At 37.8% G+C, this 137,052-nt stretch overlaps 1 protein-coding gene across 5 annotated transcripts; it reads left to right on the top strand.

Annotated features, from left to right (window-relative positions):
* Positions 1–19,116: 19,116 nt before the first annotated feature.
* On the top strand, positions 19,117–100,215 carry Pkia (cAMP-dependent protein kinase inhibitor alpha). 5 transcript variants are annotated; one of them, XM_057790979.1, is made up of 4 exons: positions 19,117–19,254; positions 68,619–68,731; positions 95,058–95,235; positions 97,921–100,215. In XM_057790979.1, exons 3-4 carry the CDS (start codon positions 95,085–95,087, stop codon positions 97,998–98,000), a joined length of 231 nt encoding a protein of 76 aa, XP_057646962.1. In that variant the 5' UTR covers positions 19,117–19,254; positions 68,619–68,731; positions 95,058–95,084; the 3' UTR covers positions 98,001–100,215. The 5 variants fall into 5 exon arrangements, with proteins under 5 accessions (XP_057646962.1, XP_057646966.1, XP_057646963.1 ...); XM_057790983.1 differs by having other exon boundaries at positions 68,619–68,662; XM_057790980.1 differs by lacking the exon at positions 68,619–68,731.
* Positions 100,216–137,052: the final 36,837 nt, after the last annotated feature.

Raw genomic sequence — 137,052 nt, forward strand, 5'->3', positions numbered from 1 at the left:
GCATGGTGGTGAAGGCAAGAAGATGGCAAATGTTGAGACCAGCTTGATCCACATGGCAAGACTCTGTCTCAGAAAGGAGGGTGGGCCATGTAAATACATGTTCATAAAGGTGTTATAAATTTATTGTTGTTCCTTTTTCAAAAGCAACTAGAAGTCCTTCATATATGCTGAGACTATTATTATTATTCAATAATTCTAAACACATTTCCTCTGAAACTCCAAACCCAGTCTTCTGTGGCAGTCCTTTCCGTATCCTTTAGGATTTCAATGATTTGTTTTAAAACCGCTTAACCCATGCATTCCTTTAGGTTGCACCTCGCCTCCAGAACTAAGTGATTGTAGTCATGAAAGATGCTCTGTAGGTTTAGAGAAGATGTTGTCTTACCCAACTGTATCAACCTGCAAGTCATAATGCATCCATTTGTGCATTAGATGCACTAATGGCAGGCAAGAAAACAACCACTCTCTGATTGAATTTGAGACTTGCTCCATAGGAAGAAATACATAAATTTCTAAAACTTATGGCATGAGGCAATTGGCCCTGGTAGAAGGAAACTACTGAGTACTTTCATTTAGCTAAATTGATCTAGTGTCAAGTCATTTACTAATATTTATGTTTATACTCATAAACAATACTCTGAAAATTTTCACTATTGTGCAATATATGTGTTTATACCTATATTTAGTTTTGATATTTTTATAAAACCAAGATTTTAAAAGACTTATTTAAATCAAGCTTGTCATACTTACATGAAGTCTTATTCATTATAACTCTATGTTCCTATTAATCTCGCTTTTCAAGTGCTTTTAGTTCATTCTAATTTGAGTGGATAATCATCTCTTTATGAGGTTTTCCATATTGTAAAACAACTAACCAGTACAGTGCCCTGGAGTAAATCTTCCTAGATATTCTGCAGCCTCCCTCCTCCCAGAGACAGGCCCTGCATGTAAGAGTGTCAAGGAACACCTGGGCCTGAACCCAGTAAGTATGACTTTATTGCAGTATATCAAGCCAGGATCCTTCTACTTCCCAGATAGTGAATGCCAAGAGTAGTGAGTCAAATACATTCATGGAATTGAAAACTTCAACCACTTTAAACATCACTTAATTCAACCTTTCCATGTCACAAGTAACTGAAGAGGTGCCAAAAAATTAAGTGACGTAAGGATCCAAATGGACAGCAGTAACAGTATGAGAATTAGACTTCAGACTAGCAACCAGTTCCCAGTGCAGCATACTTTCTACCTTTGGAGCCCACGTTTATTATTATATTTATTTGTGCTTATAGGTCCTTTTTTACAAATTGACAAAAAGTCGTCTTTGAATTTCTTTGTGGAATTTTCTTTTTAAATTCCTTCTAAATAATTTTTCTAAAATTGTTTGAGAATCATTTTAGTTATTCAAACGTGCCTCCAACCATTCTTGCTTCTGAATTTGATGTTACTGAGGGTCTTCTCTCCACAATTGGTACTCAATGTTCAAAATTAAATATCCATAGAAAATACATATACCCCTATGTCTTGTATAAACCCTCTCCCCAGTATGACAGAGACAAGAAGATGAGACAATCCCAGGTAAGACCCTGGTTTCAGAGAGACTAGAGAGACTTTATATTTTGCAATTACACAAGCTTTCTGACTGGAGGCAAAGCACAGAACTGGTGAAAGATATTCATTATTTCACTAAACTGAAGCCAAAATAGTGATGGACATTGCATAAAGACACTGGAAATTGAACAATGTGCAGTTGCCTATAATAAATTATTATGATCAGAATACTATAGAGACTATCTACTGTATACCACAGAAAGCGAGAGTAGCCCATCAAAAATTAACCAATCAGTGAAACATATCTATTGTGGAATATTATTTTAATTTATAGTATATTTATTTATGCTGAGTAACATTTATTTTAATGATGCAACAATGTTTTGCATTCTTTTATGCTGCATTTGTTTAACTCTATGAAGCTATAACACTTTGCCTTTCTGAAACACCTGATTGGCGTAATAAGGAGCTGAACAACCAATAGCAAGGTAGAAGAAAGGATAGGTGGGGCTGGTAGGCAGAGGAATAAAAGAAGAGAAGAAATCTGGAATCAGGAGTAATCAAAGAGCAATTGAAAGGAAGGGGCAAGTTACCCAGTCACAGATCTGGTTGTGGCATGAGAGGGAAAGGAAGATTGATGGGGGAGAGTCTTCTGTTTTGGGTTAATTTCATTGGTTAAATAAAGAGACTGCCTTGGCCCTTTAATAAGACAGAAAATTAGGTAGGCGGAGTAGACGGAACAGAATGCTGGGAGAAAGAAGTCGAGTCAGGCAGTCGCCATGATTCTCCCACCCGACACAGACGCAGGTTAAGATCTTTCCCGGTAAGCCACCTCTTGGTGCTACACACATTATTAGAAATGGGTTAAAGCAAGATGTGAGAGTTAGCCAGTAAGAGGCTAGAGCTAATGGGCCAAGCAGTATTTAAAAAAAAAAATACAGTTTCCATGTAATTATTTCGGGTGTAAAGCTAGCCAGGTGGTAGGACACAGCCCCACCGCTCCTACTACAGAAGATTACAGAAGCAAGAAAAGGGAAAACGCCAGAGGAAAAAGGTAGATGGGATAATCTAAGTTAAGGAAAGCTGTCTAGAAATAAGCCAAGCTATGACCAGGTATTTATAAGTAATAATAAATCTCATGTGCATTTATTTTGGAGCTGGGTATCAGCCCCCACCCCCAGAGCCAAAAAGCAAAAGAGTTAAAAAATAAAATAACTGCACATACCACATTATTAGAAAAAAGAAATATGTGGTTATCTCAAAAGATAAAAGAAATCAAAGGCATTGGCACAGTTTGACAGTCTCTCACGCTTAAAAATATAAAGAAAGCTCAACACTATACAAAATATAGAGAATCAAGTTCAACATGATAAACTACAATTACATAAAATACGGAGTTACTTCATGGCAGAAGACTGAGAGCATCCACCCTGAGATCAAAACATCAACAAAAATGCTCACACTTCAGTCCTTAGTAAGAAGAGAGAAATTTGCAGCTCCTAGGCTCCTGATCAAACAGTTGTGGACGGGACCGCCTGCTGAAACAAGATTATATATATAATATTATTATAACATATATTATAATATAATATATATATATAAAATCATGCATTACTTTTATGAAACCACAGGCATAAAACTGAACACTGAATATGACCTTTGAATGAGTGTATGCTAAATAGTTCAAAGAGCTGCAAATAACCCATGTGGTCCATGTTTCTTCTTATATGATACATAGACTAGATTTTCCAAGGGATTTTAATTCATTAGATATGAAGTAGTCATTATAATTGGCTTCACTTAATTCACAAAAAGGGTTTGTTCATAGATTCTTTTTCCCTCTTCATTTTTTCCAGGTGGCAAATAATCTTTATTTGTAAATGGAAGGTACACCCTAGATATTTAATTGTACGGCGTGACTGCTTTCTGTCTCCAGGAATCTAAGCATCTTCAGCCTCCCTGTGGGATTCTCTGTGTCATACACTCTCTGGAAGAGGAACCAGTCTTGCTTTCTCTATTCTCTCTCGTCCTCCTCTCATCAACATGGAGCTTCTTTGTCTGTTTTGAATTCAAAGGATAGTTTCTCTCACTTTAGGGACTCTGACTTTGCACTTTAGGAAGTAAACCATTAAAATTAATTTTAACAATGAAAAATAAAGCAACCATACTGCGTTATAAAACGCCAATACCACACTACATCAGAAAGTTTCCCAGGACTTAGATTTCAACGGTTCGGCTTCAATAAAAGGCAACAAGTAAACACTTTCTCCCGCTGCTGCCATCCTTACTGAAACTTTTAGTTCATAATGGTGAATAGGAAGCTTGGATTGCTTTTCAAAACTTCAAGTTAAACCTCATTCAGAAATACTATATTTCTATATAGTATTCAAAAATACTATAACTTATTGTTAGACAAGAAAACAATGCATCTAAAATATAAAATGGACTTTCATCTTATTTCAATAGAATACCCAAGAATGAAGTAATACTCTGAAGTAAGGAACCAGTAATGTGAATTCTTCAGCATATTAATGCTATAGGCGCTGATGGAAAGAAAGGCATTCAGGACACTTTTCCACAGAGGCAGATGCCCAAAGATCTCTGATGTCGTAACCTGGTGGAGAGTAAATTCCAGAGTGGTTTCTGAGCGATGGGAATCACAGAGATGACTGTTTGCTTTGGTGCTCCTCCAACTCCTTATCCTCATGTCTCAGCCTCCCTAGTCTTGCGGTTACATGCATGGGCCATAGCACATGTACTATAGCAAAAGTGCTATAGCATGGAGAGTCTGACGGGTCTTGGCTATTTAGTAAGGATCGGCAGGTGCAGTTCTACGTGGTGAACAAACATCTGGATAAACAGCTGGTGGACCTATCAATCTGAAGTTCAAAGACACTCGTCTCTACCTACAATGCCAACAGGTTGAGACTGTCATTCGAAGGCAACACATTTGTCTAGTGTCTGCAAAGCTTCGTGTTAGATCCCAGCACCAAAAGGAATCAAAGGAGCAGTGACAGAGGGGATGTAATCAGAGTCCATGCTTTGTCACCCTGTGGTGAATAGAGATTAAGTGTATTAATAAACTAAGGAAAATATCTAGCATCTGATATAGGATAATTTCTACAGTGTGCTAAAGGTAACATGTAAAGGAGTATGTATGCACACCTTCTCTGTTGCATAATAAAGAGGAGGATATAGCAAAATGCATATGTGTCTGATTGTTTATACAAAGGACATGCAAAAAGGATAAACCAAAGAGTTGTGTGAAAAATTAGATGCAGAAAAAGATGGAAATGAGTAAACAAAAAAAATGATGTGTACATAACAGACTAAAGAAGTAAAACAGAACAGGATTCTAACAAATACAAAATGATTCTTACATAACAGACTGAAGAAATAGAAGAACGGGATTCTAACATATACAAAATGCATTGCAAACTTTAGCCAATGAGCTCACCTTTGCTGCAAATAAACCTTAGGATTACACTGAAGGAGGTTGGAGGAAACTGATGGATGACTTTGAGCATTATCAGCAAGAAAGTGATCAATAGACTAAATAGAACCCAAAAATTAAATAATTACCCACACCCTCACACTGATAGGATAAAATAAATAATAGTGATGAAGCGCGAGAGGCAGCCTTTCCTGAGAGTTAAATGATAATGAGCAGCTGTGGGAGGCGTGGCAGGGATAATAATGGAGACCTGGGATGAGTCACAGCAGCTCCTTGAGGTAGACATTATTGATAGAGCTAAAATTGGTATGGGGAAAGTTAAGTCAGAAATGGATTACTTGAGCAATCTGAAATTACAAAGTCCTAAAATTCTTACTGCGTGTGAAGATGAATACAGTTTTTTAAGCTATCAGAGTTTACATTACTAAATAGAAGGACAGATCTCTCCACACCTTCACAAAGTACACAATGAAGAATTATAGACCACAGTGCTGTTTAACTAATGAATGACCTCAGCTCACAGCGAGAATTCAAAAGCCTGAAAAACTGAAGGGCTCGCTACACACCCACAAGTTCAATGTCATAAAAATTGATAAGGGATCCTATGTAGGGAAGCATAAAGTGACAACGCAGTTCTCTACAGTAAGTGACCTGGATGTGAGTCAGGAGACAATTCACAGGGTATGAACATGATAATTAATTAATCAGCAATATTATGCCGATGTGAATCCTTTGCTGCATGCATTAAACCCATTAAAGAGTCTTCAGTTTCACCCATTCCTCATGCTTCTCACATGAAGTACCGAAATGTAGTCAGCTTAAAGGCACTGATGACAAACATAGAGTCCCCGATAGCACATGGGTGTCCCATTAAAGAAATAAGTCAAATCATTTCCCCTTGGTGTCATTTAACCGAGAGCGATGCCAAATTGGAGTTTTATGTATTGCTCTGTCCTTTGTCCTCTGTTGCATGAATCCATGCCTTCCTAGAGGCTGTATTATGAATCTTTCACTGTATGTAAGTGTGTACTAGAGAATCTATCCCTCTGTATGTGTCTGTGTGTCTGTCTCTAACAAAGGGCTTTGCTCTGTGTTTATCAAACAGCACAGAAAGGATTATAAGCAGGTGGGATTGAGCGATAGTTTATAGAAATCTTTAACAGAATTTCACAGGGGATTAAGTCCCTGACTCCAACTGACCACAACTGGCCCAGATAACAAACACTATTACAAACATCATTGTTTATCAAGCAATACACAAATGTTGTGTACAGGGTTTATGGTGAACACTCATTTCTTAAGATCGCTTTCAACTTCTGTGTTTGTTGTTTTCCACAAATTATGTGCCCGCATTACTTCTTGAATGGAGGAACACATAACTTAAGGTTACAGCTATGTATCAGTTAGCTTCAGCTGTAAAAGTTGGTTAAATAGCAAATCTAAGACAAATAAGGTTGGTTGCTACCTTGTTCTCTTAAAGGCAGATTAAACAGACTGAGTACACAGGAGAGTGGCAGTCCTATGTCTCACGTGACCTCAAGTTGTATGCTTAACCGGCTGTGAGACCCAAAGTTCCAGTCTCTCAGAAGACAGGAGACATTTTTCACACTATTGCATTGCCACATTTTGACTTCGACTATTTACTAAGGTTATATAAAGTGTTGACATGCAGAGAAAGAGACTGCCCGAGTCTTGTGTGTCATTGTCTAAAGTGTTAGGTCATGTTGGTAGTCAGAGTGAAACCGTCTGGAAATTTCAGAGCCTTTTTCACTTCCTCATGAAGGGAAAGCACTTTGCTTAGAAATATCAGGAGTTCAATCTGGAGGATAAAATTTAGGGATGATTGCTTCTCACACTCATAACATGTGGATATATAAACAATAAAGTCTTGCCAATATAGCAACATATAATTTTTAAAAGCAAGATGAGAAGTGTGAAGCTGGGAACAATAGTAACATGGACGACCCTCACTGGAAGTGCACCTTCACAAGTGCATAGACAGTTCCTACGTAGAGAACTGGGACACAGCGAGATCATTATGTAAAGATGCAGTCTATCTTACTGTTGAAATGTCTCGTTGTCTAAATGTTGATCATTTTATCTGATCTCTATACTCCCATCTGAAGCAACTTCATCCATTATCATGGAATAAATCCTTTTCTATGATCAGTTTACCCTGGTTTTCTCTAGTCTCACCGCATCTCGTCTCATCTATTCCTACTTCCTTTATTTATTTTCTGGTATTTTAAATTATAGCCACACACATTTGGTTTATCTCTTTATTATAGATCAAATGTTTCTTGTAAAACCTAGAAAGCACAGTTTGCTGTTTTGTATGTCGAAAATGTAAGCAGTATTTCCATCACCTGATATTCATCCAGCGTATCTCGCCACCCAGCTGCAGCTCCCTTTGATGCATCCTTAGCGTTATCCTGTCACATGACAGAATTCTCTGTTGGTGCTATCCATGGTGTCTAGTAGTCTGCTATGAACAAAGGGATTAGAGTTTTACAAGACCATTTTAAGGGAACTGTTTAATATAATATAGTCTTTAATAGCTGAATGTTAGATCATTTTAAGGAACTATATACTAGGCTTTGTTAGCTACACATTTCTATGTTTCTTCACCTCTGATTACTTAGGCACATTAGCCAACCTAAAAACAACTTCACTGGTGACTTTTAAAGAGATTATTGTACTTTATCAATCTTCAGCTCTTGCCAGGAAAATGAAGCGACCATGACCATGGCACCGAAATTCCCCGACAAGCAACAACCTTTTTAAAGATTTTGTTTCCTTACAGGTAAAATGAGAGCAATTCCAATACTGAATTCATAAAATCGATGGTGCAAAAACATAGATAAGTGTATTAAAAGTTTCTTGCTCACATAACAATAAGTATCACTGATGCACAAATTCTAACAATTGCCCCTAATGACAATATGTGAACATGTCACAGGATTACGCCTCTGAACTTTTAGCATTCTGTGCCGAAATACCTTTGCTGCCCCCGCACACATACAGCAGCTCCCACACCTCTTCTCTGTAAACATAAAAACAGTCCAGGTGTTTCCTTCTATGAGAGAGAGCTTAAAGTGCACACCCTGAACCCATGCCGTGAGCAAACCTGCAGCTCTACTGCAATGACTGCCTCCACACCAGAGCAAACTTGCAGCTCTATTGCAATGACTGCCTCCACACCAGAGCAAACCTGCAGCTCTGTTGCAATGACTGCCTCCACCTCAGAGCAAACCTGCAGCTCTGTTGCAATGACTGCCTCCACCTCAGAGCAAACCTGCAGCTCTGTTGCAATGACTGCCTCCACCTCAGAGCAAACCTGCAGCTCTGTTGCAATGACTGCCTCCACCTCAGAGCAAACCTGCAGCTCTGTTGCAATGACTGCCTCCACCTCAGAGCAAACCTGCAGCTCTGTTGCAATGACTGCCTCCACACCAGAGCAAACCTGCAGCTCTATTGCAATGACTGCCTCCACACCAGAGCAAACTTGCAGCTCAGAGCACAAGTCTTTTATAAAAGAAAATGAATGTCACCCCCACACCTAAAATAGGGTCAAACACGTGGGAGATGCTCAAGAGCCTTTTTGAAATAAATGAGTTAATGGATACAGAAGGAAAGATGGTTGTGGTGTTTTTAATATATGATGTCTAGAAACAAAATCATGAAGGCTTAGGTAAGCACAAGAAGGCTTTTTTTCCCCTAAACTGGTGTAGAAATTTATTAATGCCAGGCCAGATGTTGAGACCAGATGTTGATGTCTTCACAATGGACTTTCCATAATCTACATGCATCCTTAACAAATAAAGATTAATCAATGCAAAACTTCCCTTTACCTTAATGTTTAAGTAATGCCGAGACAAACTGTCTTCTGAAATGCTGCCTTCTCATATGTGAATTAATGTCAGTGAAAAAGCATTTATTTAATGTGTATGAAGTTCCAAGTTACACACAATGAGAATAGGATCTATTAGGTTCTATAGGGTAGGACAGAACAGGATGGGTCTGGAAGTGACGAGTTGGGACAACAAAGAACATGGCGGATCAAAAGAGAATAATGAAAACTAAATAAAATAAATGGCTCTGAATGTCATCTTTCCCATTATGACTAGCATATTTGAACTTCTGGAGTTTTGTTCTTTGACTACATAACCACAAAAAAAAAAAAAGAAAAGAAAAAAAGAAAAACAGTGGTGGGGTGTGGGGAGGGGGGGAGGGAAACAAAAAAAAATCATGTCGACAGTTCCACAATTAGCCACAAGAGGGCAGAATTGCATCATGTATAGAATGGAGAGGCCTCAAAAATAATAAAACCAGATTCATGTGAAAGAGCAAAAAATGGAGTCAGTGACAACATTGAATATGTTTTAGAGAGTAGCGTTTGTTTAACTTTATTTTATGTCTTTATTCCCAGAGCCAGAGAAAAATCATATAAATTTGTCATCAAGCATAAAAAAGTCGTGAATATAATTACAGAAGAGCAATGAATTAGAAAACACTGCAAGTTCTACAATGCTTATTTCTATGCGGTCAACTTCAATTTGAAGTTGGCTTTAATTGTGCATAGTTATGGGTATACTGAAATAGTGTGATATTTTGATGGATATGTTCAATCACCATCAAGTTGTAGGATATCTGTCACTAAAAGTTATAACTTTCTTATGCATCCAGAACCACCTGCCCAGGATATGGCCCCACCCACTGAGACCAGGGACCCTCCCACAATAAGTAGCAATCAGTATAGTCAGTCTGCCACAGGTACACTCACAGGCCAACCTGACTTCTTTTTCAGATGGCTGACCAAGCAAAAGCCTAAGACCCCCTAAGGCAACTCAGCACCTGCATCAAACAGACAAGCAGGGCTGGAGAAGCCCTAGCACCTTTGCCATTGGTCATATTTAACTTCATACTCATCAACCCTGAGCAAACTCAGAGCTCAGAGGGATCTGAATGCAAACCGATTCCTTCTCCCCGCCCTGCAAGAACATGACAGAACTTCACTTTTCTCACAAATCCCAACATTTTCTCCCTCTAAAGTTTCAGCCGCTTCTTCTTATCCTTTTATCACTGGGAGCACACATAAGACCAGCCCAGTTTTGAAGTTTTCTAAACAAGTCCACTGTTGTGTCTGGGTCCAACGAATGCTGTGCACTCTGTGTCCTTCCTTCTTTACTGAAATAAATGTTTATCTCTGATCCAAAAACCAAACCCTGCTGTCTTCGCTGGACGCGCGCGTGTGCACACACACACACAGAAACACACACACACACACAGCTTTTTCGTAGAATGTGTCCTCTTCCCTGCCATGCCAGTGTTTCCCTCTGCCATAGATCTTCTCATTAACATAAAAAATGTCCATCTCCAAACAAACAAGCAAAACCCTTTCCCTGTTCCTACATCTGATTTAATTATGACTCCATTGCTCTGGTCCTTCTTGAAGTGAAGTTAGGAGAGAGATACTAAAGTTCTGGGTAAAATTTTGTGAGACTTTTCATGTCATTGAAGCAGCCAAAGTCGCTGAAGAGTTACACATATGGGCCTCCTGTCCAGACTCTTGCTCTCAGCTGTAATCTGAGAAAGCTCCCTTTGGAATGAGCGGTAGATGCAGAGACCTACGGCTGCTCTAGGTGCTGAGAAGGGATGGTGCAGTGCTCAGCCCATCATTTATACCTCCCCACCTAAGGCTCAGGCAACGTCATGGAGGGGAGAGCAGAGAGTGCTAGGAGACACTACCTTCCGAACCTGACACAGCTGTGGCTTCCGGTATCCACAGCATCTGAGGTCACCTCCCGCAGCTTGTTAGAAAGATGCACGAATGGGGAGGGACTCACAGGGCCTCACCCTTCTCACAGATTCTAGGGGAGCAATCATTGTCTTCTGCTCCGCACCAGTGGTTAAGCCTACAGCAGCCAATGGACAGTTCCAAACCTGTGTTCACCCAGGCAGCCCTGGGCAGACTCAACGGGTCACAAAGCAAAACAAAAATATGAATCTGAGGAAAGGACTTGGGTGGAGGAAAGGTGTGAGGGGAGGAGGGAGGTCAGGGGCTTGGGAGAATAATCAGAATGCATTATGAACAGACATAAAATATATTAAAAAATAAAATTCAGGTAGAGGTAAGGGAAATAATTCTTTTGGCATATGGGAAACATTTCACAAGTTTTTGAGGACTCCTGCTGTTTATTGAACCACTAGAAATAATTCTCCCATAGCCCAAGTTGAGCTCATTCCTGGATATTTGGGCAGTAAGCACTTTACTTAAGGAAATATTCATCTTACATTGGAACACAGATTCCAATTTCCACCTTATACTGTACTGTGTAGGGGTTACATGGCAACTCCTTACCAGGACAAAGGAACCAATAAGAAGACAGGAGGTGGGAGTGGGAGCTAAGGATGCAGTCTTCCTTCTGCTCCTTTCCATCACTATCCTCTCAATGAATTGTTTCTGTTGTGTCTGCTCAAATCTGTTGACGCTCTAGTACATAATATCAACCTTCACATAAGTTAGTGTTCTTTACAACTTGTATTATAGGGAATTTTCATCTCCCTTGCTATATATTAGTGGGTATAACTATACTTTAAATGTTAAAATAGCTTAGATTACATTATTTCTTCAGTATAACCATAACAGTGTATGTCCCTTAGCTTTACTATACTCAAATTATCCTGCCTAGACCCTATATAATATTGTTTTTAACATACTTTAAGAAGCAAGATTCTTAACATGAAATTAGAAGATGTCTGTAGAATGAATCAGAGCTCAAGCCTAGCCACACTCGCAAAGATAAAGAGTGGGAAAATAGAAGCTTTCCTGTGAGCCCAGCCCCCTTCTGCTAGTCTTAGTCACAGACAACAGTATTGGCACTGCTCTGTACCAAGCACTGAAGTCTTTCCCAGTAGGTGGAGTCCCAGCTCTCCAAAGACCCCTGTGGAGTGTGGAGGGTAGGAGACCTGGCTGTCAATGGGGTGACAGATGCTGGAAGGAAGTCCCTCTCAATTATAAATCTGAAACGCTAATCTCTGCTAAATTGTTAATGTCTGCTAATGAAATACCCAGTTACCCTTTTGATAAAACATTTACATATAAATGAATGCTTCTGGAAGGGCTCCTTTAAGGAAGGAGATGTTCTGCCTGCCGGCTAGGCTCTACCTCTCTGCTTGCACTGTCCCTTGCTGGTATCAATACACTGCTTGATCTCTAATTGAGGACATCAGAAAGGTAGCAAAGGCCCTTGACCACTAGATTCCGTTTCTAATACACGGCGTTCACTGAAAACTTGGAGAGCAAAAACAAATGAAAAGAACTCTTGGCAATGGCAATGGGTCCTTGATCCTATTGCACATAATGGCTTTGTGGGAGCCTAGGTAGTTTGGATGCTCACCTTAATAGACCTGGATGGAGGTGGGTGGTCCTTGGACCTCCCACAGGGCAGAGAAACCTGCTTGTGCTTTGGGCTGAGGAGGAAGGAAGACTTGATTGGGGGAGGGGGAGGGAATGGGAGGTGGTGGCGGGGAAGAGGCAGAAATCTTTAATAATTAAATAAATTAATTAATAAAAAATAAAAAAATAAAATACAGTTCCTCGTGTAAAATAAAATAAAATAAAATAAAAAAAAAAAAAAGAACTCTTGCACCTCGCTCATCAGATGAAACCTCCTAGCCGGAGTGAGCGGAAGTTCCCACCATGCCGCTGCTGAACTTCTGCATGGCTGATTAACTGACCCGCACTTCAGGGATGCCAAAGCAGCACGTCCAGAACCAGACGATCCTGGCCATCTTTCGCCTCCTAAAAGCGATGGGTCGCCCCTCCCCCATGTCTGACCATGAGGCAAATCCTTTGGCTGTATAGGCAACACCTACGTTCCCCAGTCAAAAGAGGAACACCATCAGACAGCCTCTGAGGCCCACTGCTGAGGTTTCCCTACTGTGCCTAAAGCAGTAGGTCCGAATTGCTTTGCCTTTTCAGTAACAAACACCTTGACCAAAATCAGCCTGGGGAGGAAAGGACTATGTCTGTTTACACTGCCAGTTAACGGTCCTGGCAGGAGGAGCTCCACTAGCAGGAGCCTGGAAGACCACGGAAGACACTGCTTACTGACCTGTTTAGCATGAGTTTCTTTGTTTCTCCCACCCACTTTGGTGGGGTTTTTTGTTGTTTTTTGTTTATTTGTTTGTTTGTTTTGTTGTTGTTGTTTTGTTTTTTTCTGACAGGTTTTCTCTTTGTAGCCCTGGCTGTCCTGGAACTGGTCCCATAGACCAGGCTGGCCTCAAACTCAGCGATCCCCCTGTCTCTGCCTCCCGAGTATGGGGGTTAAAGGTGTGTGTGTGTCACCACCACTTGACTCGGTTTGCTTTCTTACACAGCCTAGGGCCTACCTGTCCAGGGATGGTACCCATCTACAGTTGAGAGAGGCCCTCCACCATCAATCAGTTATCCAGAAAAGTCCCACAGAGCATTCTGATGGAGACAATCCTTCAGAGGATATCCCTGCTTCCCAGGAACACCATGTCAAGCTGACAAAGCTAGCCCTAGCCATCATACCCATCTTCTTTATGTTTCTACTAATGCGTTGAAAAAGTACCTTCGTTTATGACTGTCTTTGTTTTGTTTCGAGAATAGCTTTATCAGATCATTACCGTGTTTGAATGGAGTTTTGGGTAACGTATATCTGAGTTCCCAGTCATTCATATTTGGCCCAAAAGTAAATGTCTCTTGTTCTTTTGAGGTGGGGGCTCTTTATTACTTGTTTGTTTGTTCACATGGTCTCTCGCGAGTGCCTGCTTCTAAAAACACAGACGTTAACACTGTGTATTGAAACAAAACATTCCCTTTCATTTTTCCTTTTTTTATCCATTTCTCTATGCCTCTCTCCATTCACAATGCTTACATTTGCCTTCTCCCTAGCGGCATCCACATCCTGATTCTATTCCTTGAAACAAACAAATAAATAAATAGCAATACCCAGGGCTCTGGAGATAGTTTGCCCTTGTCTTTAAAAGGTAACTATCAGAGAACAGATTCCCAGAAGTCAAGTAACGAGGTGCTTGATAGTAGATCTGACCCCGGCTCCCGGAAGATGGGAAGTGTAGATGGGAGAAGCCCTGAAGCTCCATTACAGGCTAGCTAACCTAGTACCCCCGCCTCAGAAAAAGGTGTAGGGCAAAGACTGACACCAGAAACTGCTCTCTTCTCTGCACTTCAACAGGCACACCACATAGGTACCTACACTCACATATATAAACACATGTGGGTGCGGGGAATAGTCAGGTTGAGTGATCAGCCAATTATGAAGCCTTGCTTCATAGTTAGGTTTTCTCGATCCCTTCACCCACCCCCACTTCCCTTTGAGATTATGTGGCACTTTATGTCTAGCAAAGTTATCTTCTCAGTTATAAATTGCTATGGCAGCCCAGGTTCTGAAGCATCTACAACTTTCGAGTGGGAAGTTTATGCAAACATTCAAGGAAAGACAAAGAGTAACAATAACACAGGTGGTACCAAAAACACGCCATTAGAGAATTACAGGGAGAGCTACTATTTCTAAGTGTGGTAATCAAAGTATTTAAGAAACAGTACCATAATACAGAGATGAACAGACAGTGAAACTTTTTAAGTAACTTTTAGTAGAACCAGGTATGATACTTCAATCCCAGCAGTAGGGAGGCAGAGGCTTGCAGATCACTGAGAGTCAAGATTAGCATGGTCTACATAAAGGGTTCCTGGATAGTCAAAGCTACACTGGAAGTCAGCAATTGAGTAAATAAGAGTAGGTGGTAGAGTCTCATCTCTTACTGTTGGAGTTAGTATTCACAGATTGGTGAGGGAGATGGCCTAGAGGGATCTTAGTGATAATAGAGCAATCTGAGGCCCTTATAACTCTCAATTGGTTTACAGATATTTAGAAGCACACATGGTACATATAGAAACACTTATTGGTGTGTGTATACACATAGTACATATACACAGAATTCAGCTCTCTTGTATTGAAGGCCTAATCAACATTGCATTACCTAGAAACAAACTTGGAGTCCATACCTTAGTTTTTGTTATTATTCCTCAATAAGAGGAAATGGGCCTCTTTGAAGAAAGGTCTCTTTGACTGTTTGCAGTTCTAGGCAGTTCAGAACAACCTGGGACATCTTGAAAACTCAGGGAATTGTTATACATATTTAAGGTGATTAAGAATAAAAAATTACTAAGCAGTTACAAACCAACAGAGATGGAATATTTTGAACAAATAAATAAGACAATATTGGATTGTTGCCAAATGTATAAAACCCCTATTTATATTAACCAATTGAGCTAAATTTTACATAAGGGAGTGTAGAAAAAAATTTACTATGTGGACGAATTCCACTTATTTCACATCCTGCACACAATCTTCACACAGCTGAACATAGCTCCCCATAGGTTCTGATGTCACATGGTGGCTGGTTTCCAACAGCCCAGTAGTGATGGCTTCACAGCTTTACAGCAGAAAGCCCCGGCTGTCTGTCAGCTGACCAAGGACAGCATCAACAATGTCACTGTGGTGGTGTGTAATCTCAGATGCTGCGCTGAGAGGGCCCTTCACCTCTGTGGTCCTCATTTCCCTTGCCTAGAACCCTAGTCTTATCACAAGAAAGACATCAGCCACCTTGTATTACTGTGACATTCCACAAAATGACTGACTACTAACTTTCAGCTGTCAAGGTCATCAAAACAAGGAAACTGAGAAGCTGTCACAGCCTGCATGAATCTTAAGGGATATATATAACAATTAAATATAATGTGGTATCTTGGACAGGAGTATAGAAAAGAGCTGAAGGCACTAGGGAATCTAGAGAAATCGGTATTAACCTTTAGTTAATGCATGTGTGTCAGTTATTAAGGTAAGGAAGCTGCTGTATTTCTGTGTGTTTCATGGTAGAATAGAGGGAGTGTGACATGTGGGAAACTGTACTGTCTCCGGTTCACCTATACATCAACCTCATGCTAAAATGATACCTACTAAACTCTGAAAAAAAAAACTAATATGGTGATCTAGCTCTAAACACTGCTTTGAGGGATCATCTACCATTTCTACTAGTGATGACCTTCCAACATGCTCACTACTGTTGATGTTTCTACCCACATTTACATCTAAAGTACATATTCAAGGCTAATTTAAGCTTGATAATAGTAAAATTAAGATGTTATTTCTCAACCTTATTTGGCAGTTATGAGATTTATGCACATAGGCCTATGATGCCAGTTAAGAATTCAGCATTCTACAATAAATAGGATGGAGGGCTTTATCTAAGGAAAATGAGTCATAGGGATGGACTAAGCTGTCCCAAATTTTAAGTGCACACACTCCACACCAAATTCTGAGTTATTATTTTCATTTTGTTTGTTTTGTATCTCTGCTGGCTACACTACCTCCTTTGCTCTGGAACTGATAGAGGAGCAGGAATTTTTCATTTAGTATTTTCTGTGACCTTATACAACTTCAGTATAAGATGCTGGACAGATTCTCAGGGTAATACCGACAAGACATAATGAATCTTACAGAGGAAGCCAAGATAAGTCAAATGAGGAACTGCCACCCTGCAGAATGCTGGTGTAAGGAAAATCCCTCCTTAGAAATGACTTGTTTGAGAAAGAAACCCTGGCCAAGCAACAAATATCGAAAATCTCAGCTGCCTTTCCCCCTTAAGACTACCAAGCCCCTCAATGGTTGGTTCGGGCACTAACTGGAAGGAAACAAAAGCGAGAGCATTTAAAGAGGCAAGGACAAGAAAGAGACTTGTGTGCACCCGGTGTTTATTTTTTCTCCATGGGAAATTCTGAGAAACCCGGTGGGAGTTACACTCATCTCTATATGTGAATTCTGACTCTTGGTTTTCAAATATTATGGCTTCTACCCAGGCAGTTTCCCCAAAATGCAGGGACTGGAGGATAAGAAGAGCAGGAGAGAGCAGGGTGTTGGGAGGAACATCTGTCCACAAGGGAACAGCACTAAAATCCTGGGATGACCCTTCTCTGTGTCCTTGAGTAATTTCTCTGTTCTGCCCCTCTTCACTGAGTTGGGAGATACTCATTCTATCACAATAGGAAGAAAATCAAAGGTCCAAAGCTTTTAGCTTTCATAACTGTTTTGACTGTGTATGTGTGTGTGTGCTTGTGTGTGTGTGTGTGTGTGTGAAAAGCAAGTGAATCGTCCTGTGCGGGATTTAAGAAGACCGATTGCGTGAGTACATCCCATGTTCTTCTTTTTGGGTCTGGGTTACCTCACTAAGGATCGTATTTTCTATTTCCATCCATTTGCATGCAAAATTCGAGAAGTCATTGTTTTTTACCGCAGAGTAGTACTCTAATGTGTATATATTCCACACTTTCTTCATCCATTCTTCCATTGAAGGGCATCTAGGTTGCTTCCAGGTTCTGGCTATTACAAATAATGCTGCTATGAACATAGTTGGACAAATGCTTTTGTCATATGATAGGGCATCTCTTGGGTATATTCCCAAGAGTGGTATTGCTGGGTCCAGGGGTAGGTTGATCCCAATTTTTCTGAGAAACCGCCACACTGATTTCCAAAGTGGTTGCACAAGTTTGCAGTCCCACCAGCAATGGATGAGGGTACCCCTTTCTCCACAACCTCTCCAGCAAAGGCTATCCTTGGTGTTTTTGATTTTAGCCATTCTGACAGGTGTAAGATGATATCTCAAAGTTGTTTTGATTTGCATTTCAAGAGACTTGAACTTGGAATGGCTACCAGATGCCCAGGGCAATGTCCCCAGTTAGTTCATTGGGGCACCTGAGGATAGGGAACCTGAAATGAACCTATCCTATAATCATACTGATGAATATCTTGCATATCGCCATAGAACCTTCATCTAGCGATGGATGGAGATAGAGCCAGAGACCCACACTGGAGCACCGGACTGAGCTCCCAAGGTTATAATGAGGAGCAGAAGGAGAGAGAACATGAACAAGGAAGTCAGGACCATGAGGGGTGCACCCAACCACTGAGACAGTGGGGCCGATCTATTGGGAGCTCACCAAGGTCAGCTGGACTGCTACTGAAAAAACATGGGATAAAACCGGACTCTCGGAATGTGGCGGACAATGAGAGCTGACGAGAGGCCAAGGAGAATGGCACAGGAACTTTCAACTGGCGATAGATCGAGAGAGAGACAGAGACCCAAATTGGAGCAACGGTCTGAGCTCTTAAGGTCCAAATGAGGAGCAGAAGGAGGGAGAACATGAGCAAGGAAATCAGGACCATGAGGCGTGCACCCACACACTGTGACAGTGGAACTGATCTATTGGGAGCTCTTCAAGGCCAGCTGGACTGGGACTGAATAAGCATGGGTTGAAACTGGACTCTCTGAACATGGCGGACAATGAAGGCTGATGAGAAGCCAAGGACAATGGCACTAGGTTTCGATCCTAATACATGAACTGGCTTTGTGGGAGCTTAGCCTGTTTGGATGCTCACCTTCCTGGGCCTGGATGGAAGTGGGAGGACCTTGGTCTTCCTGAAGGGCAGGAAATTTGGACTGCTCTTCAGTATCGAGAGGGAGGGGGAATGGACTGGGGGGAGGAGAAGAGGAGTGGGGATGGAGAAGGGGAGTGGGGGGAGGGGGCAATGTGTGGGAGGAGGGGAGGGAAATGGGGAGCAGTTGGAAATTTTAATTAAAAAAGAATAAAAAAATGGAAAAAAAAAAAGAAGACCGATTGCCCACTTAAATTTTTTTCCGAAGTATTTGACTGCTTATCTCAATAGACAATCAGCCCTCAAATTCAGCGAAATGAACAGTACTGATAAGGAAGATGGAGAGGGTGGGAAACCCACACAGTCAGATGGAGCTGTCCAAACAGCCTCGGTGACAGGGGAGCGCAGAAAGCAAGGACTCCCTGCAGACCAAGTCTATCTGTCTCTTCTCTTTTGTTGTTCAATCCGGCAATGCGGCCTGTGTGTAAAATCGTTCACAGACGATCAGCCTTCTTACAGGGGGGCAGCGTGTGTCGATTGCAGCCGGCAGATGCGGTGGCCTGCGACCCAGAGCGGAGCGTCTCCCCCCGCGGCTCGCACAGAGTGCGCTGCTCCGGCGGGGGATGACTTCATTCGGCCCGCCTGGAGTAGCCAGCGGCCGCAGCAGCTGCAGGTGGGGCGGGGGCCGCAGGAGCCCACAGATCCCAGCACACGCGGACGGTCGGCGGGACTGCAGCCCAGGGCAGCGAGACGCGCCTCTTCATCCCGAAGGTAAGCCGCGAGCCCGCGCTAGCCGCCCTGAGCCGGGCTTTCCGCCAGATTGATGACTGGCTTTGTAGGAGCCGGGAAAGAAGGGATAACCCTGCTGCATTCTGCAGTGGGAAAAGGAGCAAGTGAGTGAAAGGTTGGTCAGCCTTGCATTGAACATGCACGGGAGGATAGAGATGTTCCAGAGCAAACAAAGGGGCTTTCAGCCTCCAGCTCTTAAAGGTGATCAACCATTTCCGTAGCCTGTTGGTAGACACTGAGGAGTATTCCGAAACGTAAAACAGTCTGAGCTCCTGTTTCACCTTTGTGTCTTCAACCTTCATGCCATTGCTCCCTGGCTTGGGAGCACCATATCCTTGGAAGCAGTTGGGGAAGTCATCAATAATCTTGCCTTTCTGTTGTCCTCTTTGGTTCTCTGTCATCCCTGGTATCAGGGTGTTCCTTCACTCATCTCAATGTCATAACACCTGCTTGCTTAGATGCTTTGCTTTGGGAGTCCCTCTGGGTGGAAGGAAAACTTCGCTGCCCTCCTGAGTTCTGCTTGGTGTGAGCTGCACTTGGCAGCTTCTTTCATTTCCATCTTCTCTGTCAGTCAGTTCATTGATCTTCAGAGATGCTCTATCTACTCAGGGTCAGCTCATCGTCTCTTATCCTCCTTCAGTTCCGTGAGTGACTTCATCAAGGACCCAAAAAGGGCATTGCTCTCACAGGGTTCCTTATTGGGAATTTCATTAACACACCGCCACCGGTGTGCTTTCTCCATTCCCCAGACGTAGAATAAAATGCCCTGCTTTCAACTCAGGACCAACGTGGTTTTCTCTAACTGTCTTTCATACCTTTCTTGCAGTCACTCTGTTTGGCTAGTCACAAAGGCTTGAATGGGAAAACAGACTGTTGGGCTGTGCAGACAGTTCCCTCTGTGCAGGCATAGGCAAAGGAAAGCTGGGAACAGCAGTCTTTCCAGTTCTCTTTAAGATTTCTAGTTCACTGGGGTGTAAGAAAATTAGCTATCTGAGTTTAGGGCAACCATTCCAAACAACAAGTAGTGTTCTTGCCCCAGGATTCCTCAATAACCTCCAACTGGGGCTTTCCCATTGGCAGACAGACAGCCAGGGGTCTGCCCAATCGTAGGCTTGGATTATTTGTTCATCCCAGGTTTGTCTCCTCACATAGGCTCCCTCTCCCAACCCCTGCCCCAGGCTCAATCCTTATTCTTGTGTCACCTAGTGACATACCTCTGAATAAGATGGGAGCAGTTAAGATGGCTGGTGTGGGTCCTGCAAATGTGTACTTCACCATCAGAGAGCAGTTGCAGTAAAGCAGATTGTGGGGAGTCTGTGAGCCGATATTCCATTTCATTTAAATGATCTGCCATCCGACACTTGAAATTGGAAAGGCAGTTTGACTCAACAGCCTTGCCATTTTATTCAGTATAATAGGTAAAGCAATGAAAAAGAGGACATAATTTCACCTACAATGACACCTTTGCTTGTTTCCCCTTTCCAGTGTTGCCGATTCTCTGAAGCCAGGCTAATTCTAGGGTGCATTGGTACCACTTTTCTAATTACAAATTCGCTTTTGAGAAATCCTCTCTATGAAGATTGAGTTCGTTCCTTTGTCTGCACCTTCAGTATCTGGGCAGAGGGAGGGGATGCCCACCACAAAATGGCCCACTCCACACACGTCTTGGAGATTTTCAGGAACTGAGGGCCATTTCTGTTTGTTTACTGATGTTATTGTGTTTTGAATATGGTTTGTATTTCAGGTATTAAACACTTGAGATGCTAGAATTTTGACTCAATAGCATCTTCTAGTAAAAGAAACAAAGAATAAGATAGGGGTGGGAGTCCTCACTTCCATGACCTTTACTGATTTAAAAATACTTAATGACTCAATCATTTTTTTCTGAAAAATAACTGATAAATATAAATAATTCTCTCTTTAAAACTTAGCTCAATGTATTCTAAATTGAAGTTCAATTATATAATGATCATTTGACTCTACAGGAACAAAAACAATCTCTATACTGTTGAGAGCTATATGTTTTGGTTAAGAAAGAGATGCCCAAGAACATTCCAATGGTGATTAAAAATTCTAAGGCTCGATTATTTGGTTTCTGAGGAAAATGAATTGTCTGGCAAGAAATCGGTTCAGGGTCAAGGGGCTGGTGCTTGGTGAACTGGTAGGATGCCTGCCAATGTTTTCACAGGAAACTGATTCACTAAGTGAAGGACTGGAGTTAAGGGCACCTTGTAGGGAAGAAAGCAACTTCAAGATATAATTCTCATTCTGGTACAAATGAGGAGGACAGGACTCATGCGGAACTCCAGATTTGGACCTTGTTACATTTAAACAATTTTGAGAAATAGTTGTAAATTTAGAGCTCTCAGTAGAAACACACACATACACAAACTTGCACACTCGTGTATGCACACACACAGACATGCACACACCCATTCACATACACACACACTCAACACGCACAGCACACTCACATGTACTCACACACATACATGGCACACACACACACACATAAATGGTGCTGTGACTAGGATTGATTTATCACCGTATTCTCTTTACTTTGCAAGTTTCTCGGAAGAAAAAAGGAGTTAATTCGCTGATGTTCAGAAATGAAGTGGAGTATAGACTCCTTCAAAGAATCAGTGCTACTGGAGTGTTTCTGTATGTTTGACAAGATAGAATTGAAGTCAATCAATTGCTCTCTAACCCCTTGAACACTGTCTAGCAAGCAGTGATAGCAGAGCCTACGCAGGGGCGAACTAAGAGGTCGGAGTTGACTTCTCATGACAAAAGAAGAGCTGCAGTCTTGTCTGGCTGCTCCTAACTACATCTAAAATAGCCTTAAGTTAAAATACTGAAAAGTGGAAAGATGAAGGAAGAAATGTCATTTTTGTTTATCCAGTTCCTCCAGTGAGAATCAGTAGGGGAAATGCTGTTATATTGGAGGTCTGGGCTAGAATATGAGACCCTGGCTCAAACACAAAAGCTACTTTGAATATTACCAGTGGTGCGTTAAAGGACAGAGTTCCGCGATACTCTTCTTAGTATTTATAATAACTGATATACAACATGCAGAGTGATAGCTTGTCATCCAGTAGCCCACGCCCAGCCAAACATAAATTCATTCCTATGCATGCTTTCTCATGCAGGCCTGGTTAGCTGTCCTGCCATGTCTTGAAATGTGTTCACAGCTGTCTCTGACTCTTCCATGAAGCTTCCTCTGATGAGATAAACTTTCTTCCTCATGTTTAAATCCCTATAGATTTTATGTCTTACACCCTTTTGTGTGAACTTGCACTGTGTCCTTATCAAACACAGACATCAGAGACAAAGTCTGGGAGCCAATCAGCATTTCACCTGTGGCCTCTCTCACAGAGCCCAGGTGTGTGTCCAGGGACATGGTCACGAATTGGTTGGGACAAAAGGACTGTGCTGACAATCATGTAGATGAGTGTAGTCAGAAGTTGACTGCTGTAGTCCACTTTTAGACACACCCATTTATCATCGGAAAAATGTATATCTCCTTCACTTGTAATTTATTCTTAATATTGCTATATGACATAATTTATTTGTCATTGTCAAGTGAAGGAAACAGTGATAAATTACGTTCATCTGCCAGACAGTCTAAGGAGATACACACTGCCTTGAATAAATAAAAGTCCATTAAAAGTCTAAGCTGGAATGTAAGGAGGCTGGATCTATCTGACATAGCCGCTGGTGATTTGTAAGATAAATTAACATTTTATAGTATATTTTATAATTTTTAAAACGTGACGAGTGTATACACATTAGGAAAATAGACCATATATAGTGTATAAGTTGTATGTATCTTAAAATTAATGTAGTAATTTAACTATATAAAATTTGAAGTCATGTAACACATCAATTTACCATATTAACTCATTTAGTTACCTATATTTGTAATGTTCTACAAGCACCAAGCTATCCATTTTCAGAACTTTTTCATTACCCAACAGACTCTTCATCATTCTCTGTGCCCTTCAGGCCACAGGATGCTCTCTATTTGTGCCCATAGAATTTCCTATTTTGTGTCACAAAAAAGTGGAAATATTACATTCGTTGTCTTATTTTGTCTGGCTTTTTCCACTTAGCACGATGCCTTCAGAATTTATCCACACCATTATGTGCCAGGATTTTAACAATTTAAAGCTATTTTATTCTAAGCATACTAGATTTTGTAATTTTTGGTAGCAGAACATTTTCAGTACTTTATATTTTATACTGCTTTTTAGAAAGCAATGATATTTACCGGTTTTCTATGTGTGTGTCCTAATTTATCCAGCCAAAAACAATTGATAATTATGTATTAAGTTCAAAATTTCATTGTGATTTCAAGTCATGGTTATATTATTATAGATATAGCAGTTTATATGTATATAACATAAAGTTACATATACTGTTTACATATAACATAAAAGTTAATGCCTTTTACATTTGGTGGGAGACTGCCTAAACATTTACACATGAATATGTAAGCTAATTAAAAAAATTGTGATCTTGCTCAGCAGATAGTATTTATGTTTACTGCTGAACCAGTTCCAACAATCTTGTAAATGAACCCAGTAATAAAAGGGAATCCATCTAGCGTGATCTGAGTAAGGAGATAGTCTCACATTTTGTCATTTGTAGTTTGAGAAGGAAAACACTCCGCATAAATATTGGAAGATTTCAAGGCTCACATATTTTGTCATTTCAGAATGGTGCCAGTGCATCACAGATGTCAAGTCTTGTAACAACGATGAATTAATGTAAAATGATCTGTAGCAATTTTTCTTTGTCTTAAGTCCCAGAAATGAATAACTTGTATCTAGCCTAATCTAAAGCATGTTCTGTTTTTAGGTTTAAATTTATGGACCAGCTTTATGGTAAATCTTCTACTTTGTCATACTGGTGTAGCCTTTTAATCTATCTTTCTGTTTGTTTTATTCTTCCATATATTACATCAGGGCCACAGTTCCTCTTCCTGCCCCTCCCCCATCTCTCTCCCCTTCCCTCCCCCCAAACCTACCTCCCCTCAGAAAAAAGCAGATCTAACAAGGCATAACAAGCTACAATAAGACCAGGCATATACCATCACATCAAGCATGGATACAGCAACCCAACAGGACGAAAAGTGTCCCACAAGCAGGAAAACAAGGCAGAAATGGCTCCCACTGTTAGGAATCCCACAGGACCACCAAACTATTCAGCCATAACATTTATGCAGAGGACCTGGGTCAGACCCCTACAGGCTGTCTGACCTCTGCAAGCCCCCATGAGTCCCAGTCAATTGATTCTGTGGGCTGTGTTCTTGGAGTGTCCCTAACCCCTCTGATTCCCCAGATGCTTCCTCCTGCTATTCCTGGGGATTCCCAAGCTCTGCCTGATGTGTGGCCGTGGCTCTCTGCACCTGCTCCCATCAGTTGCTGGATGAAGTCTCTCTGGTCTTGTTGATGCTGATTCTGCTAGGCTCCAGTCCCAGAATCCTCCGAAAACAGCACAAACTGTAGGTCAGATATTATGTGGTTGGTTGTTGTCCCAATTCCTCCCCTTGAGGAAGCCTAGCCTGGTTACAGACATGGTCTGTTCAAGCTCTGTATCCCCCATTACTAGGAATCTTTGCTAGGATTACTCTTGTAGATTCTGTGGAGTTTCCATTGCACCTTGTCTACAAAATGCACCCCAATTCCAGGGGTTCTCCCAGTAATTTTTCCCTCCCTGCCCAAACTGAATTCCTCCTATTACCAACCCCACTCATCCCCCATACACTCTTCTACACTCTTCTATTTCCTCTTTCCAGGGAAATCCTTGCAACACTCCCCGAACCCTGCTTAAGTCCTCCTGGTTACTTAGCCTCTCTGGGTTTGTGAACTGTCCCATGGTTATCCTTTGCTTTACACTACTAAGTGAGTACCAACGATGTTTGTCTTTCTGGGTCTGGGTGACTTACTTACTTAATATCTTTTTTCTACTTTCATCCATTTGCCTGAAAATTTCATGATTTAACTTTGTTTGCTTTTGTTTTTGAGACAGGGTTTCTTGGTGTAACCCTGGCTGTCCTGGAACTTGCTCTGAGCCTGTTCTACAAAGTGAGTTCCAGAATAGCCAGGGTTTTTCTGTGTAGCTTTAGCTGTCGCTCTGCAGTCCAGGCTGGACTTAAACTCAGAAATCCACCTGCCTCTGCCTCATGAGTCCTGGGATTAAAGGCCTGAGCCACCAAAGACTGGCTGTTGTTTGTTTGTTTGTTTTAGCATGTGTATGTATTGTTTGTTTTCATTTTTGTTTGCTTTTTGTTTTGTTTTTAAACAGCTGAGTAATGTTCCATTGTGAAAATGCACCACATTTTCTCATCCATTCTTTGGTTGAGGGATAGCTAGGTTGTTTTTAGCTTCTGGCTATTACAAATAAAGCTGCTATGAGCATCATTGAGCAGTTGTCCTCCGAGTGGGATGGAGCATCCTTTGGGTATGTGTCCCGGAGTGCTATAGCTGAGTCTTGAGGTGAATTGATTCCAAATTTTCTCAGGAATCTCTGTATTAATTTCCAAAGTGGCTGTACAATTTGCATTCCCACCAGCAGTAGAGGAGTGGTCCCCTGGCTCCACTTTAGGATGAACTGTGACTTGTGTTTTTGATCTTGGCCATTCTGACAGGCATAAAGTGGAATCACAAAGTTGTTTTGATTTGCATTTCCCTGATGGCCAAGGATGTTGAACATTGCATTAAGTGTTTCTCAACCATTTGAGATTCTTCTATGGAAAGTTATCAGTTTATATTTGCATCACACTTTTTTTTAGTTTGGATTATTTAATTTTATGATGTCAAGTTTCTTGAGTTGTTATTTTACGTATTTTGGATATTAGCCCTTTGTCAGATGTGAAGTTGGTAAAGATCTTTTCCCACTCTGTATACTGTCGTTTTGTCTAGTCGATAGTGTCCTTTGCCATACAGAAGGCTTTCAATTTTATGTGGTCCCATTTATTAATTGTTGATCTTAGTGCCTGCTCTAATGGTGTTCTGTTCTGGGAGTTATCCCCTATGCCAATGCGATTAAAGCTCTTCCACACTTTCTCTTCTTCAAACACAATTTTAAAGAAATCTGCCAGCTAGTACTTGAGCTGAATAATCCAGTGTTTGGAATATGGGAAGCATAGCTGGAACTAGGGATGTGCCTACTCACTGTCCAAGTGTATCTTAGCTGTGTTGTGCGAGGGAGGGGAAATACTCTGATATAAAGATGAAAGAATGGATGTTGTGATGTATATTTAAGGGACATTTAAAACTAATTGGTTGCAAGAATTTGTGTTTAATGAACAAAATCATTCCACAAAGTAGGCCCTAGACAGGTAATGACGCTAATTTTTTTATGGATGTTTTTGTTATTGCTGAACAGTTCTCTTCTTATTTGCCGCTGTCCTTATTTCTCAGAAAAGCAAACTTAGAATACCCATTCTGACCTTTTCCTGTATGAACAGCACAGGCACTTTTGAAACAATACATGGCAGCAGCTATGAGAATAAAGGTACAAGCATTAAGCTTTTCATTGTGATCACAGCTATAGTGCACACAATCTGCTGAATTCCTTTTCCTGTATAACCTTGAATTCAACTGAATAAACAGAAAAGTCAGCAAATATCTTTATTGCCTCTTCTTATATTTTCGTCCCTGTCCTTTTGTGCTCAGCTTCTCTTGCTAACTGTAATATAGGAAAGGAACAGCCAGATCTCAAAACTTCTATGCAATTGCAAACTCATCCTGCTAGACGTTACTGAAGTGCCCTTAAGAGTTGGTGGGTGTCAGAAAGAAACACCGGTAATAATCTTTCCTAGTCCTCAAGCCTGAGCTTAAATTTAAAGACTAGCAGATTTTAACTATGAACTGGTAATATGTAAGTAAAATACTATTTTTTTCAGAAAAAAATACACATTTATATTTCTTTTTTTTATTGATTTTTATTGAGATCTACGTTTTTCTCTGCTCCCCCTGCCTCCCCGCTCCCCCAAGGTCCTTATGCTCCCAATTTTCTCAGGAGATCTTGTCTTTTTCTACTTCCCGTGTAGATTAGATCTATGTATGTCTCTCTTAGTGTCCTCATTGTTGTCTAGGTTTTCTGGGATTGTGATTTGTGGGCTGGTTTTCTTTGCTTTAGGTTTAAAAACCACTTTATGAGTGAGTACATGTGATAATTGTCTTTCTGTGTCTAGGTTACCTCACTCAAAATGATGTATTTTAGCTCCATTCATTTGCCTACAAAATTCAAGATGTTATTATTTTCTGCTTATATTTCTAATTATAAAGTACACTTGCTGATGTTTGAGAAGATTTATTCTGAAGAGACTATGCTAGCATTCTGCTCAAAAGTGAATTTTGACAGATCCTTGTCACCAAGTGTCATGGCTCTCGATAGAGTTAAAAACTAGGGCTGGAAAGATGGCTAGGCCATGAAGAAGAACACTGGCTCCTCTTCCAGGGAATCTGGGTTAAATTCCCAGCACCCACACATGGCTCACAACTGTCTGTATCTTCTTCTTCGGTCTTAGGGGATCTGACAATCAATCCCCCCACTTTCTGTCTGTCTGTCTCTCTTTCTCTATTCCTTCCACACCCCCTCTCTCTGAGAAACAAAATCTTAGTCATTTGAATTCAATTTCATTTACATGATGGTTTGAGTCAGTAACTCACATACCACCATGCAGCATTGTGAAGTCACCACTCACCCCCAATGAAACCTTATGCAAAATGATCTGACAGAAGACAAGCTCATTGAACAAGGGGATGGGACTTGATGTCTTGGTTATCTTAGACATCAAAGGCAATAACCTGCCACACAAAATGTTTGCAGTGTTTAAATTCTCCTTCCTAGTGGGCACCATGGGAAACGAGATGAGAAGGCAATGTGATGTCATGAAAGAAAGAAAAAAACTGATTTGATTTCAGGATGTTTGAGTATAAGGGTAGTGTGGGTTTCTTTGTTTTATTATTCTTTTCTTCCAGAAAACTGACAGTAATTTTACACAGCATCCTAATGCAGCTCTTTGATTGTTTCTGAGATCAGTTAAAACATGTACACTGTCCACTGGGCTCTCTAGTTCCCTTTCCATTTCTTTCTTTTTGTTTGTTTGTTTGAGTAGTTTGGGCTACCTCTTAGGTTCTCAGTGTGTCAAATAAAACTTATTTGCAATTCATTTGCTACCAAGGTGAGTTATGGTAAGTTGCTTTTAGCTCTAAACTTCTTTTCCTAAAATTAAAAATAAGGACAACAGGGTAGTCATGATAATTAAAGAAAATATCATAATAAGCCAGGTAAGGTAGTATATGCCTGTAACCCACACACTCAGGAGACTGGGGCAAGAGGACTACAGTTGCCTGGATGCTGCTGCTAAGTCTTGTTTCCAAGGCAGAAACAATGCAAAACATAATTCACTGTATTCTGATAGCTGCAGTAGTAAGAATGAGTAGCGTTCCCATTTTTAGTATTTTTTTTTTCCTGTGAAAAGTTCATAATGAGACCTCATTACCAGGTCTTTGCCCAGTAGCCCCTGGCGTCAGCCAAGCTAAGCATTGAACATGCCTGAGCCTCCCTGGACGCTATTTCAAAGCAATGGGCCTGATCCTGTGGGAATTAGACTTAGCTTCTATTTTTTGCCATTCAAGCAGCTGATTGAATAATCTGACGCAAGTGGCTGGCATCCTCTTCCCTCCTTGAATTATGTGGCATGTCTGCTCGCACTTCTCACTGTCTGTCAGAAATGGCAGTGTGGATGTTATGTGAGAATGTTTGTTTCAGGAGCCAAGTGCCACGAAGAAATGGAGCTGCCTCTTCCCTGGAGAAACACAGTTGTTGTTTCTTTCCCCAGTGACAGTGTTGATTCCCTGAGGGTAGGACAGCTTTAATCCATAAACACTCCTAATGCCCACCTCCTCCTCGAAGAAGAGCCTAGGCGCCTGCTGCTCACCATCTGGGGAAAGGACATAACTTTTTGAAAACAAATTTTTATTTAATTTTTTGAGAATTTACTACAACACATTTTGAACATTCCTTTTTAATGTTTAAAAATGGGTGAAATTATATATAGCTAATCAAAATAGTTAACTTATCAAATAGGAAAATTAATCTGTAACGATATGGTGATTGACATGGAGCTGGTTTTGGCTTGTTACATATTTTTATGTTTGAAGCTCACAAAATTTAATATTCACAGAATGGTTTGTTACTAGGTACAACTAATTAGATTTAATTAACAACTACTTTAAACTGATATTTAGAACTGCAATGCCTGAAACACAAATTCTCTGCTATAATGACTATTAAGAGAATTATTAAAAAGCAGATTTCAATTTTGCTGTCATTGGATGAGTTTTCTCTTATTTACATGGATCATTTATTTGTGCTTAATGAAACTACTACAAATCCAGCAAAGGCCCTATGTATTATATAACATGCAAATCATAGTTCAAAATTAATAAATCAGGGCTGGAGAGATGGCTCAGTGGTTAAGAGCATTGCCTGCTCTTCCAAAGGTCCTGGATTCGATTCCCAGCAACCACATGGTGGCTCACAACCATCTATAATGGGGTCTGGTGCCCTCTTCTGGCCTGCAAGGATACACGCAGACAGAATATTGTATACATAATAAATAAATAAATAATAAATAAATAAATATTCAAAATTAATATATCATAGCTGGAGAGAAGGCTCAGCTCTTAAGAGTGCATGTTGCTCTTCCAGAGGATCCAGGTTTGTTTCCCAGCACTCACTTCAAGAGATTTACAACTACCTGTAACTCCAACTTCAGGGTATTCAGGGCTCCCCTCTGGCCCCTTTCTCACATACACATACTCACAAATAGACCCACATACATATATTCTGTTAAATATAATTGAGATGTCTGTGGTGATTGGCAGCTCTAGCTACTTTTGCACAAGTTCACTGTTTTTTGTGATCTCTTCATATTTATCTGGGCATAGAATACCATCATTACCTCAGGTAAAAAGCATAAGTCATTAGTGAATATCTGTTCAATCCAAAGCCAACACATGGGCACAGTAGATTCATTAGGTGCTCATCAAAGGTTTGATGTGGGACCTGCTCTCATTCTAAAATATTGTATTGAGAACAAGGAAAATACCTCTATGAATTATCCATATTTCTGTATTTGTCCATTTATTACAGGTGAATAAAAGTGTTTCATGTGTGCTCTAAGCTCTTTTTTAGCTAGTTATAAGTGAATAAATATTTATAGATTATGGATATGTATGTATTCAAGACCTTTCTATTTCAAATATTTGATCACTACAAAGTGGAATTTCACTTAAAATTTGAATAATACATTTTTCAGAACAAATTTTTACAAAGAAAACTTATTTGCATTTTAATATCTGCACATATACTATGTCAAATTTTAATTATAGATATTTATTTCAATGTTTAATGAATTGTATTACTGGCTTATTACTACTAGTCAAATATGGGAGAATAGAAGCATGAACACCATGGTCTTTTTGCTTGAGCAATATACTAAATTTGACTGGCTTTGCATCCCTATGTTCTTTAGCCATTATCATATTTTCTCCTTTGAGTAATACGTTTTCCAATGCAAAGGAATTTTTTTCGTATGTCTGTGTTTCAGGCCATGTGTCACAGTGTCCCTCAAGTCCTAATATTTGAGCAGACGTGGTCACAACAGCTACAGGTCATCGGGTGAATTTGTTATGGATCCCTTACTTTATTTGCTAGAGAATTTGGAGAGAAAGGGGAGAGGTCATCTGTGTCCTGCGATGTTCACTCTTTTCTGGTCTAGACAGAGTGCCCTCATCCTAAAACTAGAATCTAAGAATGCAAGTTACTGAGCTCAAACTAGGACATGGACCAAATGAGCTGTGATTTTTTTTTTTTTTTTGAAAGTCAGAAAACCAAATCTGGACTGACATTTATTCATCTGTCTTCACAGTCATAACTCAAGGATAATATTAGCCAGATTCTTAAAAGTAGCTAATTGCTGGTTTCAATTATATATCCAGCTTCATCATAACATTTCCATGTAAAGACTTAATTTAACAAATACCACGAGTTACAAAGTTACACTGACGTTCTTCTGCATTACCTCAGAGTAAGATGATACTAACAAGAAAATGCTTGAGGGCCAGACCTATCCAATAGAAAGGGATAAAAAAAACTCTGTCTGAAAACTCTTCTCCATAATACGTCTCTTAGTATTAATGATGTGTGAACTAATAGATGTATGTATATCGATCATTTATAAAGTAAGTAGTCAAGTATCATATAATATTTTGCTCAGTAGCTGACTGCATTCACTCCTAGTCTTGTAGGACTATGTCAGCTACTGATGTAGACATCTCATACAATACCCTTGGTGGTAGTCCCACAGAGACAGAATAATGTCATGACACACTTTTCAAAATGCACTATGGTCTTTATGTGTTTGAGATGAATTCCACATAAAGTGCAAGCAAGTAATGGGGACACATATATGACATTACATGTTTTCCTCCATGATGAGGAAAACTCACTCTGCTTGAGAGACACATGTGTTCGGGAGACAAAAAATAAAAATGTGTATTTGCATTCATACAATTAAAAACACATAGTTCATATGGGAACCACCTGGATGAATGTGCAGCCTGAAGTCATTCCATGTAAACCAATTATTTCTTTTGAAAAAAAAATCTTTGGTCCTAACTCAGGACTTCATCAATGAATTATCCCAATGAGTTGTTCCCCGAGACCAGCTTCATGAATTCCAAGTTGGTGTTTTAGCCAAGAAAGTCACACTCCATCCAGGGGAGTGAGCTTCAAGGGCTTATCTGTGACACCAGTCTCTCATCTGCATAGACTCTTTTGTGCACTGCAGAATGAATCGAGTATGAGATACACTTTGGTTAGAAACCCAGTTTCCTTGCAAGGCAGAGCTATTTATTATTGACTTTTTAGATTAGGATAAACACCTGCTACAGGAAATGTTTTCTGATGGGTGTTTTGTTTGCTGCTTTTGTTCCTAATTCATATTGTGGAATTCTTCGTGGCATTATTTACATGACAAATCTAATTATCTTCTTAGTTTACTTCTGGCTATGTTGATAAACAACAATGTTAGTATGTGGAGCATATGTTTCCTATTCTGTATGGACTGAGGGTATGAGTTGGGTTCCACTTTTTAAAAAGAATTTCAAACAGTAAAATTGTAAAGTAGAATTAGAGGAGTAGGGCTGACGGTCATATTTCCTTGCCCTAATTCTTCAGGCGTTGTAAAAATCTATTGTAACATGCAAGCACAAGAATGTACAAGAAGGCTCCAGCCTTATCGTTCATTGTTAATACCAACAGTGCTGCACTGGATGAAAAAATAATAATAATCTTATTCTTGTTATACAAGCTAATCAGTTGGAATGCAAAGAAATTGTTTCAAATTAAAACATAGATCACAATAAAAAAAAATGCACTATGGTGCAATGGCATGGCTATCGTGTATTTAATCATGTACTAAATTGTACAAACAGAAATTACTTTTAGAGCACAAATATTTTTAATATTATTCAATGTTTACACTTTATTATTCTGTGAAGTACTTTTTATATATATTGCCCAATTTAGGATTGTTCAACTTAGATTTTTCAACACTACAGGACTTTAAAAGCATCTGAAGTTTACATTAACAGCAAAAATCTCTAGAATCATGCTATTTCCAACTTTAAATACCATTCCTCCTAATCACACTGTAATTCAGCAGTTTACCGTAAAGTAGGTTTGTTTTCAACCACTGTTGACTAGTGTATATATTCTCAGTATATGTATACAGGTGGCAGTGGGTTATGTTGATTCCCGGGTTAGCTTTGGGTGTTGTCCATTCATGGCAGGCTGATTACATCATGACTCTGTATATGTGGTTTGTACTTCTTGTCCTTGTAAACTCTTTATTAATAGCAACGATAGTTTATGAATATTAGTACAGCTATAAAATTAATAACAAAAAGTGAAAGTGCTTCAACTTCAGGGTCAAACAACTTTGAAGGTTACTGATGTTACTGTTATTTCTCAGAATTGCTATTTTAAATTTCATATCATTAAAAAAAATCTTAGAATGTTCATCCAATAACTGATGGAAGCAGATGCAGTGATCCGCAGCTAAGCACTGGTCTGAACTCCTGGAGTACAGTCATAGAGAGGGAGGAGCAACATTATGAGCAAAGGGACCAAGACCATGATGGAGAAACCCAGAGAAACAGCTGACCTGAGCTAATGGAAGCTCACTGACCTTGGGATGATAACAGGGGAACCTGTATAAGACCTAACTAGGTCCTCTGAATGTTGGTGACAATTGCGTGGCATGGGCAGTTTGTGGGTCACTAGCAGTGGAACCAGTATTTATTTATTTATCTCTTGTGAATGTACTAGCTCTTTGGAGTCAATTCTTGCTCAGCCTAGATACAGGGATGAGGGCCTTGGTCCTGCCTCAAGTGATGCGACAGACTTTCTTCACTCAACATAGGAGGCCTCACTCCCTTTGAGGAGTTGATGGGGGTGGGGTGGGGAGAATTTGGGGTGATCTGGAAGACAGGAGGAAGAGGAAACTGGGAGTATGTAAAATAAGATTGTTTTAATTTTTTTTAAAAAGGAAAATGAATTGGAATAAAACTTTTAAAAATGAAAAAAAAATCTCTCATTTGAGTTTGTGTCCTCTTGGGCAGGCAGTGGTAAGCACACAACTTTAATCCCAGCACTTGGGAATCAGAGGCAGATGGATCTCTGAGTTCAAGACCAGCCTGGTATACAAAGAGAATTCCAGGGCAGCCAGATTTACAAAAATCATGTCTCAAAAAATAAATAATAATGATGATAATAATAGTGATATATAGATAATAGTAAAATGATGTAAGGTTTGGGAATATAGCTTATGCAATGCTTTTATAAACTGATAGGTAACTATTGTCAATAAAATGTGTTTAATACTAAATGTTTTCAAATTACCACACTATATAATTGTGACCTTAATAAAATTATCAAAGAATTTCAGTGCTTATTCTGTCTTATATTATGACTTTCATTAATTGTTAGCAGAATATATGTTAAGTAACCATTCTATAAAGTCCATTTAGAATTTTAAAATCTCTAGTTCTGTTGCTTTTAAATCTAATATATAAATTCATTAAAAGGAAAAAATCTTGAGTTTTACATAAGCTTTCCAATGACTCAGTCACTTTAACATCATATTAAAATACATTTCAAAATCTGTATAGGGTCTTTATTTAATACAAATATTGGCACCATCCTTGAAACATCCAATAATATTATTTGTGCAAGAGTGTGATATTCTTTAAGACATGTGGATTTCTAATGTATTTCTTTGGGTTATTTGCACTAAGTTATTTTATTCATTAAAATAATAGCTCATAGATTCTTCTTTAATTATAAGATGCTTGGAATAGAAAATAGCATACATATGAATAGCCAAAGTTTCATTTTGATGAAGTGCCAAACAAAAACATTACAATGCTATGCAATTAACAGTCTTTATTCACAAAATGTTTTGAATGCCATGTAATTGAAGAAAAAGGTTCAAAGAAAATTTAAAATGGAAAAATCAGTTGTCAGTGCTTAAATCTCTGTTAAGAAACAGAGAGTCAGTGCGCTCTCATCTGCTGTACTAAGTACACTTAACAGAGCTCTTCAGTGTCTGTGCTTTCCTGGACCATACCAACTCTGAAGCCGAAAGAACAAGAAGCGCGCTCATGCTTCAGACAGAGAACTTGAAGTTCATGGAGGTGTTGTGCCAGTTTAAGGAGCATCCATCTATAATAAATAGCAGAGCCAAATTCAAGTTCATTTTAAGGCATGGCCCATTCAGTACCTTCCTCTCTGCTATAGTAAGATCTCATCACAGAAGTGAGAACTGGGCTTCCGTCTGCTACTGAGTACCAACTCCTAGGCGTCCTCACTGTAAATCCCACCAGGAAGACCTCTGGCAGGTGATTTGTAAGTGTGGTTCGCTCTTCTGCACCACCCCCAACCATATCCTAGTTTGTATGCCTTTTATTATCAATTACTTCTGAATATACCACACATATTACTTAAAGTTTGCAGTGTGCGTAAGCAAACACAGGTAGTGCTAATGGTGAACTTGACTTAAACAAATTCTAATCTAGTTTGTACTTGTATAATTCTATCATTACTGAGGGCTTATTACTTGATTTAAGTATATACACATTTACTAGGTCCAATTTAAGATTAATTTCCCATACTATAACATTATTTTTGTAAATTGAACCTAATTGCAACATATAACTTTATAATCTTCCATTTAAAAAGGTACCCAAAGTGCACAGAAAATTCTCTCCTATAACTACATTATACAAATTTAATTCATTTCAAGCATCGTTCAGATATGCAATAGTTAAGTAACTCATTTATGAGATTTGCATTATTTAATACTTCTGAATTGTCACCACTATAGCCCACTTTTTCAAATAGTCTGACCTCTGTAGGGCATTCTTCAGCTCCTGCAAGAAAGCAAGAAGAGGAATAAATTTGTATCTTTAACTTTAGTCAAGAGGTTTTCATTTAAGAATTAGTCACTTGCTGTTATTGAAATACCAAATGTGTTTTTAGTACTTGAAGTGTCTTTTCTGTATGAATTTTCTGAAGCATTTTTGTATGTGGGATCACTAAATCGTGAAGCAAAACTTGGTCTCTGTTATTTCTTATTGTCTTTAATGTCTGATAGTGAGAACCCTTTTCAAAGACTTACATTTTCACATTGCACATTGGTTGCTAAAGTTTCAGAGATTAGCAATTTAGTTCTTTCAGTTGTGAAAAGCAATGCTAAAAGAATGGGGCTGGAGAAATGGCTCAGCCATTAAGAATATGCGCTAGTTTTAAGGAAGATCTGAGTCCTGGTCCCAGCAGCCCTTTGGGGCTGCTTTCAAATGCCTATTACTCCATGAAGGATCCAACACTCTTTTAGCCTATGTGGGCACCTGCACACACACACATACACACACACACACACACTACTCGTGCACGCAAACACACACACACACACACACCTAAAATAAATCTTTAAAGAAGAAACTAAAGGGATAATTGCAATAATTGCATTTAGCCAATCAGCTGCTCACGTTGAGGGCCATGTTTCCATGTATAATGCGCTAGACAGCAGCGAAGTGAGAAGTAACAGTGTGCGAACTCCGCTGAGGCTGGTTTAAAGCCAAGTGAATTTCTGCTCACAGCAATCCTAGTGGCACACGTTATTATTCCTCTTCACAAAAGGGTCAGCGAGGCATGGAGTAATTGAGCACATTAGCCATGACTGCACAGAAATTCAGGGATTAAAACCAGATGATCTGTTGTGAGAGTCCCCATTGTCAAGCCCGATCATGAACACCAAAGCTTCCACCTCTTCCCTTTGTTCTATCAACATTTATCAAACTGGAATGAAGAAGAAGGGATACCAAAAACCTGCTTCTTTGTTTATGCTTTACCTAGGGTGAAGTTCAGTTGAAGGGCTTACAGAGATTTCAATAAAATAAATACTTCTGCCTTTATTATCATTATATCCTCTATTAACAGATGGAGACAGCACATGAATTTTGAATTATCACAAGTAAAACCCTTTGGTAGACTCATATTGTAATATGAATAATTACAGTAATTTTTGAAGCAATAATTCTACCTTTCTTAAAATCATTATCAGATATAGTTCCACCTTTAGCTCTCAATTTAGTTCTTGTTGTACATACATTTTTATAAGAAAAAAAGGCATAGATTTTAGTAAACTTTTTCTTTATTGTTTTTAAGGTGTGTCTTGATATTATAACCTGCCTTAAAGTTTAGATTGCTGTGATGAAACACCATAAAGGCCACATAGAAAGGAAAGGGTTTATTTGGCTCACATAACTAGAATCACAATCCATTAGGAGAAGCCAAGGCAGGCAGCAAACTAAGTGAGAACATGGAGGCAGGAGTTGATCAGAGGCCACGGAGGGATGTGACTTGCTGGCTTTCTCCTCAGGGTTTGCTCAGCTCCGTTTCTATTGAACCCAGGACCACCAGTCAAGGAGTAGTTCCACCCACAGTGGTCTGTACCCTCCCACATCAATCACTAATTAAGAAAATGTCATGTTGAACCATGGTGCCTACACCTTTAATCCCAGTACTGGGGAGGCAGAAGCAGGTGGATCTCTAATTTCAGGGCCAGTCTAGTCTACAGAGTGTTTTCAAGAACAGCTGGGGCTACACAAAGAAACAAGAAGGGAGGGAGAAAGGGAGGAGGGGGGAGAGAAAATGTCCTAGAGGTTTTCTTATAGTCTAATCTTATGCAGGCATCATCTCAGTTGACATTACCTCCTCACAGATGACATTAGCTTGTGTCCTGTTGGCATAAAACTGGCCAACACATAGCCAAAGACTGGTCTTGAACTTTCTGTGAAGTCTAAGATGATGTTAACCTGTCTTCCCATCTCATCTTTTCAAGTATTAGGACTATAGATTTAGGTTGCCATGGTCAGTTACCAAGTAAGGTTTTAAATTAGGTTTACATCATTGGGGAGATTAAAGAAAATGTATAATTTTTTATCAGGAGGGAGTCAATTTTGTCCAGTGCAAAAACCTACTTCTGTCTGACTCATCTCGTAGCTGCAACTCCATTAAAGGATGCAATAGGCCAAATTGTCACATTCACTATTACATAGGGTCGCTGTGCATGTAAAGGTCCCCAGCAATGATATCCATGTTCTTTCTTACCCACTGCCTTAGCTTCTAGAGCAAGTGCAGCAAACGATCTTGGATAGCAGACATTTGTCTGTTCTGTTTCCACTCCATGCAGCAGGGTCGGCTTCATAGAATAGACCAATACTTGCTTTTTAGAGCAATCTTTTAACTGCTAATTCCATGGAAATGAGTCAAGCTCCATTTGAAGCACAGCAAACCGCACATGTTCTCAACTCAACATCTAACTTTATACACATACTCAGAAAATGATCACATGTCTATAATAAGCCACTTACCATCTTTCTAAATCAGAGTTTTCTATGTCTTTGATAACACATAATTGCAGTTATGTTAACATTTACTCTGGGGTAGTCAAATGTTATTTGCAGTTTGTGCGCGTTTTTGTTTCCCTGTACTGCAGCCTAAAGCTGTTGTGGGTTTTATTCAAGAAAGCCTAAGACTTCAGTTAGGTATCAGGAACTCAGTGTTCTAGGAGCTCACAATAAAGTATTAATAGAGTAAACATGCTGTACTTCAGTTTTCAAGCAAGATTTTTAGGGAAGTATCTTAAATCAAGAATCAAACAGAGAAAAGGTAGAGACATATGTACAAATGACATCTCAATTGAATGTGTATGTTTGGGTTTTAATTTTTTGTTATTTTATGTGTATATACGAGTAGTTTTTCTACATGTGTGTATGTGTACCACATGCATGCTTGGTGCCTATGAAGTCAGCAGAGGACGTCTGAGGCCTTGGAACTGGAGTTATAGATGGTCTGAGCCACTGTGCAGTGCTAGCGAGCAAACATAGGTCTTGTTTCTTTCAGTGGTCCTGAAACATTAGTGGTGTGCTATCTGCAATTACATGGTCAAGTTGCTGTCAGCAGTGTAAGATTCCTTGTTTTTCAAACTAACTATTCTCCTGCACCATAACAAATTACATCCTACCTGACATGTATCTTGGTTTACTTATGCACCAAACATTCACAAAGAGAAGCATGTGGGAAGTTGAGAGAGGAAAAACCATGATCAGAATATATTGTATGATTTTTTTTCTAATTAAAAATAAAATAAAAGGAAATGGTTACTAATTATATTTTCTGTGAAAGGTATGGGGACTTAGATTCAGAGAATTAGAACATTGACTGAGCCTCTCGTGAGTGGGTTTCCAGTGTGTGACTTTTTTTATTTCTTTTCAAGTGGAATAAGTCTTGCATAAGCAGAAGTGATAAGGAATTCATCCATATTACAGAAACATAACTAAACATGATCAGGCCCAAGAAAGAATTCTTTGGGATTTGTCTTATTGAGCATAATTCATCTAGCCTTGATGTAGACAAGACATCTACAGTCTTGTAGACATCAGAGACTACCTCATCAGACATATTCCTAAAGGAATGATGATTTCTCTCCAGCCATATCTAAAGCAAGTAAAATTTCTGTCAAAAGATCATCGGTGTACATCAGTGACCATGACCATGTGCTATTTAGTGTTGAGAGAGAGAGACAGAGAGACAGAGAGAGAGCTTCATTGTGAGCGCTTTGCAAGAATTTGACACCTTAGGGCAAAAAAAAAACGCTTTCTGAAATGAGCAGCATTTTGTTGTTGTTCTTAGGAGGCATGATCCATCAACTGCGGAAGCAGTGAAGAACTACCAAGACATCAGACTCTTTCTGCTAAAGAGACTTTATGGTCACTCTGTGATTCAAATTGTGGTTAAGTCCTTTGTAAAATACCCACAGCAAATATTAACTTACGTGACTTTTCATATAGTATACATAATATTGGGAGTATTTCCTTTCCTAAGTATTGATATGTAATAAGTATGACTTCCAAATGACATCCTCCTGCTGGTAAGCATGTGTGTTTTAGTTATAATAAAAAAGGAATTTAAAAGAACCACTGCACCCAGTATGTGATAAAGATAATTTGTGAAGGAAGTTCATTTGCCATCAGGAGCATGATGGGCCATTAAGATGATAAGTGAAGTCTTACTGTCTGATTGAGGACACTGGAGATGATCAGATGAGTTGCTTTGAAAGAGCTACACATGCTTATGATTCTGAAATGGGAAAGTCCAAAGAACATAATAGAGGAAGCTGAATGCAAACTATTACTCACCCAATTATCCTCAAAAAATCTATATTTAATTGTTTTGAACTTTAAAAGAAAAATTCTAAGTGGTTTCTATTGACTCAAACAGTATTTTTACATACTCAAATATTTATATAGTATACTGGTAGATGATTACAAAACATAGTGCAGCTCTAAAGTAGAACAAAATCACCTCGTTATTTGACCTTTCACATTTGAATATCTAGAAAACACACACATGCATACACACATACAAACATCTAAAAACACACATACACACAGATACACACACAAACACACATATAAACACACTTGCACACACACACAATCAAGCCCAACCTTGAGATCCCATTAAGCCCCACAAATCAGTTCTTTCTGACAATACTTCAGGGTTCTACAATTGCCTCTTCTTCTGTACACCAGTGCCCAAGTACATGGTGAAAGGGACTTAGTGTGCAGACTCAACGGTGCTCATCATCGGGAAGACTGGTCTTGCAATCCTTGGGACCCCATCATGTCCCACCACCAGCATAGTGCTAGCTCCTTTCTTCTTCAAATCACCCAGAATATGAGCTCAGTTTCCTTTACGCTCCTTAGCCAGCCTCATCTTCTATGTCATTCCCTGGTGGTGGTTCCCTAAGTGTAAAATCCTCTGCATTCACCCCTTGTTACTTTGATGGAGTTTAAAAAAAAAAAAATAGCTACAGAACTTCAGTGAAATCTCTCTTCATGAAGATTTTAGGCTTAAAGATTAGTCTTTGAGTAAAATCATCAAATATCTGATGTCTCATACAGGAAATTCAATAGACCCTTGACTCTTCAAAGTAGTTCTTCACGAAGGGATGGAAATGTCCAACCTCATAGCACATCCATCCCCTCTGGTGCTGATGCCTGTCTAATCTTACCTTCATCTCTGCTTACCTTCTCCCAAACCCCAGGCACCTTTTCCAAATGAGCAGTAATCTCCCTTCCTTGCACTCACTGTTTCACTGCTGCAAATGTCCTAGTAATCTATGTGCATAAATAAAGAGAATATTGTGATAGTGATTATTATAATAAGTAAGATTAGACTGATCTCAATATTCTTCTGGTCAAATAGTACCATATAAAAAGGCTTTGATGACCTTATACAAGAAAATCTCAGTACATGCACATGCAAGGAAGCATATTAATTTTTGCTCATGTTAGGGAACAAGCATTTCATGTTGTATCTTATCTTATCATGCTGTACTTATCTCTGATATACTTTTCTTTATATAATTGACCTCACTAAACAAATGATATATTTTGAAGTGGGTTTTTCTCTTCTTCACAAATGGCATGCAAGTTCCATGCAGGCAAAGTATACATTTTTCATTACTACTTTTTAAATGCAGTACCTGTTCACAATTTTTGGTCTACAGAAACTATTGACTCTGAAAAAAAAAAGAAAACACTTTGAGAGGATGTGGGAAATCAAGAGTGAGGAAGAACAAGGAGAAGGAGAAAAAGGAGGATGAAGGAAATGAGGAAGAGAAGACAGGAGAGAAGTATGGGGAGAAATTGTGAAATATTCTTATTATATTATAAAGTATAAGTTTAGTTGCCACCTAGCATGTGCCTTCTGCACTCTCCTTGCGGATATGTCTTAGGCTGTGTCCACTGTTGCTCTTAGCACCTTTTTGCTGAAGTCTCTGCTTTGGGAGTTTCTCTTCTAAAATAATGTATTGTCTTTTATCCTCTTATGCTTTCCTTAAAACATAAATCAGAAACCCCATTCTAAAGAATTTCAGGATAAACTTTCTTTCTCTGTGTACCTTTCTTGCCATCACTGTCATGTTACCAGGAAACCCATTCTGTATATTTTTGTTTCCAGTTCATACATAACCTGTAACCAAAGCTTTACTATGGAGCCCTTAAAGCCAAAGACTATTTACTACTTCTAGCTCAAATGACTTACATGCTACCGCTATTCACAAATATTGAATCAGTGAACAACTATCTACTCCCCTCTCAGACAAGGTGTAGTGTTATTTTGTTTGTAATCTAACAAATAAAACTTGCCTGAAGATCAGACTATATAGCTAAGTAACTAGTTTGCCATAGAGGCCAGGCAGTGGTGGCAAGCAACTTTAATCCCATCACTTAGGAGACAGAGGCAGAGGGATCTCTGTGAGTTCAAGGCCAGCCTGGGCTACACAAGATTGAATCTTGTCTAAAAGAGAAACATAGCTCACACAAACGTGATCCCACCACTTGGGAAAACACACCTTTATTACCAACACTAGGGAGGTAGAGACAGGAGTGATATGGCTGGGCAGAAAGAGGAATATATGGTGGGAGGAGAGGAGGCAGGAGTTCAGATGCATTACAATGCAGTTTGAGGATGGAGTCTGAAGTTTCATAGAGACAGCAGTCAGTCTGGAGGATTCATGGAGACAGGATCGCTCCTTTGGTCTGAGCATTGGTAGAGGTTAAGATAAGAACTCTCTAGTGGTTGATCACTCTGCTTCTCTCTCTTCAGCTGTAGCTGACTCTGGGTTGTTTATTATTAAGAACAATTAGAATTCATGCTGCAACAAAGTATTCTGAATTTCTTTAAAAATCTACAATACTAGGAGATATGAGAAAAAATGAATGTTCTTGAAGGTCAAAAGCAAGGGGACCTTGCCAGCCAAAATATTACTGCAGTCTGGCTCAGCCATTCGCAGGCTTGTGCATGCGGTTACAATTGTCATGCAGCTGCCTTGCTGTGTCCAGAGGACACTGTTTTCCCAGAGTCGTCCGTTGTCTCTGGCTATTATACTGACTGCACTTTCCCTTCCAAGTGATCCCTGAGCCTAGGAAGTAAGATATTAACATAGATGTCCCCTGTAGAAATGAGGATTCTACAGTCTCTTGTTCTCTCTATCTTGACCACTTGTATGTCTCTGTGTTAATCACCATTTACTACAAATAGGAGCTTCTGGAGTTATGACTAGAGACACATAAATCTATGGGTATAACAACAAAGCATTACGAGTCGGTTTACTAATATGTTTAGCAGAATAATGGCAGTAGGTTTTCCCCTAGGCCATATAACTTTTCTAGCCATGGGGTTCATGGTCACTCATGGCCATCAGGGCAATGATGCCAAATATGAGTTTTATCTTCTGGGGGAGGGCTTAAATCCATTCAGAAAGTGGTTCGTTATTCCCATGATGTTTATGCCACTGTTGTGCCAGTGGGCATGTCTTGTCAGACCAGTGTTCATCGTAGCTTGCAGGTTCTACAGGATAAGACTGATAATGATTACTTTCTCCTCCAAAAGCATCTATAGCAATTTCCAGCGCTCTACAAAGTAGCCAGTACAGTCTTCCAGGCTAGTACCCGTCTCATATCTCAATGCGCTACTATTCAAGTATGTGGCATCTCCATCACATTCACCCTCTGTGCTACCAGTCCTGTACCAACTCCAACACTTCATCTTCTCTGTGCTACCACTCCCATACCAACTCCAGCACTTCATCTTCTCTGTTTTCTGCTTTTCCTTAATCATATTGTTACCTGTATACATACATATAAATATATAAATACAACCTGCTGAGTTCATTTATTGTTTGCTGTTCAGCTCATATGGTTATGTTTTGGGGAACAACCACATAGAAGGCTTGCCTTTGGAGATGATTGATTTTCCCCCCTTAGTAGCTATAATTGTCTATTTCTTTTCATCTATGATTAGAGTTCTGTGAGATTTCTTCTATAGAGTTGTCACGTCAACTGGTGTTGCCATCATTTCTGTCTTGCTTTGGTTACCATACTGTTAAGATTTCAAGGGTGCAGCTTTCCTGCTCAATATAGAAGGTACAATTTGACAGCCAAGTCCTGAACCTCTGGCTTTTACACTATTTCTACCTCTTTTCTGGATGTGTAGAAGTTGGCATGTAGTGACAACAAAATTTAAAACCAGAGAACTTCTTTACCATGGCATTCCTTTACCATCAACCAAGTGGTAGTTTTCTGCTGTGAAAATTGATATGAATTGTGTCTTAATTAAGGGAATCGGTGTTGTGTTTCATTGTGTTTTTGTTTCTACTAAAATTAGTGTTATTTTATTGTCTATTAAATTAACATGGAACAAAATCTAAGTCCTGGCAGTTCAGGCATTTTTACTGTTCTAAACTTGACACAGTTCCAACACCTCTCTCTCTCTCTCTCTCTCTCTCTCTCTCTCTCTCTCTTTCTCTCTTTCTCATTGTTCTATGCTAATCAAGGCACAAACCTCAAGAGATGGTAAGTCGTTTGAGTTCTATGATACTTTTCAGGCCATCTATTTTGCCAAGCATTTGATTTCCCCAAGCAGAATGCACATGAAACCCATTTTATTATAATATGCTTTTATAGCTAATAAACAAATTAAACATTAAATGATCCTAATCAAACATGTGGATTAAAAAGAAGGGATATAGATACTACATTCTTCTCTCATAGAGTAAACTCAGTGTCTTCATGATATTTAAGATTTTTTGAAAGAAATTAGCTCTGAATTTTCAAGGTTGTTGCATACAAGTGATACTTTAATTTTGAATTATCTCTTCCTACTCTTCATATTGTCTCTACCCCTACCCCAAGTAATTCCTACATTGGAAAATTAATAATTTATGCTTTACATGGTTAAAATTGTAACAGAACACTGATTTGTATGTGCCTGATTATTGCTGAGCATCCAACATGAACAGACTACTCAAATGGATTAATGTCACTGACATTTAAAAGAAAATTGGCCTTAAAAAGTTTCATGGGGGTGGTTATTGGAAATTTATTAGAATATTTATATTTTTAACATACTAACTCAGAAATCAAACCTTCCAATGCACTCAGGGATTGCACAAGCAAATAAATATGTATTGTGGTAATAGGGATGACATCAAGTAGTACACACTATGACCTTCATTCTCGTATATTTTTTTTCTCATTAACCCTGACTACATGAAACAACCCATAATTACTCTTATTAAATCTTGTGACTAAACTATTAAGAATAAGAAAGGAGCTGGGCGGTGGTGGCGCACGCCTTTAATCCCAGCACTTGGGAGGCAGATTCAGGCGGATCTCTGTGAGCTCGAGACCAGCCTGGTCTACAGAGTAGTTCCAGGACGGGCTCCAAAGCCACAGAAAAACCCTGTATCGAAAAACCAAAAAAAAAAAAAAAAAAAAAAAAAAAAAAAGAATAAGAAAGGAGAAGCATGGCTTGTGAATTTATCTACAATAAGGAAAAATAAATTTAAATTAAGTTGTTAATAATAGGGACCTGATTAAGTTAAATTGTAAATTGTATCCAGTGTACATCATATAATCTTTAATGTTAAACTCTAAAATCATAATGTGTGGAAAATGTTTTCCCAACTGTACACAGTAAAGAAACAGTAGGACTCTCCACAGCTGCAGTTACATGAAAACATGCTTCATGGGGAAAGAGAAAGAAAGACAGGAATGAGGAAGGGAATGACAGAAGCAGCAAAAGGAGAGAGGGATAGGGAAGGAAAAGTACCTTCATATGTCTATGAAATGAAATAGTCAGATGGGACCTCTAGTATGATCTTTGTTCTTACTCAGCACTGAGAAATCCTGTTGTTTTCGCCATCACTGTAGAAATTTTGGAAAACTTTCTGACACCCTTAGAAGACAATACCTAATGAGCAAAACTGCGTTACTCTGGTAAATTGCTGTAGAATGTCAGTTGTGACCTATGATAGAAATATCATTGTCATAACAACCACCAAAGACTTTATGAGAAGGAATGGCTTACTTTTTCTCTTTCTTATTTTTTTCTTTTTTATTGGAGATGATTAACAAGATCCCTGTTGAAATAGCTCTTGCACAGTGTAAGCTGATATATAAAGTTTAAGAAATGCTAATTCACAAGTTGATAATCCTTTCAATTGAGTCAGCTCCATTACTTTTCTTTGTTCAGCTGGATTGTCATCCGATGTGGCAATTGTCTTCATGTCCAAACTTCCCACAAGGACTTCTGTGTTCAGTCCTTCTTTGTTAGCGTGAAGGACAAGAATGCAGATTATTTCAAGAGCCCAGATTTGGTATGGTTTATAAAATTAGTACCAGTAACTAGCCCCAAGATGGTTCTTATAATACAGCTCATGTAATACAGTGTCTTCAATAGTCGAAACTTACTTTGTCATCTGCTTTAGTAACCAATAAACTGAAACTGCTAATTTTAAGATTATGCTAAAACCACAGTTGGTTTCCTTGGAAACCACTTTCAAAAGCTGCATTGTCTTAGAAAATGTGCTTCTTTGCCAATACATTCAAAGGGGGACACTTTGTTATCGTGTACAAATTAGCATCCTAGAAATCATGTCCTATAATCGAAGAATAGATTATCACTAATTACATTTAAGGGGAAAATTCTATCTGACATTGTTTTTAGCTTGAGGTCAACTTTTATAGATGTGGATTTTTCATAAGTAGCAATATATCTAAGATAGTGTATTTCCTGATGTTCCTCACAAACTTTTAATGTAGTAAGAAACGCAAAGGAATGAAACAACAAAATCCTAGTACCTTAACCGGACTGAACTCCCAAAGTCCAAATGAGGAGCAGAAGGAGGGAGAACATGAGCAAGGAAGTCAGGACCACCAGGGGTGCACCCACCCACTGAGATGGTGGGGCTGATCTATTGGGAGCTCACCAAGGCCAGCTGGACTGGGACTGAAAAAGCATGGGATAAAACCGGACTCTGAACATGGCGGACAATGAGGGCTGATGAGAAGCCAAGGACAATGGCACTGGGTTTTGATCCTACTGCATGAACTGGCTTTGTGGGAGCCTAGCCTGTTTGGATGCTCACCTGCCTAGACCTGGATGGAGCGGGGAGGACCTTGGACTTCCCACAGGGCAGGGAACCCTGCCTGCTCTTTGGACTGGAGAGGGAGGGGGGGGAGTGAAGGGAGAGGAGGAAAATGGGAGGTGGGGAGGAGGCGGAAATTTTTAATTGAAAAATAAAATAAGGAGCTGTATAGTCCTATCAGGTGTTTCCCTAACTCTAAAGTGTTATGTTTTTCATTATTCTATGATATGACACATTCGACATGAATTGGAAATTTTTTTTCTGGTGAGAAAAAGCCAATAGCAAATGTGCGCAGTAAAAGCCAAATCTGGCCATAACCGTTATAATGAAAAATATTTGCAGAAAAACTTTTTTAAATTTAAGAATCAATTTTATTCTTTAGCTTAACTTCATAAAAAGGTTTCACAATGCTATCTTTCTTGGTGGTGGTTTAATTTTAGGTACTGACTTAATAATTGTTATTATTTCGCAACTTAAATACATCAACTATAAAACATCCTCTCTGTTTAGACTATCATGAATTCTGGTGTTTGAACTGATTCTAAAATCTCTCAGAGATTTCAGCCATGAGGGACCATATTAAGTAACACATACAAGATGAACATGGTACATTACTCCAAACTTTGTTCATAATTATGAATAATTAAAATCACTGAAATACAGGAGAAAAGTCCAAACTACTAGAGTGAGCATTCCCTGTGGCTTCTTCACAGTCATCTTGAAGACAGGCACAGAAAGGAAGAGTGAAGAAATGCAATTTTCAAAATAATTCTGCATAAAAGAGAATATGATGGACTTTGAGGGTTCACTTATTCCTATTAAAAGAGTAGTTGATCAGCTGCAGATATAGCTCAGTTGGTAAAGGGCTTGCCTAGTATAAAGGAAATCCTATTTTGGATCTCCAGCAGTATATAAAACAGGGCATAGTGATACATCTATGTAATGAAGGCTGACCTGGCATTTATAATATCCTATTTCTAAGTAAAGAGGAAAGAACTAAATAAAGGGGTATTTTGGGTCATTGTAAAGTCTTTATTCTCAATCCTCACTAGCAAAAGCTGATTTTAACTAGCAGTTACAAAGGTTGACAAAGACCGTACTTAACATGAGAGTGGACTATTTGGTAAAAACCAGTTGTTGTTGTTTTTTTGTTTTTTTGTTTTTTTTTTTTTTTTTCTGGAGTAAACCTGGATGTGGTCTAAGGCAAATATAGAAAACAGATGAGTTAATGGAGATTGTTCCCATAGGGAGACTGTTCAGACTCAACTATGCTACTGACGGAACAGTTTTGACAGGCGAACTGGCAGTCAAGTGCTGGAAGACACCAGCTGGAGAGAGAGACTCTTTGTAACCACGCACCTTTGCTAATTGACACAATCTAAATTAGGTTTCTTCTGTCCCATAGAGATATGGAAATTGGACACCATGTCAGTCTTTTATAAGTTAGCTAATATAGACCCTCCTGGATAACATTTCTTTGAAGTTCTTAGGATCAAGTCAGGTTATATACATTTAGGGCCCTCAAAAGAAATCATAATTTAAATTTTTTTCTAAGTGCTACAGAAATGGGGAAATCAGAGCCAACAGTCTGGGAAGGAAGACATTTGAGCAGTTAATCTTCAAGTCACTTTTGGTCAATCAAATCTCAACCACAAATGCATGCTTGAGAAGATGAAGAGCCCCCCTTCCCATCCCAAGCAGTATGCTTTGTATTTTGATTTGTATATTCGACTTATTGCTCACCATGGTGGCACAGATATAGATACTGTGCTGGATAATTTTATATCAACTTGACACAACATAAGTCATTTCAAGTAATAGAGCCTTAATTAAGAAAATCCCTTCATAAGATCCAGCCTTAGGTAAGCCTGTAAGGCATTTTCTTAATTGGCTATTGATGGAAGAGAGACCAGGTCATCGTGGGTGGTGCTGTCCCTGGGCTGCTGCTCCTGGCTTCTTTAAGAAAACAGATTGAGCAAACAAGGAGATCGAATCAGTAAGCAGTACCTCTCCATGGCCTCTGCATCAGCTCTTGCTTCCAGGTTCTTGCTCTGTCTGAGTTGCTCTCCTAGGTTACATCAATGACGTAATGTGGAAGTGTACGACAAATAAACCATCCCCCCGACCCGCCACCTGCTTTTTGGTCATGGTGTTTCGCCTTCACCACAGCAATAGAAACCCTAACTAAGACAACTACCATGAGATTTACCATGTTGAATCACCTATTTTTAAATATTTACTTACTTGTTAAAATAAGATTTAGTATAGAGCTCAAGCTTTGCTGGAATTCAGCATCACATGTCTCAGAATTCCTACTGGTGTGAACCACCACACCTGTATGGTTCTTTATTCATGACATTGAACCATGAGTTTCATTGGATTAGTGATCCAGTTCAAATTTGTAACCTTATGATTGACAGTAATGACCCCTACCATTTAGTAAATTAACTGGTGCTGAACTAAATAGAATTGTAAGAAATCAGAGAATAGGGCACTGACTGTTAGTATAGGAATAGCAACATGGAAATTAGAAAATAACTTAAAACTATTTAGAACAATGGATCCTTTTCAACATGACCAGAGGCTATATATTCTTGGAAGACGAATTTTCTTAGAAAACTAAAGGTAGACCACATTTAAAAATAGAAGGTTTTTGTTTAATTTATGCCATGTGGTAAAAGCTATGTTAGCATATGGAGAAGCCACAGGGCAAAACACTCTGTCACCTTTATGAGATCACTGAATAAATCCACCTAATATGGCTATCTTAAACCTAAATTTCAATAAAAATTTTAGAAAATGGAGGCAAACAATCAGAATTTTAGCCTTAAACACTAACTGATGTCCTAAAGGAGGGACTACTCTCTTATATGAGTAGAATCGGGGAGTCTCTACACATACTTCTAAAGGCTGGGGAAGGCAGAGAAGAGAGAGTTTTTCCAAAGTTTTGAAAGTAATGCCAAGATGATGAGACTGTCTCTTGGCAGATCATTATTCCACTGAATCTGGCTGGACGGACATTAAAAGGGAATGGGGGATGCTCTTGCACTCGCTACATTCTTTGTTATTGTTCAGCACCAAAGTGTATCTGAGATTTTGAATTTGTTCTCAATGGCTAGGATTATGGTTTTTTCTAATATATATTAAGAAGTCTGTTGACTCCTGTAGTGGTAGAGATGATTTGTGTATATCAGGACAGGGAATATTAAGGAATATTAATAGTCTCATTCAGGTAAACACATATTTAAAGGATTCTATTCATGAACTGAGGAGGGACAATCAGGAAATTGGCAATCAGACAGCATTTTGTGTACATTTTAGTTTTGTGATCTGAAAGCTCATAAATGTCATATGCCAATTTATGCCTTCAGTGACTTTTTTTGAAGTAATATGGATTAAATTTTTTTTTCAAGAGTTTGGCTAGGATAAAGAATGTTCAATAAGAAATATTTGTTTTTCTCATACTTCCTTCAAATTCTAGACTTTCCACATGACTACTTCCACGTTTTCCTAGAAACAAATTTATGAACAAAGAACTACCAGCAGGATAAATGATGTAACTCTTAGCATTCTGCCCGCTGCTCTGAACACCAGTCAGTCAGTCATTTGCATACACAACTGGAGTTGACACAAAAATCTCTGTACTGACTTCAGACAAAAGTTTCAGGACATTCTAAATGGAACCATATCTGATCAGGCTAATTAAAATAATTATTAATTCATATTATGCTCTAAAAGACCTACTGTTGCCTTCCAACAGAATCAGACACTCCAAACAGAAACATGCTTGGGATCAGTGATGGAAAAATCTCTAAAATCCTAAAAGGGAAACTTCTTTCACTAAATCTTAGAGAAAAGAAAGTAGTAAGTCCTGAAGAAATGGTGTGTTTTGACTTAAAAAGTGTTCTCTGAGCATTGTTGCAAGCCAAACATACATAACCTGATACTTTCAGTCTTTCATGATTTAGCACTTGCAAGAAAGAGTATTTAGCAAGGTTTGGTTAAAAGGTGCGTAATATCTTCTTTATTGTACACCAATCATAATCTTGAAAAATATTGAGATACATAAAGAAACAATGTTTTAAAAAATAATTAAGAATGGGGAACTAGTTTTCCCTATGGAAGAGCACATCATTTGGTTAACAAAAATCAGGTGGTTAGCCCTTAAAACATAAGGTTACATTATACAGACAGAGTAGGTTACATTTAAGAATATGTATGTAAATAGAAATGTATGTGCATAGATGTATGTAACAATGGTTAATGAAAAAAAGGCCATGAATTTGAAAGAGAGCAAGGTGGGTTTGGAGGGAAGAAAGAAAAGGGAGAAATGATGTAATTATATTATAATCTCAAAAATTAAAGGAAATATTATAAAAATAGTTGATAATACAAAAGTTTTGATTAGCTGTCAGATGTCTGTTTTACACCATCATATACATTTAGACTGTCAGAAATCTCTTACATTGGATTCTTTTGTTTTCAATTAAAATATGTTAATGTCCACACACAAATGTAGACACATATGCACATATCTCTTGAAATCATCTCAAAATGTGAAAAATGCATAGGAAACAAAATCTAAGCCTGTTTTCTATTGGAGAGCATTAGATGTATGTATTTTTAATTATTTTAACAGAATGAGCTAACTTTGTATTCACATTCTCTTAAGAGAATGTCTCTTTTCTCAAACATGCATCAAGACTCAAGCATGTGGATGTCTTTTTTTTCATTTCCATTTTTTCTCTATATAAAAAAGAAAACTTGGAAAAAATGAAAACATCAAACACCAAAATTAGCCAGACCCAAAGATTTTACAAGTTGATTAACCTCGATACAAAATCAGCATTCATATAATAGCTGTGATGTTCGCAATCAGTTTTATACTTTCTGCATAATATATGTTTTATACCTTTATCTACCACTATAAACAAAATAACCCACATTGGGACTGTCTTGATGTTATATTAAACATTCAAAAGTTCAGGAAAGAAAAAGTTTAGGATCCTGGAGAGAGTGCAGAGATTCTTTACAAATCTAATACCTCTAAGTCAATATCCATTGGCTCCTGGTGGTATCAGTCTGCCCTAAAGTACTACTAGTTCTACTGAATTGGTTACTGGTTTCTGGCTTTATGTAATCTTAAGTGGGCTAGGCTTGTTCACCACTGGTGTTTAAGTATCTGCCACGGGGTGGGGGAAATACATTATTGCTGGTTTCTTGATGCTTACTGTGTGTCTGATTATATGATTCAGAGCAGAATTTTAGCCTCTGAAAGCTGGAAACATGAATGAGAACATTAATATGCCACAGCCCTTCATACAAATTTATTCCATTTCAACCCAACTGGAATCTTCTTGCACATTCTAAAAAGGAGACTTAGATAAGCACGTCTGTCTTTCTTTCTGAAGAAGTTCTATGAAGTCAGCAAAAGGTCATCCTTAAACACGCAGACAAGATCACAGCAGCATCTTGGATACTGGCCAATGCAGCAGCCAAATAAATCCAAAAACTGTTTATAAATATTTAGATTGGCATCATAATCCAGGGCAAGATATGAAGGAGAATGCTTTTCAGACATTGAAAAGCAATAGCGTTAGGAGACCTCAGAACATTGAACTGTTTCATGAACTTTTTTGAAATTAAACATCTAGCAAAAGATGCTGGAATCAAAGGTACAGAAGCAAGCCTCTAGGCCACCCACCCTCACATTCTAGTCTACCCTTTATGTATTCAATTACTTATTTATTTATCCTACAGTACTTTAGATGCTACACATGTGTTCTATGACTTAGATATATTCCCAGTGTTTTTTTAAAAAAAAACTCTGATATGCTTTGCGACAAGGACTTACCAAGTTATCCAGGTTTGACCTTAGCTTATTCTGCAGTCCAGACAAGTCTTAAGTTTGTGAGCTTTCTGCTTCAGCCTCTCAAGGAACTGAGATTATAGGTAGGCCTGAGATTATAGACCAGCCATGGTTTAATAAGTCTGTCTCTGTTCTATCTCTCTCTCTCTGCAAAAAGTCTTTCTGTGTAGACCAGGAAGATTTAGAACTCATAGAGATCCACCTGCCTTTGCCTTGTGTGTGCTGGGATTAAGGGCATGTGCCACCATACCCAGTTTTTTTTATGTTTATTTATTTATTTATTATGTATACAATATTCTGTCTGTGTGTATGTCTGCAGGCCAGAAGAGGACATCAGACCTCATTACAGATGGTTGTGAGCCACCATGTGGTTGCTGGGAATTGAACTCAGAACCTTTGGAAGAGCAGGCAATGCTCTTAACCACTGAGCCATCTCTCCAGCCCCATCATACCCAGTTCTTAAATTCTATTTTTAATACATGAACAAAAAAATGTTAGGGAGTGTCTACAAAACATCCGTTAACTAAATAGGGTAGAAGACATGTTTAGATACCAGAACATCTCTGCTTACCAGTTATAACTCTAGTCTTATGAAATCATACAGCTGAAAAGAGAAAATTAACTCTATAAAAAAACAAGATGAAATCATTTTAAGGTCATAATTAGAAACTATGTTTACTAAAGAGAACAATGTAGCTGCTCCTTTTTCAAAACATGGACAGGGAAAAGAAATTGGAGAAAGTAGCCTCCGTTGTACTAGAAAGGAAGACTAAAATAGGTTACAAAATTAACATAAATACCAGGATAGCATGTGAAAATTCATATTTGTACAGAAGTCACTTATATCCACCCAGCAGGGCTTATAAGAGTACTGATATTATTAATACACTGAGAAGAACCAGTAATTTCCATGAGATTCAATTGCCAAATGGGTCATATTTGATTCAATAGAAATTACTCCATTAAACTATTGTCTAACTCTAAACATTTCATTTTATGGCACTGGTGTGCTTCAAACAACCAATAGGTAATAATACCTGTCCAGAACATTGCCAATGCTTGAGCAAAAAATAAAAAGTTAATATGAAAAAATATATCAGTTTTAATATTTGCTTTATAAATTTAAACAAACAGATTGATTCTCATTTATAGTATCAATAGGAATATGAAAATGGAATCTGAGTGCAGATGGCTTTTCCTTCATTACAACCACATAATGAATTGTTTTCTGTTAGTTACATGAACACTAATTTCATAGTTTTTGGTCATTTTGCAATAAAAATAAAAGTTATTTTTGAACGATTACTCTCTTATAAGAAGATATTTTTTAAAAAGTGATAGGGCTTTTTCACCTCATTGGGTATTGTGTAATATATTTGAAGGAAAAACGGCGCTTCCTGGTACATGCCAGCTCCTTGCCTCTCCTGGTGGTCACGAAGATGAGTACAACCTTCTTATAGAAGTCTCTCCTAACCACCAACAGGATGTCGCTAACAATTTTACAAGGAAAGCAAAACAATGGTACACATCTTTCAGCTCTTTCTAATCATTCAAACTTCAAATGTACTTGTACTTGACACAAATTTTAAATTCCTTCCAACCAACTTAAAGGGGAAATTGATTATTTTGTAAGAGTGTATGGAGTTACTATAATAGGACTCATCTATTTCCATATCTTATGCTGATAACCTTTAATCACGAGCAATGAATTTTAATTGTTTCATAAATTAGAAGACAGTCACTCTAATGAAAAGACCCCGGTGGGAACTAAGGATTTACCACCAGTGGCTCTCTATTAGTTGTGACAATCGTGACTCTGGTTGGTCCATTACTGACAACACGTTACAAAATTTTCTCAACTACTGGTTGACTCCAGTTCACTGGTTCTGTTACTGCCAGTTTGACTACTTTTACATATTTTTCCATTCCAATTTATCTCCTACCCATCACACCCTTATCTCTTACTTTAAATCAGATACTGCTTTCATTATAATAAGGAGAGAGTGGAGAAGGAGAGACTGATAGTGAATTAGTAGTGTTGCAGCTAATTAGAAGCCACACTCTGGGATAATAAACCAGACAGAGAGTAGGAATGATGACGTTTTGGCATTAGAATGCTGCACATTAATCAACCTGAGAGGACCCTACACCTGACTTTCCGGGTACTTAATTTAACATGTAATACACACCCAGTGTGTGAACATTAAGTAGTAGCTAATAACAAAGAGGATTCATTTACACTTCTGCACAAGTCAGGTTGTCTATATAAAAATGTCCATTTATAGGCTGTTCTTTTCTTCATTCGCTATGCTAGAAGTTACATGTTTCGAAAGAAAACATTGCTATAAGTCTGTGTGATAGTAAATAAATGAGAACTCAAGATGGAAGAAAACAAAGGGGTTAAGGAAGAGGAAAGGGCTTCAAGACTGCTTACTTATAAGGTGGGGTGGGGTAATTAACTTTACACTGTCATGTCAGGATACTAACATTCCCATCTTGTAGAGAATTCGGTCCCTTCAAATGCTGGTTTCTCTGCCAGATCCAGAGAGCTTGTCATCAGGAATTTCAATTTTAGTGAGAGTGGAACTGGTAAAGTCTTCACTGTTGGAGTAAGAGTTTTATTCATTGTATTTGGGTTTTGCCCGTATCATGCATGTATAGGATGCATTCCAAGCACACTCATCCAACTCCCCCATCTCTCCTACTCTGCCACTGCTGCCCTCCACACCTGCACATACCTTGCCCACATTTACGTCTTTTCAAACACTCATTTTGATGACATTAAATAGTCACATATTTTTGGTTGTGAGCCTAGCCTTTAACGGCTGAGCCATCTCTCCAGCCCTTTTTTTTTTAAATATTTATTTATTTATTATGTATACAATATTCTGTGTGTATGCCTGCAGGCCAGAAGAGGGCACCAGACCTCCTTACAGATGGTTGTGAGCCACCATGTGGTTGCTGGGAATTGAACTCAGGACCTTTGGAAGAACAGTCAGTGCTCTTAACCTCTGAGCCATCTCTCCAGCCCAGTATCGAGAGGGAGGGGGAATGGTGTGGGGGGAGGAGAAGAGGAGTAAGGATAGGGGGAGGGGAGTGGGGGGAGGGGGCAATATTTGGGAGGAGGGGAGGGAGATGGGAAACGGGGAGCAGGTGGAAATTTTAATTAAAAAAGAATAAAAAATAAATAAAAAGGAAAAAAAATAAATAAATAGTCACATATATTTTTCCAGATTAGTAGTTCACATTTTAAGAGGAATTATCATTCTTTTGTCCATAAAATTTTTTGAGTTATTTATACCAATTATAGGCTGATTTTATATCAGCAGAGAGACCAGAATTACAGTCAAGCACTATGCACAGTTTGTGGTCAAGTGAGAGATTACAGAGTCCTCTCGGGTACTCAGAGCAAGATCAGTTTTAAAGTATTTTGAATCGATTCAGGAAATAAATGCAACTTTTCTACCCAATATTATTTTAACTTTTCAAAATTCCTACAGTTGTCTTCAGTCAGCAGCAAGGAAAGCGAGAGCTATAGAGCTCTAGGTAATGATGGGAGAGAAGCACACTCACCAGTCAGTGTCAGTATCATATCCTCTAACTCCATTCCCTGGACTGCCTCCCACTATAAAAAATCAAGAGTTCATTGATTCCCTTTAATGCGTGTAATCTACATAACTGATTCTCAGACACCATAATATCACTCTTGGTTGCACCATCCCTGGCTGTGTGTGCAAACGTTTCACTAAAATAACTGGCACATGAAATATTTTTTGGTTGTCACATCTGGAACATGGGCTGTCTTTACAGTTCAGGATTACTAGCCCTTAAACCTGTAACAGGGTTCAGGTGCCTGATGAACAATCTTCCCTACTATCGCATTTATAAAAATAAATGCCGATCTACAGTACTCTTTAAGAAAAACCAACTTATTATCATATATGTATGTGATACTTCCTTTCAAAGCAATTGTTAAATATAAATTTTGCAAATATAAACTCTCCTATTAATACAACTAGTGACAATAACATTGAGTACAAAATGATTCAGTGATCTTGAATCACTATTTTTATTCTTCTTGAAATATAATCAAGATATGTTTTTGTCTCCTTGAATCTTTGACAAAGCCACCTCAGCTGTTCATTTGAGTAATGATTAAGCTAACAATAAAAGATTGTAAATGTGTGAACCGTGAGAGCTGAAGTGATGTTATTTACCTACCTGGAACTCAGTTCACCAAAGACAAGACACTGGAAAGCCAGGTCAACAATGAAAGAACAAGAATAATTTTAAGTAACTATGAACTTGATATCTAGAACAACCTCTAAGGAAAAACATGAAGAAATGAAGAACAAGCTTCATCCTTTTCAAGTAAGCAGAGAATTTGAAGATGATGTAATGTTTATAAATTGTGTTTTAATAATCTGGAAGTACATATAGGGTTTTGTATGTGTTGTTTGATCACATCTTTTGGTCATAGGATTGCCCCTATTGTGGGTAGCAAACTGCCTTGGTAAAAGGATGAATGTTACCTAATTACAATAAGTAGCAAGACTTAAGCAACTTAATTCCTGAGGAATCTGTTTTCTGACTTATGAATAAGTCTTTATCTCATTGAGAACTGGTAGGTTATCTGAGCCAGAAAATGCATGAAGTCTGTTAGAAGTATAGTCTCACTACAAATCTCTCAAGATATGGCAGTTGTTGGACTTGCATCTGCTGGAGAATCTTCTGAAAAACTGCTTTCCTCTTAGACGCTGGGCTTTAAAATATTTTCCCTGTTGGTGTTTCTAAGTTGTATATATCAAAACTATTTTTGTTTAAGACCAAAATAAATAAAATTATGATTTAGTATATCTTAGTGCCTGTGTGATAGTATATATTCTATATAGGTCAAGGCAAGTTAAGACATGCCATACTCTCTCCATTATAACAAGAGCATTTTTTAGTAGTTGAAATAGAAAATTTAATAATCACGTGGCAAAAAAAAAAAAAGGAAAAGAAACACTGAATACTACTTCACAGCCTCATACTGTTTTATTCGCCTATTCCACAGCCCTTGGCCACAAGATCTAAGCCCCTTTAACAGTAGGCTTAACCAATGGAGGGAACACGTAAACATATATAGGAGATTTAAAAATGAACAACACTTAAAATTGAATTCAAAATCAAAGCTTCAATGAATCCCAAATGTTTTTGGCAGTACTTTCCTGTGTTTCACCTCAGGGAACCACTACAGGCTTGGCTCTGAACACATGTATGCACAAGGCATGCACCATGCATGGTGTCACACTGCACAATATCAAGAAGCACTGTAGATTCAAGACTACTGTATGCATGGTCTTTACTGTACAGAGGAACTTTTCTGATCTCTTAGAAACATAATGGTCTGATTCTAAAAAACAGACAGCGCTTATTTTTTTACAGTCATTTTTCTACAGGGAAGCACCATGTAGAATAGAAATATCTTGAATTATATTGTGTTAAAATGCTCAGTTTTGTGAATTGTGTGAATTACTGTCTAGACGCTCAAAAAACAAATCTTTAAGTGAACTTTGTCTTGGGATTAAGTTAGAATTTCCAACAATTTCTCATAAGGTCCCAAACATACTTCTGCTGCCCTGTACCTCATGTTTATATGAAGTAAATAGAATTCTCAGGACTAATAAGAAAAATTAGTCAAAAGTATCACAAACTTTGAAAGACATTGTGTATGCTCTAAGTCTCTCAGGACCTAGTATTTGCTAAGGTTTAATTCTCTATATAAGAGTAAGCCAGTACCAACTGGTTTCTGTCTGAGCTCCCTTTGCTGTGCTGAAACACCATGAGCAACATCATTTTTGGGGAGAACAGGGTGCATGTCATCTTACAACTTGCAGTTCGTGGTCTAGTCAGCTCAGGACGGGAACTGGAGGAAGGAACCAATGAGCTGATGGAGGAGTGCCACCTAGTAGATTGCTAGGTTTGCTGAGCCTGCTTTCTTTTCACATCCAGGACCATCATCCCAGGGGTAACATTACCCTCCCATATCAAAAGATGTGGTTCCTTCCATTGGTGTGGGTCCTTCCAGACCAAGAGTATTGCACATGAACTCAACATTTACCATGCACTCTGCATGGGCAAGGTGACCTTGTCCCTTGAACCTATTTACATACAATTTTCAACTCCACAAGTAGGCTTCTTCTTGAGATCATAAGACATAACCAGATGGAGCATTTGATCAAACTTGACTCTATGAATGTGGCTGACAATGAGGGCTGACTTGGAAGCCAAGGACAATGGCACTGGGTTTTGATTCTACTGCATGGACTGGCCTTGTAAGAGCCTAGTCTGTTTGGATGCTCACCTTCCTAGACCTGGATGGAGGGGAGAGGACCTTGGACTTCCCACAGGGCAGGAAACCCTGACTGCTTTTAGGACTGGAGAGGGAGGGGGTGGGGGAATGGGAGGGAAATGGGAGAAGGTGGAAATTTTTAATAAATAAATAAATATAATAATAAAAAGAGACCTGTCTCTTTTTTTTATTCTTTTTTAATTAATATTTCCACCTGATCCCCGTTTCCCATTTCCCTCCCCTCCTCCCAAATATTCCCCCCTCCCCCTACTCCCCTCCCCCTATCCCCACTCCTCTTCTCCACCCCCCACACCATTCCCCCTCCCTCTCGATACTGAAGAGCAATCCAAATTCTCTGCCCTGCGGGAAGACGAAGGTCTTCTATCTACGTCCAGGAAGGTGGAGGGAGAACATGAGCAAGGAAATCAGGACCACGAGGGATGCACCCACCCACTATGACAGTGGATCTGATTTATTGGGAGCCCACCAAGGCCAGCTCGTCTGGGACTGAATCAGCATGGGTTGAAACTGGACTCTCTGAGCATGGCGGACAATGAAGGCTGATGAGAAGCCAAGGACAATGGCACTAGGTTTCGATCCTAATACATGAACTGGCTTTGTGGGAGCTAAGACCTGTCTCTTTTAGTTGAACTTGTGAGTCAGAATGCTTCCTACAGTCCTGATTTCCTGTCTGGCCAATAGGAAATCACTTAAACCCTTTTAAAATGTCTTTATCTGTAAAATGGGATAACACAAATTCATTTCTCATAGGTTACTGAATAGTTAATGTAAAATAAGATAATAAATGATTCCCTTTATCACAATTCCTGGCTCTTCCGAGAAGAGTTCCTCTTATCATTGTTTTCTCTGTGCCCTGTTCTCAGCTCTGGCAAACATACAGTACTTTTTCATAAAATATTTACTGCACTGACTAATTTTACTCCCTTAAGACATACTTTTTCTTACCATTTCAAAAATCCAGCATTAATGCTGTCGAGAGCGAACAGCAAACACTAGTCATGTGACCTTTGAGAAATTATACTTCAGTTTTTAAAGCCTCAGTTTCCTCATCTGGGATGTGAAAATAACAAGACAGAATTATGAGAAGAATAAACACCTTATGGAACATGAAGTTCTTATATTAGTGTCTGGTGCCTGACAAATATTACAAAATTACTGCCTCTAGCATTACTGTGATGGGAATTAAATGTTAAGAATACTCTTTCCCAGCGCACAGGAGGCAGAGACAGGCAGATCTCAGTGAGTCTGAGGCCAACCCTACAAAGTGAGTTGCAGGACAGCCAGAGCTGTTACACAGAGAAACAGTGTCTCGAAAAAGCAAAACAAGCAACAACAACAAAAGAATAATCTTTCACAGAGTCATATATTCCATTGAAAGTAAATGAAGCTAGGAGAATGTTTAGAACTCAGATTAAGACATGATGGAGGAATTACTTTCATTTAATAAAGAAACTGCCTTGGCCCATTTATAGGCCAGCCCTTAGGTGGGTGGAGTAAACAGACAGAATGCTGGGAGAAAGGAGCCGAGTCAGGAGTCGCCATGATTCTCCCACTCCAGACAGACGCAGGTTAAGATCTTTCCTGGTAAGCCAGCTCGTGGTACTACACAGAATATTAGAAATGGGTTAGATCAATATGTAAGAGCTAACCAATAAGAGGCTGGAACTAATGGGCCAGGCAGTGTTCAAAAGAATACAGTTTCCGTGTAATTATTTTGGGGCATAAGCTAGCCATGCGACCAGGAGCTGGGGCGGCATGAACACAGCCCACAGCTCCATTCAACAAAGACAGATTAAGCAAAAAAAAAAAAAAAAAATGCTGAGGTACATAATTAAGGTATGAAAGCATAAAAGCACAATAACATTTGGGATTTTGTTTGCTTTCTTTTTTTAAGAAACAACAAGCCCAGCATGTGAGCATAGAACGTTTTTACTGACTGGGGTCACACAAGATCCCTGGTGACCTTCGCAAATGGATTTCAGAGCACTGTAGAGATGCCTGGGGTGGAGAAGCAGATGGAGGCGCACTGTAGAGTAAATGGGATGTGAGGACTGGGAGGCAATGCATGCAGAGCATCTCAAGAGGCACAGCTGTGAAAAGCAAAGGCTGCTCCAGGCGGAGGAGGAGAAAGCTTCATGTTGCTTGCGTCATTTTTAATACATAGAGAGGAGTTATTCATTTAGAAGAAATGAGTTTTGCTGAGACTAATTCACAAGGCATAGGTAAGGTGCAGAAAGAACTGTGCTATCCTCAGGGAGGTGAAAGAAATGGAAAGCACATCATGTTCAGTGGAGATAACCTTTAATGTCAGCTCTGACAGTGGAGGAGAGTCCAAAGGCCAGGGCAGGTGTTGAGAAGTTTTAACAGTGGGTCATTTACTGGCTTCTGTTTTCTCTTTCTCCTTTGCTTTCCTGGATAAGAGCTGAGGTCACTCATTATTTGAGAGAGGAAAAGTAACAAGGACAAAGGGAAATGTGAAGACAGTGTGAAAGCTTTATTTTTTAATAAACATTGAAAGCAATGAGAGAAAGCTAAGCAGTGAGTCAGAATGGAAGTTGCTGGCTTGAAAGCCTATCTGAGGCAGAAAATTATTCATTCATTGAATGATCAATTTGCCATTAGTTTCTCTGCAGATACCAGGGAAGACCTCACAAAGAGATGGGGTAAAAAGAGAGAAAAGACAATTTTTCCAAATGGAAATACAGTTAGTATTTTGAATAAGTGTTTATATGATGTTTAATCTCTATAGTTATTAAAAATTCAAAAATATAGAATATGAAGTTCTAGCTTATGAATTTATCAAAAATGATAGTATCTCATCTTTGTAAGTCAGTTTGAGATGAGTACTTCCAAAGCAGTTTGGCAATGTCTAAAATAATGAAAATTTACACAGCATTTCACAAAGTAATTCTAATTCTGAAAATCTAGTGTAATGAATAGATTAAGTTGAAAAATTATTAAATCATTAAAGGTGTCCATTGTCATATGACTCATAACAAAATCTTAAATGTGCTTTTCATCAACAAGAAAGTAATTTAGTAAATTTTTATCTACTTAGTAGAAAATGACACAGCTGTGTAACATGAGGAGGCCTGCTTGTTGGGGTTTCTGTCCCGCCCCGTACCCCACAGCTGGCAAGTCCCAAAGAAAATCACACAGAGACCTCCATAAGTTATAAACTGATTGGCCCATAGCTCAGGTTACTTATTAGCTCTTATCACTTATATTAACCCATATTCTGATCTATGTTAGCCAAGTGGCTCAGTACCTTTCAAAGCAGAGCAGATCACATGCTGGTTCTTCGAAGTCTGGGCAGGAGTGGGCTTTCTCCTTTCCAGCATTCTCCTGTTCTCATCGCCCTGCCTCTACTTCCTGTCTGGTTGACCTGCCTATACTTCCTGCCTGGCTAGTCAGCGTTTTATTAAAATACATGATTGACAGAATACAGACAATTCTCCTGCACCACAGCTGTTACAAGAATACCAAGACTATAAGATTACAGCCACATGTCAATGCTATCATCTGTGGGGGTTGCTCCATCCATCTCTTGAGCATTGTGCAGCACTAATCCTCATGGCTCCCCGTCTCCTATTAGTTGTTGCATTTTCTTAGACTTACCTTGTTTAAAGACTGAAAACTTTGGACAATGATGATTGGATATTTCAGGACAGAAGTTAGTAGAAGACTACACATGCTACTTCACCCCTGGAATTGTGGGATAGTTTCCTTATGATAAGATGGAATACTATGTGACAGTTTGAGATGTGCTCCATAAGACTTGGACATTTGCTACTTGGTTAGTATTTGGTGTCTGTTTGGAGAAGATTAAAAGATGTGACCCTGTTGGAGGAAGTGTTTTCCCTGAGGCAAACTTTGGAGTTTGAAAAGACTCTAGCTATTTCCAGTTAGCTGTTTTTGCTTCCTGTTTGTGAGTGAGACATTAGATCTCAGCTGCTAGTCCATGACACGCCTGAATGCCTGTTGCCATGCTCCCCACCCTGATGGTGATTAGCTCTTGTCCCTTTGGAACAATAAGCCCCAAATAAATTTCTCATCCTGTGAATTGCCTTGGCTATCGTGTTTTATTAAAATGATAGAAGAGTAACTAATAAACTATGCTTTTAAGGAGAAAGACTGCTGAGATAAAGGAAGATTGTCACAGAAAGCCAAGGATACATACTACCATCACAGTGTAACTGCTGTGGGTGCATGACCTTGATCACTGATCTGAAGCAGTTATTGCCAAGTTTCTCCTTAATGGTTATATTGGTTTTTTCTATGAAACACACATTAGGAAGTAAGTCACTGTGCTCACTCTTTGACTAATGGAATGGTAAGCAGTGGGGAGTTATGTTTTCTATATGGAGAGTTAAGTAGCTTTGGACTTCTTCAGCATTATGGATTTGTGTGTTTTCCCACTTACTATTTTTATTTAATCAATTTAATCACCTGTTCACACAGATGAGAACTGGTGGTAGTTTTTTTATAGTTTTAGCTATAATCTATAATTACTGTATTTCTTTTGCTAATTTGATCAGGCTTGGCAGTACTAACCTCTTTCAATTCAATTGACACATGCTATAAATGCATCAGTGTGTGTTTGTTCATGTGTGAGTGTAGATATATGCACACCACTGAGCATGTAGAAAGGTCAGAGGAAAACTGAGAATCGGACTTATCATCCACACTGTCTAAGATAATCTTTTGTTACTTCTGGGTTCTGGAAATTCTGTCTCTGCCTGGCATCTCAGGATAGAAGTTAAAAGACAACATACACATGTACTGAGGTGGGTTTACATGAGTTCTAGAGATTGAAAATTGGGTCTTCATGTTTATATGGCCAATGCTTTACCTCTGAGCAATCACCCAGTTAGTTACATTTTTTAAATCACTTTTAAAATTTTTTACATTGCAAAATGCCAACATCACCTTTTATATTTCTTACTACAGTCTGTTTATTGTAGAATTGACCATTTCTTCAAGAATCTCAAGTTCCTCCTTGCAAAGGGAATGAGATGCATTAAGATATCTGCACTAATTACATTGTGCTCATGGCCACTGAAGTGTTGATGCTTCTAAAGATCCATTGACTAAGCAGAAAGATAACCACATAGACTGTTCTGTTTACATTTGAGCTTCAACAGAATATTTAATCATATCTAGCACAGTAATTCCTAGAGGATACATTGTATATTACTGAACTTCAGCTTATGAATAAAAAGCAGAACTTCTTTACATAAGTACAACCCTAGATTTGTGGTTTGAACCAAAGAAACCACATTTTCCAGGTGTTTCTCACTAAATCCCAAACTTATTAAATAAGAGACACTGCAAGGTGCAGATTACTCAGGACCTTGAGACTTGCAGAGTGATATGGCATTAAATTGTTCATATTTTCTTATTGCTTTCTCTATATCCCAGAAAGGGTTTTATAGGTTTTGCTGATCACAAATAAAAGAAAGGCTTAAGACAAATGTCTTCCTCATAGCTAAAGTTTATAAGCAGGGGTTGTTAACACCTGTAACTGTTTGACAATGCTTTTACCATTCCAACAAAATAATAAGGCAAAACTGTCCACCATTTACGTGCTTCTACTTCAGTGACATCAATTAAGTAGATGATTCTATATTCCAGGACACCTCTTTCCTACCTAAGCAGCCAACACAGTCCAACTCCCTATCAGGGTTATTTCAGTCCAGTACACTGCCTAGCGAACTTTCTTCTCTCCAGCATTCAGCGGGATGGAAAGGCATTAAAGAATAGAGCAGATGTGGCCATTTAACTCAGGACACACCACACAGTCATACAGTCGAACAAGAAGCTTAGCATCGTTTCTGCTTTGTGTCCAAGGCAAGATATTCCAAGTTAAAAATAGTAGACCCTACATTATAACCGCATACATGTTGTGAGTGGGATCCTATTTGAGACTGAACCTCCACACACAGGTAGACTCCAAATGTAACAAACTGTTGTGGAAAAGCATAGCTAATACTTCATGTCTCTCTTCTCTATCGGGAGTCCTATTAAGAATTTTAACTTTTACTTCCACTTGAATACAAAGCAAGTTTGCATGTGGCTCCACCACATTTAAAGAGATGACATCAAGGCCAAAGGGCAAGCTGAACTTCTCTTCCATGTAGACAGTTAATGTGATTAATTGCTCAACTTTCTTTGGGTTGATGTCAATAGAACCCATTAAAAATCTCTATATTCTTTCCCAGTCAGCCAGGACACAATTACTCAATGTAGAGTAATGGCTGGATAAAAATCCAAAACCAAAACAAAACAAAGCAAAAAAGTAGGAAGAAGATAAAGCAGAATTCAGGATCGTGCAGTACTCAGAATTTCTTCGAAATACAATTAAAAATCACTCTATCATACCTCCAACCAGGAAATCATGAAAATCTGATTGCCAAGTAAACTGAGGTTGGACTTACAATAAATAGGCTAAATAATTATCTGATAGATATTTAAATATGCATTTCTTGAAATACATTAAAAAAGAAAATACAAGCAAAAATTAAAACTATTAAGAATAAAGCCCAGTGGAAATGACAGACATAGATTACACATTATCAATATATCATACTTTTGGAAAAAAATATAATTAACCACAACTGAAACCAATGAGAAAAATAGACCAGGGTCTCATAATCTCAGAGGCCATTGGAACAGTGTGAAAGTGCTATTATTTATGTCATCAAATTCTTAGTTTGAAAAGGGAACAAGTGAGATGCAAAAAGCTTGAAGAAATAGTGAACCAAGTGTGCAGATTGCCAGAAGAAACAAACCTAGAGACTCAGGAACCCGAGTGAACCCCAAATAGCCCAAGTAAAATAATTGCTATCAGACATAACTGTTAAAATTTCTAGGTAGAAAAGACAATGGTAAAATGTAGAAAACAGACAGAAATCACACATTTTATCAATTCAAATAACCACGGATCTCAAATCTGAAACTCCATAGGCCTGAGGTGTTTACGTAATGAATTTGAAGCATTGAAATGAAAAAAAAAAAGAAAAAGGGTAGGGATGCAGCTTCCTAGACAGATCACCTAGCACGAAGCACATAAAACCAGAAGTAGTGGCTCATTTCCGTAATCCCAGCACTTACTTGGGAGGTAGAAGCAGATATGGTCATCCCTGGAAATCTAAAATATTTGTAACCAGCTTGGGTTTGCCCTGCTACAGAAGCAAATGGAGAAAGAAAGGAAAGAGGGAAGGAAGAGAGGGAGGGAAAAGAAGCAAGGAAGAAAGAGGAGGAAGGAAGGGGAGAAAGATGAATGAAGGGAATTTTCAATTATAACTTTATTTCTAATTTGACCTTGTTTGACTTTTGGTAATGTGCTATTAGCTTCTTTTCCTAGGTACAAGATTGCAACCACATTTTGAAAACAATTCCACTATAAAATTAATTTTCAAATTAACAGTAATTTTTCTAAATTGCACACAGATCTTTGATGCACAGTTGTCATATAAAAATCAACTTTTATCTAGTGTAACTTCATAGTTCCAGTTAAAAATTAATCAATGGATGAGTACAATCTTGAGAATTCCATCTCAACATTTTTGTGCCATAGGCATAAGTCATTCATTATCCTCTGGTGTCTTTGCATCATGCTCCCTTTCACACCCTTCTGGACAATCATTATACCTCTTATGATAGCATTCCTTTATGCCCTGGACCAGGTATTTTTATTTCTCCTGTCATCATACATTTCGCTTTCCTTGGCCTCAGAAACCCATTCTTCCTTCCCAATTCACATGCTATCCAAGACTGCCTTGTACGAGAAGATCTGTTAACTTTCCTTATATTCTACAAATTTATAGCAAATACATGAATTAAAATTAGAGCTGTTCAATGCACTTCATGATAATTTTCCATAATTATGGATTTACATTTGGTCTTCAATAGATGAAATTAAAATACTGACTATGAAAGCACCTTGTAACTAAACATCTGGCAGATACAGCAGGGAGAGGGTTAGCAAATGCAAATTAAACATGAATGGTCAAATTAAAATTGTATTTCAATTTCCTCACAATGATTCTCTCATTAATAACTTTCTAAAACATTAGGGTATTGGGATTCTACACTTGGTTAAAAAGAGGAAATTTTTACTGATATCAATGTCTTAATACCTCAGAAGAAAAACATTGATTTGGGATGTAAGGTTATCCATTCTGCACAAGAGTCCATCCCAAGGCATTTTGATGCCGTGATGTCGCTACCACATCTCCTACTATATGCCCTTTCGATATATAGCCATTGCATCATAATGCTACACGTAATTGCCTTTTGAGATAAGTCTAGAAAGCTTAGCAGTTAATGTTTCCTAATGGGGTTTTAAACCAATTAGAGAGACAATTTGGGATATATGCATATCAGCTTTCTCACCCTTTTATGTGGATAACAATGAGCTGTATTCTACAGAGTCTCAGAACACCTCTGAAGGACTAACAGGTATCTTCAGGCATAACTCATCCAGAACTCATTCAGAACCATGGCTCTCTTTGCTTTCTTCCAGGCCCTATCTCCAGTTCCCTACTCTGCTCTTTACATTGGCTGGATAACCTACTCCATAGACAGTTTGTGTTTCATGTCTCATCTCAGATTCAGCTCCTGGATGGACTCACACTAAGAAATCCCAGACTCTTTTTGGCCTAGTAGTCCAGTGCCTCTTATAGGTCCATAAATTATAGTATTGCAAAGGGATGGCATAAGATACGTCATTCTTTGTAAACCATACTGATTTCAAATCAAAACCAGCATGAATTTACAAAATAACAATTGTCATTGGAATGACATGTGGGTAGAACAAAGTAGAATAATATCACTTGTTTTCTACTCATGGAGGTTTGAAATTTCTGGGCAGATAGTAGCTAACAGGTGTGGCTCTAATTTAAGAAACCTACTCCATTACTCATCAGGAAATTGCTATTATTACTTTACAATGTTGACCTCAAGACCTTAACGTTCCACTTGTTTCTACTCACCCTAATATCCACTGACCTTGAAAACTAATAATTAATGGATTTATTTTGTCTCTACCATCCTATTTCAAAAATCTCTAGACCTGCACACACACACTTTTATGTGTGAAAAGCCTTGAAAAAGTATTAAAGGTGTCTGTGAAATTCCCTTCCAATGGGTTCTTATGTTTATTTTGTAAAAAATTAAATTTAGTAAAAATAATTTATAAAAATCTAAATGAAGATTGTTGAGAGAAAATCGAGAGGAAAATGGAAATAAATAAAATAAAACTTAAAAATAATTAGAAAACTTACTTTGTCCTCATTTTGTTTGTTTGGCTTGAAGTGTCAAACTGTAATCTGTGTTCTTATTATAGTGTATTTACTTGAAATTATAACCTTTTTTATAAATTAGAAGATATGGGGAGTATTTACTTAAAATGGTGAGACAGTGGAATCTATAGGTACAGATTGTTAATATTTCACCTAACATCTTCCTTTCAGCTTCCTGAATATCAAGGCCTGATGGTCCCAAGAAGCAATTTCTGGTAGGAATCTGAAGATTATCTTTAAAGAAAAGCAGTAAATGAATTAAAGACAAGAAGGTTTCCAATCAGGTAGGGACGGCAAAGGAAAAATCACAGATTCAATCATCCCAAGTGTACAGGTTTCTCAGTAGCTCTTTGAAAAAGATGAGTGTCTAGCTAAGAGGAGTTTGCTTTAAATTTATTCCCTTGGAAGTGGCAGTGTTTACCAGAGAGTTCCTTGGAGGGAAGCAAATGCAATAACAGCATGGTACTTTTTCTATTTTTAGCCCATTGTTACTATGTGCACTTAGTAATCTCAGGGCTTCAGACTCAGGAGGCTGCAAGTGCAGACTTGTACATTAGCCCACTGCATCTTGTCTCTGAAGACAAATCTTTTTCATATGTTGTTTCCATGACACTTCAGTTGTTTATCAAAATTAGGGGCCCTGCGAACATCAAGTGAGGAATAGTTTCAATTGGCTGCATAAGCAAATTGAGTTGGTTCTTCCCTGGGCCCATGCACACTTGGTTTTGTTGCGAAGTGGAGTTGGAAGAGGGGAGAATTGAACATGTCAAAGAAAGACTGTGGTTTCGTGTAGTTATATTTGTCAGAATTTTATTCACAATTTTCTTTTTCACTTACAATTTGACATGGAAATTTAAGGTAGAGGCCTTCATATTTTATGAGTCAAAATCAAGGACTAGTTTTCTCATGTGCAATTAAGTACTCAGAATTTAGCTTAATACATAACCTCTAGTCTGCGTTCCAAAGACACCTGATGAATGATAGATAGCTTAATGAGTGAACGAAACAAGTTAGTAAGGAATAAAAGGTATCCTCCCTGTTGTTGCATAATGTGTTGGTTTCTGAAGTCTTAGGACCCATCACTGTAACTGAAACATGGAATATGCAGAGCAAAATCTACTGAATGAATGGATTGATCCTGATGATACTGAGTCAAATTGTACAAGAAGCCCAGACTCCATGTTTGCCAAGGTCTATTGTATAATTAGCTGTGATATAAAAGCTTTAATCTACATAACTGATGTAATTGACAGTTTATCTCAGTTTCAGATTAATTTTATAATAATATCACATAACATCCTATTCATGTAAACATAGCACCCACATAGACTTACACCAGATGATTGAAATATGAGCAGAATACTCCTGTAATAACCTCCTAAGCCATGTTACTTTAAGAAACTTACTTTTTAAAGCATTTTATAATGGTCCTCTTAAGGATAATTTTAAAGTAACTATCAGCTAAATTCTGCTTTACATTCTTTTCAATGGCTAGAACAGCCATAGTTCTGCAGCCATGATGTTTATGTAGGCTGTTGTTATCTTCTGTGGTCCCAGGAAAGGGTGGGGGAAAAAAAACCCGCTTAATCAATCAAAGAAATGTAAATTTCATAGGTTGCAGCTAACAAAAAAACTAAAACACGAATGGTCTAAAAGAGCGTACTGAAACTCATTCCAAATGTATGGAAATATATTCCCCTGGAGTTTATTCCTTGACAGCTGGGTGGTGCTCAGATGTGTTTACTAATAGTATGACTGATTCGCTAGCTCAGGCATTAACGGTGCTGGAGCTGTGCTCTGTGTGCATTTGTCAGCAATCTCAAGTCTACCTCCCACACATTTCCACATCTTTCTTTCTTATATTCTCTTGGTAACAGAAGTTGTACTTCTCTGATGTTGTTAAACTTCCTGAATAGCCAAAAGAATCGTGCCACTTTAAGTAAGGATGATACATGTTGAAAAGTATAATGTTTCATCATGACACTAAGATCCTCCTACAGAAGAATTTCGATGTAGAAAGTTCTATAAACTTAGATTTGTAAGTGAATGTGTGTGGTCTTTGGAGTAGAGATGGTTATCTCTAGGAATTAAGGCTTAAAGGTAACACTTGCTGTCTAGAGAGTTTTTTAACAGTCTTGTATAATATTTAATTTTGGAAATGTAATTTTTGAAATGTAAGAACAATACAAACTTTTCCAACGTGAAAAACTAGGACGAAGACCACAAATGTATGACATTGCTTTAAGCTTCTTCCATCACCATGGAAATAATGCTGTTCTTGGTTTCATATAAACATCCATGAATTATTTTTATTTTATGGGTGATATTTTTATCTTTATAGAATTACCATTATATTTTAAATAATATTCTTTACTTATTAAGTCAATATTATATTTCTAAGATTCATACATTTTTGTTTTTCCACCATTATAGTATTTTCTTGTGTAGAGATGAGTGCATGTCCATCATCATGTTGATAATGTTGGCATTGTTGTGACATTATTTTAAAAAGACTTAATGATTATTTATGTGAATATCCCCTTGTAAGCATGTGAGGTGTATGTATGTGTGTGTGTATGTGTAGTTTTCTCCTCTATAGTTTCATTCAGGGTTTCTCAAACGAGGTGATAGTTTTAATTTGCAATACTTGACTAGTATTGCTTCAACCAACTTTACAAACCTTTTAACTTAAATAAAAGGTTTTTTTTTCCATAGAATAGCTCTAGAAACAAAGCAGTCTGAGAGCTGTTTCTGTGTCCCATAGATGTCTGTGGCTTTGACTCTTTTATGGGAACATCCTCCTTTGAAAGCTACTCAGGGTAGATTATGCCTTGCCATTACAACCTTATCTAACTTGAGGTACCTCTTCAAAGACAGAACTCTCATATTGGAGCAGCAGGAATATCTTCTACTGATATTTAGATTTTTATTTTATTCATTTACTTCTTACTATTTTCAAATATAGATAAATTAATAACCTTTGATACAATAGCTTTACCCAGGCCAGTCTTTAGTAGGAAAAGGATATGTGGAGATAAATAGCCACTCTTAAGTTTAATGAAGTCAAATTGTAACTTTTTACATTAAAATGTTCTTTTCTGGTATTATGGTATATAGATACCATTTTTTGGTTTAGTCTCCAACTTCTAGTATATTTTTCTTTTCAAGACAGTAATCTATGCAATATGATTGCACAACCATATCTGATGGGAATGGCAGAAGTCATAAAACCAGCACAGGCATTTGACAAAGATCCAGCAAAGCTGAGCTACATGATGGCCACCATGCCCGCTCTGGTTTTCATCCCCACCTGTTGCATACTTGGGAGACTTTTAAAATTTATACAATTTGAAAATACTGGACTGACGGAAAATTTCTTATGAATCATTTATGCCTTCTCCCAGGAATGCTATTTCTAAATTTCTCCAGGATAGTCCTGAGCATACTATTCCCCCTGCCTTAGATTAGAGAGATACCCTTATCTACTTGATGGCCTTCCTTATGCCTTGGAGGTTGTGACACACAACCTTTGAGACATTTTTGAAACATCTGACCTTGTACTTACTCAAGAACAAGATAATCAAAATAAAGTAAACTTTAAAAGGTCAACAAGATTTGGTGGGCTTGAGGAGTCGGCCACAGCTCATATTACAAGTCTCTTCCAACTATATACCAAGGCAATCCATGATACATACAACAGCAAAGTTAGATTAGCTAAAATTACCTCTGTGCTACACAGAGACTTATACTGATGGGCAAAGAAAGATGTAGAAGGATGATAAAAGTATTTCATAATGGTATAAAATATAAATATTGTATTATGCCAGAATTTGAATAATAACTGCAACAACTTTTATCTGAGAATATTTCTTGGGCACTCTGACCATGCTTGGGACATGGTGGTATGCCCAGCAAAGCTTGAAGTTTATTTTGGTTAATATTATTACAGTCACAAAAGCAACTAGCCTGAGAGAAGTTTATCATATACATCTTGATTCTTAAAAATTGGGTTATGGTGTTGATGAGTAAAAATGGTCATGGAAGATAACTTTGTATCAGTGATGTCAAAACTTGAGGGAAAATGATTGGAAATCATAACTGTTCTGTCATTTATTAATGATGACTAAAAGATGAGCCAAAGGAAGTGAAACACATGTCCAAAAACAAAAATGATGTAATCTACGTTTTGGAACAACATGAATGTATCCCTGCTTACTAAATTCTGTATAAATAAAGAAGAACTCTCTGGCTGCCAGTCAGTCAGGCTGCAAGACTATCCCAACCATCATGGCTTGGCTGACTCCCTCATGAACTCCTTACATCCTTTGTTGGGTTCTGCCCACTGTCAGGGATGGCTCCTGGCAATGTAATTCATGTTTGATCCATTTTTATGAGTCATCAAACTTTTCAAGAACAATTCATTCACATTCTAGCAATGTTTAAGTTTGTTTTAATTGTGTTTGTGTGTGTGCAAGTGAGTGTATGAGTATCATGCCCGTTGAGGCCAGTAGAAGGTGTTGGGGATCCTGCATCTGAAGTTATAGGTAGTTCTGAGTATGGTGACAGGGGTACTGGGACTCAAATCTGGCCATCTGCAAGAGCAGCACAGACTCTTTATTATGCATCTCTCTACAGCCTCATGACTGTAAAGAATTCTCTGTGACTTAGCTGATTCCATATAAATTACAGTCAGTTTCTGGACTCTCTACTCTGTTCAATGTGTTTATTTCACTGCCCTCAAGTGCCACATCACATAATGCTTAATATAGAGCTATACTTGTGTATGTAGTAAGCTAAAATCCTGCCACATTAAAGCCCGTTAGGAAGATCTAGGCTATTCTTGGCCACTTGATCTTTCCTGTAAATCTCATAATTAGCAGCTCCACAAAAGATCTTTCAATTATTTGTATTTAAATTGTACTAAATATAATAAAGGTTGAGAAACCCTCCACTATTACAGATAACATTTCCATCAGAAACTGGATCTACCTTTACACATAATTTTCAATCAAGTTTTTTCTGAATAATGTCTTGCATATCTTTGTGCAACCTTATTCCAAAATAAGTTTGCTTTCCAACAACTGGAAATGATTTTCAGTCTCTTTCCTTATAATTTTTTTGTAAAAGTATGATAACACTTTATAACTTGATTTTATTTTCAGCCCTTTTGATAATACCAGTTCTCCTTTTATAATAACAGTTTGACTTCCCTAATCACAATAGACTTTCTCATAGTACAGGAATAAATATGAAAAAAAATCTTTAAAGGTGAAGGTGAGTTCTGCTCATAGTTTCTGTAATGGAAATGTCCTCCATAATGTCTGACATTGTAGCCTGTGTGTGTGTCTGTGTGTGTGTGTGTGTGTGTGTGTGTGAGAGAGAGAGAGAGAGAGAGAGAGAGAGAGAGAGAGAGCATAAATATATGCATATATATGGGCTACATTGCTAATACATTATATGTGTGTGTGTTAATTTGAATGTAAATTCAACAAAATTCAAGCCATGAGTAATCCTAACCACACTTAAAATATTTAGTCTAATGCCATGCATTGTTACACTACTGAGCCATGGAATTCCAGGATTTTTTATTTGACATAGTGAGATCTTTTTGGTAAAAGTTATCCTTTTAGGATGACCTTAGCAAAGATTCCTAGCAATTGTGGAGAGGGTACCTGAACTGGCCTTCCCCTGTAATCAGATGGGTGAATACCCACACTGTCATCATAGAGCCTTCCATCCAGTAACTGATGGAACCAAATGCAGAGACCCACAACCAAGCTCCAGGAATCCAGCTGTTGAGAGGGAATCGGGAATATGTGAGCAAGGGAGGTCAAGATCTTGATGGGAAAATCTACAGAGATAGCTGAACCAAGCTTGTGGGAATGCATCAACTCTAGACTGACAGTCATGGAGCCTCCACAAGACTAAACTAGGCCCTCTGCATATGGGAGACATTTGTGTAACTTTAACTATCTGAGGGGTCCCTGGCAATGAGAGCAGGATCTATATCCCTGCTGCATGAGCTAGCTTTCTGGACCCTATCGCCTATGATGAGATGACATGTTCAGCCTTATTGTGGGAGGTGGGGCTTGGTCCTGGCTCAATTTATTGTGCCAGGCTTAGTTGACTTCCCATGGGAGACCTTAGCTTTTGGGAAAAGTGGATGGGGGTGGACTGGGAGAAGACAAGGTGTACTCAAAGACTGCTTGTTCATTTCCCGACTGCCCAGAACCAAATAATCACACAGAAACTGTATTAATTACAACACTGCTTGACCAAAGGCTTTGGCATATTTCTGGCTAACTCTTATTTCTTGAATTAACCAATTTCTATTAATCTGTATATCACCGTAAGGTTGTGACCTACCAGTAAGGTTCTGGCATTCTGGCGTCTTTCTCTTTCAGCAGCTTCAGGAGATCTCTCTGACTCTACCTACTCTCACTCTATATCTCTTCCAGCCTAGCTATAGTCTGCCCTGCTATAGGCCAAAGCAGCTTCTTTTTTATACAATGTCAATAAAAACATATTCATAGCATATAGAGGGAAATCCTACATCAGCAAGGGGTAACAGAAGGAGGGATGGAGGGAGAACCGTGGTTGGAATGTAAAATAAAATTTAAAATTTTAATAATTTGGGGCTGGAGAGATGACTCAGTGGTTAACATACTGGCTGCTCTATAAGAGGTCCTGAGTTCAATTCCCAGTGACCACATCATGGCTAACAACCATCTGTAATAAAGCCTGGCACTCTCTTCTGGCATGCAGGCATCCATGCAGGCTGAACACTGTATGCATAATAAATAAATCTTTTTTAAAAAGTTAAAAAGAAGTCACTCTTTTTAAAAAGTAAATAACTTAAGCCGGGCGGTGGTGGCGCACGCCTTTAATCCCAGTACTCGGGAGGCGGAGGCAGGCGGATCTCTGTGAGTTCGAGGCCAGCCTGGTCTAGAAGAGCTAGTTCCAGGACAGGAACCAAAGCTACAAAGAAGCCCCTGTCTTGAAAATCAAAAAAAAAAAAAGTAAATAACTTAAAAAACATTAGTAAAAAAGTTATCCTTTTATTTAAAAGAAATTCACAATTCATTCTTAAATTTTATAAATAATGCAACATATATTTTACCATTAATGATTTCCTTTAATGATGTCGCATTTCTACTGAATGACTTAAAACACCAATCTTTGTAATAAGGCCACTATGTCAATACTCTACAGTCTTTGGCGAGTCTTGTGTTGTCCCCACTTTCAGAGAATAAGAAATATAGGATACTTAGCTAATCCACCACCTAATAGCTTTTGAGTCTAGAGCCAGAAAGATATAATTTCCAACACTGTAAGATCACTGATACAGCTATATCAGAGGTTTAGAACATAAGATTTGTAATGACATATAACTGAAAATCAAAACAAGAACAAATGCTCAATAAAGCATTTGAGTGGGTAAGAAGGAAATGATCTGTATCAGAACATTCAAGTTGTGTTCTTTTGTCATGAAATATGAGCTATATGAATTCAAATTAGCAATATGAATTCAAGTTAGCCATATGAATTCAACTTAACTTAAATGATTCTAAAATGGGTAAGATGACATAGAAATTCTGCTTGAAATGTTATATTTTAAGCCCATGAATATTTGAAATCTATGGAAAAAATCTATTAGAAAACAGATATTTTCTCTTTTATTTTATATTAATATTGAACATCTGATACCTTTATCTTCAACTGCAACAAGCATGCTGCAGCTGCAATAAACACACCAAGTATTATGTCTAAGCATGAGGTATCTATTTCTTACATGGACATTGTACTCAAAATGGTGTTTTTCACCAATTGGCATGCTAACATGGAAGGGTAAATTCTTGTAAGATCCCATTCATAAACAAAGAACTACAGGCAACCAAAGAATACTGTGAGAGGGAGAAACAGTTTTCTGCAGAGTTGCACCACTTAATTGGTTATCCAATGCCAAATAGGCAGTCCTGAAATCATATACATACATGTAACATGTACTAAATAGTTTGTTTTAATATATTTGTAATTTTCTCTCTCCCTCCCTCTCTCCTCTCGTGTGTGTGTGAGACAATATCAATTAAAATAAGAGACCATGAGTTAAAGAGGTGGAAATGTCCGAGGAAGGCAATGAAAGGAGGAAAAGGAAGGGGTAAAATCATATAATTATTTATTACTTTTAAAGAAAATTTTAAAAAAAACAGAATGAAAATAGAATTTTGTTTCTGTCCTGAGTGTTAACTCTCTTTTTGCAATGTTTACAAATCCCATGCCTCTGCAGTCAGTTCCCTTTATCTTGGTCACTAAACATCTTAGAATGAACGTTTAGAAAATAGATTTCTATGATGCCAGCATCAATGCAATTGTTTCACTGACTTTCAAAACATCGCACTCTACTGATTGCCGCCTTTCTCGTGGAGGAGTACTTCCTGTTTTCCTTTGGTGAGTCCCCCAATTGCTGCTGGAAACCACAGTTTCCGTTCTCAGGTTCTTAGCCTACTTAATAAAAATAATTTTCAAGCAGACTCAGAAGAAGACTTGAGCTCAGTTTATAGAGTTTGAAAGAAAAGCATCAGAGCAAACACTTGACCAAAAGAGGAAGAAGAAGAAGAGGGACAGCTACAACTGTGAGTGGGGAAGCCAAGAAAGAAGGCACTCATTGGTTGAGACCTGAAGGCCATCATATCATGGACAAGCAGCCACACTATAGGTGAAAAGACCTTCAGAGATGGGGTAAAAGCCCAGAGTGCATATCTATGATTCACCATCATCTGAAAGAGAGAGAGAAAGAAGAGATGGGAGGAAGAAAAGAAGGAAGAAAGGAAGGGAGGGCGGGAGGGAGGGAGGGAGGGAGGGAGGGAGGGAGGGAGGGAAGGAAGGAAGGAAGGAAGGAAGGAAGGAAGGAAGGAAGGAAGGAAGGAAGGAAGGAAGGAAGGAAGGAAGGAAGGAAGGAAGTCTTACACTTTCCTGAATAATGGAAGAAAGTAGACAGGGCCCACAGTGCTTTGTGAGAAAGGTCTGGAAGTCTCCCCCTCAGCTGAGGGAGGGGCTTTTCAAAGGATGGGTACATTTTTCATTAAGGAGCTAATTAGTTCTTAGCTTGTCTTTTGTTGAGTATTTCTTGGGGTTAACTCCTGGCCAATTTAATAGGCTCCACAGGATTAACTCTTAAAAGGAAAAGAAAATGATATATTCTATTTTTAGAAATTTAAATTGTAAACTCTTCACCTAGGGCCAGAGGTAAAATTTAGATCCTCTTCTTTTGACCAGGAGGAATTTTAGCTTTGACCAATGGACCTCCACAAAGCACAGATATCACCAATTTATCACATAGAAACTTAAATCTGAAGGAGGAACATTTTTTTAGTGTTATCTGGGAAATGAAAGGTAGGGATCCATCCTCAATTGTCTAGGCTTCTAATATAAGCAACATCATCCTTTTAAGAGTTGAGACCATAAACTCATTGAGGAACAATAGGGGGGACCAAACCCTCAAATACTTACGGTAATTCTAATATCTAGTTAGGACAACTCCAAGTACATTTCCTACTTGTGGCCAAGGACACTGATCAAGAACTCAGATCACAAACTGCCTTCTGTCTTTCTATCTGTTGTCATCAGCAATCTTCTTCTGAAGATGCAACCTTGAGTGTCCTTAGGGAATTTGGATGAGGATTAATTTGGCTTATTCCTGCTGAGTGGGGTCATTGGATATGGTGGTTGCTACAATTCTCTAGTAGGCCTATGTAAAAGACCTTAAAAGGGTATAGATATATGATTTAATTTGTGCAACAAATAAGTGTAATTAGGAAAGGGGCAAGCTAGGGAGCCCACATAGGTGGGATTAGGTTACCATAGCACTGTCTGACAATGGACTGACTGTAAACAGAAAGATGGAAAGTTAAAACAGCAAGTAAATACGTAAGGTGCAATGCTTAATAGAGTACCACTAGGGTTAAAATTGATATAAACCATTTACATTCAGTTAGGTAGTGGTAGCACACACCTTTAATCTCAGCAATTGGGAGACAGACAGGCAGATCTCTGTGAGCTTGAGGTCAGCCTGGTCTACAAGAGCTAGTTCAAGGACAGCTAGGGATACAAAGAGAAACCCTGTCTTAAAAAACAAAACAAAAAAAGAAAAAATACAATTTACTTCAATATGATCCATTTCCATTCAACATCAACCATATGGTTAATTGTAGGTTATTTTTTCTTTTTGTATTTTACTCCTCAGGCAGTGGAGAAACACTGATTACCACAAGCATAGATATCCTTCCTTAATGAATAGGTAAATATTTTATCTAATTCTTTCTGCTGACACCCTCCCTTCTTTACAAACTTTTCCTCATTCAGTCAAAAGCTATGACTATCTATCAAGTGTTACATATTGTAGAGACTTCCCCACCAGATGCTTTTATATCTCTAAAATGTTCTTAACATTTCTCCTTGATATTTACCTAAATATTTAATACCCAATAAGTTAAAAAAAATACATAAGGTCATTTGATTGTTATCCATGAATATCTGCATAATTACTAGTCAAAATGCTTGCAGTGGTACCTGGACCCATCTTCACTTTATCCTCTTTCCTTTTAGCCATACTATGAACTATCAGGTGGTCTTCAATGCATCTCACTGGTCAACGATAGCAGTCAGTTACGTGATATATATATAATATATCTATAAGCTCACAAAGTTCATTGTTTAAAACACGTGGATTTTACCATTTGCAGTTCTTGCTTGAGACCTATCTTCACATTTCTTATTTATCCAAGAGACAAATTGCTAGAAGTGTGAATAATATCTTTAGTTTCCCAAAATGTCTTATCCCAAATGTCTTCACAAAATAAAAGGCAAAATGTCTTATCCCAAATGTCTGCACAAAATAAAATGCAAATGCTTTGAAATCTAGTTTCTTGGAACTTATAGATTTTTTTATTTTTTATTTATTTAATTATTAAAGATTTCTGCCTCTTCCCCGCCACCACCTCCCATTCCCCCCCCCCAATCAAGTCTTCCTCCCTCCTCAGCCCAAAGAGCTATCAGGTTTCCCTGCCCTGTGGGAGGTCCAAGGACCACCCACATCCATCCAGGTCTATTAAGGTGAGCATCCAAACTACCTAGGCTCCCACAAAGCCATTATGTGCAATAGGAAAAAAAAAAACAGTGACTTATAGATCTTTTAAGCTTCAACCAAAACAAGTGAAAAGATCGTAATGTTAAAAAAAAAAAAAAAACTTTCTGAGAAGAAAAATACTAGGTTTAAGGAAGCAATGGCAAGTGCATTTGGAAACTAAGATAGAACATTGAATGAGGACATGTACATTGAAAAAAAGCTGTAAAATTTGTATTTTAACTCTAATAAGAGACAGATGTTTGAACTATGATATCGCCTGTCTCCATGTTTCTTTAGATTATTGTGGATCTTATATTGGTTACAGAGTTCAAGATAAATATGGAGGCAAGTGAGGAAGGTGGGAGATCATGACTGATACTGCTTATTGCTCTAGGTGAGCAATAATGGCGTGGGGTTCAGTGAAGTTAGTGAGAAGCAGATGGGTTCAGGCTAGATGTTGAATTTAGAGTCTTTACAAACTGCTGATGAATCAGATGTATGAACTTTGGAATAGTAGCATGTTAAGGATAAAAATCAAGGTTTTTCATCTCAGTTGGATTGTCACAGAGATGGGGAAAATGAGAGTGAAGGTGATAGGCAGATGTGGTGGTATAGGAAGAGAGCAACTTAGATGACCAAGCAGGACCTCCTTCATCACATTAAATCAGTGGTTCTCAGCCTTCCTGGTGATGTGCCCCTATAATACAGCTACTTATGTTGTGTGAACCTCAACGATAAAATTATTTTCATTGATACTTCCTAACTGTAATTTTGCTACTGTTTATGAATTGTAATGCAAATATCTGTGTTTTCTAGTGGTCTTTGCTGACCCTTTTGAAAAGGTCATCTGATTGCACAAGTTGAGAACTGCTGCACTAGAAGCAAAAAAAAAAAGTAAAGTGCTTTTATAGTGTGTTTGTTCACATTGATATAAGAGATTCTCAGAGAAGCTTCAGTGGGAAACTGTAGTTAGGAGTCTGAGATAAGGATGAGCAGACCAATCAGGAAGGATGAATTCCAGATCCATAATCATCTTCATTTTAATGTGCTTACATTACAGCAAAATAAAACTCACAGTGAGGTAGATAGAGAACTGTGGTCCAGGAGTAGGCATTAGAGAAGTTTACCTCCAGACTGAGGAATAATTTCTTTACAGGGACAATCCCGGATAGGAGACAAGGGTTTGAGATCTGGGGTCCTGTTCCAATGGACCCAAATGTGAAAGAATAAGATACCACAAGGGGACTACTTGAAATGACAAACAGCTGGACCGAGTGATTTGTTGTTCCTTCATTTGAAGGATAAACTCTCCTACATGAGAAATAGCATGGCCAGAAACACTCTGAATTATCCCAACAGATAGCACAACTGGTAATATTAAAAAATAGGATCTTTGCATTTTATCAGGTAAATGGTTTCTATTTTTCAATGTAAATTGATAAGAAACAAACAGACATAAAATATATGAGACCAAGCATATGTGTTTTCATAGCATGTATGTACATAATTTCAAAGATCTGTCTGTTGAGAAAGTCTCAAAGCTTCTTCCCCACAGCAATGACCACATGTAATACCCCAATCTTGGTTTCTAAATACAACCCTCCATTTAAGAGAAAGGGAGCTTTAAGGAAATGGGTGATTCAAGGCAGATGAGGGAAAATATAAAATGATCCTAAAGACCTATAGGCTATGTTAGAGTAACTTGGAAATATCAAAGACTGTAAAACATATTGACCACATTGAACTATATTCACCGAATAAGACATGATCAAGACAGTCCTCAAAATAAGTAATGGAGCTGGGCAGTGGTGGCACACGCCTTTAATCCCAGCACTCGGGAGGCAGAGGCAGGCGGATCTCTGTGAGTTCGAGGCCAGCCTGGTTAGAAGAGCTAGTTCCAGGACAGGAACCAAAAAGCTACGGAGAAACCCTGTCTTGAAAATAAAAAAAAAAAAAAAGTAATGGAAAATTCTAATCAACTTCCATTGAAAATCTACACTGAAGTAATGGAGTTAATTGTAATTTTGATATTTATATAAAAACAAAATTATTAATGATGAAGAAATAGATAATTTTGTTTCTTCAAACAAAAGTGAAAAGGGCAGGTGAATTTACTTAATGTTAATATGCAAATAAGGTAAACTCAAAGGTTTGCCAATATTGTGTGCTAAAGATTTCATTGTATAAGTGACATTTTCTGTATCCATGCATTGATAAATTCAAACTGCATTCTACAAACATAACTGACCTGTAATCTTGAAAGGTTTCAGGATCAAGCTACCCAAAAGAAGCCAAAAAAGGTTTCCATATTAAAGAGAGTTTGCAAAAAGATGTTAAATGCTGCATCTGCATCTTGAGATGATCCTTTTGATGGGCATGGTGCCGTTGGATTAAATGATAACCCTTAATGAAGGATGCTTGGATCACATCATGATACTACCAATGAGTCCTGTGAGCATTCTGAATTTCATGATTTTATTTTGTTGTATATTCATAGGAAACACTAAACTATATAGAATAGACAGGGATTAATATTGCTAATTTACTGTTAACTGTTTGGGAAACAAGTTACTTTTTTACTTTTAATTAAATTTTTTATTCATTTGATGGTTTTTGAAAAACTGTCAGCAACAATAAATCCCCAAGTTTGGCTAAAGTTCCTCTGGACCCTAGGAATGCTAAACAATATTGACAGTGACTTCAGGTTCTGGTGTAGCCCTGCATGTGTCTTGTTGACACTCGATCATCCTGGCATTGTTTTATTTCAGCATTTACATGAATTTTCTTCTAATGGTATTTTTATTTTGCTTTGCTTTTGTTTTGTTGACTCTCTACAAAATGATGTAGTTGTCTCTACTGCAATAAAACCAACTAGATTCATAAAAAGAAAAGTAAATATATGTAGAATTTGTAAATATTTATTGACATTTAGATAAGAGTTAGTGGAGATAAAATTAAGAAGGAAAACAAATCATAAGGAATTCACTCAGTAACTCAGAATAATCGAACATGTCTGTCAAATGATAAAGTATCCAATGTCCCAACAGAAATATGAGTTTTTGAATTCTGTTTGGCACCAGGTCATGAAACTACTGAGAAATTAGCAAGTATTCAATGTGTGTGTGAGAGAGACCATGCATGTATATATACACACATATATACATAAACTATAAGCATGCACATATATATGTATAATATTGAAAAATAAGAAACTATTTGATGTCTGTGTACATGTATGCATGATACACAAATATTACACAATACATGCATATGTATGTATAATATTGAGAAATCAGCAAATATTTAATGTTTGTGTGCATGGATGCATACATACACACATAAATACATATACTACACACACGTGTGTGTCTAGCTTTTAATTCATTCTTAAATCAAGGCATAAAATAGGTGACAAAACCTTTTCAATTACCTGAAACCTGGACAACTATTAGTTAAAACAAATCTGCTGTCCTACTGGCCTACAGCTGGTTATAAATAGCAGTGAGACCTGAGAAACCCTGGTGTGCCAAATGGGCCTTCTAAATATAACTACCCTTCCTCCAAAGGCTTTGAAAAGAATGCTATCTTTTGTGAAAACATGGCCTTTATAAAGGGCATATGGAGGCATAGGTCAGAGACTGTGAGACCTAGAAAATATTTGAAATATTTGCTTAGTCTGGGAACCCGTATTTTGGAGGCATAAAAACTAAAGACAGATTAAATCAATTTTGTTACTCAGTATCAAATGATACATAGGCAATAATGACACCTAAGCCCATGTTTTGTAATCCAGGGAACTCAGCATAAAATAGACAGCAAGCACATCTCATTTCCAGTATTCACCAGCAAGAAGAGTCCCACCTCTGTGCTTGTTTTTCTTGCCACATTGAGAGGAATGATTTAATCTGACAACCTTCTCCATAACCAGTTTTCTAAATTGTTCTTCCTTGTACAATTCACTTCTGAAATTCTAAATACATTTTTAAGATATATGAGAGCTTTTCCTTTCTGTAAATGATTCTGTCTGGAGTTTGACTGTTGGAACTCCTGTGCAGCAAAAGCACAGGAACACATTACAGTGAAGGAACCAAGAGTGGAGGACAGTAAGTTGGGCAGCATTGATGCCTGCCTTGGGAGAGCAGAGAGAGGGAAGAAAACAGAAACTTAATGTGCTAAAAAAAAAAAAATCCAATTAGATGTTCATCAGTACAATATAACCTAACTTAAGTTAAATTGCAGAGATATTTCTGCTGTTGGCATTGACATAGACTAAAGAGGAAACACAGAGTCAAGACTTATGTGCATTCCTATTTCATGTTACTATTCTAAAACTTTCTACAAGGCCCACTTTTCATGAAAAAAAAAGGTCCATTTTTAACTGTTTCCATTTGTCTGTACATTAATAAATGGATAAATTAGAAGATAAACTAAAAGTCATGGTTATACTTCTCTACAACATTTGAAAACACTGAAGATTATGTTCGTGTATGTATGCTTCTTTATGTGTAGGTGTTTGTGTATCTGCCCTTGTCATAAAATTGTGGAAAATATTATGCTGCCTTTGCAGTCAGTGAAATACAGCTCTCATTTAAAAATTATCCTAATTCTGTCAGAGATGCCAGATTTGGTAGTGAGTTCTGCCATTGGTAAATGGATAAGCGTCCTGCGTGATTTCTATGTGTCGTCCAGAGCACTTTCCCTTACACATTTAGATGGGAGCACAGCAAAGCATGCATGATTCTAATTTTAACGTGAAACATGTTTTGCTGTGAGTCATTCTTCAAGTGTTTATTCCATGTGCCTGAAGAGTCCATGTTATGGAAAATATTAAGGTTGGTGTGAATTAAAAATGTTGTGAGACTCCCTATGTAACGCTGTAAGCCTGGAAGGTCTGACAAGCACCAGGCCTTCTGGTTATCAGTTAAATGCATTTTGACAAAACATTGTGGAAATCAGATGAGACAATCCTAAGTTATGATGGGGAAGTAAAAATCATCACTTAGAATATGTGTCAAAGAAGTTTATGCTACAATATAAAAAATTATAGAACTTTTAGATTTTGGTATTTATTTTGTATCTATTGTCAGTTTAACAAAGTAAATATTATAATTTGTCTTCTCAATATAAATCTTTTTATATTACTGATATAATGGTTTTATGCTTGTGTTTTCTATTTTGTGAAATAGCTCATTTGAAAGTATCATTTGAACTGGGCACACATCTATAATCCCAGTACTTGGGAGGAACACTGGTTCCTTGTTGCCTTCTGCTATGCTGTGTGTCACAGTAAAGCTGGGCTGGACTACTGATGATCTTGTAGTGATAAGGGGAGAAGAAAGAGAGATACCAAGATAGAGACATAGAGGGACAGAGCATCTGTTGATTTACATATCAGTATCTGATCTAATGGACACATTTCTCAAGGCCACATTAATATTTTTAAATTTTTTATTTACTTTAATATTTCCTTAATTTTTAAGTAGTTTAGTTAATTCTGCTGTTCTTCAGCAAACCCTCTTCCCTCCATTCCTTTCACACTAACTTAGACAATGTTTTAGCATTCAGAAAGTCTAGAATAAAAAAAAGCCTTGAAATAACACATAGCAAATGTGTATCGAAATTGTGTGTACATGTCATTAAAAGGACTTTAGAAATATAGCAGTAGTCGGTGAAGTGAACCAGTTCATCATACTCTTGAGTAACGAATGGAGATCATAACACTGTATAGAAAGTAGCATCTGCAAGGCAGATAATTGGCAGGGATTATGCACATATTTAAAATATGCTAAGTACAGTCACAGCAAGTGTTATTTTGGGCTGAAAAGAGGTTCATTGGGTTGTATAAACACAATTTCAATTGGAATTTTCAGATATCATCCAAAAAGAACTTGCTTGCAGAAGAAGAGCTCATATTGGTGTGTGTGTGAAGTGTGTGTGGTTTAGTTAATGCATTTCCACTCATTCAAAAGGATGTAGCATTGTGACATCATGAAGAGCCATTCTTAGACTTTTCAGAGTGCTGTTTCTTTTCCATTTACCAAATAATGCCATCTGCTTATTTATCCCAGTTAGAGCTCTAGACACACTCCAAGATTCTCATCCCAGATCTCTCGAATTTCAACCATCCCACTCTGGCAGGCACTAATCATTTCTTCTGTGCAGATGCCTCTTCTGTGTGCCTCTGCTCCCTCATCCTCAGTGCCTAGCGGCTCTGCACTTGGCAGATTGATGGAGACTGCTCTAGTGGGGAGCAGGGATCTGCTAAAGCGTTTTTCCCAAAAATGGACTAAAGCTCATTATCATCATCATCATTATTATGAACAAAAACAATACATATTTAGTTGTTATGATAATCCAAAACAGGTAAATATCACCATATTAGAATAAATTGATCAACATAACCAGGTCCTTTCTGTCTTTAGTTCTCTTTCAGTTATATTACCTACAAACACATCTTTATTATCTGACTCCAATCACCCTTCATTTTCTCTTTTTCTGTTTTCTTTTTTTAAGCCTTTCTTAGTCACAGACAATTTTACTTTTGTAAACTCTACATAACATGTTATTAACATTTACCAAATTAAAAGCCAATATTATTTGTAAGTAACTGAGCTGCCTACTTTTATGTCAAATTGATACAAACTAGAATTTCATCAGTAGGGAAAATGCCTCCACAATATTGGACTGTAGTCAAGCTTGTAGGGCATTTTATTAATTTGTGCCTGATGAAAGAGGACTCAGCTTATTGTACGTGAAACCACCCCTGGGCTGGAGATCCCTGGTTCTCTAAGGAAGTGGATATAAGTAGCACCCATCCATGATTCTGCATCAGCTCCTACTTCCAGGTTCCTGCCCTGTTGAGTTCTCAAAGGTGGACTGTCTTATAGAAGTATAAGCCAAATAAATCTTTTCCTCTCCAACTTGATTTTCAGTCATGATATTTTTATCACAGCAATAGTAATCTAAGGGAGTAACCAACATGGCATGGGAACCAACTGGCATTCCATTTGATGAACTGCATTAATATCAGTATTGAAACTGTAAATATTTTCTCACTTTTGCAAGTTTGTTTATAATTTTGGAATTATTTTCTCAGATATTACTCAGAATATTTTTGTAGATCCTTCTCAAAATCATAGTATAGTCATTGTCAGTTGTGTTTTAATTCCCTTAAAGCTAAACAACCTTCACAGTGAGGCATCTTGAATATAAAGAGCATCCTCAAATGATTAGATATGTGTGGTATGGGATAAGAAGATTTTATAGACCAAACATAGAAATCAAGGAGAACATAGTGGCTCCAATTAACATGTGTAATCAAATGAAATGTTTGAAAAGTCATTTTCTATAGCCATTTTAAGAGACAATCATTTGTGAAATAATTTCTGTCCCAGTAAAGTATGGAAATAGCTACATATTTATAAAGAAATATTAAGGCAAACGTTAAATATAAAATTGAATAAGCTTAGCTTCATATGTCCTAAAAGCATTATTGGAAAATGATCACTACTGACTGTGTGGCTTAAGAATTCTAATCTGTTATTTCAGCATATGAATACCATGTTGATAGCATTGTTAAAGTGTGTGGATTACCACTGTACATTTTCCAGCGTACCTGCCATTCCTTTTGAGTTTTCCATATTCCTCAGTACTCACGTTCATAAACTTCACAGCTATTTGTTGTTCTTTGTTTGTTTGGTTTTTTGAGACAGGGTGTCTCTGTGTAACAGCCCTAGCTGTCCTGGAACTAGCTCTTATAGATAAGGTTGGCCTCGAACTCACAGAGATCCACCTGCCTCTGACTCCCGACTACAGGAATTAAAGGTGTGCCACCACCACCACCTGGATAACTATTTTGTTATTCTTGTTTTCATTATTATAAATTGGACCAGACCAATAAACTTGTTCATTTGACTCCTCTTGTGAGCTTAAAAATGAAAAAGTAAATAATTAATTTTTAAAAATGTGTCAGTGTCATAATCTATTTTTCATTTTTTCTTTTTCTTTCTTTCTTTATTAGAAATTTCTGAGGAGAAGCAATGAATCTGTCTGCCTTTTCCTTCCTTTTTCTTTAAAAAAAAAAAATTCCCTGCCCGTTAAGGTTTGTTTTTATTCTGTTTTTGTTTTTACAAGGGACTTTATAAAGAACTGAATTCCAACCTTCAGGTGTTTTTTTTTGTTTTCTTTTGTTTTTTTTTTAAATTCTTTTCTCCTTAAGTGTTGACACCATTGAACATGACTTGAGAAATCCATTCCCCAGTCATGAAAATGTACTGTGCTAACTTTCTTTTCCATAGTGGAAACACTTATTTATAGTCATCAAAAGTAGTGAATAAAAAATACCTTTGAAAACCTGGGGGGAAAAAGAGTTGTAGGCAATACTCTTATTTAAACTTCTGATTGGCAAAACATTGCTAAGTTAGTCTTGATAAAAAATAATTAAGAAGCAGTGATTAAACAGAAATAAAATCAACCAGCTTAAGAATCTATAAAAAAAAAAAGCATAAGATATATTCACAGAAGCAAAACCTAGGCTGATGGTTATACTCATGTTGACAAGGTAAAATGGGAAAACTACTTTGACTTTGAATTAATCAAACAAGTGACATGAACTTGCCTGGGACCCATGTATTACCACACTTCTGTTAATATCTTTTTAATGTATTTGACAAATAAACAGTAAATTTTATTGAGTCTCTGTCTTAGCATTCACTACTTTCAGTATTTCATACGCTAAAACTGGGAGTCTTGTGAAGCACTTTCGTCCTGTACCAAAATGCTTGCTTGTCTCCTGTAAATTTGTGACTGTTCAGTAAAAAATCTAAACTCGCCCATGGTGTAATCGGTCACCATTCCTGGGAACATCTTTATGAAGCCAGCTCTGGTTATTTGAGTTTCAATATTTTACAAAGGTTTCCTTGAAAATGAATAACGAGACTTGTGACTGCAATATCTAAGCTTTCAAATGAAAATGATGATTTTTGGAAAATGTAGTCTCTGGTCCTATGAAACTCTAAGTTTTCATTTCTGAAATCTTTATGATGATGATACAAGTGGCATCAATAAGAATTTTATATTGCATAATTGAAAATCATTTAGAAAATTTGCCTGACTCAATACCCAGTGAACCAATATATGTCAAGTGAGTGATTCTTGGCATTGTGTGTGTGCACGCACACATGTGCTTGCAAGGACAGAAGAGCCATTCATGCCGCAGGGCAGAGAATACACATTAGTCAGACAAGGTGGAAAGCATTTTGATGGTTTTATAGTCTACAGTATAAAAAAAATTCTACAATTATCTGAAAAGGCTATTAAAAATTTCTTCACTTTCCAGCCTACATAAAAGTCTCAATGAGGGCCAGATTTTCCTCAAGTAATCCAACATATTGCAGCAGATCTAATGCAGAAGCACGCTGAAGAAACCAGCTGTCTCCTATTAAGCCAGACATTTAGAAAAGTCAGAGTTACAAATGTAAAACTATAAAGAATTCTTGTCATCAACTTCTTTTGCTTTCAAAAACATATTTCCTTTCCAATACAAATATTTATATAAATATGTAACAAGGTTATTGGTATCATTCAGTGAACTAGTAAATACTTAAATTTGACCACTCCTTTCATTTTGCACATGGCAAATGTTGGTAGATTTTTCCACATAAATGTTAGGTCATTGGCATTCTTGGTCACTTTTCATAATGCATGGAAATCTTAGACAACAAACACTGATGTGTATCAAGCTCTGAACACACTGGAAATTCATCAGAGCTTTTGCAGCTGCACATGATTTATTATTTTAACACGAGTATTTTGCCATTGCATTTAAAGAGTGGAGCAAGAAGAATTTTCTTGTTTCTTACATTTTAACTTTTGTAAAAAAAAATAAATCCTATTGTTCACGTTAGAAAGAAGTCTTCAGTGTATGCTGGAGGCAGTCTCTCCATTCTTCCTCCAAGTCTGTGAGTCTCATTTCATGTGTCCCATTTAGAGAAGTAAAATTAGCATGCTCTCCAGTCACCATTTGGCTCATGACTCAATGTCACTATAAAAATCATCTTAGCAGCTTCATAGGCTCTGGTTCTTCTCCACTTGAAGAGAGGAGGCGTAAGTACATGTCGTTATGGGGCGCTTGAGCTTTGCCTAAGTCTGTAAGTGCTGCTGGAGTAAAGCCTGGCTTATTTCCACAAATAATATATTAGAAGAATAATGGGCATATCATAGGAAAGGGCCCAAACCTATTGTGTATGTTAGTTCAGAACTTTGTCTTACTATTTAGCATTTCCTGATCATTTGCTTTGTAGTGAGGGAGGGGGGCTTGCTCAAGCTGTGGGGAGCATGTTTATTCATTATTGTAAATTTTGATTGAATCGCCTTAAGTGTCATTTTCTTGAAGTTTAAACTTTAAAATATAATCTAACATTGGATAGCTCAAGATTTAATAAATAAGGTATCTTCCCCCAACTAAAGACCTAATTATTAATTTATGTTTGTATAACTGGGTACAAAAAACCACCATATCCCTTGTCTATGTCTAATAAATTATCATTAGCTAATTTTAGAAAATTCTAAATATAGCAGCACAAATAGGGACTAAAGCCTATTATAACTATATTTTCAACAGTTTTTCTTTATTTTATGTATGCAGTCAGAACATATTCAAATTACTCCTCTGCTAAACCTCTGTCAGCTGCTGGTGTTTATTGATGATGTTTTCACTCCTTCCTTCCTCCCTCCCTCCCTCCCTCCCTCTCCCTCTCTCTCTCTCCCTTCTTTCCTTCTTACTTTTCTTTTCTGAGTATCTGTTATTTACAATTTTTTTGATGACAATTCTCTGGAATTTCATAAGAAAAGTTTGTTTTCCTTGAGATAATATGCTTGTTGTATCTCTGGATATTTGGTAGCTGAATAAATAAATAGACCTATGCCTAGATACTTGCTTTAGAGGAAAAGCCATTGTATATGTGAAATCAAACACATTTAAGAACCTAAGAGTAGTAATAAAAGTTATAATAATGGAAAGACATACATAAATTCAAGGTAACAATGAATTTTGTTCAAAAATATTATTACATTCCTTCTACATTGCATGTATTTATCTTATCATAAATCTATTGTTGATCTAAATAAAATATTTTAAAAGCATTAATTTTCTATTAATAGTTAATATAATAATTAAGAAGGCAACAGTAATTAAATACCTAATATTTAGTTTACAACTTTAGATGTGTAGAGTGTGTGCATATAAATAATATCAGAAATGTTTAAGAGGAGGGGCTTATACTGGAATTTTGTTTACCTTGAGTATTCTCACTTTGGTGATTCAATCCAAATGCAATCTGTATGCGACCACATGAAGACAATCTCAATACCCCTTTATAATTCCCATACCCATTTGTCTCAGAATATGCTAAGAGTGCACTAAATGAAGGGGTCACAGTTGTCAGTTCTGCTCACATGGTAAGCTAGTTCAGCTTTTTTTAAATCATACCCTCCCATGGAAAATGTAACCACTATTCTCTGCTTCATCTTTGATACTTCAGATATCTATAAAATCAGCAGCAGAGTGAGCTAAACCAACCCCACATGTGCCATTATGCAGAGAAAACTAGTTATGTGAAAAATCCTTGGACATGTTTAATACTGACTTTCAAGCCATGGTTCTGTATATGATTTAGGGGTCACTTAAAATATGAGGTATTTTTAACTAAAAATAAGCTATTGATTTTTACCTTTTATTTTCTTTTGCCAGATGATAAATAAAGCAGTTGTGTTCTTTCTTTTAAGTCCATGTTTTGAAATCTATTTTAAAAGGCAATCATTAAGAATAGAAATAACTGTGGCAGATGCTTATTTCTCTAATTTTATTTCTTCTTTAATACTTACAGGTATGTTCACTGGGTTGATGTTTGTTCAGCTCTATAATCTGAGGTTAATGTAGAAATTTTACATCATGTTGCTAATGTTACTCTGTTAATCACAATATATTTGTAGCTAATAGGATTGAATTACTGCAAGGTCAAAGCATCATTACTGACTCAGAAACTGCCTCATAAAATAAAGGGAATGTGCTGGGACTTACGAGCCTGTATTCCCAAAACTTAAGTAACAAGGTAAAGATGGGCAGAAGGTTGACTTATATGGTCCTCGGACTCTGTGTATAGGATCGTACAGGTTGGAGTGGGTAGGCATTTAGGATTTGTTAATTTGCCAACATCAGGAAGCGGGAGCATTTTCTGTGGCTGCAATGAAAGGTAATTCATCATTTCTAGTCGTATCTTTATTTTAAACTAACCATATGCAAGTCACTATGTTAGAAATTGCATATTTAAAAGCAATAACAAAATATGTATCCTTTTAAAATTAGTGTTTTTGTTAACTGGCAAATAAAATAATGGGATTCGTACTGACATTTTTATGCATACAGCTTTTTGTTTTTCTCACATTCACTACCCTTCCCATTCCTCCGAACCCCTTTCTTTCTGCCCCTTTTCTCTCCAGAGGATTCTACTTCTACTATCTCTAATTTTCCTTCCAAAACTGAGAGAGTATATACAATATTTCTTCCATTCCATTAATAAGTTCTTGACTTGTTATAGCTTTTCATATGTCTAGAAAGAGAGATGACCGTAAAGCTGTCACTGTCTGAATAGACAAAATCCAGGCTCATGAAGTGCTCTTTGAAGACAGGGAGGGTGGCAAAAGAGAAGATAAATTTGGCCTTGAATTTTGAGGACTCAGTCTGTTTCACCAGGCAAATATAATTAGGAACCACCTTCCAGGTGGAGCAACAGATTTGAACAAATGCACAATCACCAATCTCTGAAAACAGTGTGCTGTATTTTGTGATATACCAAGCATGTACGTGAGTGGTGAAGTAAAATCTGCAAAAGTAGGAGCCATTCGGATAATGGAAAGTCTCAAATGGAATTCTAACCTTCAGAATTTGGAGACTATGGGTGAGGCTTTGGAGGGTTGTGAGGATGGCTTGAGATTACTCTGGAAGCAGCATTTTAATTAGAGTGAACATGTAAATGATATAAAAATCAATATTTATTGAGAAATGATTAGATATTGATTTCAAAGGTGAGAGATAAACAAAAATGTGCTAAACACGGTATATAATGTTACACCAAGTGGATGATAGTATTGGAGATGGAATAAAATAAAATCCATAGCATGTGTCAAAAAGGAAGGAAGGGAGAGAGGGAAGGAGAGAGAGAGTAAGGAAGGAAAGAAAGAAATAAGGAAGGAAGGAAGGAAGGAAGGAAGGGAGGGAGGGAGGGAGGGAGGGAGGGAGGGAGGGAGGGAGGGAGGGAGGGAGAGAGAGAGAGAGAAAGAAAGAAAGAAAGAAAGAAAGAAAGAAAGAAAGAAAGAAAGAAAGAAAGAAAGAAAGAAAGAAAGGAAACAATTCACCAGAAAAGACAATACAGAAAGATACTGTTTAGGAGACAAACTTTGATAAAACTTACACCCAAAGCCCTGCATCCTGATGGAGCCATCACTAAAAACATACTGTGTCTGATATTTAGACTGGACAAGACTGGGAATAATTCCCTTGGATCAGACCACAAGGAAAAGTCACCTAGAGGTGAATAAGAGGATCTGTGCAGCTCTGCCTACAGACTAATAATAGTCAGAAATGTCTAGTTGAGCCAATTGGCACAATTTTGTACTTTTCCTGGTAACAGCCACCTGGTAGTGAGTTCAAAGAAAGTGTGCCGGGCTGTTTTCTCAGCATGAAACATAGGTAGGAAGGCAATGATCACAATAGACCAAAGAAACTTCCTAATGCTTAGATGAAGAGACATGAACCGTGGGTAACTGATTCACAAGGCACCGCACCTAGTGAGAATGAAGTTAAAGGTACTGAAGCAATTAAATGGCTACATGGGAAGAATTGAGAGGAAAGGCCAGGAAAATGTGGTAATAGTCAAAGAAGGGAATTTCCAAATCCAGGATTTCAGAAATGAGGAAGCCTTGAGTACCGTTGTAACCATCCTCTTACTTGAATCACATTAATTATCACATTATCTTCTACACTTCTTTACTGATTAGTAATTAAGAGCAAGATGGTTAAAGGCTTCTCTGTGATTCACTCCATGACTGAACAGTAGAACAACAGCCACAGCCTAGTTACTTTGCTGGGAGAAAATGTGTGGCATAGACAATAAAGTTGGCCCATGCTTTCATTGTTTTCAGATTATAAGTTCTGATGCTTTGAAGATGTAGCAAAGCATCAAAGTAGTTCCATATTACATAAGAGGGCATACACCTTTTTGTAGCTGGAAAGGTAAAAAAGAGGAAAAGGAGGACCCAGGGCCCTAAGACTTCCTTCAAGGCTATGCTTTCTATGATCTTACTCTATTTTATTAGACCTCACATTTGAGAGGTTCCACCACCTCCAATAGTAACATGGACTGTGGTTTAAGTGTCTGTAGGAGATATTATTAACTGTTATGTGCTACTTATTGTGTTAACTTTTTTTATTTATTTATTATGTATACAATATTCTGTCTACATGTATGCCTGCAGGCCAGAAGAGGGCACCAGACCTCATTACAAATGGTTGTGAGCCACCATGTGGTTGCTGGGAATTGAACTCAGGACCTTTGGAAGAGCAGGCAATGCTCTTAACCACTGAGCCATCTCTCCAGCCCAATGTGTTAACTTTATGTGTTAACTGTTATGTGATATTTAAACTTTCTGAAACAGCTTTCTGGGAATGAAAATAGCTCCATTTTCCAAGACACAAAGTGTCTAGAACTCCCTATCATAGAACATGCTGGTCTCCTACCTCTTTGATATGGAGAAAGGAAGACAGCAAACAGCTAATTATAGTTAAATATGTTGCTTGTGTATGTTTTTAAGGATGACCAATTGGTATTAGAAATTCAGGGGCTTTGCTTTTTCGTTGGCTTTGGTTTTCTGCAATTGTATCCATTCCTTGCAAAAGGAAGTTTCCCTGATGTGATGTGAGAACTACATCTGTGAGTATAAGTGTAAACATTTATAATGTAATTAAGGATTATTCTGGTTTAATAACATGGCAGTCAGAGAGATGTCAGTTTACTGTCAAGGCATGTGCCATTATTGCACCCTTAAGGTGTTTCTGTCATGCTGGTCTTTCCTGTGGTTTTATGTAAATGTTTCAGAAAAGAATCAAAACCTAAACAATTGTTTCTCATTCATTTTATAAGCCATTCATTTACTAGTAATGTTTTTCTGTTAAATGCTCACCACTGATTGGACTGGAGAGATGGCTGGGAGGTTAAGAGCATTGCCTGCTCTTCCAAAGGTCCTGAGTTCAATTCCCAGCAACCACATGGTGTCTCACAACCATCTGTAATGGGATCTGGTACCCTCTTCTGGCCTGCAGGCATACACACAGAAAGAAGATTGTATACATAATAAATAAATATTTAAAAAAATGCTCACCACTGATTATCATTACATTCACCTATTAATTTTTCCTTTTTCCTTTGTAGTCCCTGATATGTGGATATTTGTTAGCAATGACTGATGTGGAAACTACATATGCAGATTTTATTGCTTCAGGAAGAACAGGTAGAAGAAATGCAATACATGATATCCTGGTTTCCTCTGCAAGTGGCAACAGCAATGAATTAGCCTTGAAATTAGCAGGTCTTGATATCAACAAGACAGGTGAGTCATTCAATGTATACCTCTTTAGGAACATGGAATGATCTGGCATTTCCCTACATGAGATAAGGACACACACACACAATAGTGATGATGGTGATGATGAAATAATGATGATGAAGGTGGTAATGATGATGATAATGATGGTGGTGATGATGATGGTGATGGTGTCATGGTGATGATGATGGTGGTGATGGTGGTGGTGGTGATAGTAATAATAAAATAAAACTATAAGTAAAAGCAAGAAAAAATTCTTTTGAAATCAGATGGCACAGTTCAGAACAGTTCAGACAAGATGAAGTGCCTGATCAGCTCCTTAATCCATCCTTTCTTCAGTGACTTCTCTTGGAAGGATTCCCTACACACATTCAAAAATTAAAACACTTCATTGAAAAAAATCACTGTCTACAAAAGCTTTGAAATTCCTCATGGAGAAACTTAAATGGCTATGATTCCTGCCATGGATAACACTGGTGATCTCCTACATTTCAAACGTACTTAAAAAGATTCTCACTTGAGTCAGGCAGACCTTAATTCAAAGAACCATTCCAAAAGAGGTGCCCTAGAACCATTTTTATTGAGAATGGAAATAAAATGTTTGTTATGTTAGTGCTTCTTGAATAAAAACGATTTTTAAATTTTCATGGTTGAATGGTTTTGTGACGAAAAACTGTGTTTTAATATTTATCAAAGTCACTTGACTTTATTGGTGAAAATGAAAAAAATATTTTAGTGCAAGAAAATATTTGATAGCCTTAATTCTAAGTATTAAAGTAAGTTCTTTAATAGCTCCTCCATCCATAGTTTCTTTAAATTCATAAAAAATACTTGCACAAAATAATCATTAAATATGAAAGTAATTCAAAATCAAAGAACCACAGCTTTGTATACATAAAATAACCTGCAATTTCTGATTCTGTAACATTCAGTATGCCTTCACTCTAAGAATATATGTGTGAAAGCTTTCAGATTGTTGGAAAATGTGTGAGGTTATGGTGTGATTTGAAAAAGGAAGAATGTCATTCGATTACTAAAGGTCAGTATATCATAGACATTAATTCAATTTTTGATTAATGACAAATGTTGACAGCATGGCTTTGGCTGTGTGGTCATGCATATTCTAGGGCTCATTGCTTTCTTGCCATTATTGTATGTGCTTACCTCTCAAAGCAATTTGGAGTTAGACTATAGGGCATTATTTCATTTTACTGTCATAAAATGAGTAAATAGATATTTTCTGTGGTTTAGAATTTTGCCAATTTCTTTTCATAGTATTTTAGTTTTTACATAAACATTTAATTTTAAATGACTGCATGAATTTCAAGAAGCCTTAACCCAGCACTCGGGAGGCAGAGGCAGGCGGATCTCTGTGAGTTCGAGACCAGCCTGGTCTACAGAGCTAGTTCCAGGACAGGCTCAAAAGCCACAGAGAAACCCTGTCTCGAAAAACCAAAAAAAAAAAAAAAAAGAAGAAGAAGAAGCCTTAATATCAAGACTTTTGACCCAAGGAGTATATTCTTCTGTTTTGCTTGTCATTGAGAATTGCTAGCTTCAAGACTTCTTTTTATGCAGGAGAACATACTAAATTAATGCAAGTAATTTTAATAGTAGTGAAATAAATACAAAAAGAAAAAATGTTCATAAATACAAAAAGTAAAATGTAAATCTACACTAAGCACATTATAATTATATTGCTGGTCATAGCAAATCTTCTTTTCTAAACAACTCTGCATTATATTTCTAATTATCTAAGCCCTTGCAAATTTTTTAGTTTCTCTTCAAATCATTATGTCTCAAAAGAGGCAAGCTGTTAACAGCCCTGACTTTACCATTCTCCATGCAAAAAAGAAATGTGAATTATCAACATAAACATGCCATTCATAACAGTAACTTTAATACCTCTGAGGATTTGGAGGGACGTCCTTCATCAGTTCCGTCTCTATTTTCTTATCATCCATATTTAGCAATATCATTGCTCCTGATAAGTTAACAAGAACCATTTCACAATGTCTGTTTGCAGTGTAATGTTAAATCCCGACTAATTTCTTCAAACATAGAATCCCCACCCACCCTCATAGGAGTAGGGGTCCTCATTGTATTTATGCAGTCACTTTCGTCTTTCAACATTCTCCTCTCTGTCATCTGCCTGGATATGACTCCCTTCCTTTGATTAGGACAGATCAGAGACCAGTAAACTCTTGGACAAGAGACAAACCAACAACAACAACAAAAATCCTTCTATCTTCTATTGTTACTATAAATTTTCAGTTAATAAAACTTTTGAGAAATTAGGTGGGTAATCCTAAAGCTTCATAAATAATGGCAAAGGTAAATTTTAAATATTTCTTCCAATTAGAGGATGAGGATGCAATCCCTGGTCTGGTTTCTCTAGACTGTAAAAGCACATTTAATAGTGATCAGCTTGGCCATGAAATTTCCTTTATCAAAAGCACAGCCAATCATTGACAATTGAATATTTCACAAGTTATTTTTTTTTCTGACTATTGTGCCAGTGTCACAGAAAGTACCAGGCTGTGAACACTCACACTATTTTCTTGAGCGTGCACTACCAAGAAAACTCACTTGTCTCTATAACCTGTTCAGACTTCGTGGTTAGTTCTGACCTCTGCAACATGAGACGCTAAGAGTCAGTAAACACAGGCTTCCCGCTTTCTTTATCTTTTACAGAAGGTGAAGACAATGGACAGAGAAGCTCCACAGAACAAAGTGGGGAAGCCCAAGGAGAAGCCGCCAAATCTGAAAGCTAACAACACTCCGTTCTGACCGTCAACAACACGTGACAATGTGGCGAATCTCCTGGCATTGCTCGGATGTATTTGCTGTCATGAGTGAAAGAAAGGGGAAGAAAATGGCTGCGCTGTGTGGCCAGAAGCAGTTCGCTGCCATGTTAAAAGTGGAGGCGGAGCCTGTGTCTGCAGACAGCCGTTTCCCTACCTCTGTCATTAGCAATGGTTGAAATCACCTGGCCTGTGCTTGGATATCGTTTTCTGTATGGGTCTTTTCACTTGACCGTAGAATGAAATGCTTGTAGAGAGTAGCACCGACCTCGCTGATGATTCCTGTAGCATCTGGCCCCTCATGATGTCAGAGGATTTAATTGTGTCTAATTGAAAAGGGTTGGCTGAACCCCAGAGTTAAATATCTCTGGTTGGAGTATTCACCCAGTAAAAGAACCATCCAGAGAGCACTGTTAGCATTGTGTCCCTGTGTGTTAGTGCTGTGTTATTCACACCGTTTTGTATCGTACAGTATACCTGCTCAGCACTGCCCTTTGACTGCTTGTGTAAAACAAATGATGTACATTACTGTGAATTTTTATACCACTCATTTTTTAAAGGGCTGTCTTTTTAATTTCCCATAGTGTTGTGGCATGCACGGGGAAGAACATACTTTTGTAAACACTACTCTCCCCATAATAACTGTGTGCTGACGATTAAGTCCACCAGACTCAACAAGACCCCTTTGCTTATTATTCAGGCATTTGGAAATATCCATTAATGTGAATATTGCCTGAGTTCAGTCTTCTCAGTCTCTGCACAGACAAGAATTTTATCAATATTGATTTTATTTCTAAATAAGATGTTCTTTCAGCTAATATTTTGAGTTTTCATAAGAATTTTAGAAATTGAGGAAGTAGAAAAAAGAAAGCCAGAACTGGAAAGACCGTGCTCTGTGGGTCAGTTTTCTCATGCTGATGTGTGCCACTGTTTAAATCCAGAGGCTGGCTTGTGAGGGAGGTTCTTTCCACCCAACCCTTGAGGATCAAGCCTAGACATGGAGCCCCTCTGCTGTGTCCCACCATGTCCTTTTTCAGCCCTTTCATATCCTGATGTTATTATGCACTTTTTAATGTTTGTAAACTTTTACTAATAATTAGTGTGAATTGCATTCTGATACAATAATTATCACCTAACCACACTTTTACTGATGCTGTTGGTGGCCTATGGTGTGTTTTGACATCGTGACTCTTGTACGGAAAATTTCTGTGACCTGTGTAACCCTTCTGGTCAGTATTATGAAGCCAACTGTCTATGATAATAAATAAGGATCCAGTAAGATGCCCAGGGCTCATGAATTGTGGGATAAATAACAGATGACAGGAGGCCTTTGCAGCAAACGATCCCCTAAGTGCCCTGGAGGGCATAGCCACAGTTCCGGATTAAGTAGAGAGCAGTGCTTCAACAGGCAGTCTGTGGGGCTGACAGGAGCTCAGCCTGTCTGTAGTCACTCACAAAATGGAAGGTCATATGCCTGCTCACACCTTCCTGTACAGTGCATTTTTACAGACTGGGAGTACATGAGTCTCTTTAGTTCCCAACTGAATGTTTTCCAGAAAAACAAGAAATGTTAAGTATGTCTTTCTGGATATAGAACAGCAAATATATTAAGTGTGGGAGTCCTTGCTTTGATCTAACTCGTTGGAGGCTAGTTAGGAGTGAAATAAACCTACTTAGTGATAGACTCAAACATGTGAACAGAAGCTTCCAGGCCTGTTTAGACAATCTTTGATAATCTATCTAAAACATTCAACAGTTTTCAATGTCCTTGTTTAATTATCCTTATAGCTTTCTTGTGAATATGAAGTTCATTCTTAACGTTGTGGAATTCCAAACTGATTTCACGTGCGTTTTGTAAAATTTAAAAGCAGTGCTGAGTCTATGTGGAAGGTTTATATACCTGTGTGATATATTACTATTAATGCATGTGGTGCCATGCTTGTCTTCAAATATATAAGAAGTGCTAAATGGAGAAGTCATATGGAGCTTTTGATTTTGTTTGGCCTCTTATTACTACTTTGTATATTGTATTTAAACCCAGAGGTATTCTCAAGCTGGGAAGGAAAAAAAAAATCAACATTCTCAGGCTCCCAAACTGTATCAATTTTCTTGGCAAAAGTGCATAAAATCTTCAAATTTTTGTTTAATATCTGTTACTTGCAAGTAAGTAATAATACATAGGGAATGAATCTGTAACGACAGATGGAAGAGTGGGCAACCCAAACAAGTGATTGTTAACTACCCCAACTGAGTCACTTTGAAACCCTTTCAACAATTCGAATGCACCATTTAGAGTTCAATCTTTCTCGCTTTTCACACATTGGGAAGTCAACATGAATAAGGACTAATTTTTGCAAGATTAGAAAGCTATTTTGATCCCGTATTTATCTATCAACAGAATTTTGGTTCCACATGTCACAAAATTAAAGCTAATTACACAGCATATTTCTCTATGTGGAAAAGGTCAGTGATGCCCTCATTCAGCTGTGTTTTACAGAAAAGCACAGTGAGTTCCAGAAGGGACTTGTCTCTCTTGTGAATGGCAGATGGGTCAATGGCACATGTGGCTAGGCCCACCTTTTCTTTTGTTTTAGGTTTTCCTTAAATATTCAATTAAAGCTTATTTTGAGAGTTTACTTCTGGCATATGAGTCAAAAATTCGCATAGGTTTATGTTATGAATGTGTATCAACATTCTATGGTTTTTTATTGAATTGCCAAGAAACATAAAGATTTTGGGTTTTGATACATTAACGATGAATGAGAAGTTGTTTAATTTACCTGTTCTCAACTGAGAGCATCCTATGTCAACGCTTGCTCATCCTGAGTTCACAGAAGTGCTTTCCATGCTGTAAAAAGAATCATGACATTCATTTTTCTGGAAATCCTAACACAGTACTCCACTGTTGCCCTACCACTGAGCCTTCCTCGGACATGGCAGCAAGGCACCATTTTAGAAAATGAATGGCATTTCTATTTCTTCACAGAGAAATAACACAAGAAAAAAGATGTAACTGATGGGCAGCAGGCTTCTGAGTTAAACCTGCAGTAGTAAAGAGAAAATGTGTTAAATGAAAAAGAATAAAGGATCCATAATTGACGATGTCTTAGAAGCCCGGCATTGTTCTTTGACTAAAGAATGGCAGCTTTGGAAGTCATTTGTGAGCTTCTATGACTTTTGTATTTAGCAATGTTGCATGCTCACACAATTGTAATTAAAATCAGCACTTGTTTTCTGAAATGTAGTCTATCAAGAGTGTTTATTTACTATATACTATACACATGGTGCTAGAGAAAGGCTATATCAGAGAAACTCAAGCCTAAGGCATCTGTGGTGCATGTCCCCCAGCCTCTTAGTTTCGATTCCCTTTCCTTTACTGTAGAAAAATCTAATCCATTCTACTGTAGAAGCTCAGCACCTCCAATTTTCCCTCTGCCGTAACCATCCCTCTCTCAGATACGAAATGCGGTCATACCTCTGCTTCTTACTTGGTTATCAGAAGGATTTCAAACATGCCTAAAGTTTGTTAAAACATTCTCCAGTAAGTACTCTCTCTCTCTCTCTCTCTCTCTCTCTCTCTCTCTCTCTCTCTCTCTCTCTCTCTCTCTGTGTGTGTGTGTGAGAGAGAGAGAGAGAGAGAGAGAGAGATAGAGAGAGAGAGAATCCATTAGTTACACTCCTTTTCCCTAAATTATATTTTACATGATTTTTGGTAACTTTCTTCTCTCCCACCCACACTCTGATCATGTGAGAAGTAGAAGTTCAAGGCCTGAGACATCATCCACATTGTCCTTCAACAATTAGGATTTCCGATGAGTCAGCAATGACAGACATTGTTACAGACACCTCTTGTCACTGTGTTGTGGATGGCATTTGGTGTTAGAAGCTATTTGAATAGACCTTCCTTTGTCTGTATAGTATTTCCTTTTAGTTACAATACTTTCATCACATGCAGGTAGAAAAGACCAAGAAGAAAACAACATGAGACTCAAATAAAATTAGCCACCCATCAAGCAGGATCTGGTCTCCAGCACAAAGGGACTTGTAAATACTCATATTTGTCTTCCTCAAGCTACTAAAACAGAACACACATGAAACATGCCCCTTGTACTTCTTATGCCTGTCTAACTTATGATATTAAGAGTGGGTACTTGGCTACTTCTTGGTATAAAGTAAAATAACTGCAGTGACCTCACGGTAACTCACTAACTCTGTTTACACCCTATCTTGTCTCTTTCCACAAGAAGATGAAGATTTCTTCAACAACTTATTCTAGGCAGGATTGCATTGTTACTTTTTCTCTTCAGTGCCCGCAAATTATTTGTTGTCTTTCTTGCAAATCTGGTCAATTTAATATCAACCAAAACTTCCCCACCCCTGTCTTTGTTTACCTTTTAGGTTATGCTAAAAATTGTCTAGCAATGTTTACTCGTTAGCAGTGGCCACCTTGACTCGACTACAGTATAGGTCTCTGATACCGGAAGGAATGGAAAAGTTTTCTGCTTCCTGTCTAAGATTTATCCCTTCATTTGAGACCATTAATTTTCTCACAGCCTTTATTGAAGACATCCTAATTGTCTTTTTGTTTTTTTACTAACTTTATCTTTCCATAAATGTGCTCAAGTTTTCAAGCCCCCCCCTTTAGATTCACTCTTTATATTTCTCAAAACTATGATCTTTCTTCCATGCTTTCTTGCATTTCCTTCTCATCCCTAATCCATCTGCTATCTGCAGCATTTCTCACCACCAATAACTCCCAGATAATCAGTTGTCGCGAAGTCAGAAATTTCTGAAATGTACAAATTAAGGAAGTAATATTAAATCTGAGGACTATCATAAAATATAAATTTAATTGATGCCTACAAGACAGACCGTAAGAGAACTTTGTCTCGTCTTCAAAGTAGAATATACATTGTCCACCAAATGCATTTCCTCCCCAGAAACCTGAGATGTAGACATGTTGTTACTCTATGATCGTGACCTCCCCATTATGATTGTTGACTGCATCCTCAGACGCCACAGTACCCATTTCTTCAGATAGGGTGTTTGCAACAAGGAACAACAACCTCAAACTTAGCCATCCAGAGATGTCCCAGGTTATCCTGTAAGTACTGCTAGTAATTTTATTCTGGGATGGCTGGTGATGATAACATCAGTTTTTCTCAAGTGCACTCATGTTTTGGTAAAACTGCAGCCTCCTTGTACTTTGAGTTAAGCCTAACAAATAGGCTTCATTTGCCTTCATAGGTTGGGTTGGGTTTGGTTTTAGTTTATTGGTTTTTGAAAGTGTGTTTACTTATTGAGTTCCTTTCTTTCTAATAACTCATTCTAGCTACTTCTCCATTCTTTACTTCCCTACTAAATATTGTTTTTCATGGTAGTCTCTCTATTGTGAGTGTGTGTGTATGGGAAGGTGAAGTGTTGGGATTGAAGCCAGGTGGCTACCTTTCTACCAGCTCCTGTCTTTTCGTTGCTAATTTGCACTCCAACACCATCAACATCAAACTTGCCATGGTAAATCTCATATTCTCTTCTCCAGTACACAAGTCACTCTCATTCACCTGACCTATTGGACAATTGGGCATGGATTTCCCAAAACATGGGAGCAAAGACAAACTATTTATTTAATAAATAGCACATTCTATATACCCTCTTGATCTGGAAAGTTAATTATCACATTCTATATACCTCCTTGATCTGGGAAATCTTATTGACACATTTTTACTTATTTTTTCAGATGTTATATCTTTACATCTTTTCTCAAAATCTTTAAAGTTTAAAATCTTCTTGACTTCGTTCCCATTTTCAATATCCCACTTGTAATGGATTAGCTGCCTCCTGTTCTTAATTCTCTAACATTTTATCTTCTAGTGGTTCTATTCTTTGAGTAAAATATGAATAAGAGATGGTAGCAACTGTATTGTCTCTTTACTTATCTCTTCATCTTCATTATCTGTTAGGCACTTAGTATTTGTAAATAATGTGTGAGCTCACAGTATCATTAGGGGAGACAGTCTTTATTTACAGATCAACTAGGAATAAACACAATTCAGGCATAAAGTTGATAATTGAAACTGCTGACATCAGTAGCATTCCTTACTGCCCAAAATTCAAACCATTTTTTCTTTTTTACAATAAAATACTTTTGAAATTCTATGCTGCATGTGTATCTACATATTTGATATGCTTTGCAGAAGTGAGATGTCAAAGACCAGTGTGAAACAAAGGAAAAATTTAGAATAAAGGCACCGTGATATATAATGATCCCATTAAAACTCCTATAACCTGCATTCTCCCAAATTTGCTGAATTTAATTTATCCAAAGAGAGATATATCTTCCTTCCTTGGCCTAAGCACACTCAGAGAGAGCTCCATGAAGGATGCTGAGAACAGTAGACAAGGATGTCCTGGGCTTTCTAAGAATATGGTTTACTGAGAAATTTTCTAATAGGGTAAAGAGATGGTATTTCTGATGAGAATAATAGGATTTCAAAGGTAGGGAAAAGAAAAGAAAATAATTAAAAGGACTAAGGTTCAAATGTTCATATGCTCAAGGAAAAACATAATGATGTATACTAAAATGCACATTATCTAACATTGAGCTCTCTCTTACTAAAGACTGGATCTTTCATAAAATACTGGTGATTGAATTTGCACTTTACGTCTAGTAGAACAAAAGAAGTATTTTGTATTTGAGGATTCTCACGTTTGAGGGTGGCTTTGGCTGTATCATACTGATCGCAGCTTTGACATGTAACAAGACAACTTTTTAAAGGAAAAAAAGCAAACAGGAGGTAAGAAGCAAAGAAGGAATGAGGGAGGGAAGCGAAGGAGAGAGAAAAATGAAACCATCATGTTCTATTTTACTCAAAAAAGGGATGGGAACAAAGCTTGCTGTGAAGAGGGAAGTTCCTAACTAACAAGTATGTGCAAAATGGCTTTGGTAGCTGCAAAAGCAGGTGATATGACTACTGTGACTGGCCTATTGCATTTTATTTCTCCTGTCCCACAGACACTACAGAGTTCTAAGGGTAAAAAGCAATGTAAAAATGACTATAGCTAGAAGGTGACAAGGCAGCAAAATCTGCATTCTCAGAAGACGCTAAATAAGATCTAATGTAACTTAAACTAGATAAGGGGAAAGAGCTCAGCAGTTATTGAGTTGTAAGTCTCCCTAGTAGGTAAAATTAGAAAACAAAACCCTCAGAATTGAATTGACAACAGGATTTGAAACTATACAATAGAAACGCATAATTATGGATATTGAAATTATACAAACCGGAAGACATGAAGATTATCATTTTTTTCCCACGAGAGTTACCAAACTTCCTGCATCACTTCTCTATCCCTATTTACAAAGATTTTTTCACTACAATTGTGTCATTCTGTTTTGTTTTATTTTTGAAACTTTTGTGTGTATCTTATTCCCATTTTAAATGCAGAATTTTAGAGAATTACTATGTAGAGAAGAGTAATAGGAAAAAAAAGCAAGCCTTGTGTTTGAAGGATCAATGCGAAATTTGTTCTCCATTGGGTGCAAAGGTAGTTCCTGGAGCTGACAACAGAATGTCTTCACTAAGCTAACTAAGTCAACATGTATACTTGAGAGCTTATAATAAAGGAGATTACACAAGGACTGAAGGGGTTTCTAAATGAGATTAACAAAAGACTCAAGTAAATAGATTTTTTTAAAGACTAGAAAAAAAGGAGAAGGACCATTTTATATGCTCTGAGCTAGACATTTTAATACTACTAAATTTACATTAATAAGTATCAGCAATACTTTTCAATGAGCCCTGGATTTTAGATGGAGTTCTTCAATTAGTATATATACAGTCGACATAGCATGGAACTCTAAGGCCTATTAAAATGAATTCACTTACAACATATGAGGACTAAAGTTCATTACATTAATTAATAAATGTTTGACTATTGTAAACAACAATAGAAGAATATGGAACATGTCAAGTAGATTCCCAAGGAAAAATATTACTCAAAAGAAAAGAAAACAAGGTTGATGTGCGTATTTCTTAAGAGAACAATTCATTGAAAGAAAATTAGTTGTTCTTCACTAGTTTTACAGGTAGCAGACTGAGACTCCTATATTTATTTAATTAATGAAGCTAAGTAAAGCACAGCATATAATTGTGAAGTATGAGGAAAACAACTGGGTCACGTGGAGGAGTAGGAACCTGAGACCCTTGCAGGAAAACCTGGAAAACCTTAAAGCAGTTGAATGTGGCAGGCTTTGAGGATGTGTCTCGTGTGGCCCAGCACTGACTGCCAGGTCAGCTTCAAGAGATGAGTCAAAGAGCAGGGAAGTCAGGGTACAAGGAGCCCATGTGCAGCCTGCAGCAGCGAGGAAAGAATTCTGCCTGTGGGTGTGGGATTTTGAAGGAATGCTAAGCACTAGACATGAAAGTTGTCCTAGGACTTATTTCAAGGTTAGGAATTCAGCAGCTCAAGGCCAAAGAAATTTTAGAAGAAAAATGAGCAACAGCTGAGCTCCCTTAATTTCTTGTCATGCCCTGATCCACACTTCCATTTTTAAAGGAGCCATGTTTACTGCCAACAACTCAAATTTCACGAGAATGACTCTCACCATAGGATTGAAGTGGAGGTCTTTTACTTCTCCTTTGGGAAATAGTAATATAGTCTGATCATGGATCAGAGGTTCAAGTATATTAGCTATAGTTCTCAAATGACTCTAAAAGAAGAGAATAAATGTGTCTAGGACCAGCAAGAGGCTTAACAAGTAAGGGCACTTGGTGCCAAGACTGAACACCTGCCTTGGACCACAGGAACTCACAGGATGGAAGAAAAGCATCCACCTGCAAGTTGTCTTCTGACCACCAAACGCACGACCTGGTATCCCTACACACACACACACACACACACAACCTGAGAAAAAATACTTATCTCATAAATTAACAGTGTGGAATGCATACAAGTCACACTCAGAGACATGTAGTTTGGGGATTGAAAACCAGGGCTAAAATTTAAGTTGATGTTCTCAGTTGGCAATACCTCTGCTTTCAACTAAACAAGAACTTTCCAACAAAGCAATAGTATAAGCCAAACATGTAACCTTAAATTCTCTAGAGTTTAAATTAAAAATATAAAGAAAACATTAAAATAACCCAATATATTTTAAATTCTTTTATTAAAGTGCATGTTTCTCAATACCAGTTCCTCCAACTCTGGTATGTATTTTACAGACAGTGTAGCTTAACCCAAATGTGCTCTTGGTGCTACATTTCACAGTACATGACCAAGGATCAGACTCTGCTGTATATGATTCAAAATGGGAAGTGCTGACTTTGAAGGAGAGGACCTATGCTGTAGACATGTTCACATAGTTCTCAGTGCTTCTAAAGTTTGACTTCATGTCACAATCACCTGGAAAACTTTTAAACATATAAGAAACTGGATTTATCCTATACAATTTTTAATTTAATTGTAATGTGACCCCTAGGTGTCAGTATTTTTAAACTTTGTATTTAAGTATGATGAATATTTAAAATGATCATGCATTCATAAGTCTATGTATTTTTCTAGAATAAATTCTCAGGTAAACATCATCCAGATTGAGAATTCAACACTTAGAATATCAACACTTAGAATTCTCATCATATTTCTTTTTAGTCACCACCTTTGGAGAAAGCTAAATCCCCTGTGACTGGTAAACTGATTCATATCCATCTATCCTTCCATAGCTAAATCTAGTCTAACCCATCAACTAACCCATCAGTGTTCATTTCAAATGGCCCCGCTGTAGAATCCTGCCAATATGGTTGATATCAACGTGGCTGTCTCGATCACATCCCACCCCCTATACATAAATGCCTGAGAGCATAGGCCTTTCAAAGGATTCCATCTCCAGGTCCATCCATTCCATTTTCACTCTATCCCAGGCTATCATTTGCCTTCTCCTCTGTTCCAGTCTTGCTGATGCCCAGTATTCCGTGCCCTATATCCTACTTAGTTAGCCATAGATCACATAGACGAGAATGCTGTGAAACCAGTATTGAAAATGGATTCTTTTCTCATACAACAACCCCAGACCACAGTCCCCCTCCCACTCCTCCCAACTCTCCCTCCCCCACACCTCTCCTCTTCACCCCCCCACTTCATTTTCCTTAGGAGGTCTCCAAGAGCTAAACAGGACAAAATAAGATACTTAAGACAAGGGAAAAGCCCTCACATCAAGGCAACCCAGCAGAAGGAAAAGAGTTCCAAGAGCAGGCAAGTGTCAGATTCTCATTTGCGCCCAGTTAGGAGTCCTACAAAAACGCCAAGCTAATAGCCATAGTACCTACACAGAGGACCTAGTATAGACCCGGGCAGGCATGGTGCCTGCTTTTTGATTCTCTGTGAACCCTACTTCATTGATTCAATAGACCATGTGTTCCTGGTGTCCTCCATACCCTCTGACTCCTACAACTTTTCCTTTACCTCTTTGAGAGGGACATCCCCATCTCTGAGGAGATGGAGCATTGTAGACCTCCAGTGTAGGCTCCCTCTCTCTCTCTGCATAATGTCTGACTGTGTGTCTCAGCACCTGGTCCCATCTGCCAGAGGAAGCCTCTCTGATAATGACTGTACAATCTATGAGTACAGAAGACTATCATTAGAAATCATTTATTTATCTCTATTTGTCTACCTGGCTGTCTGTCTATCTATCTATCTATCTATCTATCTATCTATCTATCTATCTACCTATCTATTTATTTTTATTTTGCTTTTTGCCAGAACTGTTTGTTTCTACCCTTGGTCTCTGGACTATTCAGCCTCTAGTTCCTGGCCATCCAAGCATTGTCGGGCATGGACTCCCTCTAGTGGCACGGGCCTCAGGGTATAACCAGACATTGGTTGGCAACTCGCATTTTCCTAGCACATCTGGCACGCAAGATGGATTGTAGGGCTAAGTTTTTTAGCTGGAATGGTGGCCATGATTCTCTTTCAGTAGCCTGCAGAGTACCTTCCTGTGCCAAAGAGACTATAACAGTAGTTCTCAACCTGTGGGTCAGGACCCTTTTGTTCTTAGCAATGTGGCCAGACTCAGACTTGAAATTTTTACTGTATAAAACTAAACAGAATTCCCAAGTCTATTTTTTTGTAATAGTTCTCAACTTTCTATCTCATTACCAATTTACTGGTCCCATCTACTTTGATCTGAAGAAATACCATTTGCTTATCTTGACTACTTCCCTTCTTCACATTAAAGGAATTGAAAAAAAAAAATCAGGCTTAGTGTCTTCAATTGACGTCTCCCCAGTAACAAATTTAGGGCATAATCATCTATTAAGATGTACCGCAGCTCCACTCAGCATAAGGAAAGAGACAAAGAAAAATCTTGAATTCCTGGTCCCCTTCCTATAGTAAATACTGAACAAGCACATTCTAGACATATTGAATTGACAGAAACATCTGGCCTGTCATTTGTTGGAATTGCTTTACAATGGAGCTTCATTTCTTTTCACTCAGAACCGTGCTCTGTTGTGCTTCTGGCCCGTAAAAGAATATTTTGAATGGATCTGACTTTGCGAAGGCAGCACTTACAATTGAGAAAGGCAAAACGTGGCCATCTGTTCCCTCTACTTGGCTCAGTCTGACAGTGGCCTGTGGCAGCTGTCTTCCCGCTTGATTTGCCTTCCTCCCACCCAGCCCACCTGCCTCTTACCACCAGTTTCTCACTCCGCCTTCCACACATACATGTGTTTCCACATTCTTTCCCTCCTACTCACATATCTCCATGTGCCCTCATTTGATCTCTTCATTGTTCTTACAGTCAAGAGAACACAGTTGCTTGCTGGACTCCATCCTCCAAGCCTAGTTTCCTCCCTGTCATTTTGCTTACAGTGTTGTGCTAAGTGGTTATTCTCTTCCCAACTACTACTCAACATATGTAACAGAATAAAAAGGAAACCAGAAAGGGAACACCAATCTTAATTTACTTATATGTGACTCAATATCAAGTCTGGTCCAAGTACTGAAACAGCTAAGGCTCTGTTTAATGCAGAGTTTAGAGAAGTAACAATGCTGTTCAGGCGTCCCTCACTTCAACTATTAAAGAATTCCCCAGAGTCTTCCATCAGGTATGACAAAGTGGTCAGGTGTAATCGCCACCAACTGCTGCCACAACTCCAAACTGATCTAAGTTCCCCAAAGATTATTATCACACACTTGCTCAACCATGTTCATTGTTTCTTTATCCATGATAGCCAGAAACTGGAAACAACCTAGATGTTCCTCAACAGAAGAATGAATAAAGAAAATGGAGCCGGGCGGTGGTGGCGCACGCCTTTAATCCCAGCACTCGGGAGGCAGAGACAGGCGGATCTCTGTGAGTTCGAGACCAGCCTGGTCTACAAGAGCTAGTTCCAGGACAGACTCCAAAACCACAGAGAAAAACCCTGTCTCAAAAAACCAAAAAAAAAAAAAAAAATGGAGTATTACTCAAGAGTTAAAGGAATGACATCTTGAAGTTTGCAGGCAAGTCAATGGAACTACAAGAAAATCATCCTGGGTGAAGTGACACATACCCAGAAAGATAAATATTGTATGTATTCACACAAATCCAACTACAAAACCTTTGATCTAGTCTTAAATGACAACCAAGCTACATGTTGTATATCCAGAGATATTGGGTATAAAGAAAGGGGTTGAGAGGACATATTGTTCTCCTTAGGAAGACAAATATAACAGATTTTACAGAAGAACTAAGGTGCAAGGGTACAGGAATAGAGAGCCTGGTGGGGGGGGGGGGGACATGGGGTTGAGCAAAGGCATGCAGAGAGACACAGGTAGAATTGTGGGGCAGTTGAGGGATGGTATGGAAACCTAATACAGTGGAAACTCCCTAAAATGTATGAAGATGATCCTAGAGAATGTAGGGCCCAGGTCTACCCCTGTTCTGGGTTTATCTGGAGGACAGTTTCTGGTCAGCCAGCTAAAACATTCTGTTTGTTTTTGTGCTCCCTCTGCCCTGCCTAATCATTAGCTGTAGGGCATTGTTTACTCCATCTTTGGGTGTGGCAATTTCCCACCTGCCTGTGGGGGATTTCCTTGTGCAGCAGCTAGGTATTTAAGGATTTCCCCAAGGTTGAATAAGTGGCAGTCCGGCAGTCCCCTGATCTCCTTTCAAATGACCCAGGTCTCTTGTATGTTCTTTCAATCTCCAGGACATTGCCTGGCTCGCGTAGGGTACAGTGGTGCATGTACTGTACCAAGAGGGTAACATAGAATCGGGTGTTACAAGTGAAGTCTCCAAATAATGAGGAAGAGATTGTACCAACTGGACATCTCTTGTCACCAAACAAAACTTTTCAGTACCTCAACTGGATTACATCCAATTGAACTGTTGTCCAAAGGGGACCCATAGAAACCCCCAAACAATGCAAACCAAGACAATAGGTTGCTCTTCACAAGCTGACAGTAAGGTCCTATAACTTAAGACAACAACCATACAACTCATTAAACATGAAGAGTTTAAGCTGGTGCCTACCTAGAATCTTCACCCCTGTGTTCAAGTAGTGTCTTTGAAACAGGAAAGTACCAAAAGATCAACATAAACACAAATCCAACTACAAAACCTTTGATCTAAGATTGTACTGCCTGCAAAATATGTTAGAGCAATGGGTGCCTTGTAGAAGTAACTAACCAATGTCTGATTTGATTTGACTTAAGGCTCACTCCATGAGATGGAACCCATACCTGATACTGCTTGGGAGCCCAAGAATCAGAAACTAGATATCTTAGAGAACTAAGTGAAACCAAATACTACTGGTCTAAAAAAAAAGTAGCAACAAATGACTCCTGATGATATCCTGCTATACTCATAGATCAATATGTTGCTCAGCCATCATCAGAAAAGCTTCCTCCTGCAGCAGATGGAATCAAATACAAAACCCACAACTATAGACATTATACAAAGCGAGACCTCATAGCTCTAAGTGGAATGTCTCCATCAAATTCCTCACCTCAGAGTTCAGAGAACCCAGGGAAAGATGAAGCAGAATGTAAGAGCCAGAGGGGATAAGGACACCAGGAGAACAAGGCCTCTAAATCAACTGAGCAATCATATGAACTCACCGAGACTGAGACAGCATGCACAGGGTGGACACAGGTTCACACCAGGTTGAATTTCACCACGTTGTGGGACTCCTGAGTGTTTGGGTGAGTGGGCTTCTGATTCTTGTGCCTTCTCTTGGGACTCTTCTTTCTTTTGTTTTGACTTATCAGACTTTGATGTGATGGGTTTTGTTTTATTAAGTTTTTTTGTTATGTTTTGTTATCTTTCAGAAGCCTGTTCTTTTGTAATGAGAGACAGAAAGGGAGTGGTTCTGGATAGGAGTGGAGAGGGTGGAACAGGCAGGAATAGAGGAGGGGAATAACTGTAATTAAGATGCACTGTATGAAAAAAGAGCGGAGGAAAATAAAAAGTAAATAAATAAAAATTGAAATGATTAGTGTCGCACCTTTATTTTATCCAGACATTAAACTTAGGAACTACACGGTTGCTTGTGTGTTTAGGGAAACGTGACCTTGAACCAACACATTATAATATGCATGATGGTGTATCACAGTCTTTTTACTTCCCATGGGAAATGTTTTATGATGATTAATTGGAAGACTAAAATACCTGAATAAGCTGCATGAAAAATTCTTGATTATCCAAAATAAAATATTTATAAAAATTTAAAAAAAAAGCATGTACTCAGAACCCTGACTATTAATTGACAATTAACTATTCTGAATCTTGTTTACAAACCAAAATAATAGCATTTCATGAGAATGTTGACTATAGTCTCTAAGAATACTAGCGGTTGAATGAATTTTTCTTTTTTCATCCTGTTGGCTATCCAACAATTAAGTCATAGTCATGATATTAATTTAGATGGAATTCAGGAAAACAGGGTCTTAAGTTGGAAAATGCCATCAGAAAGCTGAAGGGGGATCAGTAAAGATTTTTGTCTATTTGAAGTTGGGGATGGGAGGGGTGCCTAATACTTCAAGACTGTCTAAGAACCAATGCAACTTCACCCTGATCTTTTCTTAGCAACTCTTTTCTAGCCCACAAGGTTAGTAGTTAGTAGAGGGTACCTACACTCTCCTAACACTGTGGAGAATAAGGCTATCTCCACTGACATTGGAAGGAAGAGAGAAAACAACGGGCAGTTCAGTCATTTGTTAACATTTTCTTTCCTCTCAAACCTCAAACACTTTCTTCTTAGTGTTCTGACTCAGTTGCAGACAGAAACCTATATTTTTGGTTCTCTGAGTAAAACTGAGATCAGGCCCAGTTTGTAAGAACTGGGACAAAAATGAGAAAGTATAAATGGCTGTGCACCTAGTGAAGTTTTCGGTTGTGCTGGTTCACTTCAATAGTTCTCCAGAATCTCCACTTGCTTATTATTTTCTCTAGAAAAAAGAAAAAAACTTTTTCTCTGTTTCTGTGGACTCCCCTCCAATTCTAGACTGACACTTTTTTCACCAAATGAGACACATTATAAAAGTTATCTTTAAATCCATGCCTACTTTAAAACATAGCATTATTTATGTAACTCACATAACACTCAACAATCAAGTACACTGGGGAAATGTTTTCTTCCTATAAAAAAGATAATCCTAAAGTCTGCTTCTCAACCAGCATATGCACAGGTTGTGGTGTGTGCTGGCTGGTTTTATGTCAACTTCTCACCTAGTGTATGCACAGGTTATGATGTGTGCTGGCTAGTTTTATGTCACAAGCTGGACACAAGCTAGAGTAATCAGAAAGGAGCAAGTCTCAATTGAAAAAAATGCCTCAATCAAGTTAGACCATGGGCGAGCCTGCAGTGCATTTTTGTAACTAGTGATTGGTGGAAAGGGACCCAGCCCATTATGGGTGGTGCCTTCCCTGAATTGGTGGCAGTCTGAGCAAGCCATGGGGAGCAAACAAGTAAGCAGCACCCCTCCATGGCTTCTGCATCAGCTACTGACTCTAGGTCCCTTCCCTGCTGGAGTTCCTGACTTGGCTTCACTCGATGGATATATGTAAACAAAATGTTTAAGCTAAGACATGATGTTTATCAAAGACATGATTACTCAACTGGAAAATTTCACTTCTTTCATTTAATTATAGCAGTAGTAAAATAAAAAGCATTTTTACTTTAGGTGTAAACAAATTTCCTAAAGTAAACATTCTGGTCTCTTTCTTTCTTTCATTCTTTCTTTCTTTCTTTCTTTTTCTTTTTGAGGTGTAAGAATTTTATTTATTTATTTATTATTGTTTTATAAATAATACCATTCAAAATTTCCACTTCCTCCCCTCCTCCCATTTCCCTCCTGCTCCCCCACTTACCTTCCCCCTTCCCCCTCCCCCTCTAGTCCTAAGGGAGGGCAGGGTATCCTGCCCTGTAGGAAGTCCAAGGCCCTCCCCTCTCCATCCAGGGCTAGGAAGGTGTGCATCCAAATAGACTAGGATCCCAAAAAGTGAGAACATGGAGTAGAGACAAACCCCAGTGCCATTATCATTGGCTTCTCAGTCAGCCCCAATTGTCAGCCACATTCAGAGGGTCCAGTTTGATCCCATGCTCCTTCAGTCCCAGTCCAGCTGGCTTTGGTGAGCTCCCATTAGATCAGGCACATTGTCTCAGTGGGTGAACCAATGTCAGTTATAATTGCCCTGGAGCAAATATTTATGTGAAAGATAAGAACAGAAAGTTGCTTACCAATAATTAAGCCAGTGTTCATACATCTCAAGGCAAAATAAACAATATACTCATATTTTATGTTTATTTATTTCCACATTTTTATTTTCAAGTCTCTGTTTGTATAAATATTTGATAAATGATAAGTAATGAATATCTGCCTCCTGGTGGTCACATGCCATATTTTAAGAAAAATTAATACATTTGTCTCTTAAAACACACTGCAGGAATTTTATTTTAGAAAACAATTCTTTTTGAAGGGTGGCTCAATGTTTGCTTTGTGCCAATAAATGAAAAAGTCAATATTGTAAGCGAACAGGATTGTGTTTGAGGGACAACATAGCTCATAACAAATTCTTTGTGATTTATTCGATGTATAATTCATAAATATAACACACAAATGGCAAAAGGTTCTCAAGAAAAACAGAAATGAGCTAAAACTTTGCCTTTTATTAAAAATATTTTCCCTTAAAACCCCCAATCTTAGGCCAGTTGTACAACATGCCTTGACTTCCGTTAGCTAAGTAGATCATAAATCTTGTATTTTCCCCTTACATAAAGTCATCTTTGTCAATCAGACCTGGCCAAGTAAGTGTCTTCTTTTCAATAGAATTACCCTTGACATGTACCCAACATGATTTCATATGAGCACACATTCCTTACAAATCTGTAAGTTAGAAATGCTGAAGGCTCACAGCTTGCAGGAATCTATGCTAGGTCCTCTGGATATATAGGGATTTGTGGAACTTCTAACAGTAGGTGTGGGTATCTCTGCCTCTCTTGCCTCCTCTTGGGATCCTGTTCCTCCTACTGGGCTGTCTCATCATAAGGGTTTGTGCTTCATCTTATTGCATCTTGCCGTGCTGTAGTTGGCATCCCTGGGAATCCTGCTCTTTTCTTCTGAAGGGAAACAGAAGAGCAATGGATTTGGGGAAGAGGAGTGGTGGCCATAGTAGGGAGGGCTACCTGAGGAGTGTAGAGGGAGGAGAGGCTGCAGTTGGGATGCATTGTATGAGATACAATAATAAATCAAAAGAAAAATAAATAAATAGTAATTTTAAAAGAAAGAACTGTGAAGGTTTTGCCAAAACAATAGTTTACTAAGGTGACTATTTGAAACTGTAAATTGATGTAATTTTTAAGTGTCACTGTATAAGAAAAATAACAAAATACCCTTATGCTTTGAGGAACTAATAAACATTTATCTTAACTACATATTAGCATATGGCATAGTAAAGACACATCTTAATACATAAAAGACTAAAAATAATTTGCAAGTTTTCAACTTTCAGATTAATTAGCTCAAGATTAAATTTTAAGCTCTTACATCAGTTTGACTAACATGAGAATTTCAGTGAGAGACACTGATAGTGTTTACATTGTGTTTAAGCATCTAACAGTGCTTTCCTAAGTGTTTGTCTGTTGATGGAGAAGTGACTCCGTGTACTTGGTATATGTGATAAACAACAAATAACTTATCAAAAATCCAAATCATTGAACAAACCCATTAAAACTACACACTATTTGTATTGACATAATTGGAAATGTTTTCTTTCTTGTTTTACTATTGATTTAAGACGATATACAGTTGTGTTTTTATAGAAGAATGCCTGCCTTAGCAATTGAAAATTCAAGTCACTGGGATATGAATGCATTTGACTGCAAGAACAAACATTCATTTACTTATGATGCTGGACTAATACAAATTTAAATGTTAAAATGTCATTAAAATTTAAACATTACCCAAGTAAAAAGTAAAATGAACTTCCACCTAGTCTTTGTCCCTAGCTCCAATGTCATTCATGCCCAGCATCCTTAGATGAAATTTTTCCTCTACAGACCCATGAATCCCAGCCACTGGGTGATTTTGAGGAAAGACAGATGTGACATTAAATACACATTAAGTAATGACATTGGTATCTCTGAAATGTAAGAACTATTTTATGTCCAATGGTAACAGCTTTATTACAGCTAAAAAAACAAAACAAAACAAAAACAAAGTAGTTTCAGGCTATGAAAAAGTCACTGGCCAAGTTTTTAATTATCTTACAGATCTATCAACCATGGTTATTAATAAACTATTGAAAGTCCTTTTTATTAATATTGTTATAATATTTTTATATTTGCATATGTTAATAAATATCTGCCTCCTGGTACCATAGGAAAGTTTCTGTTTTGATTTGTTTTGTTTTTTTTAAAATAGTGAAAAGCAAAAAAAAAAAAACAGAATTTATTAAATGTAAATACACTAGGAAGTGGATGAAGCACCTGTAAGCCCCTTTCTCTAATCCATTTCCCTAAAGTGAGGTTAAAGTGTAGACAGAGGGGCAGGGATTACCCATCTAAGCAATCCAGGTCAAGGTGTGATCCCACTTCCAGATGACCCTGCATTTTGTCTTGACTTCAGTCTCAGTCTTTGTGGTCTAAGAGCCATGTGAGGTCTCTTTATCAGAAGATGAATTTCTCCTCTGTCTAGTGCCAGATTTTTTTCCTTCTCCAACACGAGATTCCTGAGGGAAACTGTCATATTTTAGGGTCCATTGTTTGAACAATCTGATAGACTGAGGGACATAGTATCTCTAAAATACCTTTATTTCTTACAGGTCAGTTACAATTATCTACTCTCTGTTATAACACTTCTATCTTGAGGTGAAATATATCTATGTCTGAAACACATACAATAAACAGAATACAAGTGAGGACTTAGGTTAGAATACATTTAGTGTCAGGTAGCTATGGGAGGTGGGGAGGAGGCAGAAATCTTTTCAACAAATAAATTAATTAATTAATTAATAAAAAAAGAAACATTTTTTCATAATATTTGTGTGTGAGGTTTTTTTTGTTTGTTTGTGTCTTTTTTTTTTTTTTTTTTTTTGAGACAAGGTTTCTCCGTAGCTTTGGAGCCTATCCTGGAGCTAGCTCTTATAGACCAGGCCTGGAGGGATGGTTCAGCCGTTAAAGGCTAGGCTCACAACCAAAACCATATTTGTTTTTTAATTGCTTTGGGGAGGGTTGGCACAACCTGCTCCAACTCATTGGTGTAATAGACAATTTTATCATGAAGCCTAAGATGGCTTCAAACTTTATTAGCTTCTCAAGGGCTGGGACTACAGTCAAAGGCAACATGCTAAGAATGTAACTGTTTTAATTCTGACAACTTTCCCTCTTGTTACAGACTAATATTCTCAAAAGACATGGTGGATCAACTGCCTGGTGGTTTGTTCTCCATTGTTCCACGGTGCCAGGATGAGATGCACTCTATTTTGTCTAAAGTACCTGTATCTCAAAAATATTGTTGAAGGTCCTTTGTCAATAGTTGAACCTCTTTTTATAGATGGTGGTCAGGGAGTCTGAAAGCCCATCAGTATCCATTTTAACTAGGTACCAGTTGGTTTCAGGAGTTAGTAGCTAAGGGAACTTTCTCAGTCTCTGCATGACTCTCCAGCTGATGACAGCAATAAGTGGAATAACATCTGTCTTTTGGGCTCTGTCTAGGGAATGTTACTTCATTTTACCTTAGGGTCTCCGAGGATGGGCTCAAGAGTAATAAGTCGGTATCTGTCTTTAGGCATTTTGATTGCTGTTCGAGTGGCTAGAGTCACAGGGAAGGTCCCTCGTAGATGGCTTCTTCATAACTTATTCAGGTCTTTGTGACTCACCTAGGTTTTCCAGATTTGTTTTAATCTTTCCTACTTTGGAAAATACCCAGTCATTTCAGGTTTAGAGCAGATTCTCCTTCTGTGATGGGATAACTAAAGAGTAAACTCTTGAGAGACCCGAATAAGCCAAATGGAGCCTTTTTTAACTGCCAGTAGGGCTGTGCCAAGCAGATTAGTAGGAAGCAGCCTCTGACCTCTAGCTGCTTTGAGTTTTTAAGGGCAAAAATCACAAGCGTCAGTACACAGAAAGGCAGCTAGGGACATCTGCAACAAGCGAGTGTTGTTTACAAAGAGAGAGAACAGTTAAGTGGTCTGGCAGTTAACCTTTAGGTCAGGGTCACATTGCTTAGAAATTTAGGGCTGGTTCAGAGCTCAGTTCAACCCAAGATAGTTTTAGCACTTTGAGTATTCTTAGGAATACTTTCATGAGATGATATAACTGTAGTTTAGCAGATCACTACATTTAGTCTAATACGGGAAATTCATTGACTCTATTATGGCTTTACAGCCATAATAATCCTGTTTTGGAGTCTCATCTGAGTTTTCCATTTCTATGGTCCTATCAAGCTTCTGTGAAGTTGAAAATCTAAAAGAAAAAGAAAACGTGATAAGAGGATGGGAATGTGTGATTCAATGCCTACAGCACAGGAAATTGAAGGAGCACGGTGATCCCCTGTGGTCTCTCAGTGGTACCTGGAAGTTCTATGGGTACCCAGCTGCCACCACTGTAGTTTAGTTATATAACATTTTCAAAAGCCAAAAAAATATACCTCTATCCCGTAAAACCCAGGGAAGGAATTTGCTTTTGTAAAATTGTTCATTTTGAAAAGTAATGGAAATTTATTAAGCAGATCATAGAGAGATCTTACAGCTTTCTATCACAAGTATGGAGGCTGAGTTGGAAGTGATGCAGCAGTGATAATCTTGGACAACTAAGTACAATCCAAATCATATTCAGATTTCCTCATACATTTGTTTGTTTGTTTAAGACAGGGTTTCTCTCTGAAGACCTGGATGTCATAGAATTCACTCTATAGACCAGCTTGGCCACAAACTCAGAGATCTGTCTCTGACTCTGAGTGCTGGGATTATACCAGGCTCCTTGTGCTTTTTTCTTATGGTCTTCATTTGTTTGTTTGTTTATTTCAAATCTTGGTATACAAAATTTTATATATGATGCTGGATCTCCTTAGGTTAACTTTACCTCTGAAAACTTTTTAAACTCCCTTGTTGGTGAAGATTTCATAGCTTTTATGGATACTAATGGCATATTTTGTAGAATGTTTGGTTGATACTTTTCCAATTTTTTTATGATTATATTGGGATTCTAGGTTTTTAGTATAAATATACAATTGCAAACTACCATTGTAACTGAATCACACTGGGACATAGTCTGTCAAAATGATCATCACTGCTGATAATGACTTTAATCATCAGGAAGAGGTCATTTTGTCAAGGTCTCCTCTGAAAGTTATTTTCTTTCCTCTTTCTATATAATGACATTTAGAAAGAAAATACAGTGTGTCTTCCACACTGAGCTGTGGTGAGTCTTCCAACCCCTCACTAGGGGGAGAGTTTCTACAAAATTAATTTGCCATTCTTTATCAAGGGGAAGTGTCTTCTCACATATTTATTCACTTGTTGACTGAAAGATACTTATTTTATACATCATATCTTAATCAATGCTATTTGAAATTATTAATAAATGTTACAGATCAATTAATAGAAACCTTCTTCAGTTAGTTTCTGAGCTCTTTGACACGTGACAAAACAATATGCTTTCCCCACTTTCTTACTTCCTGACACAACCACGAAACAGAGGATTCACATACATTTTCTGGCCAGCCATTAAAGAATTAAGAAACTAGCCGGGCAGTGGTGGTGCAGGCCTTTAATCCCAGCACTCGGGAGGCAGAGACAGGCAGATCTCTGTGAGTTCGAGGCAGCCTGGTCTACAAGAGCTAGTTCCAGGACAGGAACCAAAAAGCTACGGAGAAACCTTGTCTCGAAAAAAATCAAAAAAAAAAAAAAAAAAAGAATTAAGAAACTCTGGTTCTTTAATGAAGAATGGCAACAAAAAACAAGATGTGGATCCTTCATGATCTCACTGATACTTTGTTTTAGTATAATGAACATCTATCAGTATTTCTATATTTCTATCTAATACATCTATACTCTATATACCTATGTTAATATTGTTCTCTAAAACCATCATTACAGACAATAGTCTACCCTCCTTCATGATATACATATAAATCCCCATTCCAGCAATGAGAAACTGGCATACACATTTGTTGAAGGAGCTGCGGGCCTCTTCCCACAGCCCAGCTTCCAGCCACCAGCTAGCTTTATACCCGAAATAATAACACACAAACTGTATTCATAGAAACACTGCTTGACCCATTTCTATTAATGTGTGTAGCACCACGAGGTGGTGACTTACCAGGGAGATTCTAGCCTATGTCCATCTTGGGTCGGAGCTTCATTGCATCTGCCCCAGAGAGGAGAGAAAATGGCGTCTATCTGAGGAGTCTTACCTCACTTCCTCTTCCTCCCAGCATTCTGTTCTGTTTACTCCACTCACCTATGTTCTAACCTAATAGGGCCAAGCAGTTTCTTTATTAATTAACCAATGACCTTCCTCCATCACACATTACCCTCGTTTATTTAATTATACTATTTAGGTGTTCATGTAGAGCTGTATTAGAATACTTATTCTGTATGTACATACAACATACATCTACTCACTAATGCTCAGCACCTATGTGCATTGTTCCTTTCTATTTAAAACATTTATTTTTAGGGTTACTTAGATTAACACCTTTTTCTCCAACAACATGAGAATGTAGTTGCAGCTAAAATTTTGGTTAGGCTTTTTCTTTTTTTTCTTTTTTTTTTTTTTTTTGATGTTCTACCTTCTTTCCCTCAGATCCTCCAGCTTCCTAAATTATATATGTGTGTGTTATATATATAAATGATATACTTATGTGCATATAAATATACATATATTAACTCTAACCAGTCACTGATGTTCTCTATTGTCTCCCTGGTTTGCCTTTTAGAGAATGGCATACCTATAATATCATACAGTATGTATAGCCCTTTTAGATTTGCTTCTTCTAACATTAAGTTTTTGTTCATTCCCAATTTGTAAAGTAATTCGTTAATTCATTCTCTGATTCTCTTGACCTTTTAATACTTTAAATTTATAACTCTGACACATTTAGAATTTATCACAAGAACTGATCAAATTTTATTTTTACATAGATTTGAGTGTCTCCGTATCATTTATTTAAATACTTGTGTGACTTCACACATTTGACATGTCACAACTGTCTATTAAACTCCATATGTAGTGGGATACTTCTGGAGTTTGTTTTTTGTTCTATATTTAGCATGTTTAGTCAAGCAAGGGCAAACCACTCTTCAATTACAGCATTCTAATATGTTTTACCATTTGAAGGCCTGTAGTTTACCCCTGCCTTGCGCCGCTGCAATCCTCACTCAGTGATTTTCCTGGCTGGTTTATTTGTCCTCTCACGTGACCATTGTAAGAAATGAGACGAGCTCCAGAAAATTTCTGGAGGGACTTTAACTAGACTTGTGTTAAGTGGAAAACCTGAGAAGGAGATGACTTCATTCTGATGATATTTTTTTTCAAAAGCACAGTTTATTTTCCATTTTTTTTTCTAATTTTTGCCTTTGTAGCTTACATAAGCAGTTGATTGTTGCGGGAGCTCCTTCCCCTCCTTCAGCCAATAGCCGCTGAGATACCAGCCCATTGGGGTGTGGTCTCTCTCCCTTTAAAAAAAGCAGCCACTTCCCTCTCCGCTCTCTCTTACTTCCTGCTCTGCTTCTGGCGACTAGACTCCCTTCCTGATTGCGCAGAGGGCTGTTGTCTGGGACGGTGATCTGTAAGTTTTTTCCCATTTAAATAAATAACCATTCTATTAATCATTAAAAAAAAAGAGGGATAATGGGATGATGGGAAAATAGATTGGTACTTGTTGGTACTTGTGAGTTATTGTTTTGAGACAAATATATTGGTATCGATTTTTATATATTGATACAAAGTTAAATTATATTGACTATTGTATGCATGCATGCTTCTACCTCTGTTTAAAACATTTTTTATGTATTGATATATACATTGTATTGATACTGTATATTTACCATATTGCAATATACATTTCTACCTTTGATTAAGATACTTATGATATTGTATATTTACCATATTGCAGTGTACATTTCTACCTCTGATTAAGATACTTATATATTGTTTGTGTATTGATATATATTTACCATACTGCGATGTATATTTGTACATTGTTTATATTTGGAGGTCATTGTCCTCTTGTTTCACAGTCATTTATTGTCTTAGTCTTTAAGTTAGATAGGTATTGAGAATTATATAGATCAATAGTATTCTGAGTTTGTCATTTATAATTAGACTAATCAGGTTCTTTAGATACATAGAGATTATACTCAGTATAGATAGATAATCTTCAACCTCTTCAAAGAGCTGTAGAAAAATGGCCTTTAATCTAACTCAGAGTTTTGTGGTAGTGAGACACAATTGCTCCTATTCCCGAGAGAATGTTGAGCACCAAAGACACTCCACCTGGAGCCTTTCTTCTTGGCTGAACTGGCCTTTGGGCAAAGAAATGCCCATACCTCAACCACTGACAGAGATACAGAGTATCCGTGAATGGAAAAAACAGGACTGTCATATGCTGCCAAGACAGGGTAAGATAGTTTTGACAAGTTTCTTGCCTTGAAAATGGTGTCAGTTATGTTAGGCCTTAGCCAAGGTTGGTTGCTTCAATGCTGCAAACGTGACCTTGGGTGATTGCCCAGGTAGCTAGTTGTCTCTGTGATTTGTTGCATGTTTTGGAAGTTGTTTGATTGCACTTCCTAATTACTCAGGTAACATTATTTCTCTTCTCAGATCTTCGATGGGGTTGAAGACGATGGGGTTGAAGACAATATAAATGTAGTTACTTTCCACTCATGACTTGGCCAAGCTATTTATTATATAAGACTTAAGCTAGTTAGAATAGGATATTTGTACTTATTGTATATAATTTCATAGTAGGTTTAGAACTCTCTTACTTAAACAAAGGGGGGAGGTGTTGCGGGAGCTCCTTCCTCTCCTTCAGCCAATAGCCGCTGAGATACCAGCCCATTGGGGTGTGGTCTCTCTCCCTTTAAAAAAGCGGCCACTTCCCTCTCCGCTCTCTCTTACTTCCTGCTCTGCTTCCAGCGACTAGACTTCTTCCTGATTGCGCAGAGGGCTGTTGTCTGAGAGGGTGATCTGTAAGTTTTTTCCCCTTTAAATAAATAACCATTCTATTAATCATAATTCCAAACGGGTGTGGGATTGTTTGTGACTTATGCCTGCACCTTCAGTTAATGCTATTGGTCAAATATATTGAAGACAATTCTTTTAAATTTATGTCAAATTTTGAGATTTATCTATCATTGTTTGGTTAGTTTTGTTTTATCTCACTAAGTAGAATCTTCTTCCACTAAATTTTCTAACTGATTTTGTTTCAGTGCATCAAAGCTACTGATAGCAGATAATGTATTTGTTATAACATCTTATGTACTTCTGTAGTAGATAATATGTACAAGCCACTGAGTATAGGTTGGTTTGTGCAATGATGGTTAAAGTTGAAGAAAATATTAACTTGCTGATTGTCTCAGGGACATGAGAGCTGGAGAGCTGGTCCCGCCCCTTACCAAATGCAGCAACCTTCTGGTGTGAGTGTAGGTGAGCCAGCCCAGAGGGCAAGAGTGTGAGGACTGGCCCTGTCTCTTGCAGCCTGAAGCATTGATTGAGCTAGCTGAGACCATGCTGGAGAGGATGTGGTGGTGAGGATGTGGGAGCGCTGGCAGACTGACCAACTCAGCTACCACCCAGGTCCAGAACAGTTCTAGGAGTTAGCCCACTGCAATATAGACCACATCTATGAGCAGCTGGAGAACATGAAGGTGCTCGTCCTGCAGAGCCAAAACTGCAGGACAAAGGGCAGCGACCGGATATCCAAGAGGAGTTCCAGTGATGGTCGGTATTGATAGTGTAGCAGAAACCTCAGGCCTCAACCCAGGCCAAGGACTTGCTGAAATGAACATTTGCAAGTCAAAATATAAGGACTAGAGGGTGCACACTACTCCTTCCATGGCAATATTTAAAAGGAAAAATTTGAAATTTCATTTTATTATGAAGGGGGAATTACAAGGCAGAGGGCAGTTACAAAGGGAGGGGGAGATGAGGGGGATTTGGGTGCGTGACCCACAAGAGTCACTAGAAAGTTAAAAAAAAAAAACGAGAAAAGAAAGAGAAATGTAAATGTACAAGGAAAAAAATGATAGAGTGGTTGGTTCATTAAAAGAATCACAAGACACAGATTCAGAGAATACATTATCTATATTGATTACAGTATTAGAATGAAACGAGACTATTACTACATGTAATATTTTCAAATAGGAAATATTTAATGATCAACTTTTTATGGTCATAAAGCCAGATTCAGACTGCTATACACTTTACTATGGCATCCCATTTTCTTTATAAAAAGAAAAAGTAAATTAACTTTTAACAAAATTTTCTTTTAAAGTTTATTAACTTTTAAAGTAAATTAACTTTAAACAAAATACAATAAAATTCTTTTATTTTCTACTTATGCAATGATTTACTTAGACCCTGGAATATGACACAGACTTAAATTTAATCATCTATCCCCACTAACTTCAACTCTTTTAATAAAAGAAAAGGTTTCCATGTAGATTTTCTTTCATGTAACTGAAATTTCTAATTGATTCCTAATGAAAACCACTAGGGGGCGGCTAAGCATCATTTCCATTTCCTCTCTTGTAGTGTATGCATAATCTGTGATAACCATCGGAGTTCTTAAATATTTCCATTTTTATAAAATTGAATTAAATACAAAAATTTCAGAAATATACCCAAATCTTTCACTTTGCTTCATATTTTATGAAGCGTTTTTTAGTGTTTTAAAAATCTGAGTAAAGTTCAAATGTAAATCATGAGTTATTTTTTCAAAGAAAAAAACAGAACCAATAAGACATACATTTTTGGATAAAACTTATTATACAGAATTATCTCTGCAATATGGAAGCTGAACTTTTTATAACCTGCCTTCTGTAGGCTGGATCTCTCCCAAGCAGCACTGCTGATATTAATCTGATAAAGAACAAAAGCCTGATCACTTGGGAATAGAGAGAGCAAGAAGACCTAGATGTCTCCTGCCCAACCATCAGGCAGTAGGGGAAGAAAGGTTGATTCTTGCTTCCTTTTTGTTATTGTTGATCTATTCTGCCCTTTTGAACTTAGTGATGATGATGATGATGATGATAATTATTATGCTCACACAGGTTGGTAGGAATCTTATTTACAGAGTTATACTGCCATAGAGTTTATTTCATAAAATCTTAATAACATAAATAAATAGTCTCACATTAAAAGTAGCCCAATTTTGTAGTATAATTATAAGCATATACTTTAAACTTAAGTCTGAATTTTAGTATGGAATTTTGTAAAATAAAACTTAAATTGAAAATTGGCATTTCCAAAAACAGCAGACATCTGCGTAAAACTGTACTCTATTTACTAAAATGAATGAATTATTTAAGTCAACGACAAGAGAAAAAGTAGTTTAAACAAACAAACAAAAACACTTACCAACTTGTTAATTTTCTCAGTCTTTGGCCTATCACACAGATTTTTACATCTAAACAATTTATATTTCAGACATAATGCATGTCTAGTAAATATACTGGATTTGGAATCTTAGCTTTATCAAATAAAAATTGTGTGACCCTCTGAAAACTTGCCTCTGGGAACACAATTATCTCAACCCTCTCATGTAGATTAGAGATTAGCTGTGATACTGTGTGCCATTTGTCACGCAACATACCTGGCAGAAAGCTCCTACTTAACAAAATGTACAGTTGTTTTTACCAAAAAAGTACAGTATCATTTGTGTGTGTGTGTGTGCGTGTGTGTGAAAATGATGCATACAGGTGCCTGTGTCGACCAGAAGAAAACAGTGTTGTGTTCTCTGGAACTGAATGTACAGGCGATTGTGAGCCATTGTAGAAGGAAGTTTCTGTCCTGCCCAGTCCCATAGATACTCAGTTCCAAATAAATACACAGAGGCATATATAACCACAAACTGTTGGGCCTATTGCCCAGGATTATTACTAACTAGCTCTTATGACTTAAAGTCATCCATAAAACTTGTCTATGTTTATCCACGTGGCTTGGTACTTTTTCTCAGTAAGGCATTCTCATCTTGATTCTTCTGCTTCTGGTTAGTGACTAACTCTCTGTCTTTCCTCTTCCCAGAATTCTCCTAGTCTGGTTATCCTGCCTGTACTACCTGCCTCACTACTGGTCAATCAGCATTCTATTAAACCAGTACAAGTGGCAAATCTTTACAGTGCACAAGAGCATTATCCCACAGAAAGGGACCAAGTGTTGGTGCTGGGAACCAAATCTCAGTCTTTTGTACAAGCACTTTGTAAGCAATTGCATCTAACCACCGAGGCCTCTTTCCAGCCCACAGGCATGCCATTTTGATAGAACAAGTTGAAAAATGTGGATCACCTTCAAAGTACTCTTAATGTTTTGTCACAGGTAGGTCAATTGCTTCTGCATACTGTGGGTTCCTGGCTTTTAAACTACCCCTTATATGTTGCTTAAATTATCTCCTTTCTAGACAGTTCAACAAATATTTATGTAATCATAAATAATATTGGAATGAATGTAAACCAATGCTGAGGATCTGGCACTGTGCTGGATCCAATGAGGGATTAGGTTCAAACATAAAGACATAGCTACTGTCCTCAAAAGTGGCAATGGAGTGAGTTTGAATAAGGGAGAAAAGGTGAAGAAAGGAAGAGGAGAGAGAAGAGAGTGGGCAGGAACAGGGAGGTATAAAGAAGGGGAAGAAGAAAGAAGTGATGAAAGCAGACTGAGGAATGGAGGGAGAGAGTTATGTTTCATTTCTGCAGCAAATAGGGGAGAACTTATGATTATAAAAACATGCAATAAACAGTAGTGTGACTGAACACGCTACTCCCTATTTCAGAGGAATGTCTTAAGAATAGTGTTCACAAATCTCTGACATATGCAATATTGACTTGAGTGGCATATAGGGAAGATTTCGGGTGCCACACAGAGGACTTTGCGGAACATGGGGAGGAGACAAAGGGGTCATGTGTAAAGAGAATGCTTTGCAAGAACAGTGTGTTAGGAGTCTGTTAAAGTCTATGGAGTGAGAAAGTTCACACAAGCCCCAAGCATTTTAATTAAACATCCTAGAGACAGACTGACTCCAGAAAGCTCAGATCTGCGTTATATAAAAGGGATGGCAGTGAGACAATTTCCCAGCACCCTTCACAGAATTATTTGGCATAGAGGTCATTACTCAGCTAGAAAGTGAAACTAGTTTTGTTATGTCTTTCTGTTGTTGTTTTTGAAGAACCATGGTGTGGTTCTGAACAGCTTCACTCTGTAAAAGGAAAAAGCACAAGCTTTAACACAACTATAACATGTTGCTTTCCAATTTGGCTTTTCTTATGTTCACTTGTATATGATCAATCTTTTTAATTGAAAGCAAAATTTAATTCAATTTAAATTTCTTGTTATAGTAGGAGGAGTAGTATATTTTAGAAATAAAATATAAGTAAAAGTACTTGAAGTTCTTAATACTAAGACTCCATACCCAAGTCCAGATTCAAGCATGATTACTTTATTTTTGCAATCTGAAAACAGAAAATGTTAATGCTATGTTGTTCAAACTTTAGTTAAAAGTACTTCTACAGCCAGAATCAACAAACTTAGCTAAGAATTTAATGACTAATTTGGAAAGAATGAGAGGCTATTTATGTCAATGTTTTTTTTTTGAGGGGGGGGTGGGAGGGATAGAGCCTTGAACTAACAATTGTATCTTGCCGAACCAGTAAAGAAAAGTTTATTAAATAAATACTCAAAGGAAAGACTTAGATTACCATAGTTCTAATCTGTACCTTTTAATCAGGATTTCTCAATTATTTGTTTTTGGTAAATCATATCTAGATAGATAGATAGATAGATAGATAGATAGATAGATAGATAGATAGATAGATAGATAGATCGCCCCCACGCCCCTTCCTACTTCCCAGGACAACCTCCCACCAAACATTACCTCCCCACCTACAGGCCTTTCCTCTTTTTTTGTTTTGTTTTGATTTAATTTTGACACATTGAGTCTAATCATTGCTTCCTGCTGGGATAGTAAGTAACTTTATTGGCTTGATCTATAGAGATTTTTTTTTCAAAACTCCATCCTTAGTTTTGTATAACCAACCCTCTAAATTACTACTTTTCTTTGTCATACTAGCCCCATCTCTGCTTAAACCTTTAACACCCCAGGTCTAGTGATTATCATTTACTTTTTATTAAGAAAACAAAATAATTTAAAAATCAAACAAACAAAGCTACAGGCTTAGAGTTCTAACTAGTTTTAAATTAGGAAACTAGAATTCATTTTAGGAAATGATTTTTGTTTTGAAAAATCCTACTTTAAATTCTATGTTGTGGAATGTAATTAAGATTACCTACTAATCTCATAATGTCTAATGTGGTACCATTATCTTTATTATGTAATTTCTGATATTTAAGGTTTTAGCTAACATCAAGAAATTGAGTTCATCTAGTCCTACTAGAGAAATACCTTTAAATCCCAGTGAGATTTAAAATCTACTTATTTTTAATGACTTTATTTTACTTTTGAGATAAACAAACTGAAAGAAAAAATGATCATTTCATTAGATGCAGAAAAAGCTTTGACAAAGTCCAACACTTTTTCATGATAAAGTCCTGTAGAGATTAGCAATGCAACGGATGTAGTTGGGTTTTTTTTTTTGTTTTTGTTTTTGTTTTTCTCTTTGGGGACCAGTCACCCAGCTCCCAAATAAATACATGGAGACTTATTCTTACTTATGAATGCCCAGCCTTAGCTTGGCTTGTTTCTAGCCCACTTTTCTAACTTAAATTGTCCCATTTCTCTTTAACTACATTTTGCCTCTAGGATTTTTACCTCTGTTTATTCTGTACATCCTTTTCCCCTTCTTACTTTATGGCTGGCTGTGTGGCTTGGTGACTGATCCCTGTTATCTCCCTCTCCTCCTTTGCTTGCTTCTGCCACTTTTCAAGATTTCACCTCCTATTGTTTCTCTTTGCATGCCAGCTCTGCCTATTTCTCTCTCCTACTGAGATATTGACCATTCAGCTCTTTATTAAGCCAGTCACGTGTTTTAGGCAGGAAAAGTAACACAGCTTTACAGAGTTAAACAAATGCAGCATAAGAATACAACACATCTTTGCATCGTTAAATATTCCACAACATTAACAAATGTAACATCTCAAACTAATATTCTACAACAATGGTCCATGCCTCTACAAAATAAAGACAGTTTATAGCAAGACCCCAGCCAACATCAATGTAAGTGGAAAGAAATTCAAAGCATTTTCACTAAAATCAGGAATAAAGGAAGATTGTTCATTCTCTGTATACCTATTCAAGAAAATATTTGAAGTTTTAGCTAGAGTAATAAGACAACTGATGGAGATCAAGGGAATACAATTTGGAAAGGAAGAAGTAAAAGTATGTTTGTTGCAGATGTTATAATAATGTACATAAGTATACATACCCAAAAAATTTCACTGGGGAATTCCTACAACTGATAAACATTCTCAGCAAAGTATCTGATACAAAATTAACTCACAAAAATCAGTATTCTTCCTATAAACAAATGACAAATAGACAAAGAAATCAAGGAAACACCACCTTTCATGATAGCCACAAATATTATTGGGGTAACTTGAACTAAGCAAGTGAAAGACTTGTATGATTAAAACAAAACAAACAAACAAAAAAAAAACCTTTAAGTCTTTGAATAAAGAATTTGAAGAAGTTATCAGAAGATGGAAAGATCTCCCGTGCTCATGGACCAGTAGGATTAAAGAGTAAAATGACTATCCTACCAAAAAGCTATCTACAGATCACTACAAATCATTGTAATCACTACCAAAATTATTGCACAATACTTCATAGATCTTGAAAAGAGAATTCAATTCTGAGCTTCAGATGGAAACTCAAAGAATGCAGAATAGTTAAAACAATCCTGAATCATTAAAGAACTGCTGGAGGTAACAGAGCTATACCAATAAAAACAACATGTTATTGGCTATATATATATCAGTGGAATCGAAAACCAAGAAATAAATACACATAGCTACGGACACCTAATTTTTGATAAAAAGGCCAGAAATACGTATTCGGTAAAATTCAATATCTTCAACAAATGCTGCTGGTCACATTGGATGACTGCATGTGAAAGAACCCAAACAGACCCATACTTATAACCCTGCACAAAACTCAACCTCAAATGGATCAAAGACCTCAACATAAAACCAGATACACTCAACATGACAAAAGAGAAAATGGGGAATATCCTTGAACTCATTGAGACAGGAGAAGACTTTCTGAACAGAACACCATTAACATAGCCACTAAGATCAACAAGCTGGACCTCATCAAACTGAGAATCTTTTGTATGACAAAAGACCCTGTCATTCAGAAAAAGTGACAACTTATACAATGTAAAAAGATTTTTTAGCAACTACACATCTAAGGGCTGATATTGAAAATATATAAAGAACTCTAAAAACCGGACATCAAGTAAACAAATAACAAATTAAAAATGGAGTACATATCTAAACAGAGAATTAACAAGAGAGAAAACTAAAATGGTTGAGAAAGACTTAATAGATGATCAACATCCCTAGTCAATAGGGATGCAAATTAAAACTACTTTGTGTTTTCATCTTCTACCAGTTAGAATGGTGAAGGTCAATAAAACAAGTGGTAGCTCATACTGGTAAGGATGCGGAACAAGGAAAACACTCAACATTCCTCCATTGTTGGTGGTAGTAAAAACTTGTACAGCAAGTATTCAAATCAGTAGAGCAGTTTCTCAGGAAAATGGAAATCGATCTACCATGAGATCCAACTATACCACCCTTGGGCATATAACCGAAAGATGCTTCATCTTATCACAGAGACACTTGTTCAACTGTGTTCAATGCTACTTTAGTCACAATAGCTAGAAACTGGAAACAGCCTAGATGTCTGTCCCTCAAAAGAAGACTAGATAAAGAAAATGTGCCTTTACATAATGAAATATCAACTGATTGTTTAAAAATAGAAAATTGTGAGATACACAGATAATTGAATAATACTAGAAAAATACCATCCTGAGTGAATTATACCGTACCATAAAGACAAATATGGTATGTATCCACTTATAATTGGATATTAGCTGTCAAGTCAATAATAACTGATCTTCAATCCATAGGATGACTGGAATTAGGTATAGAGTAAGGAATAGGATGCAACCGACAGATCTTGTTAGGAAAGGGAAATAGAATAGATAGTTATGGATATAGGGGCTGGGGCTGGAATGGGAGGATCAAGAGGGAAGGGAGACCAGGGAGGGGATACAGGAAGAGACAGCTAAAATTACATCCACTTGAGGACTGGAAAACTACATACAATAGAATGTTACTAAAATATATACATATATGAGGGCAAACTAAATGAAATCACAAAAAATTGGGAGACTTATTCCCAACTTGCCACCTTTTGCTACCAAATGAAGTTTTCAGTACTGAGATCAAGTTACATCTAATTGAGTTATTGGCCAAAGGGATCCCATAGGAATTTTTTTTTTTTTTTTTTTTTAATTTTCGAGACAGGGTTTCTCCGCAGCTTTTGGTTCCTGTTCTGGAACTAGCTCTTGTAGACCAGGCTGGCCTCGAACTCACAGAGATCTGCCTGCCTCTGCCTCCCGAGTGCTGGGATTAAAGGATTGCACCACCACCGCATGGCCCCCATAGGAATTCTTTTTTTTTTTTAATGGTTTATTTAACTTTATTTTATGTGCATTGGTGTGAAGGTATCAGATCCCCTGCAACTGGAGCTTCAAACATGAGCTGCCATGTGGCTGCTGGGAATTGAACCCGGGTCCTCTGCAAGAGCAGTCAGTGCTCTTAACCATTGAGCCATCTTTCCAGCCCCCCCCCATATGAATTCTTAAACAACCCAGGCTGTTGCCAAAACTGGTTGGCAACATAAACCGTGGAAGTTGTTATTCACAAACTGTTGGTAAGCTCTTATTTATAAAGACAACACATACACAACTCATTGATCATACATAGAGTCCTTTGCACCAACATGCTAATGTCTTTGGTAAGGGAAGGTACTCTACATGCTACTAAAAAGGAAATGTAACTACAAACCCAACCACTAAATCTATATCTTCAGTTGTGTCTTCCCTGCAAGATAAACTAGGTGGCACAAAGTTTGGGAATTAACCAACCAATATCTGATTTGGCTTAAGTTCCACTCTAGGAGATAGAACCCATACCTAATACTGCTTGGGTGACCAAGAACCAGAAATTAGATAACTCACGGACCTAGAATAAAGCTAGATAATGCTGTTGTAAAAAAATCATCAATAAAATGACATTCTGCTATAATTGTAGATCAGTGTCCTTGCTCAGACAGCATCAGAGAGGGTTCCTCCTATAGCAGATGGGAATGAATACAGAAACCCATAGCTAGAATTTATGCAGACAGTGAGAGACCTTGGAACATTCTGCTCTAAATGAGATGTCCCTAGCAAGCTCTTCCCTCAGGCCTCAGGAAACTCCAAGGAAGAGAAGGCAGAAAGAGTGTAAGATGCAGAGGTAATAGATGACGCCAAGAAACCAGGCCCTCTAAATCCACACAATTAAAGCCCATTTGAACTCACAGACACGGAGGCAGTAAGCACAGGGCCTGCATGGTTCTACACCAGGTCTCCTGCAAATATATTATGGCCTTCAGTTCACTGTTTTGATAGAATTCCTGTGAGTGAAAATAAGTAGATCTCTGATTCTTGTGCCTTCTCTTGGATTGTTTTCCTTCTGTTGGGTTGCCTTGTTCAACTCCAATGTGACAGTTTTTATTTTGTCTTATTATATTTTATTAATATCCCATAGAAGTCTGTTTTTTTCTAATGAAATATAGAAAGAGAATGGATCTGAACAGGAGGTGATGTGAAGAGGAAGTGGGAGAAATAGAAAAAGAGAAAACTGTAAACAGGATATATTATATGAAAAAATCTACTTTCAATAAAAGGCAAAAAGTGTGGGATTTCAAGTCAGAAAAGTTTTATGTAATAAAACCTTAACCTTTTCTTTATCTTTAACAACGTCCCTTAGTCTTAACAAACCTTAACGTGTTTAACATAGAATGGGTCATAGGACCTGATAATAGTTTATAAGAACTGTATGAAATTATATGGGGGTATGGCATACATGACGTTACATATACCTAGTCACTGTGTGTTAAATAAAAATTATTTACTTAAGAAATGTTTAGAAATCCATGCTATTTATTTATATTTACTTAGCATTTTAGCAAATATTTACTGTCAGTAACTGAAATATTAAACTATTCATCGTAAATCCACGAGGCCTAAGAGAATGTGGAGAATTACATCAACTGTGAAGAGTGGATGGCTGATAGGCTATGTACTCACAGTCAACCCCTTGAAAGATCTAGCAGTCAATGGTTTTGATGTAAGGTATCGTCACACATTAGAGCAAATTTTAGAGTCCAATGCCAGAATTACAACTGCTCTTGGTAACATGTGTTTCCATCGCTAGGCAATACGTCTCCAATCCCAGTACTTGGAAAGCTGAGGCAGTAGAACAGTGAGTAAAGAAGAGTCTCAGCAATTTTTAAGATAGCAAGATGTCAAACCAACAGAGAAAAAACAATGGTGGTCATTGTACCACCCTAATTATTGTGTTTGTGTGTTCAGTCGTTGTCACTATGTTAGTAGTCAGGCATTTGTAATGTCCTGCTCTTGGAGTCCTGACAGGAAACATCCTTAACATCCTTAGCTACAGCCACTAATAACACCTCCTGTGCCTCTCTCTCTCTCTCTCTCTCTCTCTCTCTTTCTCTTTCTTTTTCCCACTCTTGTCCCCAAAGTTGGTCGCTGCTCCCTTCTCTGTCCTTTCTCTCTCTCCTTCCAACAAACCTCCTATGTGAGCTCTGTTGCTGTTGTAGGGAGGTTGCTTGTTTGTTTCCCAGCTTCCAGGCAGCTCAGACCCAAAATAATCACACAGAAACTATATTATTTAAAAAGCTGCTTGGACCATTAGTTCTAGCTTCTTATTGACTAACACTTATGTCTCAATTTAACCCATTTCTAGTAATCTGTGTATCGCTATGTGGCTGTGGCTTACTGGGTAAAGTTCCTGCGGCCCGTCTGCTTCCTGCAGGGCTCCATGGGCTTCTCTCTGATTCTGCCTCCTTTCTCCCAGCATTCAGTTTAGTTTTCCCTGCTTACCTAAATTCTGCCCTATCAACAGGCCAAGGCAGTTTCTTTATTAATTAACCAATCGTATTCACAGCATACAGAGGGGAATCCCACATCATGTTACAGTGTTTTTAAATAAATTACAACACACTAAAAATAGGCAGAATTCTTGTGGAAGCTATTATTAATAAATGGTTCCTTCTACATGATAAGGGTAAGTTCAATCTGTAAGGCAAAAGAAAAATATATGGGGATGTAGTCTTTCTTGAAGATTGTGGTTTAATATACTTGAGTCTAGTGAGCTAGTCAGCCATTGTTCAATGGCTTCCACTTTGATGGGGGTGCAATACCTTCTCAGCTTGGCCTTAGAAGGAAGACAGTTCTTTAGAGAGGAATGCAACTATTGATCATTAGTCAACATTGGGGGAACACCTTTGAGTAAGGAATACTAGAGGTACAGAATAACATTGGCTAAAGGTAATTTTTGCTCATAATAACAGAGGTAAAAAGGGTTAAGTACTTTCTAACTAGCAAAGAAATTTTAAGTATTTTTCAAAAATTCAATAAAATAATAGCCACTATAGTTTTCAAAATATTCTTATTTTTCAAAAATTGCTGCTTAATTAGTTATAGGTAAATTAAATCGCTTTGAGTGCCAGTATTTATTATCTAGAATTCTTATGCTGATATACACGTTATGTGTTGTAAGCACTTAGGTCATAAGATTCTTGTTTCTGCTTTGTTTATCCATTAGCTGCTTAGAAACACAAATGTACATAGGCTCAAGAAATCTCACGTCTCTTAGAAACAACAAACAACCGATTCACGTGATTAAAGGCAGGCAATGCGCCAGACTTTGAGTTTTACGCTTTCTTTTTGGTTTGGGATGAGTTTGAGAGAAGTGATTTTTGCTGGGTCTCAGGCAAAAAAGAAGAGAAATGAGAAAAGGGGTCAGCCAGTAAGCCAGCCAAATGACCAGACACAGAATAAGAAGGAAAGAAAAGATAAAAGAATTAGAGAACGGTAAAAGCCAAGAGACAAAAGGTGGATGGAATAATTTTAAAAAAAGCTGTCTAGGAACAATCCAAGATAAGGCTGGACATTCATAAGAAATAATAAGCCTCTGTGTGCTTTATTTGGAAGTTGGGTGGCAGGTCCCCAAAAGAGCAAAGAGTTAAGAGTAAAAAACAACCAACTACAAATAATGAAATCTAATACTGCTCTTCTCTGTCCTGACCCAGGTGTCAATCACCCCTCTGTTGAGCACACCACACTGAAGATGACATGCACTAGTTAGTCATTCAGTAGCCATCATTATGAGATACCGTGTCATGACTCTAAAGTCTTTATGTTTCAGCAATTTTTATTTTACTTAATAATAGAATAGTCTCTAGACTATGGCAATTTCATTATAGTATATTGCAATATCTGACCTGTTGTTACTCTCTTATAGATATTAATTATAAAATAAATTGATCATAGGCATAGATATATAAGACAAAAGCATAGAATGCTGGATTTTGTATTACTTGTGCTTCTATCTCCTGTGCATATAGGAGACTACTAGGTTGATGGATTTGACTGAGTCACCATTAAATGAAATCTTTTCAATGAATCATCAAAGGCAGGATGAATAAATTGGAAAAAATATTTTAAATAATATAAATTAGCTAAGCTTAAATACTTAAACTACATAAGTTGAACTGGACAGTGTTGAAAGTCAAATCAGAATTGTCATGTATATAAGGAAGTAATAAACCCATAACTTTCAACAACTGGATACAAATTAGAGTTAAGGCAGCTATTAATGTGATGTAGGGATATGGACCCCCCACGTGCCACTGAAAATAGTGCACACTAACAGGAGCAGCACTGTAGAGAACAATCTGGCCATACGAGTGGAAACAAGTATGAGTTAGTAATCTATCCCAGCAATGCATCCAAGAGGAACTCGAGTCCAGGTTCATAAGGGGACACGCACAAAGATGTTCATTGTAGTGGCAAGTTAGAGGCAAATGACTCTTCTTTACTACTGGAATGGGAAGGAAAAGTGTGATGCACGCATAAGTAACTTACTGTCCACAACTCAGAAGCGGCAGTATTTCATGCTCATGAATCTCTGGACATCTGTTAAAATTTCTAACTCAAAAATGAAAATCAAACCTAGGAGTCATGATGAATACTTTCAATCCTAGCACACAAGACCACGTCAAGAGAACTGGA

Source organism: Chionomys nivalis, chromosome 16 (genome assembly GCF_950005125.1).
Source record: "Chionomys nivalis chromosome 16, mChiNiv1.1, whole genome shotgun sequence".
NCBI lineage: Eukaryota > Metazoa > Chordata > Mammalia > Rodentia > Cricetidae > Chionomys > Chionomys nivalis.

Coding starts and splice junctions, on each gene's coding strand:
- Pkia (XM_057790979.1), top strand. CDS start 95,085: ATGACTGATGTGGAAACTACATATGCAGATTTTATTGCTTCAGGAAGA. Junction 95,236..97,920: donor TCTTGATATCAACAAGACAG/GTGAGTCATTCA, acceptor TATCTTTTACAG/AAGGTGAAGACAATGGACAG.